Consider the following 144,179-nt stretch of genomic DNA (forward strand, 5'->3'; position numbering starts at 1 on the left):
AAAAAAATGATCATTTTTCAATTAAACAAAATCATAATAAAACAGCATAAAGAGGCATGGATACATGAAACAGACTGACAGATCTCAGAGGGGAAATGGGGTGGGAAGGACTGGGTAAAAGAAGAGAAAGTGATTAGCCAAAGGACATATGCATGGCCCAAGGGCACAGCCAATAGTGTGGTGGAGGTTGGGGGTGGATTTTTGCTGGAGATAGACAAAGGGGGGCAGGTAGGGGATATCAGTTATAGTATCAACAATGAAAAAAAAACAGCATTAAGATTAGGAATCTGGTTCCTGCACTTTAAAATCTCTTTTTTGTGGTTCTTTAGTTGTGAAAATTCCTTTTAGATTTTGGCAATAGGTTAAGTTTCAGTTTCACACTGTGATTGAATTGTTAGAATTCCCTTTCTCAGTGTCTTCATAGTTACCGAAAAGTTTTGAGAGGCAGCAGTGGCAAGCAGCTAGAGAAATTTTAAACAAGAACCCACTAGGATATCTTTAGTTCAGCCAAGACATTATGCCTTATATTTTTCAAGCATTTCTTAAATATAAAATACTTTTTATTTAACTTTCTCCATGATTTTCTGTTAGTCTTTGAAATTCAACAGGACAAAAATGCACATTACTTTTGATCTTTGGTGTTGCTGCATAGTGAGTCTTTGAACATGCTGGGCTAGATAATTTACATATCAACCTAAACAGCATCAAAGATTCCTGAACCACTTTGAGTTTTGTACAAGCAGGTTATAGACATCACAGGGCTGCTCTGGATTTTGACACCTCTGCTGAGTCACCTGTGTGATAATTGGGTTATCTGAAAATCATAAAGGAGGTGTTTGAATCTATTGCTGTTTTTAATAGGACAGTCACATCAAAATAACTACCTTCTACATGAAAATATATCCCCCCCCGAACTGTTGTTTGACCCACCAATGTTAAAGCAGTATGAACAAGGCCATCATAAGCAGACTTCACAAATCTATTTTGCATGGGCAGGAGGTAATCTAACAGGATATTTCCATCTTTGCCATTACAACTAAAACATTTGCATTAGCAACATTATACCTGCAGATTCCAAAACAAATTCAATTTAGATTTTCATCACAATTGCAGGTACTGTTCTATTAACTACTGCAATTCCCTTTAACTTATCTCCAATTCCGCTTCAATGCTACTTGTAAAATATTGTAATTTTTTCTGATTCAGCTGCATCCATAGCACTGCCATCCTAGTGATCCTCTGATTGAAACCATCTCTTCTTGGGAACTATATTCTAATACCTAACTGTGAATATCAAAGTGCATTATCCAAAGATTTTTCCTTCCTAATACCATTCTTATGTACACACCCCTAGAGAAACTGGATGGCATTTTCTCGGACTTTTTATTTCACCTACATGAAGTTTTCATTAACTGAGATCCAGGTACTTAAAATAGAAATATGACACAAATCATGAAAATAAATCCATAATAAAAGCTTTAATTCTCTTTTCTCTTAATTAGATTGACTGGCATGTCAGTAAATATTTTTTAATATCTTCACCAGAGGGTATGGTTATTGATTTTAGAGAGATAGGAAGAGAGAGAGAGAAAGAAACATTGATATGAGAAAAAGCATTCATCTGTTGCCTCCGATACATGCCTCAGCTGGCAATCGGGCCCACAACCATTTAGTGTTCTGAGGCGATAGGATCTAGCTTTGCACCCTTATGACTAACATATGGGGCCCAGCATCCAGGACCCCAGTGCTGTGACCTCTGGCTGTAAGCACCCTCCTCAGGCTGAGTTTGCTGTATGAATCTTATTTTCTATGTGTGCAGCATCTTGAAAAGTTTGGAAGTACTATTTTAAGCTAATAATTATTAAGTTGTTTGGACTATGGGGTCCACTTCCAGGTGATCCCCAAGCAGGTTTAAAATGCACACTCCAATATATTTTCTGTTTTCATTTTAAATATTGATCCACAGTAATGTACCTGCCAACACAAATGCCCAACCAATTTTTTTATATTCAACTTAAAATCTCTCAGGATTTCTTTTGATGTACAAGATAAATTGAAACTCCTTATTATGGCCCAAGAGGTCCTTTGTGATACTTTTCCTACATCTCTTTGCAGGCCTCTCCCAGCCCGTCCCAGCATTTACTCATTGCTTGAGTTATATTAAACCTCTAATATTTTCCAAACATACCATGTTCTTTTTGTCTTTGCTGTCCCATTTGCCTAAATTTGCTGCTTCCTTTCCTGACCTGGCATAGTCCTATATACTGTTTAAGATTCAATGCAAAGGCTTTCTTGACAACAACCATCCCAGAAGCCCACCATGCATAGTTCCTTTTACTTCTTATCTTCATTTTCCTGGGAAAGTTGGTTCACCTTGTCAAAGATCCAGAGCATTATGTGAAGACTTTTACTGTTCCACCAATAACATTGTATTGTATTAAAGGGAACAGTTTATAACCGTTCTTCCATTAGATGATGAGCTCTTTATTGGCCTGGAGTATGTCTAACTCATCTTTTTTCTTGAAGTACAGTAAATTAATGGAGTAGTGGTTGTTTCTAGTTGAATTTGTTTAGTGCTCCCCTCCTTTCAACCAACAGCACCACCATTCTTCCCCCCATCCCCACTCCTCTTTTTGGACATTTAGAGCTACTGTTTCCTTTCATTTCTCTTGTTTCATGGTCACAGGGTTTGGCTTGTGAGTATGTGACTCAAGATTACGTTCTTGAGGCCTTTCCTAAGATATAAATATTGGTAAAGTAGAGATCTTCCCTTTCTGTTTAAACTAGAAAGATATGGTCTAGGAAGTGAATAGAAATCACTAAAAAGATTAGAAGCACTACTTTAATAGTTATTCAGGTGTTTGGACTATGGGGTCCACTTCTAGGTGGTGTAAAATCATGAGAGAAGCAGAACTGAGAGAGGGAGAAAGAACAGCCCAGCGTCATCACACACCCTGTTTGGGGTTGTTCAGCTCTACCACAAATAAATTTTTTGCTTAAGCTGGTTTAACTTGGAGTTTTATCATGACCAAGTAAATGTTAACCTATGAGAAGAAAATCAACAATTGTAAGTTGTATGACAGATCAATGAAGGAGGGCAGAAAAATTGAAAGTTAAATGGAAATCAGGAAATCTTTTCAAGCTCACGTATCTTAAGGATTCAAAATTTTTTAACTTCTAATTATAATGATTAGTATTGGGTGGCAATCATGTGACAAATCTCCAAGATGGAAACTATATAAATAAATAAAAATAAAAATTATCTGAAATAAACACAAGGATCTACTAAGTAAATCATACATTAACAATCCTCAACAAAATATGGGCAAATCTCATTCAGCAATACATTAAAAAAATCATACATCATGATCAAGTGGGACTTATCCCAGGGATGCAAGGATGTACAATATTCACAAATCAATGAACATAATACATCACATAAAAAAAGGAAATACAAAAATTACATGATCATATCAATAGATGTGGAAAAAGCATTTGATAAGTTACAACACCCATTTATGATAAAAACACTCAGCAAAGTGAGGATAGAGGGAGCATATTTCAACATAATAAAGGCCATATATGAAAAACCTACAGCCAACATCATACTCAAAGGGCAAAAACTGAAAGCTTTCTCACTTAGATCAGGTACAAGACAAGGATGCTCACTTTCAACACTTCTATTCAACATAGTATTGGAAGTCCTAGCCATAGCAATCAAATGAGAAAAAGAAATAAAAGGCATCCAAATTGGAAAGAAGGAAGTAAAACTGTCATTTTTTGCAGATGACATGATAGTGTATATAGAAAACCCTATAGACTCCACCAAAAAACTACTCAACCTGACAAGTGAATTTGGCAAAATAGTGGGATACAAAGTCAATAATCAGGAATCAAAGGCATTTTTGTACACCAACAATGAAATATCAGAAACGGAAATCAGGATAAAAATCCCATTTGCTACAGCTATGAGAAAAATAAAGTACCTAGGAATAAACCTAACAAAGAAGGTAAATCACCTGTACTCAGAAAGCTACACAACACTGAAGAAAGAAACTGAGGAAGACACAAGTAAATGGAAGCATATACAGTGTCCATGGATTGAAAGAATAAACATCATCAAAATGTCCATACTACCCAAAGCAATTAGATTCAAGGCAATCCCCATTAAAATACCAATGACATATTTCATAGAGATAGAACAAATATTTCAAAAATTTATATGGACCCATAAACAACCCCGAATAACCATGGCAATTTTGAGAAAGAAGAACAAAGTAGGAGGGATCACAATACCTGATATCCAACTATATTACAAGGCAAATGTAATCAAAACAGTCTGGTACTGGCATAAAAAGAGACACATAGATCAATGGAACAGAATAGAGAGCCCAGAAATAAAGCCATGTCTCTATGGTTAATTAATATTTGACAAAAGGGACAGAAGCATAAAATGGATTAAAAATAGCCTCTTCGACAAATGGTGTTGGGAGATCTGGACAACTATATGCAAAAAGATGAAATTCGACCACCAACTTACACCATACACAAAAATAAACTTAAATGGGTAAAAGACTTAAATATAAGTCATGACAGCATAAAAATTCTAGAAGAGAACATAGGCAGGAAAATCTCAGATGTTCCATATAGCAATATTTTCACTCATATGTCCCCTTAGAGCAAGGGACATAAAGGAAAGAGTAAACAAATGGGACTTCATTGAAATAAAAAGCTTCTGCATGGCTAAGGAAAACATCAGCAAAATAAAAAGAGAACCAACTCTATGTGAAAACATATTTGCCAATGATACCTCGGACAATGGTTTGATCTCCAAAATATAAAAAGAACTAACATGACTCCACTGCAGGAAGACAAATAATCCAATTAAAAAATGGGGAAGGACCTCAATAGACACTTCTCCAAGGAGGACATACAGATGGCCCAGAGACATATGAAAGGATGCTCAGCATCACTAGCCATCAGAGAGATGCAATTTAAAACCACAATGAGATACCACTTCACACCTGTCACAATGGCCATCATAAACAAATCAATAAGCAACAAGTGTTGGTGAGGTTGTGGAGAAAAGAGTATACTTTGTACACTGTTGGTGGGAGTGCAGACTGGTGCAGCCACTGAGGAAAACATCATGGAATTTCCTCAGAAAACTAAAAATAGAACTGCCTTTTGACCCAGCAATACCATTGTTGGGATTATACTCTAAGAAAACTGAAACATGAATTCAAAAGAAACTGTGCACCCCAATGTTCATAGCAGAACAATTTACAATAGCCATGTGCTGGAAGCAACCTAAGTGCCCATCAGTAATGAATGGATCAAAAAACTGTGGTACATTGACACAGTGGAATTCTGTGCAGCAGAAAGAAAGGAGGAGCTCCTACCCATGGCAATAGCATGGATGGAACTGGAAATCAATATGCTAATTGAAACAAGCTAGGTGATGAAAGAGAAATATCATATGATCTCACCTATAAGTGGAACCTAGTCAATAAAACAAACCAGCTAGCAAAATATAACCAGAGACATGGAAATAAAGAACAATCTGATAGTAACCAGAAAGGAGGGGGAAGGGAGATAATAGGGAATAATAAGGGGGAGGCCATCAAGGACCATGTATAAAGGACCTATGGACAAAGCCAAAGAGAATGGGTTTGAGGGTGGGAGGTGGGGATGGGTGGGGTATGGGAAAGTGGTAGGAAGACAATGGAGACTATTGTACTTGAACAACATTAAAAAAAGGAAAAGAAAAAATCATACAATAACAATTAGGAAAAATGGAAAAACTCTTTGTTTTTATGTTAAATGTCTCTATTTGTGAACTCACAAGTCTTCCAGAATATTTTTTAAAAAGATTGATGTTATGTGGCTTTTAATTTGGCCACTGGCTTCCAAAAGTCTGTAACATTATATGAAAAGAGAATAAAAGCAAATTGCAAATTTTTCTCTCTAAATTGACCAAAATTTAAAATATTGAAAGTTTAATACAAAGGTTCTTAGAGTCTAATGGCTATTTTGCAGTTCTGAGGAAGATATTTTATATTGTTTTTGAAATTTTAGAGTCTAGCAAATCACGTGTAGGTTTTTCAGATATATATAAATAGCACTGACCTGTCTACATTTCCTTTGAAAAATTATATTCTTTCAATATTGACCCTTTCAACTGACAACTCATTATATTTTATCATTATGTAATATACCCTAAGAGCAGTGTGCTAGGTGCTGGCTAGAAATTGCAAATCCAAAGTAATTTTTCAAGTGGAAATGAATTCAGTAGTCTAGGGAAATACTATCACAAAACAATGCCCTGCTGAATCTCATTAAATCAATTTGGAAAGGCATATGGGTAAAAGGTAAAAATAAATCAATAAGATTAAAAAGAAAGTATATTGCTTTGCAACAACAGAAAAGAGAAGCTATAGTATCTGGTTGCCAAGTAACAGGATTTTAAATAGCAATTATTTCTCTTCCTTATAGGATAAGACAATTTTGAGGATTAGAACAAAATACTGTTTGCATATGGTACACTTTATACAAACGGCATTTTTCACAAGACCTACTTCATCTTTAAAGAGGGAAATGAGCTTTCATCAGAGGAGCTATTGCCTAGCAACAAGATGCTAAGGAGAGCTGAGTCCTTTCCAGAAAGAGCTCCCTCTCTCCCCCAACCATACTGCAGTGACCTCTAGCACAGAAGGATGTCCTTCAGAGAAACACCTTAACCAGAAAGCTACAGGAAAAGAGTTTTGCTAAGATCATTACAAGGCCTAAGTTCTTCTTTTTCCCTTCTCTTTTCTTTCTTTCTTTCTTTCTTTCTTTCTTTCTCTCTTTCTTTCTTTCTTTCTTTCGTTCTTTCTTCTTTCAGTAAGACAACACATTTCACACTCCTTTGTGCTGAGCACTACACAAAGCATTTTCACCAACATGCTTTTAGTTCTTTTAAACTCCTGGCTTTCATCAGTGTTGAGTCATGTGATTAACTACCTGACCAGCTACAGGCCTCAGTATATCCAGCCTTACCTGAATGTTGAATGTCTATTGAAAAAAATTGATCACAATCATATTTATTATGTTCTCAAATGTTATATTCCACACCTCCACCCCACCCTGGAATAGGCAAGATAGCAGAAGTTCTTTTAATCTCTTCACAGTTTAAATAGTTCTCTGCTCCTTTCTTACCCTTTACTCTCATGTCCTTGATAAAATTTGTATTTATTCATTATTTATTAATTTTTAATTGGGCCTCTACTAAGCACACAGTGTTATATCCTGGAGATAAAATTAGCGACAAGACATAGTTCCCCTGGGAGCTTACAGGAGCTCCTGGGAGTAAATAGGAAAGGCACTTAATGGCCAAGAAAATCAGGAAGCAATGGGGCAGGCTGCCTAGAGAGGACACGTCCACCATGAGACCCTAAGAGCTGGCAGAGAAATTAGCGTGTCAAAAGGATAGGAGTCAATATGAAGTGAGGTGGAATGGAGCTGGGGAAAAAGACGTCTATCTGGCAGAGAGAACAAAGGCATCCTCAGGGGACAGGGAGCCTGGTGTCTGGGGATGTCACCCTCCATCCCTGTAGTACATTATTCATCCCAAGTTTTAAGCTATGAGTCAAATTGTCTCAAAAACTTTTCATCGCAACCTGGAATACAGCCAAAGGCAGCTCACAATGTGATACAAAAGCGGTTGTGGTTCACCAAGCACGTTCAAACAGCATTCAGTAAAAGGTGCTTCCATCTACAACCAAACAGGTGACGGGCCTTGGGCTGTGCTCAAAATAATTATTCTTAAGTAAATAGGAAAAGATTACTAGATAAATCTTTTGTCAAATTGTAACTGCCCCCCAAAATTAGGAAGTGTATTCTGAGCAAACCAGATACAACCCTTGAGAATGTTTGTATTCACATGTACAGCACTTACCTATTCTTCATGCAGACCTCATTTTTCTTTTAAAGGAGCAGAGTAAGTACATCAGTTGACTAGGATTGTTTAAAAAGATAAAAAACGTGTGATCTAATTTTCAAAGGGGTGTTTCTGAAAACACTACGCCCAAAATTAGAGCTTCAGGCTTCTCTGCTTTTCAGGGCCAGGTGGTCTAGTCTGCCTCTCTGCTGCCCTCCTGTGAGTTGATGGAGCATAGCAGCACAAAAAATCCTGTCTAAGAACAAACCTGCCCCGTCCCTGGCAGGGAACTGTGAGAAGGGAGGGATGACGTGACTCGCACAAGCCTTTCTCACAGTTCCAGGAATCTGGGTTTGTTGTCACTCAATCACTGTGCACATAGGTTTCTACTGAATAATATTTTCAGGCCTTATTTTAAAGAGAGGAGTTTTTCCAGCATCCGAAGAAAGCTCAAAATGTACATTTTAGATAATAGATTATCCACAGTCTCAAAATAACAGGATAATTGCTATTGCCCCAAGCCTGCTTCCATCTGGATTTTCCTATATTCTTGAGGAGCCTCATCGCTTTTCGAGGCTTCACATTGAATTTTATTCTTAAATCCTCTTTCTCCTTTCCTTTGAATCTATTTTCCAAGCAGTTATTGCTAGGAACCCTGCCATGGGCTTGCTTATAAGTTGAAGAGGCCTAGAGACAAGTAGATGCCTAATAAAGTAGAAGTTTTATAGAATGAATAATTCAATAAATGGATAGATGGGTGGACTGATGATGGGAAAAGATAAACATTAGATCCTAATTTGGGAAACAACAGATAAGGAGATAAGGATGTGATAACAAGGGCACAGAATCTAATTCAAGAGAGGAATACAAAGGGATAGGCAGGCACCCACAATGAAATGATTTTTAGGCTAGGTTTATAAGATAAGAGATCAGGTAAAAAGGAGGAGGAAAGCATTTCGGGCAGAGAAAACTCGAAGGTAAGAAGGAGCTTGTCTTTGTCATGAAACTGCAACATGGGCAGGGCAGAGAGGGGGGCCAGATGATGAAGACATCATCATTTGCTGCTATTGCTAAGACAATAGCAGCAAAATCAGAAATTTCTTGTTTTGCTGATGCTATCTAGAGACATTGGACTGAGTAAAACTGGGGGGATGGAATTTCCTCATTCACTGCCTAAAATAGGAGTTCCTGAATTTCCTCATGGATCTTGCCTTCTCCTCTTTGGGTCCCTTCCACAGAAGATGAAAACTTTACCCCACCTCTGTTTGGAATGGGAGCAAGATGGAGAATAGCGACCAATCACAAATCGCATTATATTCAAACTCTCTTAATTACTGGTGGTTGTCATGAGCTTTTACAGTAACAGTCCAACTGTTATGTAGAAAATGGATTGTGGGTGAAAGAGAGGTTGCTTAGTTAACAGGTTATAAATAGGCACTTGCAATAGCTTATATGAGAGGTGAGAGTTTCTTAACTAAAATGGCAGCAACAGAAATGGAGGTAAAGGGGCAGATTTAAGATATTCAGGAAGCGGAATCAGCTTGACTCAGATGTCTTGGATGCAGGCAGTGGAGGAGAAAACTGTCAACTCTGTAACTATGCAGGTTTGGAATGTGATGGCTTAGTTTACTAAATACTTGGGAGGAAGAAATTTTTCAGGAAAAGATCATGAGCCAGGAGTTAATAAAGTGAGATGCTGTAGATCAGGACCAGTTAAGAGGGACTAGATAAAGAACTCATGTTAAAGCCTCATTTAGTCTCCAAATACAGTGGAGAATATTTTACCCTTTTCACTGAAACCACAAAATGAAGTGTTGTTAAATGTTAGCTGCTGAAAGATTCCATGTACCAAAAGCACCTGAAGCAGGAGGCCTCTCTCATGTCCATGGAACCCAGTATCTTATTCTGGAATTCATGAACTCAGCAGCCAAAGAGCTTCAAGGAATTTTTCAACCCCTTAAAATTGCAATAAATGTGTGTGTGCATGTATTTATTCTTTCAGCTACAGGGCCAATAAATGTCATCAGGGCTTAAAGGGGTCTGTAAAGGTAAGTACCACCTCTTTGCAGGCTAATTTCAGTGAGCAAAACATGAGGCATCTACATAAAGTGAGTTTCCATTATTATTCCAGTGAAACCATCCAGTTACACTATGATGAAACCACTGCATCTTCTAATGCTTCACATTTTTCCTTCCTAAAATGGGGCTAATGATGGTGTCTTTTATGCCCCATATTATTCAGGAGACAGGTGGGGAAAGTAAATACCGCAACCGCACTCTTTCTTCTCTGATCTCACGCAAGAGCTCCCGTCAGCTGAACCTAACTGTAAGCCAAATTGCAAAGTTGCTTCACACAGCCTGTCCTCAGATGGGGAAAAGAGGGTGGAGGATGGAGAGTAGGTTTGGGGGATGGGGGAGAATGGATGCAAGGAGGCTTCTGGCACATGCCCTCAGATACGAAGTTCTCCAAGCTCAATGTACTAAAACATGGTCTTTATATTTGCTCTTTCACTTCCTTCAAGTTCTTGCTCATATGCCACCTCTTTGGTAAGTCTTTCTCTCATCACCCTATTTGAAGCACAGCTTACCTCGCATCTGCCCCTGACTCTCCTCTTCTGGGCTTAGAATGTGGTGGTAGCACTGTTGCCATTAGACAGGCTGTGCACCTCACACACTCATTATTATTTTTTATTGTCATCCACTCCCCCACTGGGCCACAAAATGCAAGAGAGCAGGAAATATCTTGTCTCCTGAAACATTGCTGTATCCTCAATATTGCATCAGCAATATCTGATACCCAGCTGGTGCTCAATATATACTTATTACATAAACGAGGGAAGTGTAAACAAACTTTGCAAAGAAGATTCCTACACTGTGTGATAAAAATTAAAACTGGCCTATTAACAAAACTAGCGATTTTTTTTTCACTACGTATTCCCACTGGTCATTTTCATGACCTGATTTCTCCTCTTCCAGATTTCACTTTCTTTCTCCAGCCAGCTCAAATATCCTTTTCTATTTAATCTTTCCTGTTTTGTCATAGGAACTGCTCTCTGATGATTTTCATAGCACATTATCTGTATCCCTAGTAGCAGAACATTCCCCCCATGTGCATCAGTTATTTGAGTGCATCTCGTACCAGCAACACCACATTCCAAGCTCTCTGACGCAGGGTTTATGAGTTCTGCAACACGCACATTCTCCAGCACTGAGAATCTGTAATGTGCTGTTGAAGAGCATCAGCCATGGGGTCAAGGGACCTGTGCTCAACTCTTGCCCTCGCACTGGCTCTGACACACTGACATTTAAGGTCTCTAAGTTACATCATGCGGCTGCTGCAAGGGTTAAAAGAGATGAAACATTTAACCCATTAGCCAAGAAATGTTCAGTAAAGTGTATCTATTATTAGCCTAGTGAGTGTTCATTATTTGTTAAACAAACAAATGGCTATAGAATCTGCACAAAGTGTAGTCTTTCTGTGCCCTTCATTTGAACCAGGAAAGAAATCAGTGCTAAGAATATAAGCTCTCCAGTCAGGGGGCTGAGGGTCAAATCCATCCCTTGACCAGGTATTTAACATTTTTACCTTTGAGTGTTCTCACGTAACCCATGGTGAACTGGGCCTGGATGCAGTAAATGATTTATATCACTAATTATTATAGACACTAAAAGCCAAATTTAGAAAGAAAAAACATTTTCTTTTAATCCGACAGGCTGTTAGACATTCATGAATTTTAGAAATTTAGTTTCCATGCTAACAAATAAAGAGCTATAATTAGTCTTTTTAGAGTTTCTCATTGCCAGAGTCTTTTCTTTTTAAGATAGGGCTAAACCATAGTAGACATTTAGGGAAAAAAATATTTCAGAAGAAGCAATATTCCAAAGAGATAAAATATAACTTCAAAAATCCTTTCATGTGTTTGTAAAAAGTAATCTTCAAAGCAGCTGTTATTAAAACTTTCTACTTTCTGTCATCCAACAGTATTGTTTCATCATCATTAATAATTAATCATAGGTCTCTGATTCATTCTTGTATACTCTAAAAATAGGATACATGAATAGGATTAGATCCTTAGCAACAGAATATTGAGTACTCCATCAGCCTAACCGGAGCACCTATTTGCATTCTGCAAACAGATCTGTCTCAGGATTGCTAAATTGGAAGGCATTTCATGGCAAAGTCAGACAACATGTTTTTCCTACTGGCAATTTCAAACTCATCTCACTAAAAGACTCAAAACTCACTCAATTCTCCATTTGCCTGGGGGTAGAGAAGAACAGAGCTTGTGTTACCATTTTGAACTCCTGGAGACCATCAGATAGGAAACCAACCCAATCAGTACCCACCTGGCCAGCTACCTGATGGGAGTTTCTGATGCCCACCACATGACAAATATTTGAATGAGCTCTGATAAAAAAGAAGACACTTGTAGCAACTAATCTTTTTAAATTCAATTTGTTTAATAGGCAGTGCAAGGCACTATTCTATGTAATACAAATTAAAAATTAATTTAATCTTTATAAGAACCCCATGGGAAAACCAATGCAAAAGTTAAATAGGCCTCCAAGAGTCACTCACCTAATAAATGGAGGATCCAGGATTGAAACCCAGGCAGCCGGGGTCCTGAGTCTGAGAGCCTAAGCCTTAGGCAATCCCACAAACCAGTAAACCACAAATCAGGTTAAAAGATTTCCACACAGCTATTGGCTTCACAGGGCAAATGTGGGGGTACGTTTGGGGTGTTGTTTAGCGTGAGTGTTCAGTGTTCCTTAGCTCAGTATTCAAAATATTTAACTCATCAAGTGAGATCCTATGTATAGTGTTTACTGATATGAAATAATAATTTCCCTAGGAAAAAAATCAGAAAACTTATCCCCAAACTACCTTACTAAGAAGGCAACTGGCTTATATGATAGCTTCACAAGAGAATTCTACTAAACCTTCAAAGACCTGAAAACTGTAATTATGCTTAAATTATTCTAGAACATGGAAAAAGAAAGAACACTTCCAAACTTTTTAAAAATAAAGCCAGTAGAACATTATTAATGAAACGTAATAAAACTGATACTAGAAAACCACAGGTGATTAGTCCTCACCCCACAAATGCTCAGAGACGGTGCATCCCCAGCCCCAAGGCTTGGAGATGGATAGAGATGGAAAGCTCTGAGGTCAGCGCCCCACAAGCACTAGGCAGCTACACTGCCCGGCTTGATTTTCTGGAGATGCCTGAGCCCAAGCTCGAGTTGCCGCAGGCACAAAGCTTAGCACTGCACCCTCCGTGGGAAATGGACGGAGAAGCGTTTATTTTAGTCTCCTGCAGCCAGGCTGAGCTGCGTCCTGCTCCTGGCCAAAGCTGCCTTTTCACATGAGTTCAAACATCTCCTTTTCCCCAATCCGTCAACGCAGGGGGTCTCGCAGTTTCCTCGTTTTTCTCTCTCTGTTCTTGTTGAGTGAACGTGGGAGGTAGGCGGTAGCGAAGACATCAGCAGTCCTGCTAGATCTCCCTCTTGGGTGGAAATACAAGCTCTGAATGAAAAGGAAATTTGAACGGTTTGACCAAAATTCAACATTCTTAAAAGGGTGTGGTGGAGGATAAAGTTAGAAAGTTATTTCAGAATTATGAAGGGTGACAAATGACTTAACTTTGGCGGAAAGGACTGCCATCCGCCTGATTCAGATCTGATAGTTCCCTGAATTTTTTTCTAGCGAAGGAAGACTTTTCTGTAAAGAGCGCTACAGACAGAGCAATCTAGTGATAATCCTGTAGGAGGCTATTGCAATATCCTAGAGACCACTTCTACTCATATGGACCACCGGCCAACATCACCTGGGAACATGTTCAAATGCAAACTCCCAGGTCTCACCCCAGGCCTGTAGAGTCAGAATTTGCATTTTAATAAAATTTTAAAGGAGATTTATTGTACATAACATATGAGAAGCAATGCCCCAGGCATTGTAAAATAGTATGTGGGGAAAAAAAGGATGGGAGCAAGACAAACTGAACTTCAAATAAATTGTGAGTATCAGAGAAATCAGTAAGGTTTCAAGTTTGGGTTACTGGGAGTTTGTCAAAACTGGCCCCAAAGCAAATGCATAATGAGTCTGACTGCAGTTAATGGCTTACAGCTGGATTACTGCTTATTTTAAAAAGAATCACAATTGTAAAATCATAGTAATGATTTCAATTTGGAAAAAAATCAATAGAAATCCTACTATTATTACTTTAACTTTCGAAGATTTACATGGTTTATGTTTGAAATGAAGCTCTCCATCTGATTTTCCCATTTTATTCTTTACAATGTGGTAAATTTAGAGTCTTCCCCCAAAGTTCCCGTTGCCACTAACCTGGGCATTTCTCCAAGCCCAAAGATAGTAGTGAAAATTATAGGCTCTTCCTACATACTTTCCTTTTTTAAGCAGCTAGATCTGTGTTCCGTATTAGCAAGCCTCAATCTTTCCTTATTTGCAGAGGTTTTATTTTCAACATGAGCACCTCCTTGGTCCCGATCAAAACAGACAGCCTTCGAACGAGGTAAACTCATTAGTGTGCAATTAAGGGTGTTGGTTTATGTGATTTTATGTAATTTCTTACTGACTATACTTGAAGTTTTATAAATATAATGATAGAATCATAGAAATGTGATAACATCTTAAACAGTTATGTGTTGAAAAGCTAATTGTTAATACAGAGTATTGTCAATTTGATTAATATGATATGAATATAAATAATCATACAGAAACAGGAAGTATAATCATAATGAAAGGTCAGCCCTTTTACATGACATAAAGATACCAAGACTACTCTCAGGTGTTACACTGACACTAAAGTTAAAATTAAGAAAATTCAGTTGATCTTGGTAACACTTTGGCTCACTCACAACAACAAAAACCTTATCCACAGATATACTGATAATTAAAAATGATTATGAACTTCATGGTAATAGAAAGAAATTAGTTTTTAGAAGTACCTCAGCATTTTTTTAAATGTCCCTCAGAAGACAAAAAAAGATGTTTCTTACAACCTAATAATTATGAAATTTATTATTTCAGTAATTACATATTTCTTCCTTTGGTCTTTTAATTTCACTTTTAAATTTTTTATTCTTTCTTGCTGAAATTCTCCTATTATTTCTACTCTCACCTTAAGCCTCTCATGTCTGCATCTGTTTTTTCTCATTCTGTGTTCATGATCTACAATGAACATACTTTTATATATCTCTCTGATTAAAAACTTTATTTGCGATATTTCCAGTTTCAAAATGGGTGCATTCAGGGACTCTCCTGATCTCTGTGATTCTTCCACATAATTAATTTTTATAGCTAAACAACACAAGATACACAATCTTTGCCTCCTCAGGCGCTGACGTGCACAAATACTTCATCCTTTGTCATAAATTGTTCCCAAAACTGTACGTGTGCACATTCCTTCAGGATATGTTGCTGCAGAGAGTTATGAAGACTCTGTATGGAACAATCTCACTCCCTTATGCTGACCATTCAGACTTTAAATTGCTTTTCTGGATATGTTAATGTCTTCACCTCAAAAATTATTTGCTTTATGATATTAAGGAGATGACAGAATCAGTTCAACCACATGTTAATAGAACTGCATTAGTGTCACAGAATGACAGACACTGTCTACGAAATAGAATCACAGCTAAACAATTATTACTGGAATAGCCCTTGATCCAAGATCATGCAAAATATTGAACATCATTGTGTAAAAATCCCAGAGATTCTAGAAGTTTTAATTGGTCAAAACAAACAAAAAAAATAAATGAATGAGGCAGCATTTCTTGTACAGGAGTCCTGGGAATTATTCATCCTACCTATAGGATGATTAATTTTCATCCTACCTATAGGATGATTAATTTTCAATTAAACAGAAGGCTCTTGCAGTTACACTGGGTGAAGAGGGAAAGGAATACGAAATGTGCATTTATGCTGACATATGTCATGGTCTTGGAAAATAGGCCAATATGAGAGGGTCATTTCGTGTCGTTAATGATGTAGATTTTTCATGAATAAATAACTTCTAATGCCTCAGTGGAATAGATCTAGAAGGAATTCATTTCCATTCTCTACTGTTAATCACAAATGAAGTATTACTCTCTACAGTTCTGTGAATGTAATGATATATGTTTGGATTTACCCCCATATTTGAACAACCTAGAACTTTCACTGTAAGTTTAAATTTCTTGATTCTTCATTTTAAAGATTTGATTTCAGTAAAGAAAATTATGGTGGCATGAATTGTCTTTATTTGGATTGTTCTTACTCATTTTTTCCTACAAAATTGCTTTGTGAAAATTGTCTGGTGCTTAGGGCTTCCTGAGGGGAAATGAACATGCCCCTTTTCAATTCTGCTCCACGTGTTTTTTAGGGCAGACATAAGATTTGAAAAAATTTTATTCTAGCAAATGAGATATTCCTACCCACATTTTTAAGTACACTAAAATAATTATATTCAAATAAATCAAATTTTAAAATCTTAATGATCAGATAGCCTATTATTTAAACTATTCCATACAACAGAAGAGGAAAGTTTCACAAATTGATTTTATGATGATACAATAACTCACATTTTAAAATCCTTATGAAATAGTTTTAAATGGGCATATTAATATCTGTTATGAATATGGTTGAAATATTATAAATGAAGTAGTAGCCAGTAAATTCAACAGCATGTTAAAAAACTAATACGATAATAAAGTAGAATTTCTTTTTTACTTTTATGTATTTTTTAATATTTTATTGATTATTCTATTACAGTTGTCCCATTATCCCCCCTTCATTCCCCTCCACCCTGCATACCCTCTCCCACCCACATCCCCCACTTTAGTTCATGTCCATGTGTCATAAGTTCTTTAGCTTCTACATTTCTCATACTATTCTTGCCCTTCCCCTGTCTATTTTTCTACCTACCATCTATGCTACTTATTCTCTGTACCTTTCCCCCTCTCTCCTCCTCCCACTCCCCTGTTGCTAACCCTCCCTGTGATCTCCATTTCTGTGGTTCTGTTGCTTTTCTAGTTGTTTGCTTAGTTTGTTTTTGTTTTTGCTTTAGGTATGGTTGTTAATAATTGTGAGTTTTCTGTCCTTTTACTATACATGTTTTTTATCTTTTTCTTAGATAAGTCCCTTTAACATTTCATATAATAAGAGCTTGCTGATGATGAACTCCTTGAACTTGACCTTACCTGAGAAGTACTTTATCTGCCCTTCCATTCTAAATGAAAACTTTGCTGAACAGAGCAATCTTGAATGTATGTCCTTTCCTTTCATGACTTGGAATACTTCTTTCCAGCCCCTTCTTGCCTGTGAGGTCTCTTTTGAGAAATCAGCTGACAGTCTGATGGGAACTCCTTTGTAGGTAACCATCTCCTTATCTCGTGCTGCTTCTAGGATTCTCTCTTTCATTTTCACCTTGGCTAATGTAATTATGATGTGCCTTGGTGTGTTCCTCCTTGGATCCAACTTCTTTGGGACTCTTTGAGCTTCCTGGATTTCCTGGAAATCTATTTCCTTTGCCAGAATGGGGAAGTTCTCCTTTATTATTTGTTCAAATAACTTCTCCACCTGTTGCTCTTCCTCTTCTCCTTCTGGTATGCCTATAATTTGGATGGTGGAATATTTAAAGATGTCCTGGAGGTTCCTAAGCCTCTCCTTGTTTTTTGGAATTATTCTTTCTTCATTCTTTTCTGATTGGATGTTTCTTTCTTCCTTCTGGTCCACTCCATTGATTTGAGTCCTAGTTTTCTTCCCATCACTATTGGTTCCCTCTGTATTTTCCTTCATTTCACTTGGCATACCCTTCATTTTTTCATCAAATTTACGAGCAAATTCAACCAACTCTGTGAGCATCCTGATCTCCAGTGCTTTCTTTGAACTGTGCATCAGATAGGTTTTCTATCTCTTCGTCACTTGGTTGTATTTGCTGTGGAGCTTTGATCTGTTCTTCTATTTGAACCATTTTTTTTGTCTTGTCATGCCTGTAACAGGCAGGCTGTAACAGCCTGCCTGTTACATATGAGGGGCAGAGACTTAGGTGTTCACCAGGGCGGGGCAACCTAGTTGCTGGGTTGTGACGCGATCTGTGGGGGTGGGGTCCGAGAGGGAACAGTGATGTTTCAGTCCCTTCTGCGGCTTCCCCCAAGCAAACCAGGCCTTTCTGGTGCTAATTCCCATGTGCGTGGGCTTGTGCACTTTCTAGGACCCTGTGGGTCTCTCCAATGAACTCTCCTGTGAGGCTGGGAGTCTCTCCCTGTGCCTCAATCCCCACAGGTGTTTTTAATCAGTACCCCAAGGCTCTATTTCTCAGTGCTGGGACCCTGGATTGTGTGTAGTGCCTCACTTCACAGTTGCTGCCTTGCTGGGTCTGCCAATTGCCACCCTGATCTCAGGGTCTGCCCGCTGTGGTCTTGTGCCTCGGGATGCCTTACACGCCGAGTCCCACTGCTCTTTATGCCTCAACCCCTCTCTGCCCGGCTGCCCAACTCTACCCCTCCTACTGGCCTGGATGAACATGTCTATTTTGACTCCTTGGTTGTCTGACTTCCATATAGTTCAGGTTTCTGTCAGTTCTGGTTGTTATTCTGTTTCTAAATTGTTGTTGTCCCTATCTTGGTTGTGTGAGTAGGCACAGTGTGTCTACCTATGCCTCCATCTTGGCCAGAAGTCCGATAAAGTGGAATTTCTATTGAAAATAAAAATATTGTTCATAATTGGAAAATATAACTTTACATATACAAACAAAAAAAGACCTATAAAAAGTCAACTGGAAATTCCAGCAGTTATTTCTGTATAAAGATTTCTAAATAAAAATTGTTAGGAGGAAACTAAATACTCTAAAGAGTATCTAACAAAAACAAACAAGCAAAAAGAAAAAGGCAAAACACTAAAACCACTTTTATTAAAGTCCAAAACAACATAGGAAAACCTACTAGAATGATGACTATTTAATTTTGGGGGGAATTCTAGCAGTGTAATAGTATAAAAAAGTAAAGTATTTGCCATGAATGTTGAAAAGAAAGAAAAAAAATCTTATATACTTGTAGTGAGATTATTTTGCAACTAGAAAATCCAAAAATGATCTATTAAAAAACAATTAGAATTAAAAAGGAAATTTGTTAAGAAGGATATAAGATAAATATGCAGAAATCAATGTTTTTACTTTTTATAATTAATACTTGAAGAAATGAAAATTAAAGCATTCTTATAACAACACAAACTTGAAATTCCTAGGAAGGTAGAGGGATTACATAAAGAAAACAATAATATATTAATATATGTGAGGCACAAAGTGATGCTGAGTGGAAAAACATCATATAATATCCATATTATAACATTCTTAATTAATACATATATTTAACATAATGCACAGATATTAAAACTTACAAGCTACTAGAATTAGGAGAGTATAATATTGGCACTGGAATAAACAAATTTGGAGAACAGAACAGAGAACCTGGAATTATACCCAAATACACATGAGAACTTTATATATCTTGAAAAACTAGCTTTTAATTCAGTACTACTCAATTAGAAACCCATGTGAAAAAAACACAAATTTAGACTATTGCTTCATACAATATAATTTTTAAATTGCAGGTGAATCAAATATTTCAATATAATGCAACAAAAATACCAGAAGAAAACCTTTGGTAAAGATCATTATAAGCAAGACAGAAAACCAACCATCCTTTTATACACACATGTGCACACACACACATATTTATATCTGGCTATATATACCATCAACAAAATACATAGATAATCTAAGGACTGGGAAAAACTATTAGCACTATACATAATAGCCAAAAAATTCCAAAGTTGATAAGAATAAACAATGGACAAAGAGAAAAGTTATAAATTCATAGCAGAGGACACCAATCATTTGAGAAGATGTCATAGGAATATATTTTATTGTGCTACAAAACATATAACATGAAATCTACCTTGTTAACAAAATTTTAAGTGCACAGTAATACAGTATTGTTAACTTTGTGCAAATGTTTGCACAGCAAATCTGTAGAACTTTTTCATCTTGCATGACCAAACTATGCTTATTGAACTGCAACTTCCAATTCCCCTTCAATAGAATCATGTTTTTGTTATTTAATGTAAACAAAATTTGAAAGTCCAAACTTAATAAAAATGGCATACTTTTTTAGCCTTCAGATTAGTGAAAAGACAACAAACAAACAAATGAACAAAAAACCCAGTAAACCCAAAGCTGGCAAGGATGCAGGGAAACAGACACTCTTTTACATCCATGCTGGGAGCCTCAGTTACTGCAAACATTTTAGGAATAAATCAGAATTATCTATTAAAATTAAAGTTTCATATACCCATGACCCAATACCTTTAATTTCTAAAATGTGTCTGACATGAGAGATAAAATCAAAAGCATCAGTATGCAGTGATATTTTTTTTTTAATTTTTAAAATTGCCCTTTGAGTACAGTTGTCTCCAATTATGGTACCATGGGGAACTTTAAGAAACAAAATATTTTGAAAGTAAGATTGATCCACATGTTTATTGCCACTAACACACCAATTATAAAAGACTTAAAGCACATATCTAAAATTAACATAATGAAACATATATACAATTAAACCTTCATGTAGCTGTGCCTCTGTGCTCCTGATATTTCCCTCCAAGTTCATAATATTCATAGTTCAAAACCTCCTTTGTGGTGTCACCTCTGCTTACATAGAATGATCCCCAACAGGGGAGGGTTGTGAGGGGCCAGAGAAGTCTGAATCGGAATGAATGAGGATCCTATACCATGTGAAAGGAATTTCCCAGATGGTCTGTGTGCTCTCCTCTAGGCTGCAGGATCCTTCTTTACCTCCACATTTAAGAATAACTATGGTGTTTTACAATCAACTCATCTCAACAAATAGAAAATTTTTTGCATTCCTATTGCATGCTAGGCTCTGTGCTTGGCTCTGTGGGATCCCAAAGCGTGTTCACTGTCAGCTCACTACATGCCATGTTCTTCCCCTAAGAGTCTCTGAACCTGGCATTCCAGCTGCATAATTCAAGTCTGACCTATCTCCTCAGACCTACTAGCAACTGAGCTCTTTTGACCACACCCTCTCCTTATATCTATCTTCTGCCTTGGCATCTGCAACAACGGTCCTGGAAATTTTGATTCTGTGGCTCATCATCCTTTCCTCGGCCCACTTGAAGTTTTGTAATTGGTCACTTAATGTGGGCCATCTCATACCCACCTGGAACTCCTCCCATTAAGTACAGATGGGTCCCAACTCTATCTCTGGCTCAGATGTCTCTCCAGGCTCCACATTCTGACCCTCTACCCCCACCCTCACATATTCACTTGAATGTCTCACAATAGTCCATGATAAACCCAGACTTTCTCCCCTTGCCCTGGATCTGTTCTCCTTCCTCTGTTTTGTATGGTCACAACAGCTTCTCATACCATTCTGGAAGCTGAGAAAGATCCTAGTCTCTCTCTTCTTACTCTCCATATCAATTGATCACTAGATCCTGACAGTTTTGCTTTCTTAATATTTTTCCATGCTTCCCTTCCTCTCCTAAGTTCTTAAGTCCTGCATCAAAAAATTCCATAGCAATTTTTTAAACTGTCTCTGCATCCCTTTTTACTCCCTCTAACCACAAGCAATCCAATGTATCTTCCATAATTCCACCCAATGGACTTTTTTAGAATATTGACTTACAATGTCCAATTAAATATAGTGTTTAATGACAATATTAAGAGGTTTAAAAAGTCAGGAAAAAGAAAACCATATCCATTTTCCTCACCATGGACACCCTAGAACACATTAGGTTTCTAAGAAATTATGTCACCAACATAATCTCTTGTGAACTCTACAGGAATTTTGACCAATAAATGCCCATCATTAGGATTGGCTATTTGCAAGAGCAAAGGAAGTAGAGAAGAGAAGAATAACTTACAGGAAATTGTGCAAGTATGTTTCAGGGACTGCTCACTGTATGTGTGCCTTGCCTTGGGTGCTGATGAGATGCACTGGTACACTGATACAGAGTCCAGAACAGGCTCTAGGAATGGAAATCAAGTGTCTAGGTACACAACCACAGGGTCCCGAAGACCTCCTTCCGGTCATTTACTGTCTAATTTCCTAGCTGTCTTGTTGGTATCACTTCCCACTTCACTTGATTTGGGGAGCTTTTGCTGAGCGTCTCTCCTATGCCCCACCTTCAACACTATGATGTGAAAAAGAAATAAAAATATAGTCTATGTCCTCAAGGAGCTCATGATTTAATCGAGCAGACAACACACATAAGGCAAACACACAAGAAAATATAGTAAGAGATAAACGGTAACAAAAACTAGACAGGTGCAGTAAGAACGACAGAGGGAGACGTAGGAGAGGTAGGGCCTCAGGCAAGTTGCCGAGAAAGGGAGATGGAGCCGCTTCCTTCGGAGTTATCACCTAGATGGGCACACACTTCTGTGTGCTGCATGCTTGAAGGTGAGTGGAAATATAAACCCGGAAAAAAAGGGTGAAAATAAACCAGAAATATAGTGCATCCAAAACGCAATTAAAAAGCAAATCTTCACTAGGGACTCTGTAATTAAGAATTTAAATTCTAAATGTCCTGGTAAGTTATCAACCATGATATCTAACAGCTTGGTCAAATTATTTGGTTCTCTGCCTAAGGATTATTAATAAGACGAGTATAGAATCATTTCTTCTTCTCTTGGAAGATCAATGAGAAAATGGCGGGTTTCACTGCAAATATCTGAAGATTTCCACACAACAAAGCCTTCCAGGTACAACTCAGCATTTTGTGTCTGACATCAAATCTTAAAAAGAAGTGAAATGCTGCCCTCTTGTGGCCAATATACAAAATTGATGAAAATTTAGCATTGTTCCTGAAGGTTAGTCGACTTTGCTCAAGGCCTCAGCAGAGAGCAGCATTCAGGTTTCATTTAAATGGGTTTGCAGTTAAAGGACAACAGCACCTTGACATAATGCAAGTTAATCCTTCAAGCAATAAAATCTTGAATTAGCCAAATTAAAGTATTTCAAAATGGGACCTAGTGTTCTAACTACCACTATGACTGCATAAATGCAGATTTTTCCTCCCTGAAATTAACAACTTGACTTAAAATCCAGTAATCTTGATCCCTGGTCCAATCCTTACCACCTAGAGAAAGCACAATCATTTAGTCTAACTTTCAGTGGAAAATGTATCAGACCCTGCCTCTCCTTACCTTTAGCCCAGTAGTTTTCAGCCTTTTCCATCTCATGGCACACATAAAGTAATTACTGAAATTCTGAGGCACACCAAATATATATATATATATATGTATATTACATTTTTACCTATCTAAGCAAAAATCAAAATGGATACAATTTTAAATCATTCACACCAAACAGCTATTGTTGTATTGGCTGTTGTCATTTTATTTTATGTGACAATCTGAGGAAAAAGAGGTCAGTGTCCCTAACTAAATAGTCAGGTACTGCATGTTTTAGAAATTCTTGCGGCACACCTGTTGACAATTGCTGCTAGCCAGATGTGTCTTTTTCCTGTGCTGAATTCCAACATCACTTGATTCTCTACATGTTCAGGTCTTGTTTCCTTTGTTGCCCCTAAGATGGACATGGGGCATGGGGTATGCCTAATAAATGTCTGGAGGAATGGGAACCAAATGATGAATGGACAGATGTGTATGTGATAGGTGGTAAGACAGTCACTCTTATTTAAGCAGAGAGAAAAAATACTACTCATTGTGCAAATAAAAATACAGTTGGTCCTGAACAATACAGGGGTTAGGGGTACTGACCCCCTGCACACAGTTGAAAATCTGCATATAACTTTTGACTTACCAAAACCTTAACTATGAATTGCCTACTGTTGACCAGAAGCCTAACTGATAACATAAGCAGTCAATTAACACATACTTTGAATGTTATATGTATTTAACATACGGAATGGGGCAAATGTAGGCTTACAGTTGTGTGGAAAATAATGCAAGAATTAATAAATAGTAATACAAGAATGGGTTTTACATTGACTCACAATTGTAAATCTACTTTTGCCCCACCCTGCATACTGTTCTTACAATAAAGTAAGGTAGAGAAAAGAAAATGTTATTAAGAAAATCATAAGAAAAAATATATTTACAATACTATACATATTTATTGAAGAAAACCCACACATAAGTGGACCCTGCAATTCAAAGCTGTACTGTGGAGGGGTCAACTGCGCCCCCAAGGCTCACTGCACTGGCTGGAAGCCACAGAGCACAGGCATTCAAACAGATGGTCAAGGCAGGAATGGCTCCAGCTCAAGCCTGGGAGCGCTACCGTACTCTGTTGACACGAGGAGTGAACACCCAGGCTCTGCCTGCTCCTGCAGGCCCCATATGGCTAACACAGGTGTTTGAGCACAAAAGGAGGGGAGAAGAAAACCTGAGAATTTTGCAGCAGGTTTCTTAGGAAACCCACTGTCCTTAGGAAACACTCTGCAGTAGAAATGTTCCACAGAACTAAGTGTACAAGTTGAGGGCTTCTTGGAGCTGGGTAGAAAAGTCACAAACAATGGCCCCCGGAGGCCCCGCAGGATCAGACCCACCCCGAGTTTCGGGTTCCGGTGATGTGTGAGTGCCAGCTGGGAATGGCTAGTGCTGTGGAGGGTGAGGTGTAACGATATTGGATTATAACCCAATTCAGGCTCTTTAAATGGTTCCAGCTTGCCCTTGAAAGAACAAGGGTTCAGCTTGGGCACTGAGACAGCTAGATGACATGTCTCCCTTTCAGCCAGAATTTCGTTTCCCCAGAAAACAAGACCTACTGGGAGAAGTAGACATAAGAGACAAAAAAATAAACTAAGGAAAAGTGGCCTACACACACACACTCAACCAAACAAGCAGCGCACACACAGAGAGATACACACATGTGCCATTCTAATTGCCAACTCTCCCCTAAAGGCTGTTTGAGACCAGTGTCATTTTCTTACCATGTACTAATTCCTCAGACCTCCTTGGCCACAATATACTCACCTTTCTCTTGAGCATCCCCAGTGGTCTCCTTGGTGAACTTTTACCTGTTCTTACTCCCTTCATCTTCTCTTCAGCAACTGACGTCTCTGATATTCTCAGGTAGCCATTCCTAAAATAGTCTGTTTCTGATTCTCCTCCCCAAACTATTATTAGTTAGTGGTAATGCAAGACGCTTTCATTTAAAAAAAGTAATCCAAATATTTTGCTGTTTTAAATGTGTACCGTTACCAAATTAAAAATTTACTACATGATCACCAAATACAGTGGCACGATGTCACTTGGAGACCATGTCACAAATCCTGAGCCAAACCCATGTGTGCCTGTGGGGGCCTACTGGGGTGGGACAGTGATAGGTTTCTCCAGCCTCTCTTTGGTTTCTACATCTCCTTCATTAACTCCTCTCCCTCATCTTGCTGCAAGACTCAGTCCTCTGTCCCAATATCTTTCCACTTACTTTCCCTTGGCCTACTGATGCTGCTTTCTGGTGCCAATTACCACATAACACTCATGACTACCCAGGTGATTCCCAAACCTAAGCTCTTGCTCAAGCCTGGATTCCAATACCTCAGCTGCCTGCAGGACATCTAAACCGTTTCATCTGCCAACTGAACACATCATCCTTCCTCTGAGTGGCAAACTAGCTTTCTTATTTCTTCTGTCTCCAATCTCATTTCAGCAGAAGCCAAGGGTTCCATATAAGGCTACCTGTGGAGAAAAGGACACCAATCCCACCTGAGTTTTCAGAACTGTGTATGATGGCCTGAAGACAGAGAAATCAATCTGAAGGAGCTTGGCAGATAAACAAAGCTAGTTATGATGTGTTGGATAGTAAGGTGCTATACCATTCAAAAACAAGAAAATCCTTAAAGTAAAAGACAAAACTCTGAACTTTTATATAGAAACTGGAGCATAGATTATGAGTAAAGAGGAATTTTTGAAGGTTGTTCAAACAGTTTAGGCATCTCTTAGCAATGTAAGAAGCTATCTGCTTCATGCCATAGATCTAAGTTGCATGCATGGTAGTATAATAAGCTGAAAACATATTTTTAAGATTATATTTACCTTTGTTTATTCCTCCATAACTTATTCAATTTATGGTTTTTGTAGGCAGGTTTTAGTCTCAGTGTTGTAACAATCTCTCAGGAATTTCTTTATGATCTAAGATCACCCATCAGCATCATGTTCATGTCTATCCTTCTCATAAGTGTACATGGAATCGACCAGTGGTATTAATGGATAGCACTCCTTAAGCAAGTTATATTAGCCATCTGAATGTCTCCACGGAAGATATGCCATGCACATCACCACAAGAAGGAAATCATGGTAACTTGGCAACTTTCCTACTCTTGTTGGTTTAGACATGAGAATTGCCTGCTTTCTGAGGTTTGTATTAAACAGAAAAATGTGCTCCTTAGAGTCTTAATGAGTATCCCCTTGGTCCCATCCTAAATGACATAAGAGAAATGGATATCACCATTGGACCACAATTTATGTCCACACAGAAGTAATAAGAAAGATCAGAATGCCCTCTCTTTTAGAAGAGCCACTGGTCTCACTGTCAGAAACTCAGCTAAAGGAAGGGGACCTCTTCTGCCATATGCCCCAAAAGATGAAGAGCACTAGGCCATTGATCCGATTCTAGGAATCAGACTTCGGATAATTGATGACATCTGTCTTCACACCAAGGGTGGAAGCAGTGCATGAAATATCTGCATATGATGTGACATTCTCTTTTGTAGGAGATAAGAAGAAGCTGAAACCCTTTGTAAAGTCTCTATCTCTTAGTGTATTGTTAATGTAGGTGAACCCCACAATTCCCTACAAAGACATAGGATTGCTAAAGAAATTCGACCTGCAGAGTTCCCTAAGATCTAAGGGATGTTTAATGACAAGTACCTATGCATCTCTGCTCCTTTAGTATTTTGACAGCAACTTTCATTTGGGATCAGAGTAGATGCCTAAAATGTCATAGCAAGATGATTCTTTCCAGCCCTGACTGGTGTGGCTTAGTGGGTTGGGCATTGTCCCACAAACCGAAAGGTCGCTGGTTTGATTCCCATTTAGGGCCACATCCTTGGGCTGCCAGCCAGGCCCCAGTTGGGGGTGTGCGAGAAGCAACCAATTGATGTTTCTCTCCCTTTCTTTCTCCCTCTCTTCCCTTCTCTCTAAAAATAAATAAATAAAATCTTTAAAAAATTTTTAAAGTTATCCTTTCATTGTCTAGAAACACTGCTCACTTCTTCCTCACATTCATCCATGTAATACTGAACTAGTGCTATGTTTAAGCAGAAATACACAAGAAGGTACACCTAGTAACTAAGGCCCCTGTTTAATCTCAGTGGTGTGGCTTGAATGAGAACCCTGTCATCAAACATCATTAAAGAGAGGCAAAAAACAGATCTTATAAAGTCACCCATGAATCTATTCTGATTTCAGGTCTATGTCACCAACAGTTTCAAAACCTAAAAGCAAAGGTTACATGGCTGGCCCCACCTGCTTCAGTGTAGCTTAGTCTTACCATGACCTCAAGCACATCTGAGATTGGCAACAACAGTCCCCCCCTCATACAACCTATGTGTCCTTGTCACTTCTCCTTTAAGTCACTGCATTTTCCCTGTAGGGGTCCCATTTAAGAAGTTCCTGCTTAATCTCTGAATCTCTTTCCTAATTCACAGTAGTTTTTTTCAGACCTACAACTGCTTACTGAGACTTGAGTACCTTCATGTTCAGAATATGTACAGTTAAAGGTAACTCTGGACAAAACAGTAGTTTTAGGAATCCTGAAAGTCTGTAGAAGATCTTACTAAAGTCATAATCTTGTAGGCAGGATGACCATATATTTTATAGCTAAAGAATTGGTGTTTCTGTACCATAAGTTCACCTTCTTGGTAGGTGACACTCCAACCAATAGGAGCTGTTATTTAATTCCACCTACAACTCATGATTTCAGACTATACTTTTAGATACTGCCTCACTCGTTAACTATTATGGTTTATGCTCTCTTGTGATTATTGATTTACCTTTAGCATATCTCAGTCAGAAAAAATGCTCTAAACCCACATTTTAAAATGACTCTTTCATAGTAGCATTATTTGCAGTACCTAAAAGATGAAAGCAACCCAAATATCCAGCAATGAGTGGATAACAAAATGTGGTACGTGCATACAATAGAATATTATTCAGCCTTAAAGCAATTAAGGAAATTCTGACACATTATAACATAATGAACCTTGAGAACATTATGCTAAGTGAAATACACAAGTCATGAAAAGGCAAATATTTTTTATTATATTTATATGAATTGCCTAGGGTACTCTTTACAGAGGCAGGAAGTAGAGGTGTTGCTAGGGGCAGGAAGGTAGGATGACTGGGAGTTAACTTTTAGAAGGTATACAGTTTTGGTTTTGTAAGAAGAAAAGAGCTCTGGAGATAGACAAATTATGATAATGTTTTCAGAACAATATAAATGTGTCTAATATCACTTAACCATACACTTAAAATGGTTAAGATAGCAAATTGTATGTTATGTTTATTTTACCACAACAAAAACAGGGTAAAAAAATTACTCTGGTACCATATCACTCATCCTGAGACAAGTGTGCATCCTTCCTTCCCAATGTAATGTCTTCTCATGATAATACAAAATAATTATCCTCTCAAGGACTGCTAACTACACTGCATACACCCTGGTTCTTATTTTAAACACAGTCATTTCAGTGGTAGGTGATACTTAAATTAATTCCAAGTGGCACAGATTGAGGTCTGGTTTACCAAACCTTCAGATAACAAAAAGCAAGCAACCGAGTCCTAAACAGAATAGCTGGTGATCACTTGCCCACCTGGTGTTCATATTTACTCACCTCATTGACTAGCCATCTGTCTTTTGTCTAGCGAGTCTCAGTTTCATGAAGCAACCTAGCAGCAAACCTGACCACAGCCAACTCTGATCAAAGGTGCTCCAATTTCAACAAGGCAGTTCAAAATTGTGTGGGGCAGTCTGAGTCCAGACCTGTGATTTTTTGTGCCACTACACTTTATTGATTTGATGAAACATAAAAACACTTTTTTAAAATATACTTTATATTATCAACAATATATTAATATAATTTACAGTTATTCTTTTATGGAGATTTGAGAGTCACTAAATTTATGTAAGGAGAAAACTCTGAAATCATTAAAATTAGCTTCATAAGGGCAAAAATGCGTGTATCAAATTTAGAAAGTCAATAGAAACAATGAACACTAAAATGAATCCTTTAAAAAGTAGGGGAGGTGGAAAAACTTACAAAGTAAAAGGACAAGAAACTGTATTTGAAGATAATAAGGAAGTGAAAAGACTTGCTAATAAATAAACTGGTACATCCAAACTATGGAACACTCCCTTGCAATAAAAAGATACCTGCAACAATTTCATGGATCTCAGGGGCATCATGATAAGTAAAATAAGCTAACCTCAAAGGACAAAATTATAGCAGTTGAGAGCACATTAGTAGTTGTCAGGTGCTAGGGATGCTGAGGGATAAGAGGTAAGACAATAATGGAGGCAGATCTTTGTGAAGATGGAATAGTTTTAGATCTTGATAGTAGTGGTGATTACACAAATCTATGCTATAAAATGGCATACAACTATGCACACACAAATTCCTGGTTTAATATTGTAAAAGGCGAAAGATTTATACCATCTGAAGAGAAACCAGAGTATAAATTCCTGGTTTAATATTGTAATACAGTAATGTGATATTGTATCACATTTAATATTACAATGCAGTAATGTAATATTGCAATGTGGTTATGTGAGTTATAACCACTGGGAAAATGTGCATGAACTTTAGAGAAGATTTTCCTATGCTATTTTAGCAGTATACTATAAATCTATATTACTTTAAAGTAAAAAGTTTTATTTTGAAAAAATGTGTGCTTTTAAATTGAAGAAATCCAACACATGCAGAGAAGGAAGAAGTTTAAGAAAGTAATAATCAAGAGGAATAGAAATCAAAGAAATACTAGAGTTTCTATTCTATAAGAACCAATTAGGCAAAATCCATGTAATGTAAACTACATCTACAAATATTTTTGAATTTTATGGTTTTCAAGGATACAAAATTGTCTTACAGGCAGAAACTACATACAATATACAAAGAAAAATTCAAGTTGATATTACATTTTCTTTTTAAAATACTAAGTTTTAGTAGCAACTAAAACAATCTCTATGCAAATAGCTTTTAAAATTTGAAATGATTTCTAAACCTTATTTAAAATGCACATTCCTGGACATCATCTCCAAAGATCCTCAGGCAGGTGGCCCAAGAATCATTATTTGAGTAAGACAGTTCCATTGGATTGTGAGGAAAAATGACTTATAATAAAAAAAGTCTGAATCTAGTCAAAATTTAAATGAGAATACATCAGAAAGTTCCAGAACCCATTAATTCTTCTTGGAAAAAATTGTACTTGATATTTGAAAAATACTACAACTGACTAAAAGAATAAATATAAATTATAAAATCTCAGGCATGATATGGTATTTAAAAATTGGTAATGTGTACTATCCTCATTAAAATTAGCATTAATATCTAATCAGTTTTTAACATTTGTTATGTAATTAATGTATCAAAAATATTCATTGGAAAAGAAAATGCAAAGTATAATAATTATTAATGTCAAATAATTTGATTCAAATAAATTAATGCATGTTGGGAAGAAGAAGAAAGAGGGAGAGTAAAAGCATTATGAGGCTCACGTAAAACATGTATGCGTAAATGATGGTAATATTATATCCTTATCATTGGTTTACAATTAAATATTGTATATTAATCTATGTATATAAAATCATATATGTATTAATATATATAAAAGAAATGTGTATAATATATACATATATAACTATGTATATATTAAACACAGTGGAACAAAAAATGGAACAAATGTACATTGTGCACATATTTATATTAAAAAAATAGAAAAAAGATCATCTTCGATGACATATAATGTATAAGGGAGAAGGAAACAATAAATATAAAACATAAAGTATAAAATAAAATGGCAAAATAAGACCACATATTACTTGTCATAGTAAATATAAATGCACCATCAGATTGGATCAAAAGATATAATTGCAAGAAGTATATCTATAAATGAATTGACAAATAAATGTTGAAAATAAAGGGCTTCAGAAAATTTCTCCAGACAAAAGTAATTTTGAGAAGAGGAGCAGAGAAGTATTAGAATCGAAGTATCATGCTTTGTGGCAAAAAAGTGAAATGATATAAAATGGTTATTATATATCTACAATAATAACTTTACAAAGTTACAAAGTTTATATAAGTTTTAAAGCACAATGAAAATATAACAATTGTAGGCAACTCATAGCATAGAAGTACATAAAATAGAAACTATTTGGAAAGAAAGAAAAAATTACTTGGGACTTCCAGCAAGATGGAGGCATAGGTGGACGCACCGTACCTCCATGCACAACCAAGATTAGAACAATAACAATTTAGAGGCAGAATAACACCCAGACCTGATAGAGAATTTATCTGAATGGAAGCCGGATAACCAAGAAGTTGAAGTAGACCCGTTCATCCAAACCGGTAGGAGGGGTGGAGACAAGCAGCCAGGCTCCGGTTGGGTCTCGGGGCACGGAGAGCAGGGAGAACTGGGCGCATAAGGCAACCAGGAGCGCGTAAGGCATCTGGGGCACACAAGATCGCAGCGGGTGGACCCTGAGTACGCAAGTGGCAGCTGGCGGACCCAGTGAGGCGGCAATTGTGGACCAGGGCAGAGCGTGCAACCCAGGATCCCAGGGACGGGACTGAGGTCCCAGGAGAATGGAGCTACCGCCATTGTTCCCTCCTGCCACCACCCCCACATACAATGTCACAATCTAGCGACTGGGGTGCCCAGCCCAGGGGAACACCTAAGGCTCCACCCCTCACCATAACAGAAGCGACCAGACCGAAAAAAAAAAAGGAGAGAGAGAGAGATGTCTCCAACAGAAGAACAGATCAGTCCCCTGGGACTCATCCTTTTGAGCGACTAAGAGATAGCCAATCCATCAGATGCACAGTTCAAAACACTGGTGATCAGGAAGCTCACAGAATTGGTTGATTTTGGGCACAAATTAGATGGGAAAATGCAGGTTACCATAAAAGAGATGAAAGAAGATGCACGGAGAACCAACAGTGATGGGAAGGAAACTGGGACTCAAAACAATAGAGTGGACCAGAAGGAAGAAAAAAACAACCAATAAGGAAAGAATGGAGAAATAAGAATTCAAAAAAAAAACGAGGAGAAACTTAGGAACCTCCAGGACATCTTTAAATGTTCCAACATCCGAATTATAGGGGTACCAGAAAGGAAAGAGGAAAAGCAACAGATTGAACATGTATTTGAACAAATAATAAGAACTTCCCCATTCTGGCAAAGGAAATAGACTTTCAGGAAATCCAGGAAGCTCAGAGAGCCTCAAAGAAGTTGGACCCAAGAAGAAACACACCAAGGCACATCATAATTACATTAGCCAAGGTAAAAATGAAGGAGAGAATCCTAGAAGCAGCAAGAGATAAGAGGAAAGTCACCTACAAAGGAGTTCCCATCAGACTGTCAGCTGATTTCTCAAAAGAGACCTCACAGGCAAGAAGGGGCTGGAAAGAAGTATTCCAAGTCATGAAAGACAAGGACTTACATCTGAGATTGCTCTATCCAGCAAAGCTTTAATTTAGAATGAAAGGGCAGATGAAGTGCTTCTCAGATAAGGTCAAGTTAAAGGAGTTCATCATCACCAAGCCCCTATTATATGAAATGTTAAAGGGATTTATCTAAGAAAAAGATAAAAAACATGTATAGTAAAAGGACAGAAAACTCACAATTATTAACAACCACACCTAAAGCAAAACCAAAAGAAACTAAGCAAACAACTAGAACAGGAACAGAACCACAGAAATGGAGATCACATGACGGGAGGAGGAGAGAGGGGGAAAAGGTACAGATAGTAAGTAGCATAGATTGTAGGTTGAAAATAGATAGGGGGCGGGTAAGAATAGTATGGGAAATGTAGAAGCTAAAGAACTTATAAGTATGACACATGGACATGACTAAAGGGGGTGATATCGGTAGGAGAGGGTGTACAGGGTGAAGGGGGGAAAATGGGACAACTGTAATAGCATAATCAATAAAATATATTTTTAAAAAATACTTAAAATTTTAACATAGTTCTTTAACGTATAGATTAAAGAGATAAAACAAAATTTCAGGAAGAATTATCAGATATTCATAAACATGATTAAACTTTATATTGTACAGAAGAAAATGTACTTTTCTTCAATATCCACAGAACAAATATTGAAATTGACTCTAGCAGTTTTAATAAAGTACCACTTCTACTCATCTACCATCTATATTGTTCAACACCCTGTGTGGGGTCCCCGATGTTAAAAAATAATCAGTATTTTCCTATCCTCAGCCTAGAAGACAGCAGTTAGCCCTGACTTAGTCACTGTCTAGTAAGACTGAGACCACATGCAAATAAAACCCACACCGGCCTCTTTACACACTGTACCTGACCATCCCAGGCTAATAAGTGTCTCCAAATATGTCCCCATCCAGTTCCTCAAACCTGTGAATGTTACCTTATGGCAAAAGGGACTATGCAGATATAATAAAGTATTTTGAGATGAGGAGATTGTCCTGGATTATCCAGGTGGGCCCTAAATGCCATCACAAGTGTTCTTGCAAGGGAGGCAGAAAAAAATTTCCCTGCAGAAGAGAAGACATGGTGACTGTGGAGGCAGAGATTGAAGAGATGTGGCCACAAGTGAAAGAAAGCAAACAGTCACCAGAAGCTACTAGGACAAGGAATAGGGTCTCCCCTGGGGGCTCTGGAGGGAGTGTCACACTGCTGACATCATGAGTTGGCCCAATGATCATTGATTTCAGACTTCTGGCCTCCCGAATTGTGAGGGAATAAACTTGGGTTGTTTTAGGCTACTAAGTGTATTGTGTAAGCCACTAACCCCCTCTTTTCTTTCTTTTTTTTTAAAGATTTTATTTCTTTATTTTTAGAGAGGGTAAAGGAGGGAGAAACAGAGGGAGAGAAACATCAATATTTGGTGTTTCTCTCCCACGCCCCCTACTGGGGACCTGGCCTGCAACCCAGGCATGTGCCCTGACTTGGAATCCAACTGGTGACCCTTTGGTTTGCGGGCTGGCACTCAATCCACTGAGCCACACCAGCCAGGGATCCACCTCCCTTCTTAGTGAACAAATTCAGTAAAAGAATATATCCAGAAGAGAAGCACACTACATACCATTTTAAAATAAATCACCTGAGTCTGTATTCTTGTCCTCTCCTGGTGAAAATGCTAGAAATGAATTAAGTATATTAGCAACCTAAAGAAAATGAAGATAAAAGAAATGTTAAAAAAGCATACTGCTAAACCAAGTCTTTATAAAAAAGTTTCTTACATCTCTTTCTTTTATCAAAACTTTAGGTTTCTAATTCATTCATCACTACACTTTTATTTTTAATGAATACTGCTGGTGGCAGAGTGACAAATCTCGCAGGTGTAGAGGCTATAGGAAAGCCACAGGTTCTAAGAACCAAGAATTGCACAGATGAATGCAATTCTTCACTGAGGATTTCTCCCACCTTGATTTACATGAGCCTCGACTTTCAAAAAATTCAACTTGGCACCTTTAATAAAAAAGTGGACCCTGTAGTTCTTTCAATATTTGAAAAGAACATAAAACAAACATTTCTTTTGATGTCAATATCCATTGTAAGAATTAGTTTGGATAAGCTCAGTTAATGTACCCACGTTTGTGTTTCTCTTCCTCAATTGCTCCAAGCACTTTTACTGGCTCCAGAGGAAAGAGGAGGTCAACATTGTGGATTAGTCATTCCCAACCAGGCAAAAAGAGACCCTTCGATGTTCACAGTGGAAGGAATGGAAAGCACAGGTGGGTCTACAGAGAATTTAAAATGGCGAGTTAAACGGGGGGCTGTACAATAACCCTGGACATTGGCAATAGCAGGGAATCTTATCATCCTTAAGCTGGAGAGTCAATGGGAAGACATGCAATGACTGGAGCCCAGAGGCCAGGATGACCCCATGGAAACTGGCTGGGGGGGCGGGGGGCGGTCTGGATGCCGTGGAGGCTGGAGGCACAGAGGAGATAAAACCCCTAGAGAAGCCAACCTAAGCTGAAAGGGAAGGGGGTTGTCATGACTCAACCCTCCTCCAAACCCACTCCTGGCCCTGCCCTTCAATGTCCCACCGCTGATTTGACCCTGCCCGCCCCTGACTGAATCCTGCCAGAAGTCAACTAACACTGGAGCCTGGAAAAGTCAGCCTGCCGGGATCATCCGCGCCTTCACACTGCTGAGCGGAGCAAGACAGCAGCGAAGACCGGACCTGAGGGAGGTCAGGCCCAGGACTAGCACACCCTCTGAACATAAGATTATATAGTGTTAGATCATGTAAAACATCGTTTAATGCAACCCTTCCCCTTTACAGAGAGGAAATGAGGTCCAGAGAGATTAAAACCATTTACCTAAACTCACATACCCAGCAAGCTGTAGGGTCCAGCACATGGTGTGCTTTTATTAAGATTAACTATTTATTGTGAAACTGTTTCTGTTTAATTTAAAGCCACATTATGAAGTGCAAGCGCCCACCTCCTATTCATCCCCAGTATCTGATTCAGCACCTGGTGCCTAGAAAACATTCAAGAAAATATTTATTGAACTAATTGAAAGAGAAAACAGAGCCCATCAACTGATTTAAGGTAGTTTTAAATAATTTCCAATGAAATACGAGTTACTAAGCAAGTTAAATAAAGAAGACTGCCAAAACTAAGTCTCTTCAGTGCTTTAAGGGGGAGCACATTTTCACTGGCCTGTGGTTTAAGCTCTCTACCATTCAAAACATGGGCAAAGACGTACTTCTCTTTTCAACTATCATACTGACCTTTCACTTGAAATGATAAACAAGGATGTTGGCAAGAAAAAACTGTATAGGTTGTATAGAAGAGAGATATTCACATGAAAAACTCATAAATATTTATGTCACCATGTGTGGGAGGCGTTGCCTAGAGTGTTTCCTCCACAGTTATGATTATGGAGCAGAAAAGGAAACTTGAGGAAAACATACGCCCAAAAAAGAAGGCTATTTAAATAGCACGGTGGGCAGCTGGGGGAGTGATGACTAATGCTGCTGCTGGTAGTGGTTTAGGAACAAAAGAGATCTGCTAGAGATCTTCTGTTTTCTTCTGCTTCCATTCCTCTTTAATGCAGATGCTGGAGCCCTGACCAGTGTGGCTCAGTTGGCTGGGCATCATTCTGCAAAACAAGAGGTCCCTGGTTCAATTCCTGGTCAGGGTGCACACCTGGGTTGCCTGCTCAGTCCCAGGTCAGTACCAGAGAAAACTGATCGATGTTGCTCTCTCTCACTCCCCTCCTCTCTCTCTAAAGAGGGAGGAAGGGAAGTATGCAGGGAGGGGAGAAACCAAGGAGGGGTAAACATGAGAGAGAATGCAAACTGAAAACTCATTTCCTGCCTCTGACCAAACAGTAACATGCATGTTTAAAAATTCCTTTCTTGACAACCCAACTTAAGTGGAATTAATGAAACTACTACCTCACTTAACATTTGAACATTAGCTCACTTTCTTTACGCATATTGATAAAGTGAACTAATTCAACATGCACTGAATCAATTAATAACACTTGATAAAACTCAAAAAACTATAGTCCAAAATTCAGAGGAAAAAGTATTATTTAAGTTAAAGTGAAGAGAAAGTGAAAGGTAAACAGAAAATGGATAAATAAACAAAAAGGGTTTTCTTTGAAATTATAATTATTGAAGGAGTTTTTTCCAGGAGGCTTCCTAAGGATCAGGAGGGAAGCTCTGACCCTCCCATCAGTCTTTAGTGACCCAGGCACTGGCTACTAGTACTCGTTTCGGGGTGAGTGGAAAAGTACCAAATGGAAAAGAAACAGAAAGGAGAAAGAGAGGGAGGGTCTTGGGAAGCAGCAATGGAGGTGCAGGAACTATTCTGTTTTAACAAAACTGTGCAAGGTAGAATTCAATTAGAACTTTCTGAGAGAAGTCACACTGGGCACAGATATGAGATATAATAGTAGGTTTGAACCTTCTATGAAGAATCTAAGAAAAACAACACATTCTTTCAAAACTTAGAATTACTTTTCTATGTGGCTAAAATAAAATTTTAAGCAGTTTGTATGTTAAATAAGTTTGTTTTTAATAATTTATGTTAGTGGATGTATGTCAAGAGAATATATATAATGGGATTAATATTAGACCTCAAAGTAAGTGTGGTATGGGAGATGAGTAAACAAGCAATCTCAGATACATCAGGGTTTTCACTTTCTTCTCTCATGAAGAGTACAACTTTAGTACCCTGTATACAGGTAAATAAACTAGGGAAAAATTAGGAGAAGAAATTCAAAATTTGCATTAAATAGAATAAATTTGATTGAAAAAGGTGTTTCATATTTCATTCGAGTGCTGGCTAAAAGATAATTTCATTTCTTAGAAGAAAGGTAAAATCAAAATTTTAAAAATTTAAAATCTGCGTTAAAAAGACACATCACCTATGTAGTATTCTTGCCAAAAATATTTTGTCTAAATATAACAAGAAGAAATTATCAGAAAAAGCCAGATTAAGACAATCTGCAAAATGAATAGTCTGGGCTCTTATATTAATATAAAATATATTAAATTAACAAGGCTGCAGAACTGTCTATCCAAATGGTAGAACTGTACTTCCTGGCCCTGTCATGATAGGTGGGGTGAGGTGACAAGCCCTAATAAGTGACAAGTAGAAATAACAAGGCCCTTCTGCACCAGAATATTTAATTGAAAAATCCACCAGAATTCTCCCCTGTGTCTCCAGCAGAAGAGAACAGCAATTTTGTAGGGTGGCTGCCCTATCAGATAGGTTCCTGATGACTAACCATCAGGAGCAGAAGTCCCTTACCTACTCCCCATGAGGGGTGGTGTGAGCAAGGGTGAACCATTTAATATAAGAAAGAAAAAGACATTTGTTGTTTAAGCACTGAGATTTAGGAATGGTTTTCTACCAGAGAATAACCTAGCCTATCTTGACTGATAAATTAATCAAATTTAGGTGTATGCTTGTGAAAGGTATGTGGTTCCATAGTTTGGCTCGTCATACAGGGTAGAAAGGGCTGCAGTAGAGTAGTACAGACATTACTTAAAGATTTAACACGAAATTCCTGGTTTAGAACAACTGCTGAGTTCATTGTTCACTAAAAACATTTTCAGATGCCTAATAATTGTATATTTGGCTTCCTGTAAACAAAATATCCCCATTGTTCATTTTAGAGTTACTCTAACTTTGGATAGAGCATTCTTCACTTATCTTCATGGGCTCTGAACAACTGGAAGAAGATTTACTAGAAGAACACACGAATAAAGTATCTTGAAGGAAAAAAAAAAGTTCCACTTAAAAGCATTAGTCCATTTGTCAGTCAAATGAGATTAACTATTCATTAGAACTTAATCTCAGGGAGTCCAAGAACTAGAAGCTAATGGACAACATGTGACTAAAGAATAAATTAGTTTAGCTTTCTTTCAACAGTTGCCACGATGAACTGTGTGATTTTAACCAGGTCATGCAAATACTTTGAATTTTTTTCATGTGTGGATAAGATTGCTTCATGCTAACCAGGCCTAAAACCCAGATCAAACCCTTATCAATTCTTTAGCTTAAAGCACAGAATACTGTGTTACTTGGATTATTTATACCTCCACCTTGTTTCAACATGGATTTAAAGTAGATCCCATATTATTATTTGATTAACACATTAAAAATCCTCTAGTAAACCCATTAGGATTATAGAGTTTTCCCCTTTCATATGAGTCAGAGTATTTTAAGCCTATTGTAGGATTTATTTACCTGTGAATTTTGTACAAACTGAAGTGAAAATCTCTTCCCTAGAACCTCATAATGCTTAGCATAGAAATAAAGAGGAAGATTACATTTAAAGTAGCCTGATGCCCTGCTCCAGATACTGAAATTATTACATTTATTCAAATATGAAATACTAAAAGAAGTCTGAGAAAACTGTAGAAGCTGGCAGGTTACTCAGACCTCTCCTACCCCCTCGTCCATCCTCCCATAAAACTCCCATATGAGCTCTGGCTGGTGTAGCTCAGTGGATTGAGTGCTGGCCTGTGAACCAAAGGGTCACTGGTTCAATTCCCAGTCTGGATACATGCCTGGGTTGCAGGTCAGATCCCTAGTTGCGGGTATGCAAGAGGCAACCACACATTGATGTTTCTCTTTTTCTCCCCTCCTTCCCCTTTTTCTAAAATAAATAAATAAAATCTTAAAAAAATAACGATTAACAAACCTTTAAAAAAAACCTCCCATGTGAAAAGTACCCTACCTGTACCTAGCAGAAGGAAGACATACTTATCACCAGAGATGGGTAATTCAGGGCAGAAACAGCTATAAAAACAAACATTGAAGATAAATTAACCCTTACCTTCCTAGCTGCTTCTTCCCCATTTACTACCCTTAACTCAAACCCCTGTGTTTGTCAATTCTTCAAACATGTACTGTTTCTTTGCCTAAAAGGAATAAAGTCTTCCTGCTGTGGTCACTTCTTCAGGTCTTCATTCTCCTGTGAAGGTTCCCATGTACATGCAAAAATTTAACAGAATCTTTATGTGTTTCTCCTGTTAATCTGTCTTTGACAATGTTATTTTCAGACCCAGTCAGAAACCCTAAGACTGTCGAGAAAAACTTTTTCCTCTCCTACACCACCTTAAACAAGCACATGTTGTATAATCTTGGATAGTTTATCTACTTAAACTGAAGACCTCCATCATCAACCTTTCCAAGTTGGGGTTATTAGTAACTACTTTTTAGAAATATTATAAACCATAATGAGACTATTCAACCTCATTCAATAACAACCCACATTGTGAAAACTATCCATAATGAATAGTAAAGTTACACAAGTAAAGTGCCTATCAGAAATCAGTATCTGTCAATTATCTGTACTTCCCCTTTTCCTCAACCCAAATTCATAATAAATGTAAGGAGAAACAGGAATATTTCAAGACTTTTTTAAACTAATACAAAATGGGTTAGTTGAGGACTCACCCATTCATTTTAGTCTACACTTTGTATCACAACTATTTTTGTGACTAAGGATACCAAAATTAGACATTATTTTTATCTCTAAATTTCAATTCAGTTGTTAAGAGCTATGATTAATCTACCAAAGAATCTTGGATGAATAATGAACATTGACTAGAAATGAAACTGATTACCACATATTCTATCTGGTGTTTTGAGAGGCCATGTCTCATTGTACACTATAATTCAATGAAAAAATAGCACACACAAAACAAATACTTGAGAATAAGGAAAACTTGGACTTAAAAAGCTGTTGATGTAATGTACCATGGTAGAGATGAAGAGTAATTAAAATGTGTCTCCAGGGCTAAATAAGACTTTTTGCCCCCTCCTTTTTTTCTGTTAAAGAATACTACAAAGAAGGTGGGGATTTCTGGTAAACAATTCCATCAAAATGGCCAAATCAATGATGCTTACAAAAGTTTCCTGTTCTTGATATATGAGCCTTATTATAATGTTCTATTTCCTGTATTTCTTTGCTTAAATAGAATCTTGCTTCAGGCAACTTTTTATCTGAATTTCTGTGTGTAGAAACCAGGGACTATTATTGAATTGTTCTCATTGGCAACTTGACATTAATAAAGCACTGAAATAGTCCCGATGCCTGAGCTGTGCACTGGAGGGGCCCAGTCTCTCAGGTAATTGCACACAGGACCCGTGCGTCAGAGCACTTCTTTTTTCAGTTGACTCACCTCTGAATTATTTATAAAATAGCAGTTTAAAAATAATAAGTTAGAAAAAATAAGTTAGGAAAAAAGATAAATACCTAATATGTAAGTCTCCCAAAATAAACACTGGTTTAAGGGTTCATTTTTTAAGTAAGATATCTGAATTTTGGCATGCCTTTTCATGACAAGAAATACATTCTGGGTGATGATTAGGTTTTTATCATAGCTAAAGTCTGCAATGATGAACAGGAAGAAATAACTAAAAAAAACAGTACTGAATAAAAGCATAAATTCAATACAATGGTATAAAAAATCAATATTTTAAATTTTCCTGATTTAAATATAAAGAAAATTAAATCAGGAACAAAAAATGTGGTTACTCAAATGAACAGAGAAAACGAACAGACTCAGGTACAGAGAACAAACTGATGATTGCTACAGGGAAAGGAGGTTGGACACTGGGTGAAAAGGGTGATGGGATTAAGAAGTACAAATTGGCAGTTACAAAATTAGTTATGGGGGTGTAAAGTACAGCATAGGGAATACAGTCAATAATAGTGTCATAACTGTATATGATGCCAGGTAGAAACTGGAAATTTCAGGGGGATCACTTTGCAAAGTATATGATTGTCTAACCACTATGCTGTACACCTGAAACTAATGTAAAATAATATGAAATGTCAACTGTAATTGAAAATTGAAATAAAAAAAAAGAAAATGGGTTTTCTAGTCTCTATTCTGCCACTATCTACCTATGTACAATTTACCTAGAGACCATATTTGAAATATAGAAGAGAATGTACAATTTCTTTTATTTTTAAGTATATTTTATTGATTACATTATTACAGTTGTCCCAATTTTTTTCTCCCCTTTATCCCTCCTCCACCCTGCACCCCTCACTCTCCAGCATTACCCGCCCCCATCCTTAGTTCATGTCCATGGGTTGTACATATAAGTTCTTTGGCTTCTTTATTTCCTATACTATTCTTAACCTCCCCCTATTTTCTATGCCTACCAATTATGCTTCTTATTCCCTGTACCTTTCCCCCATTCCCTACTCTCACTCCACACTGATAACCCTCCATGTGATCTCCCTTTCTGTGATTCTGTTCCTGTTCTAGTTGTTTGCTTAGATTTTGTTTTTGTTTTTTAGGTTCAGTTGTTAATAGTTGTGAGTTTGTTGTCATTTTATTGTTCATAGTTTCTGACCTTTTATTTCTTAGATAAGTCTCTAACATTTCAATAATAAGGGCTTGGTGGTGACGATGAACTCCTTTAACTTGACCTTATCTGGGAAGCACTTTATCTGCCTTCCATTCTAAATGATAGCTTTCCTGGATAGAAAAATCTTGGATGTAAGTCCTTGCCTTTCATGACTTTGAATACGTCTCTCCAACTCCTTGCCTCCAAGGTAACTTTTGAGAAATCAGCTGATAGTCTTGTGGCAACCCCTTGGTAGGTAACTGTCTCCTTTCCTCTTGCTGCTTTTAAAATTCTCTCCTTATCTTTAATTTGGGATAATGTAATTATGATGTGCCTTGTTGTGTTCCTCCTCACATCCAATTTCTTTGGGACTCTCTGAATTTCCTGGACTTCCTGGAATTCTATTTCCTTTGCCAGATTGGGGAAATTTTCCTTCACCATTTGTTCAAATAAGTTTTCAATTTCTTGCTCTTCCTCTTCTCCTTCTGGCAGCTCTATGATTTGTATGTTGGAGTGCTTAAAGTTTTCCAAGAGGTTCCTAAGCCTCTCCTCATTTTGAATTCTTATATCTTCTTTCTGTTCTGGTTGGATGCTTATTTCTTCCTTTTGTTCCAAACTGTTGATTTAAGCCCTGGTTTCCTTCCCTTCACTTTTGTTTCCCGGTATATTTTGCTTTATTTCACTTTGTGTAGCCTTCATTTGTTCCTTTATTTTGTGACTGAGCTCAATCAGTTCTGTGAGTATCCTGATTATGAGTGTTTTGAACTCTACATCAGATAGGTGGTCTATCTCCTTGTTGCTTAGCTCTTTTTCCACAGTTTTTTTAAAGATTTTATTTATTTATTTATTTATTTTTAGACAGAGGAGAAGAAAGGGAAAGAAACATTAGTGTGTGGTTACCTCTCATTCAGCCTCTACTGGGGACCTGGCCTGCAACCCAGGCATGTGCCCTGACTGGGAAACAAACCGGGGATCCTTTGGTTCACAGGCCAGTGCTCAATCCACTGAGCCACACCAGCCAGGGCATTTTACTCGAGTTTTGATCTGTTCTTTCACTTGGGCCATATTCCTTTGTCTCAACACACTGTTATGTTGTAAGGAGGTAGAGCCTTAGGTATTCACCAGGGCAGGGCAACCCTCTTTGCTGCATTGTGGCACTGTCTGTGGGGGAGAGGTCAGAGAGGGAACAATGCTGCTTGCTTATTCTGCTCTAGCTCCACTTTCCAAAGAAATCTCCTGTGAGACTGGGAGTTTATTCCACCTTCAGGACTCCCACAGTATTTTACAGCTAGAGGAGATTTTGAGTCTTTAGTTTCCTCATCAGCCAGCCCAGCCTCACCTGCGTGGTCTGCCACCTGGTTGTAGATCCTCTCTGCCCACCTGGCTGCCCATCGCTGCCCCTTCTACCAGTCTGGGTGAATGTTTCTTCAACTCCGTGGTTGTCAGAGTTCCCTGCAGTTTGATATTCTGAAAGTTCTGGTTGTCTGTTGTTTTTAAATTGGATGTTATCCTTCTTTTGGTTGTGTGAGGAAGAGAAGCATTTCTACCTATGCCTCCATCTTGGCTGGAACTACTATACAATTTCTTTTAAATTCTTGAGAATTAGCTTTAGCTTTCTCCTTTGGTAACTTGCTCAATAATCATAAATACCATAAACTGATTTAAACTTAACTCAAATCCTTTGATGAGCTGTATTTTCTGTATTCAATTTGTGTAAGTACAACAAATATTTGTTGTGGTTCTTTTGTATTCTGGGTACTTTGTTTAGACAAAATATTTTAAAATGTATTTCATAAAAGAAGATATATGAAGCTCAAACCATAAGTCACCTGTAAAATGCAAATTAAAATCAAAATACCACTATGTATCCACTAGATTGTCCAATATTTTTAAGCTGCCAATGTTATATACTAGAAAGAATGTGGAACAACTGGAACACTCATATGTTAATGTTGGAAGAGTAAAATGGTGCGATACTTTATGAAACTAAACACAAATCTACCATGTTACCCAAAAATACTACTGAGTGTTCACTAAGAGAAAACAACTGTTCACACAAAGACCTGTACATGAATACTCACAGTAGCTTTATTCATAATGTCTGAAAACTGGAAATAAATCAAATGAACAAATAAAGTGATAAATAAATTGTGATGTATCATTTATTTTAATCTTTACCAAGGATATGCTTAAAAAATCAATAGGGAGAGAGAAAGGGAGAGAGGGACAGAGAGAAACATCAACGTGAGAGAGAAACATGAATCAGTTGCCTCTTGGATGTGCCCTGACCAGGAATTGAACCCGCTACTGAAGCATGTGTCCTGACCAGAAATGGAACTCACAACGATTTGGTATATGGGATGATGCTCCAACCAACTGAGCCAACTGGCCAGGGCTGTATCAATTTTATTGGAGTAGTATTCAACAGCAAAACTGAATGAAATGACATAGATAAATCTTAAAATCATTATCTTAAGTTAATAAAGCCAGACACAAAACAAAACATACTATTTGATTCCATGTCCATGACATTGTATAGCAAGAATATCTAGTCTATAATGACAGAAAGTGGTTTAGTGTTTGCCTGGACTCAGGGGTGGAGGAGGATTGACTGTGAAGGGAACTTGTTGGGGTGATGGGATATTCTAGGTCCCCCTTGGCAAGATGATTACAAGGTTCTGTATCTTTTTCAAAGTTATAGAGCATACACTTCAAATGTGGACTGCCATATTCCCAGGAGCTCTTGAGGGAGTAAACAGCTTTTGGGCTAAAATGATGGGAAGTTGAACTAATAGACTACCAGTGATGTCAGAGCCCATGAAATCAACTCACAAGAGGAAAACAAAGCTTCATTTCTTAATTCCAGAGCAGAAGCTTATTTACAATGACACCAGTCTTGTATGGTGAAGAATAAGCCTTCACAGAAGCTTTTCCCAGACTCTCAAATGCCAGAGCTACCAATTTCTGAGTTTGGCAAAATGAGGAGGAAAATGGGCCAAGGAAGAGAGAAGCACCCAACCAGTGCTCCCAAAACCTCCCAGACCACAGGTGCCCACCTGCTTCCCTGGAAAACTCTAATTACTAAATCAAGAACCTTGGAGTCTCTTGCCTGTTATGGAATCTGTGGAAACACAATTCAGTAACAAGGGAATGTTTCCCCATTAAATAGGATTTAAGAAGAGAATTGAGAAACAAAAATAAATTACAGTGAGTTTGCTATGCCAGTGTAACTTTTAGATACACAAGTTAATACCACCAACCAATCCCCTGTCCCCCAATCTCCTCATGGCTGGTTCCAGTCAGATTGCCTAGAAAATTCAGAAGGTTCCACCACATCAGACATTTTGTTAAAATATGGATGCTGGCACTCCTTTAGTTGAAGTATATAAAGGGATGGGGTACATATTAAAAATTAGAATTAGAGCTAAGAGTCATAAGAAAAGCAAACAGAAACTGTGCACAAGTTAGACTGTAGGTAGCAGCTAATCCATGGTGTGAACAAGAGTTAGCCTTGTCTTGTTCCGCTGTACACAATGAAATGTGCTGCTCAGAAACAGCAAAGACTTAACATCACTACATCCAGAATGGAATCTAGTCTCTGCAAAGAGAGAGGAAAGAAGAATAGATTGAGGAAACCAGTGGAGGTAAAAAGTAATTGATTAATTAATTAATTTTTAAAAAGCAAGGGTGGGGAGGAAAGGAAATTTTTTAAAAAGGGATTACCAGATCTGAAGTAGACTCTATTTGGGCTGCCTGGTGACATGATGAGAAAAGTTTTTAAATGTTCTACCACTCTCTGGACCTCAATTGCAACTTTTCAGAGATAATCATGCAGCAAAATTAATAACACAGAAATCTAGATCTGAGCTCCCTACGACACTGATCCCAGGTCCTGAGCTTTTTAGTTCTCCAAGGACTATATCACCAGATCTGGCAAAATAAATTAGGAATCATTTTACTACTAACCATTATGTTTCCATGACGGAATATTTTTATCATCACTGAAATCACTGAAGGAGGTAAGTTTTCTCCTTTGAATCTTAGAGGCAGACACATCAGACAAAAAGAATGTCAATACCTGACCAGAAAAGTGACTAGAGATCATTTGAACCAACTCAGAAACCATTGCAAATGGATGATGGAATAATGATAATTTCAGATTTTCTTGTATTTTCCATTTTATTTTTTGACACTATTTTTAGTCCTACCTTTCCCACAAATGCTTGGAAAATAGATAACAAAAGAGAGTTACATCACCCAAATATGTACAGTCATGTGACACTTAGAAAATTATTTCAGAAGAAATTTCTAAAAGGGAGATATTTCTTCTAACTAGAGTAAATGAAAATGTATTTTAAAAGGTAGTTGTTTTTTCCTCTAGCTGAATGAGTGAAAAACTAAAGTGCCTTGATAGCAACTATTTAAGTTAAAGGGGAAGACTACATACTTTATTTTCGCTATAATCTCAACCCCACCTTTTTGTTTGGTGTGTGTGTGTGTGTGTGTGTGTATTTGGGATAACATATACATTAAACTTACTACTCTTATTTTTCCCTCAAGGGGAAATTTTACAGGCTTTTTAGTCAGACATACCACACACCAACATGTTCTCTGATTTTTACAACTAAACTCGGCAGCACACACAGTCTTCTTATGGTTTACTTATTGCAGTTGTTGCTAGTATTCCACACTCCAAGGTTCCTTCTCTTTAGATAATTTTCATTTTACTTGCAGTATGTTCTGCATCATTCAGTTACCATTTTTTTCTGCCTTCGTAGTGGGGACATTTGAGGCCAGGCCAACATAAGGGCTTTGCTGTCCTGTGCTTCCCACCACAGCAGGCCAGGCCCCTGTGAGGCCAGGCCGTGGGAACGCAGCTGCGTGCCTGCCTTGCTCCTTCTCTAGCCTTTGGGGAGGTCCTTTTGGACATTATGTTGAAGAAGGTAGTAATATTTAGAACTAAAATACATGGATTTTGATTATTCTGATTATTTATACTATTTTAAAACTTCCTTTTATAATCAGACTGAGTTCTTGGCTGTCAGTGTGGCAAGAGGCCACTTTGTTTACACTGACATTTTTCTAGAAAACATCTTAGTTATAGAATCTCACGTTGAGCAAATAGGTTGCAAGAGTTGTAAGAAAGTAACATAGCTGAGAAAGAGAAAATTGAAGTAAAATGAACTGAAACTAAAAATATGTCTTTAAAAAAAAAGAAAAAGATCAAGTAAAAAAATGCCTTGCTTTTATTTCATCTTCCCATATGGCTTTCTATGTGGAGAAATCAGACATTAATAAGGATAAAGCCACTAATTAAAATGTTATTTTTAACTTGATGAAATACTAATAACGCTTCATATATACATATACATATATGAATGTATATGTGTCTATACATATATATGTATATATGTATATGTATCAGTACAGAGAGCAGTTTTTGTTTTTGTTTTTTTATGTTTTGTTATTTTTAACTTCATGAAGTACTAATAGTGATTATATATATATATAATATGTATATGTATATGTATATGTATATAATATGTATATATATATACATATATATATATGTCAGTACTAGGGTTTTTTGTTTGTTTATTTGTTCTTATACTTATCATGCCAAAAATTCACAGGGAATGGGCTCCAGCAGCTCAGGCTCCTATCCACTGGTTCTCACACAGTGTGTGTCTCTGGGTGGAACAGGCTATGCTTCAGCTGATCCCAGGTACCTTTCTCTTCAGCTTCCTACTTTTTCGATCATTTTCCTTCACACACTTCAGGAAACTCTCTTGGCTCTTAAAGTGTTTATTGCTGTTCAAGCACAGTTGTCTCCATTTCCTCCCACCACCACTCATCTCTGCACCATTCACCCCCACCTCCCACCCTCAATCCTAACCCCCTTTGGCTCTGTCCATGGATCCTTTATGCATGTTCCTTGACAGCCCTTCCCCTTCATTTCCCTATTACCCTCTCCCCACTCCCCTCTGGTTACTGTCACTTTGTTCTTTATTTCAATATCTCTGATTATATTTTGCTTGCTTGTTTGCTTTATTGATTACATTCCACTTATAGGTCAGATCATATGGTATTTGTCTTTCACTGCCTGGCTTATTTCACTTAGCATAATGCTCTCCAGATCCATCCATGCTGTTGTGAAAGGTAGGAGTTCTTTTTTTCTTTCTGCTGTGTAGTAGTCCATTGGGTAAATGTGCCATAGATTTTTGATCCACTCATTTACTAATGGGCACTTGGGTTGCTTCCAGCACTTGGCTATTGTGAATTGTGCTGTTATGAACATTGGGATGCACAGGTTCTTTTGAATTGCTGTTTCAGGGTTTTTAGAGTATAACCTCAGCAGTGGAATCACTAGGTCAAAAGGCAGTTCCATTTTTAATTTTCTGAAGAAATTCCACACTGTTTTCCACAGTGGCTGCACCAATCTGCTTTCCCACCCACAGTGCTCAAGGGTTCCCTTTTCTCCACAACCTCACCAGCACTTTTGTTTGTTGATGTATTTATGATGGCCATTCTGACTGGTATGAAGTGGTATCTCATTGTGGTTTTAATTTGCATCTCTCTGATGGCTAGAGATGCTGAGGGTCTTTTCACATGCCTCTTGACCCTCTGAATGTCCTCCTTGGAGAATGGTCTGTTCAGGTCTTTTGTCCATTTTTTAATTGGATTGTTTGTCTTCTTGGAATGGAATCATGTGAGTTCTTTTTATATTTTGGAGATAAAACTCTTGTCCAAGGTATCATTGGCAAATATATTTGCCCATATAGTTGGCTCCCTTTTCATTTTGCTGATTTTTTTTATCCACGTAGAAGCTTTTTATTTTGATGAGATCCCATTTGTTTATTCTTTCCTTTATGTCCTTTGCTCTAGGGGACATCAGTGAAAATATTGCTGTGCAGGACATCTGAAATTTTCCTGCCTATGTTCTCTTCTAAGACTTTTATGTTGTTGTGACCTGTATTTAAGTCTTTATCCATCTTGAGTTTATTTTTGTGTATGGTGTAAGTTGGTGGTCAAATTTCATTTTTTTCTATGTAGCTACCCAGCTCTTCCTACACCATTTGTTGAAGAAACTACTTTAATCCATTTTATGCTTCTGTCCCTTTTGTCAAATATTAATTGACCATAGAGATATGGGTTTATTTCTGGGCTATATTCTGTTCCACTGATCTATGTGTCTCTTTTTATGCCAGTACCAGACTTTTTTCATTACAGTGGCCTTGTAAAATAGTTTGATATCAGGTATTGTGACCCCTCTTACTTTGTTCTTCTTTCTCAAAATTGCTGTGGCTATTCAGGGTCATTTATGCTTCCATATAAATTTTGGAAATGTTTATTCTGTATCTGTGGAATATGTCGTTCATTTTTAATAAGAATTGGATTGAATCTATAAATCGCTTTGGGTAGTATGGACATTTTGATGATGTTTATTTTTCCAATCCATGAACATGGTATATGCTTCCATTTATTTGTGTCTTTCTCAGTTTCTTTCTTCAGTGCTGTGTAGTTTTCTGAGTACAAGTCTTTTACCTCCTTCATTAGGTTTACTCCTAGGTACTTTATTTTTCTTGTTGCTGTAGCAAATGGAATTTTTTTTCCTGATTTCTGTTTCTAGTATTTCATTGTTGGTGTACAAAAATTCTTTTGATTCCTGAATATTGACTTTGTATCCCACTGCTTTGCCACATTTCGCTTATTAGGTCAAGTAGTTTTTTGGTGGAGTCTATAGGATTTTCTATGTACTATCATGTCATCTGCAAACAATGACAGTTTTACTTCCTCCTTTTTGGTTTGGATGCCTTTCATTTCTTTTTCTTTTCTGATCACTGTGACTAGAACTTCCCATACTATGTTGAATAGAAGTGGCAAAAGCAGACATCTTTGTCTAGTTCCTGATCTAAGTGAGAAAGCTTTTTAGTTTTTGCATGTTGACTATGATGTTGGCTGTAGGTTTTTCATATATGGCCTTTATTATGTTGAGGTATGCTCCTTCTACTCCTACTTTGCTGAGTGTTTTATCAAAAATAGGTGCTGTTTGTTACTTATCAAATGCTTTTTCCACATCTATTGATATAAGCATGTGATATTTGTCTTTCCTTTTGTTTATGTGGTGTAGTATGTTTATTGATTTGTGGATATAGTACTATCCTTGCATCCCTGAGATGAATCCCATTTGATCATGGTGTATGATCTTTTTAATGTATTGCTGGATGCAGTTTGCAAATATTTTGTTGAGGATTTTAGCATCTATGTTCATTAGCAATATTGGCCTATAGTTTTCTTTTTTGTTGTGTTTTTATCTGGTTAGGATTAGGATGATGCTGGCCTCATAAAACGAATTTGGGAGTCTTCCCTCTTGTTGGATTTTTTGGAATAGTCTGAGAAGGATAGGGGTTAGCTCTTCTTTAAATGTTTTGTAAAATTCTGTGAAACTATCCCCTGTAGGGCTTTTGTGTGCCAGGAGTTTTTTTTTATTATTGCTTCAATATCCCCTTTCTTATAGATTCACATGTATGTGGCCAAAGGAACAACTCCATGTTTTCTAAAAGACCTAAAGAACATATAGCAGGTGCCTCTCCTCTTTCCCTTTGTTAGTCATTTTGGTGACTTACTGAAAGATGGTGATTCCGATTGAGAAGTGTGTTTCATATTTTTAAAAATCATTTTACATCTTTTCAAATTGAGTACACTTTCTATTTTTTTGTCTGATATACCCATGACACCTCTCCAGTTAACAGGAGGAAAGTATGTAGTAAAAGGCAATATTACAAACTGAAAAATAACAAGAAATAATAAAACTAACTGGAATCTACCTTTATCAACTTCCAATACTCCTTTCTATTTCTTATTTTACTTACCCTAATAATATATGTGTCTGCCTTATTCCTCACATTAGAAATTGCTATAATCTATCCTTATCTTACTTTCAATGACCAAGGTCCAACTCTGATCCTACCTAGCATCCTGCCTAGCATTATTGAATCATTTAAAACTTATTGTTAACTAAAAGCATTTGGGGAATTACAAATTCCAGAGGAAACTTTAAACTATTTATTGTTTCCATTTATACTGGTCATGGTAGAGGTCACTGCCCAAGCCCTCCTTTACTTCAAACTGTTTTCTTCCATCCTATTACCCAGTGCTTGGCAGGTAAACCATAGAAGCTGGTCCAATGGCTTAGCTGTTGACTGGATGAGAGGTTGGAGCCTGACCCAAGGAGAGGTTATTCCTAGGCTGACAGCCACCCAAGAGGATGTGTGGTTCAAAAGGCTGTGCTCAATGGTGGTGACAGTATTTAGCTAAGCATGCCAAACTCACTTCCTCTGGAATTTGCCTAGGAGAATTGAGTGACTAGATGGTCAGTTGAAAGAACAGGTTGATCTACAGAGAGAAGCCAAAATTCCACGAAGCAAAGATAAACTAGTCATGATAGACAAACAGAGCAAACATCCAGGGCTATCTGGAACCCTGCCAAGTTGTCTAGTCCTATATCCAGTATAGAAATACTTCTAACAACTACCCCTGCATATTTCTAAGAAGCTCAAGGAAGTTTCTCTTACTAGCAAGCAAACAACACCCAGCCCCCTACTTAGCCTCCATCATCTCCAGTAACGCTATAAAACAACACCCCTGCCCAGTGGTCATGCCTGTTCAAATATCTCCAGTAGGAATTTACCACTCAAGATATCCCAGTATATCTCTAGGTTTCAATTATACAGGCATTCCCTATATAGAGTAAACACTAACCCCCTGAATCTTATATTCTTCAGCTAGTCAACGATTCACAAGAGCTTTCATCATTCTGATTCCTCTCTTCTGAAAATGTCTAAGTTTATTTTCCAAACTGTGGCTTCCAAAGGTGAAAAATAATAGTCTATGAATGTGTGGCATGACCAGCACAGATGGCCTGGACTACCACTTTCCTCTTTCTGTGCAATATCTTGCAAGTAACTGTTGCCTAAGGCTGCAGTAGGCTTTTTTCAATGACATTATTGAATCATTTAAAACTTAATGTTAATTAAAAGCATTAATTTGTTCTGAAAGGAGTTTAAGATAAACCACATGTTCCCACCTTGTACCGATATAATTTGTTTTCTGGATCCAAGGTTGGGATGTTAAGTTTACAAATTAAATTTCATCTTTAATAGGCTAAAGTTTATCAGCTTCCAGTCTTCCTTCAAATGTCCCTGACCACTCACCCCAGCCTTTTATGATGAGTGGATCCTCTTAGCTTATGTCTATTTCAACTCATTTGGTATATCACTTGTACTGCCTAATCAAGTTATTCATCATTTAATGAAGGTTGACTCCAAAGGTAATACATTTATTTTCAGAAATAATAAAGTGTTGTACACAAAATCTCTACTTGTAACCAGCAATGTTCAAAACATTTTTTAAAAATGTGAGCATACCCAACAGATCATACACTGTTTTTCTGGTCATTATGCATAAGCTTCTGGACATGTGACTTGTGTGGGACTGTGCAATGGAGCCTACTATAGTTCCCCTTCCTTATAGAGGATGAGTGGATAATCCCCTGAAGCCAGAATGGATAATTTTTACCTCCACTTGCTCATATTTTGGGTATTTTGAGCATCTACTAAGCATTCATAAGACGGACAGTGCCTGTCACAAATGGTTCACAGGGTCATTTGGCTTGAATCTTCAATGCTCAATAAATCTCAGATTTAGACCTTAACTCTAAATGAAATTATACATACAGCTACAGATATACATTAAAGAGATTAAATTTAATCATAATCAACTTTAAATACTAAAACACCACCTCACTGTTATACATTATTAATAACTACAGTTTAATATATCATGTAATTATCATGTGAATAACAGAATCCTATTATGCTGTATTTTGGATTCAATAACAGAACATTAATTTGTTAAATAAAAACATTTAAAGCTGTGTCACAGTTGTGTGTGATCCTTTCCTATAATTTCCTTATTTTTTTTCAATATTCTGGTTGCATTAACAAATAGAGATGGGCCAGGCCTTTCACAGTTTCTCAGACGCCCTTGAGTCAAATGAGCATCTTGATCTTGTTACTGAAATGTTCTCCTGATGCTCCTTATTTCTGGCCACATTAAACTCACCTTCTCTTAACAACAAGATTTTTTACTAGCTGATTTCTCTTGAGATTGTTTCTCTATTTGGTAGATTTTTAATGAGCAGTAGTAATTACATGAGTCACTATGCTAGGTTCAGTGAAGAAATAAAATCATCATCATCAATAGGAAAAATATAAATGTGATCCTTTCCATGCTCACAGGCAGTCTATGAAGGAAAGAACTAGGTATTATATTTTAGCAATAAATAAAACTACCTGAGACCAGAAACAAAGAGAATCAGATTGAGACTTAAAAGAAGTTTGCCAGCCCCATATTTCTACATGTTTGGTAATCCAGGTTCTAGTCACGAAGTTTCTTTTGGTCCCTCTCCTCCCACTCCATGATTTTAACCCCACTTGCTATTCTTTGTCATAAAGAGTATTTCTGTTACACATTATGCATGAGAAGACAATGCTCTAGCTAGGAGAGGACACACAGTCATAACTGTCATTTGCTGCAAGTTCTTGAGGTGACATAGTCTATAGTACTGTCAGGCTGAGCCTCTGATCTTCCTAGCCAGCTCAACTGAGAGGTACATAATTTCCTTTTTCCCAGTTCAGTTCAACTGACATAGGATTGAACTATTGCAATGAAACTTTATTGAAAAAATGAAAAGAGAAAGATCAGTATAGGTAAATCAGATCTTATTTATTCTAGTATAACATTCAAAGATTCCCTTGACTAAAAGGTATGAAAGGACATATAGCATCCAATTGCATATCTTTTACACTGTCACTTTATATGCACTTGGAAATATTTACTGAGTGATGAAAACTGGTACCATTTGGGGACAAATCTCAGCTTGCTCACCTAATATGTTTCATTATGTTCTTCACATGTAGTGGACATGAAGTGGCTAATGTATAAGAACCGCTCACCTCCAGCTATTGGAGCTTGGGAAATGGTTCTGATCTTACAAAGTGAGCTGCAAACATGTAGATCAAATTGGAGTTTTGATTCTTGGTAGAAACACTTCTTTGCATAGAGACTTAAAGTTGCATTCTTTATCACATGTGCAGAAAATATAGTCAGTAGAGCAGAAGATGCTGAGAGTGCACTCAGGACAGGGTCAGAGCTACAGTTTGGCTGAGTCAGTACTCAAGTTAATGATCAAAGACTAATAGTGATTCTCTGGGATAAGTGATGTAGACTCTGAAGCAAGACATGGACAACCAGTACTGACCAGACACCTAAGGATCTAAGAATGAGACCAACATGGGACCCAGAGAAGGGGACCCATATCATATCAACAGAGAAAATATTATCTTGGCCATATTAGCCAGAGTTCCTTTTCACCAGTTCACTAATGGGGATAAAACTAAAAGTATCAGAATCTAATGACTTATAGCTTATTATGTATGCATTTAACAGTAAACTGTGTATATTTATTAATACAAAATTTAATTAAGTACAATGAAACTTCTTATTCTTTCCACAAGGACTCAGTTAAAGAACCTCTTTAGATGTTGTTATTTAAAAATATCTGGATTGGATGAAGCCTTTTGACTACTAGAATCACAGTCTTGGTACCCATAGGAGGTATTAATAAGGGTTAGATTTCTCTATGAATGACAGAAAACTCCAAATAACAGTAGTTTAAATAAGATGAAAGTTTATTTCCTTCTCACATTACCTGAATAATTCAGATCGAGTATATCCACCAGAAACTCAGGCTCCTTCTATCATATTATTCAACCATCTTTGATATGAAGTTTCCAACAGATGTTTGGTTCAGGATAAAACTCCAGCTCCAGCCATCATATTTCTGCACTCCACTAGTAGGAAGAAGGAAAAGTGAGGTAAAGGTATTAACCTTCTCTTTAAGGATATACATTTCACCTACATCCTCTTTGTCAGAACTTAACCATAACCAACAGCAAGCGAAGATGTGAATTTTATTTCTCTTTTTAGGTGGCTATGATCCAGACAAAAACCAGAGGCTCTATCATGATGGAAGAAAGGAGGACAGCTATTTAGAGCCAAATAGCATATAGTAGCCAAAACTTCCTCTACATTATACAATTTTGGCTGAACAAAGTATTTTTCTGTTTGGATATAGTAGCAGCAAACACTTATTGAAAATGTATTGTGTCCCAAGAGATTAATCAAATTCTTTTAAAATAGTGTTATGAATTAAATTGTAGACCTCAAATAAGATACGTTGAAGTTCTAACCTCAGTATATTAGAATGTGACTTTATTTAGAAATAAATATCTTTGCAGGTGTTGACAAGTTAAGATGAGATCATTAGGGGGTTTGATTCCAATATGATTAGTGTCCTTATAAAAAGGGGAAGTTGGACACAGACATGCATAGAGGGAAGAGTATGTGAAAAGACAGAGAAAATGGCATGTGGAGTTGGAATGTTAGAGTAATACATCTATAAGCCAGGAAACATCAAAGTTTGCTGGAAAACCACCAGACGCTAGGAAGAGGCAAGAAAAAAATTTCCCCTTATACATTCCAGGAAGAGCATGGCCCTAATGATACCTTGATTTCAGACTTCTGGCCTCCAGAACTGTAAAAATAAAGTTCTGTTGTGGCTGGCGTAGCTCAGTGGATTGAGCATGGGCTGAGAACCAAAGTGTCACAGGTTCAATTCCCAGTCAGGGTACATGCCTGGGTTGCAGGCCATGACCCCCAGCAACTGCACATTGATGTTTCTCTCTCTCTCTCTATCTTGTACCTTCCCTCTCTAAAAATAAATAAATAAAATCTTTTTAAAAAATAAAACAAAATAAAGTTCTGCTGCTTTAAACCAACCAGATTAACAAAGTTTGTTACAGCAGCTATAGGAAACTAATACAAATAGGTTATCTCACTGAATTTCCACAACTACTGCTCTTAATTCTCTTTCTATAAATAAAGAAATTAGGTCTCAAAAACTTAAGGCATTTGCCAAGAAGCCTTAAGCTTGAATCAAACCTGGGGAGGGGGCAGTTTTGGGATTTTTTTTGTTTTGTCTTTTAATTCTACAGCTTTCAGGATAGTGGCAGAATAGGCAGATCTCCTTCTCCCAGAGCCAAACTGAATTCAACTAAATTGAAAAAAAAAAACAAAAAACCCAACCCTCACTGACCAACTGAAGACTGAATGAAGAGGAAGTTTCTGACCAAGGAGCCACAAAAGAAGCCATGTTGAGACTGCACCCGCACATGAGCTTGCATGCATGACCTCACAGTCAGCCAGTCTGAGGGTCGATCCCATGCACTCATAGGGCAACAGCAATCAAGACTCAATTAAAATAAGAAGGCCCACAAAACCCAAACAAGGGATATTCCTAGAGCACCCAACTCTGGAGATCAAGGAGAGTGCACCACTGAGTCCCACAGGATACTTACTACATAAAGCCACCCATGAAGACTGGGAGTCATAGCAAATCTACCTAATAAATAGAAAAAAATGGGGCAAAAATGGGGACAATTATAACCACACAGCAATAAAAATTGTTTAAAAAGAATAAATAAATAAAGAGAAATAAGCATAAAGAAATAGCCAAAATGGGGAGACAAAGAAACAGGCATCAAACGGAAGAACAGGAAGAATCTCCAGAAAAAGAGCTACATAAAAGATAGGCAAGCAATTCATCAGATACAGAGTTCAAAGTAATGGTTATAAGGCTGCTCAAGAAATAGTGAGAAGTACAAAAGCATGATAAGAGACTTCGAATCCATGAAAAAGGACCAATTGGAAATAAAGAAGAATAGCATATCTGATATCTGATATCTGATATTCTTCCCTACACTGGGAAGAATAAAAAGAAGGTTGGATAAAGCAGCAATTTGGAAGACAGGTAGGAAAAAACACCCAATCAAAGCAGCAAAAAGAGAAAAAAAGACTTTAAAAGAATAAGGATAATTTAAAGAAAGTTTGGGACAACATGAAACATAACAACATCTGCATCATAAGGGTACCAGAAGGAAAAGAACGTGAGCGAGGGATAGAGAACCTATTTGAAGAAATGGCATAAAACTTCCCTAACCTGGTGGAGGAAAAAATCACAGAAGTTCAGGAAGTGTAGCATCGCAAATAAGATGAACCCAAAGAACCAAAGAAGACCACACCAAAACACATCATAAGTAAATGTCTAAAGTTAAAGACAAAGAGAGAATCTTAAAGGCAGCAAGAGAAAAACAGTTGATTACCTACAAGGGAATTCCCATAAGGCTATCAACTGATTTCTCAACAGAAACACGGCAGGCCAGAAGGGATTTGTATGAAGTATTCAAAGTAATGAAAAGCAGAGACCTGAAACCAAGACTAATTGATCATCAAGGCTATCATTTAAAATTTAACATGAAGTATCTCTGGCTAGTGTGGCTCAGTGGACTGAGGGCCGGCTTGTAAACCAAAGAGTCGCTGGTTCAATTCCCAGTCAGGGCACATGCCTGTGTTGCGGGCCAGGTCCCCAGTGGGGGACACATGAAAAGCAACCACACATTGATGTTTCTCTCCTTCTCTCTCTTCCTCCCTTTTCCTCTCTGTAAAAATCAATAAATAAAACCTTTAAAAAATTTAATGTGAAGTTAAAAGTTTCACAGACCAAAAAAAAAAGGGGAGCTGAAGAGGCTCATTACCACCAAACCATTATTGCAAGCAATGTTAAAGGAACTGCTTAAAATACAGAGAGAGAAGAACAAAGGTATAACAAAAAAATGACAATAAATATGTACTTATCAATAATAACCTTAAATGCAAATGAATTAAAAATCTAATCAAATGGCATAGCTGAATGGATAAGAAAACATAACCCATATGTATATGCAGTCTACAGGAAACCCACATCAAAAGAAAGGATTCACACAGGCTGAAGGTAAAGGGATGGAAAAAATATCCCATGCAAAAGGAAATAAACAAAAAAGCTGGGGTAGCAATACTTATATCTGACAAAATAGACATTAAAATAAAGGCCATAATGAGAGACAAAGAAGGTCACTATATAATACTAAAGGGATCAATCCAACAAGAAGATATAACCTTGGTGAACATATATGCACCCAATATATATAAAGAAAATCTTGATGGACTTTAAAGGAGAGATTGACAGCAATATAATCATAGTAGGGCATTTTAATACCCCACTATCATCAATGGATAGATCATTCAGATAAAAAAATCAAATGGAAATAGTGAATGTACATGATACACAGTAGATAGGACACATTTAATTCATATTTACAGAACATTTCATCCCAGAGCAGCAGAATATACATCCTTCTCAAGTGTATATGGAACAGTCTCAAAAGTAAAGCACATGTTAGAACACAAAATAAATCTTAACGAATTCAAGAAGATTGAAATAATATCAATCATTTTCTTGAATCATAATGACATAAAACTGGAAACTACAACAAAAAATTCAAATGTTCAAACACATGGAGGTTAAATAGCATGTTATTAAACAATGAATGGGTTACCAATGAGATCAAGGAAGAGATAAAAATTAGCTGGAAACAAATAAAAATCAACACACAACAACCCAAGACCTATGGGACACTGAGAAAGCAGTCCTGAGAGGTAGTTCATAGCATTACAGGTCTGTCTCAAGAAGCAAGAAAAATCTCAAATAAAAAATCTAACCCTATACCTAAACAAATTAGAAAAAGAACAATAAATAAAGCCATGAGTAAGTAAAATCAAGGAAATAATAATGGTCAGAGTGGAGATAAATGACCCACAGACTAAATATATATATAAATCAATGAAACCAAGATCTGGTTCTTTGAAAAGGTAAACAAGATTGATGAACCTTTAACCAGGCTCATTAAGAAAAAAAGAGAGAGGAGACAAACAAACTTAGAAATGAAAGAGGAGAAGTAACAACTGATATCTAAATAATACAAAGGATAGAAAGAAAACACTATGAATGACCATATGCCAATAAATTGGACAATCTGGGTGAAATGGTCAAATTTCTAGAAACAAACAATCTTCAAAAACTGAGTTAGAAAGAATCAGACAACCTGAATAGACTAACAGCTAATGAAATTGAGACAGTAATCAAAACAAAAAACTCAAAGCAAACAAAGGCACTAGACTGGATGGCTTCACAGGTGAATTTAACCAATCATTCAAAGAAGAACAAACAACTATCCTCAAACTAATTCAAAAAATCTAAGAGGGCAGAAAACTTCCACCTTCTTTTTATGGGGCTAGTGTTGTCCTAATTCCAGATAAAGACTCTACAGAGAAAAAAATTATATGCCAATATCCCCAGTGAATAGAGATGCTAAAATCCCCAACAAAATATTAGCAAATCAGATCTGGCAATGCATTAAAAGACTATACACCAAGATCAAGTTGAATTTATTCCAGGGATGCAAGGTTGGTATAATATTCACAAATCAGTAAATGTGATAAATTGCATAAACAAAATAAAAGATAAAAATCTGGCCTGGCTGGAGTGGCTCGGTGGATCCAGTGCTAGATTGCGAAAAAAAGGGAAACCAGTTTGACTAGCAGTCAGAGCACATGCCTGGGTTGCAGGCCAGATCCCCAAGTAGGGGCGTGCATGAGAGGCAACCACACATTGATGTTCCTCTCCCTCTCTTTCTCCCTCACTTCCCCACACTCTATAAATAAATAAAATCTTGAAAAAAATTAAAAAGATAAAAATCCTATGATCATATTAATTGATGCGAAAAAGCATTTGATAAAATCCAGCACCCATTTATGATAAAAACTCTCAGCAAAGTGGGAAGAAAGGGATCATACCTCAACATAACCCCAATAACTATTACAACAACAACAATAAAAATAAGGTACCTAAAAATAAGTTTAATCAAGAAGGTAAAAGACCTGTATTCAGAAAATTATAAGACACTGAAGAAAGAAATGAAAGAAGATACAAATAAGTAGAAGATATACCAAGTTCATGGATTGGAATAATTAATATAATTAAAATGTCTATACTACTCAAACAGTCTATAGACTCAAGGCAATTTTTAATAAAATACCAATGACATATTTTATAAACCTAGAACAAATATTCCAAAAATGTATCTGGAACCACAAAAGACCCCAGATAACCTCAGCAATCTTGACAAAGAAGACCAAAATTAGAGGAATCATGCTACCTGATCGATGGAACAGAACTGAGAGCCTAGAAATCAACACATCTTATGATCAATTAATACTTGAAAGAGAAGGCAAGAGCATAGAATGGAATAAAGACAGTCACTTCAATAAATGGTATTGGAAATATTGAACAGGTACAAGCAAAAAAATAAATAAATAAAAGTGAAACCAGACTGCCAACTTACAACATATACAAGAATGAACTCATTATGAATAAAAGACTTAAATACAAGTCACAAAACCAAAAAAATCCAAAGAAGGAAACATAAACAGTAAAATCTCAGACATCTCTCGAATCAATATTCTTGCAGATATATTTTTTAGGACCAGAGAAATAAAGAAAAAACTAAACAAATGGAACTATGTCAAACTAAAAAGCTGCTTCTTCAGGCCAAAAGAAACCAACAATAAGTGAAAAGGGAATACATTGTATAGGAGAACATATTTACCAATGATACAACTGATAAGGGGATAATTTCTAAAGTGAAGAATTTTTACAACTCCACACCAGGAAGAAAACAAACCAATTAAAAAAATGGGCAAAGGACCTGAATAGATATTTCTCCAAAGAGCACATACGGATGGCCCATAGACATATGAAAAAAAGCTCAACATCATGAGAGAGCTATAAATTAAAACCACAATGAGATATTATCTCACACTTGCCAAAATGACTACCATCAATAAGTCCACAAACAGCAAAGTTGGTAAGGATGCAGAGAAAAAGGCATCCTCATGCACTGTAGGTGGAAATGCAGAGTGGTGGTGCAGCCACTATAAAAAACGGTATGGAATTTCCTCAAGAAATTGAAAATGAAATGGCCTTTTGACCCATTTCTGGGAATATATCCTAGGAATCCTGAAATACCTATTCAAAGGATATATGCACCCCTATGCTCATAATAGCATTATTTACAATAGCCAAGGTCTGGAAACAATCCAAGTACCCTTCAGTAGATGAGTGGATTAAAAAAAAGCTGTGGTAAAAGACACATGGACAAAAACTAGGGGGTGGGTGGTAATGGGAGGGAAGTGGGGAGGGTTGGGTAGGTGGGCTGGAATAGGAGTAAAAGGGAGAAAACTGTACTTGAACAATGATTTTAAAAAAGCTGTGGTATATTTACACAATGGAATACTACACAGCCCTAAAAAGAAGGAAATCTGGACTTCTAGTCAAGATGGAGGCATAAGTAAACGCAACTCACCTTCACCCAAAACCACATCAAAATTACAGCTAAACCATAGAACAACCATCACTTAGAACCATCAGAATTCAAATAGTTGAATGGAAGTCTTGTTACAGGGTGCAGCCAAGAGGGGGGACCCCAAATGGGCATTTGAAATGGGGTCCAGAACTCAACGTGTCCAGGAGATTTTAGGATGTTCTAACCCCACCCCCAGGATGTGGGTTGGGGGAAGGGACAAATGGAGCAGGGCCATTGAGAGCTGTTTTACATAGCAACAGCCTTGCAGCTAACCTCTGGTGTGGTCATTTAACATATCTGTAGCCTTTGGCTAGTCGCTTAGATATGTTAAATAGCTGTGGCCATGCTCAAGGCCAGGGGGATGGAAACGGATCTCCCCCCAAGATGGGACTGGGGGGCAAGTCCCCCGAGTTACAGCGCCTGCGTGGGAGCTTGGAGATGATTGGCTCCATGACATGGGGCCACACCTGCCCAGACTCATGATGGCAATCCAGTAAAGCTGGAAGGATATGAGTTCTGGCATGTGAAGCTGAGTGTGGGAGGAGTCGGAAATGGAGCTGCAGAGGAAAGTGGCACGGGGATTTAAAACCCAGAGGCAGCAGCCCTGAGAGGGAGAACCATGCAGCTGTGGAAGTGCAGAGAGGATCACAGCCCTGAGAGAGAGAACCACGCGGCCTGGACAGAGTGGGGACTCTCCCTTCCCGTGCCCCTGGGAGAGAGGACCACATGCCTTTGCCAGAGTGGGGAACCCCCCCCCAAGCTTTAGAAGGGGGAACCACCACCTGGTTTTAGCAGAGATCCCGGCGACTCAGCTGAGGGTTCCAGGAACCCAGGGAGGTTTCCCAGTCGAGATGGAGTACTAACTGGGAAGAACCAGAGGACTGCCTGAGCCATGGACTTCTATTTCCTTTCCTGAGATATGGTACTCTGGACTGGGCAAAGGGGAAAGGAAGGAAAGACTGTGTGTGTTTGTGGGTGTTTTGGGGGACTTTGGGATCTTTGATAAAGACATTAGGTCACTACTTTAAGTTTGTATAGCATTAAATAAACATTTCCTTTCCTTTTCACGAATCTCTGGCATTGAGAGACATCTTTCCTCGGGCGGCGGACATAACGGACCCGGGGTCTTCTTTCAATAATAGTATATTGTCCCAGGCCCCCCTTGTTTGTTCTGTAACAGTCTGACGGCTATGGAATTAAAGAAACATCCATCCAGAGCGGTAGGAGGGACAGAGATGCAGAGTGGTCTGGTTCCACATTCATGTGTGGTGAATAAAAATTTGGGAAGGATATCTCAGGGGTGAGGATTCTCAGCCCCACACCAGGCCCCCTAGCAGAGAGTCCCAGTGCCAGAAAGATAAGTCCCCATAAGTTCTGGCTGCAAAAGCCTGCAGGGATTGAGTCAGTAGAAAGGACTTCTGGAGTCCCAAGCAGTTCCTCCTAAAGAACCCACACATGGACTTACTCAGGCTCACTCCCTCTGAACTCCAGCACCAGGATTACAGCTTGAAAGGCACCAGTGGCATACAGGGAGGATGGAGTGTCTGGCATTGAGGCAAGGGCTGGGGGACAGCTTTATCCCAAACAAAAATGTGGGCAGAGATCATTGTCCCTTTTCTGAACCCTCCCCGAACAGAGCCACAGAGATGACAAGTGAGTGCCATATCTGAGACTCCATCAACCTGGTTAATACTTTTTTCCCTGCCCTGGAGATCCCCTGAGGTTCTGTCCCACCCAACTTCCAGACCCACCCAAGCTGTTAACAGTGGCTGTTCCATATGAATAGCTGGTCTTGGCTCTTGCTTCACAACTTTCTAAATCTTCTGAAAGAAGCAACTGCTAGCCTGAGTGAGTGCCCAACCCCCATACATCTTTCTAAATGACCCCCGACCCAGCACTAGGAGCAGCTAGTTTTGGACCACAGTTTGGCTTTCCCTGGGAATGTGCAAGTCCAGCACAAGTAGCATCCATCTGCAGATTGCTTTATAGCTCATGCAGGGTGGTCCCAAGCAGAACACCTGTTAAGGCAGACCTTGGCCTGCTCGACCTGGGAAACTGTAGAGCCTATGCACGCAGTGGACAGCTATAGACCACATTGGAACATCACCACCCCGCCCCTGAACATCTGATCCTCCACAGGGGGCAGAGGTTGGTGGTCAGTGGACATAGCCAGACCTTGCAGCTAAATGGACTGAGTAATTCCTTCCCATTGACTTGCCAATATCAATTAAGCTTCAACTACAAGATTCAGCATACAAGAAGGGCACACCTCAAGTATCCGGTTTTGGGTGATAGAGGAGGCTGTGTCACTGGACTCTACAGGATATCTAGTACATTAGGCCTTGCTACCAAGACAGGGAGTCATAGCAGCTCTACCTAATACATAGAAACAAACACAGGAAGGCTACCAAAATGAGGAGAAAAAAAAAAAACATGGCCCAAATGAAAGAATAGATCAAAACTTCAGCAAAAGAACTAAACAAAGTGGAAATAAACAATCAGTTGCAAAGTTCAAAACACTGGTTTAAGGATGCTCAAGGAACATAGTGATAACCTCAAAGGCATACAAAAGATCCAGTCAGAAACAAAGGATTCAAAAATTGAAATAAAGAGCAATTTACAGGGAAACAGCAGTAGAGTGAAAGAAGCTGAGAATCAAATCAACGATTTGGAACATAGGGAAGAAAAAAACAACCAATGTGAACAACAAGAGGAAAAAAGAATCCAAAATAACAAGGACAGTATAAGGAGCTGCTAGGACAACTTCAAGCATTCCAACATTTGCATCATAGGGGTACCAGAAGGAGAAGAGAAAGTACAAGAAATTGGAAATCTATTTGAAAAAATAATGAAAGAAAACTTCCCTGATTTGGTGAAAGAAAAAGACATGCAAGTCCAGGAAGCACAGAGTCCCAAACAAGATGGATGCAAAGAAGCCCACTTCAAGACACATCATAATTACAATGCTAAAGGTTATAGATAAAGAAAGAATCTTAAAAGTAGCAAGAGAAAAGAAGTTAGTTACCTACAGGGGTGTTCCCATAAGACTGTCAGCTGATTTCATATATATCTATCAACAATTGAATCTAAAAAACAAACTAGGCAAACAAGAAGAACAGAGACAGAATCATGGATACCAAGAGGATTTTGATGGTTGCCATATGGGATGGTGGATGTGGGGAAATGGGTAAAGTGGTGAGGGGATTAAGAATTACAAATTAGCAATTACAGAATAGCCATGGGGATATAAAATACAGTATAGAAAATGGAGTAGCCAAGGAACTTATATGCATGACCCATGGCTCCCGTGTGGGGATTGCCTGAGAGAGTTGGGGGTGCTGGGTGGAGGGAGAGCTAAGGGAGAAGACTTGGGTCAACTGTAATAGCATAATCAACAAAATATAATTCTTTAAATAGAGGGAAATCTTACCTTTTGTGACAGCATGGGTCTGGATATTATTATGCTAAGTGAAATAAGCTAGTTAGAGACAGGTCAATTACCATGTGATCTCACTTATATGTAGAGTCTAATTAACTCAGTAACCTAAATAAACTGATGAACAAAATAGAAACAAAGACATGGATACATGGTACAAACTGACAGCTATCAAAGGAAAGGGGAAAGGGCCATATGATAAAAGAAGGTGAAGGTATTAGCCAAAAAATATATATGCAGAACTCATGGACACAGACAACAATGTGGTGATGCCAGAAGGAAGGGGGAGTGGAAGCTGGGTAGAAGTGAGCAAAGGGGGTAAAAGGGGACATCTGTAATAGTGTCAATAATAAAAATAATGAAAAACAATGAAATAAAGAGTAATTTAAAAAAAAAACAACACAAATCCATATTTTTAGATCTCCATCCCTTCTCAGCTTGGATACCACTAGAGAAAGCTGTGAAGTGTTATGCAGATATTAGGTGGGACTATTATCCCCATGAACTTCTCTTGCATAGTATTGTAACTTATTCAAATTGGGACGCTTTTAAGAGTGAAAAAGATGCTGTTTATAATCACATTGGGACAAGAAGCCTAAGCAGGACAGTCTTGGACAAACCAGGGCTCACCGTCACATTAATTTAAACTCAGTCCTCAGTGCCACGCTCTCCCTGACTTCCATCCAGATATGACATTATAATGGCTTTACATAATTCTAATATTTACAGTTAGAAAATAATAAAAACACCTGAACTATGAGGTAATAATAACATGCTATCACAAGAATAAGATATTCTTTGATAATGAGTAACATATTGATCAAAGAAGAGAGTTTATAAGAATGATTTTGCAAGATGATTAATGCAAAGAAAAAAGGAAAGAATACACTCTGATTAGTTAGCCAAAATTATCTGAGGAGTCTTCCTGACCTCTAAAGACTAAGGACACCTACATCTGGAAAGCTGAGGATGCAATTAAGGCCCTACTTGTTGCAGCAGCTAAGCCAATAACCTAACATCATAGAGAATATCAAGCTTCCATTTTTACAAAAACAAAATATACCCTTCTTCAGATTCCTAAGGTTGAGGAAAAAGTAACTTCCCCAGGGATGTGGATTGAAATTTTTTATCTCTATTCTCAAATTTGAACCTTAATAATGTCCAAATGGAGTCAGGTTAGCAGTCAGAAGAGCTTTATTAATTCAGACTTCTGCCAATAGAGAGCCTTCTGGGTTATTACTAAGTGAGGTAAATGCTATTAGAGGTCAGGTAGCCTAGACGGTAACTAAATAATGAAGAAAAGTAATAATCCCACATGAACATAATATACCATATTATATAAATTATATAATCTGTAAAAAATTCAAATTAAGGCTCTCTATGTTTCTGAAAGTCTGGCTTCTGTAGTGTCAGTCTGGGGCTAGGACAGACTCGATAAAACTGCTTATGTGCATGTAATATGCATTTACCCTCTACCTTAAACACTGTAGTAAATGTAAACATTACACAATGTAAACATTTGAGTAAACTATGGGGTCCTAAAACGCTAACTGTGTTTATCTCTGCATGGGTGAACTTCCAGTGATTCTATGTACCGCCAGTCCCATTCTTTCTTCTTCATGTTTTCTCATTGAGACTTATAGCACTTTTGAAATTCTATTAAACAAATAATACTTTTGAAACTATAAAAAAGGTCTTTAAGATATATCATTAAAATGTGTATAACAAAACTTCTACTTTCTGGTCCAGCATACATGAAGCTGGGACCAGAAGCTGGAATACTGCACTCCAACCTAAAAATAAGTGAAAAGCTAAACATTTATGGCTATAAATGATGAATTAAAATATAAAGCATGGATGGAAAAGATATACACTACTTTCATGAACTGGATGACTCAGGATGAAGGGGAAAAAAGGAGGACCAGCAAAGGGGTTCTATTGTGATAGTAAATGTTTATTTTTGCAATTTGAAGAAAATATGATAAAATGTTAACATTTGTTAATTTGATGGTGGAGAGTATATGCTGTTTTATAATTCTCTTTTGCTTTCTCATGTTCTTAAAATGTTTTATAATTTTAAATAAATGTCTATGTACCAGAAGCTCTTAAAGTACCCTATTTTGCAATGTGTAATGTGCACTCCTGTTTTTGTGTGCATTATGCACAGGATTTATTATACCCATTATTATACCCATGGTATGTAATCATTAATCCTGCATATGATGTGCATCCTTATTTTTCCCTCAAAAATTTGAGCAAAAGCGCTCATTATGCATGGCAAAGTATGTGTTTGGTAAGTACCAATGTTACATTACCACACACACTCTCCCTGAAACTGTTCTCTATGTATTCTATCTTTCTGTAATTGAATATTCTCTGGGTCTTTCTCCTCATTCGTAAGATTAAAGGGTGAATAAAACGTCCTTTATGATTCTTTCTAGCTCAGATACTCTAGGTGTCTTCCCTTTCCCATCACCTTACACCCCAACGCCCCTCCTTTAAGGTCACTTATTGAATCTGTTATCAATCCATCTTCCTTTCCCCTTTTTAAGTCTCCTTTTCCGAAAAGTCACAGGTAATATTTGACCAAAGCATGCTGAGTAATCGAGTTTGCTAAAACTCTAGAAAAGTTGTGGGTTTTCTTTTTCATTTAAAACAAAAGCCTTGCGTTTTCATCTGCCCTCTTTGCCATAGAAGAGGTGCAGGGAGGAGGAGGTCACAGAAGAGATACTCCGTGGGGGTGGGGGAGTGCTACTGCATTCTTACCTGGGCATCAATCTCCAGCCAAGGAGCAGCTAATTTGGAGATGGGCTAAATTGAGGCCACCGTAACTCTGTGCAATCTGGGCAGGCACGGTGGGCGGAACAAACTATACTTTGCAACTGGAGCTGGGGTGGGAGTGGGAGAGAGGGCTGCCCAGATCAGAAACATCTTGTGGCATCTTCGCAGGAGGAGGGAGGTGCATTTGGCTGGGCAAGTCTCTGGGAGAAAAGTTCTCCTGCTGAAGCAGCCAAGAGAGCTCTGAGCTGCAGTCTGCGCCGCCCACCGAGGTGCGGGGGTGGGGCCAGTGGCACCGGAGCAACAGCTGGGTCCAGCTTTCCTGCTGCACGCCGACCCAGCCCTGCGAGGTTTCAGATGAGGAAGGTGTGGCTAGAATAAGGTATCTAAGACAGTGAACCTTCCACCTGCTGAGGACCAGGGTGCATCCATGGGCTACCAGGGGCAGCAGCCTGTCATCCCGCCACAGGTAAAACTGGAGACTGGGGCAGGTTCTGAAGCCAAGTCCCCTCAAAGCTTCATTCACCCTGCAACAGAAGCTGCCTTACCTTCACTTGGGGGTCCTGGTTAGCACCACTGAAAGTTCTCTGGAAGAAGCTTTGCCTTGATTTGACTTTTTTCCCCCCTTGCCAGGAAATTTTCAATGTAACCCTTTTAATTCTACAAAATCACATCATTGTCTCTCTAACTGATGCTGTACTCTGGGGTTCCACGTAGCATCCATGTACTTGGTGCAGCTTTAATTAGGACATTTTAGGATGGGTTTTGTTTGCAAAACTCTGTTGAGTTACTACCTGTAATTGTTACTCTATTATTATTCTCATCATTTTTATAATCATGATTGCCATTATTATCATTACGGCATTATTGATATCGTTTTCATCTACTATATTGCATATTTAACACTTTTCTGGTTTTGAACTAGTAAATATTGGTTTAACTTTATTCATTATTGGCCATTTTATATATTTAAATAGAGCGATCTGGATGACAAAGAACTCCTCGTTTCTGAACATAAGCACAAAGAGAAAACTTGTCGTGAGTCTGCTGCTGTTTTTAATGTTGTCAACTCTATTATAGGATCTGGTATAATAGGTAAGTGTTGCTTTGTTGTTTTTAAAATTTTAAGTGAAAAGGGCAGATTTAAGACTCTTATTGTTAGTGTTCATTAATTTTTTTAAAGATCTTAAATGATAAAATTGGTAATTGTCTTCCATAAGAGCCTTCCATTTCTTCCTCTATAACAACAGGCAGCAAGCACATCAGTCCCTTTTCTGCTGAAGATGGGGTTGCGACCTACACTCTCCGCACAACTGAGAGCACCCTCCACATGTGTTAGGTTAGGTGGAGCTTCATATAAGACACACTGAAAATTTTTTTTCACAGGCTGCATGGACAGTTGACAATGTTCCCTAATTTACTTTTTCCTCCTCCTCAAGTGTCCATCATTACTTGAATCACCTTTCTATGACCTTCTAAGAGGTGTAAAACCTCCAGATATATGGAAATATTGTACAAAATTTTAATGTGAAAATATACCAAACTTGTGAAAAAATAAATTCATACAATAGTACTTTACCCATTTATATAGTGTTAAATTTAAAGTACAAACATAGTAATTTATATTCATTTTAAGTATAATTTAATCAATAAATAGAAATTGGTTTTAAAAAGTGAATGTGATTTTTTTAGTAAAGGAGCCAATCATAATTGAAAAAAATGAGCAGCTCATATTTTCCGAATTTGAGACAGGGACAAAATTAAGTACACTGCATTATAGTTATAAAGGTAGTTATTTTTCCACACTTACTATTTTTTTGTTATTTGAAAACATCCAACTTAAGAAAAAGTAGGGACAAAACAGAATCATGTAATACTCATTGAGAATATTAGTTTTTGTAAAGTTTTGACATTTTAGTCACAGTCATCATTGAATATTTACCTGAACTGAGTGATGTGTACTTTTGTTTTACTTGTTTCCAAATATAAATAATTTTCTTCAAATAGTACATCAAGTGCAAGTACCTGAAGCAAAGTAGTAAAAAATAGGGTACAAGACTTGTTTGAAATTTTGCCTCCATGTGCCACAGAGGTGCAGGCAGCTCTTTTTGGCAGAATTCCAGACATAATTCCTGATTTTAAAACTTTAAGTTCATCCATGTCAGCAACATTTAAAGTACCTCTTAATTATGCTCAGCCAATTTTCTTCTTTATTTTTAGAGAAAGAGAAGAAGACGGGAGAGAAAGAAAGAGAAACATCACTTTGTCTTTCCACTTATCCATGCATTCATTGGTTGCTTCTTGTATGTACCCTGACCAGTGATCAAACCCTTAACCTTGGCATATCAGGACAATGCTCTAACCAACTGAGCTGCCTGGCCAGGGCCAATTTTTCAGAGAGTAAAATGCTGCATGGAAATATTTTTAAATATTTTATGTCTATAATCTAAAATTGTTCATTTCCCCCCAAAAATTCATAAGAAAATATTTCATATTACCCCCTTCAGTTTTGTAATTTACTTTTGCCTTCTCATTTTTCTCCCCTTTTCCTACATGGTTGCCCATTTTAGTCCTCATGTCTCATCACCCTTCTGTGCTCTTTTATCCCCTGTGCTTTCCCAGGCAGCACTCTCCATATTGACCCTCCCCTCCATGAGTGGGTCATATGATCCCCTCACCCTGATGTGAACATAATTTGTATGAACTGGCACCTATCTTTTATTTTCTGCTATCTTATTCATATTCCATCACCTCATAAACTTGCTTTCTGTATATGTCCTTATCTTATAACATGTTATTCTGAAATAAGTATTAATATGCTAACATTTAATTTTAGTAGTCATATGCACTGTTTATAATTACATCATATAAATATCTCAGTGTACTTAGCCTATTATATACAAGAATTGGGAAAAACTTCTGTATTTCTATATATTTTATTAATGTGATGGGTGGGCATTTTATGTTTTTCCAGGATTGCCTTATTCAATGAAGCAAGCTGGCTTTCCTCTTGGAATATTGCTTTTATTCTGGGTTTCATATGTTACAGGTAAAATACTATGTAATTGCTAATTGTTGCAACTTAATTTGCACAAGTACTATTTTATGCACACACACACACTCATATACACACAGCCTGTCATTGAATTTACTAATTGTATTGGATCGAAGAATCCTAAACAATTTAGACATTTATGTCTGAGAAAATTTACTTTTCTTGCTAATCCTCTGAAGATTAGAAAAGCATTATATATTGTATTACCAAGCCTAAATCCTTTTCATGTGCCCTTTCATTTTATGAAGAATGTGGTAAGAGTCCAGGAAGTCATTTTCAAGGCTGATTAAAGCCAAGACAGCTATACTTTGAAAGTGCAGTTGTCAGGACTTCCTTTCCCACGGGGACCATGGGCAGGTGCACATGAGTGACAAACCTTCTCCAGCTGTTTGTGCAGGTGTTCCCACCTTGCCCATGCCTGCTCAGGTTTCCCACCTGCCACTGTCTTTAAGTTCAGCAATATGATGCTTCTATACTACTTCTCTTCTGCCTCCACTTTCCATGTAATGTGGTCATTCACAGCCAGTCTAAGTGCAGACTATACAGCTCATAATCAGGTCCTCTTTCTTTTGTCCTTATCCCTGCCTTGCCATCCCTCCCACTCACCTCATGACAAATGCAGGGTCTTGCCTCTACCTTAGGATGACTGTGGGAGAGGCAGTAAGACACCACCTGATGTGGTTGATGCTAGGGTGGCTGCTATGTGTTGTCACCTAGATGTGTTTTTACCAGGTAATGCAAAACACCTTAGCTGTCCCCTTCTCCAGAGTGTTGACCTGGGCTTCAGTGGTACCACCTTCCAGTGGTACCACCTTATGACCCCAAGCTGCCATTTTCCAACAGCCTTTAGCCAATACCTGACTGATACAGAAACCTTGCCTCCAGGAGGGACCAACATATGGTGCAGTTGGAGCTCCAGAGTACCACCACTGCAAGGCTAAGCTACAGCTGGTCTCTGCCTGGGACCCATCCTTCCTGATGTGCTTCTCCTGCCCTATCATCTCATACCACTTCCCCTGGGAGCTCTCCCTCTAATCCCTCGCCTAACAATCTGTCTAAACTCTGCTTCTGGCGACCCTACTCAGATGCCATTTCTCATAAACTCTCAGGCTTCCAAGCCCAGCCTATAACTGTTGTTTTTCCCAAGCTGAAGAAGAAAGAGAGTAAAGCATGTAGAAGATAGAAAAGTCATAGCTGCAAAAGCACTGGGCTCTTTTCCCTTTGCTTTCTTCTCTCCACCCAAAATTTAAATTGCTTTTAGCTTCTATAGCTCTTAATTTTTAGCTTAATTTGTAATTTAGTAATGTGGGATCTATAGCTTTGTGCTTATTTAGAGTCGCTGGTTTTTGAAAATTGTATTCTGTTCCCAAGAGCGTTTATCACACTAAAAAATCCCATTGAAGGATTTACCTTTGTCCTTTTTAATTTCCTGCTTCCCAGTCAATCAGCACTGACAAATAATTAATTCCCACCCAGGCATAATAACCATGGCTTATTTAAGTGCATTGTAAATATGTACGCACATGGAAAAAATTAAAATGTGTATCACCTAAGAATTCAATACTTAAGGAGAATGACCAGTTTACTAAAGCCAAATCACATTAAACAAAAATAAATCATGCCATGATAACTTTCTCAACTGATATTATATATAAACCTACAGCAATTACTGTGAGCAGTCCTTTGCAAGGTCATATATTGCAAAACTATTAATCACTGGAAATTAGTCTTACTAATTTGGTTATATGATCAAAATCCTAAATAACTTTGATAAATAAAGGTAACAACACAAAAGAAAAAAGTATATAGACTATGATTCATTTGGTTTTTAAATAGGCTTTTAAGAGGAAAATTTGCAAGTAGAGTATTATACTAAAATTTTCTTTAAATTGACACTGTAATTACACAATGATTTGTCTTTAGTGTTACTCTTTTGTCTTTCTAAGGCCTCTAATGAGGTATGACCAGTTCAATGGGTGTTTTTTTCCAAGTTCTGTTTCCATGTTTGTGAAATGTTGAGAAGCAAAAATAGAATTATAAATATTTATAACAAAGTGTAAATTGCTTTAAGATTTTTTATTTGTTGATTAAAGTAAAGTAATTTTTATTGTCCAAACATACAGAATGATTTAAAAGAAAATTTTCGTGTTGAACAATATAAACCCATTGATGGGTTACCTAAAATTGGTATATAATATATTTAAAGTGAGATCAAAATGTTATAGTGATTGATATTTGAGATACCTAAAACTTTTAAGGTAATATATTTATAGCCTTTATTTTACAAGCAGATTAAATTATTTACATTTATCATTGACTAAATTTTTAGCAAATTTTTAACTTCATGCAATACATTTTGAACTTTTATGAAACAGCGTTTTCATTCCAAGCATACAGTTTTTCACCAAAAAATTTACAACAGCTGTGAAATTGGGTACCTCCTCTCTGTTAGTCAGGTTTTCATTGATTCTCTCTTTGGTGAGTAAGTTGCTGTTTTACTACATTTATCATCTGCCCACTTTCTAACCAGTCCTCTGTATTGCAAGAGTTATCTTTATCCGACCTTGGCCTGATCACTATTACTCCCCCAATCAAAGCATTGCAAGACTCTATAATGACAACAGAAAAAATTATTGCATTCAAATCCCTTCATAGTGTAGTCACAGTCTGAATTTTCAGTCTCATCTCCAACTACTCAAACCTCTCTTTCAGCCTGTCACCAACAGTGCTATGTGTGAACCTTATGTTTTAGCTATTTTGGACTATGGCATCTCTCACATACAGAATATGCTTTCACACTGCCTTTCCCACGGACAGACCCCTGCTTGACACTTTTTCTCTTTTTTTCTCTACCTGGTGAAATCTTATTCATCCTTCGAGGCACTACTTAGCTTTTCTGTGAAACTTTTCATAATTTTAAAAAAAGGAAGTAGAATTAATTGCTATGCCCTATGTGCTTGCAGAATATTTTAAAATATATTTATTGGTCATTTATCAAATTAAATTTGAATCCTGCTCTATATTGATCACTGATTGATATCAACAATATTTACTGACACTGCTGCCATTGTAGCAATGAAGAGCATTATTCCTGCCTGTATGCAGCTCACTGCACAGTGTCAGGCAAACAAAAATAAATAGTGACAATACTTCATTAAAAAGACCATAACAAAAATAGGTACATAATCATAGGAACATAGTCATTTAACACAACCTCAAAGGAGCATACATGTTTTGGAAAGAAGCAGATACTTCCACTAAGTGTTTATGAAAATATGTGAGTGAGTGAAGAAAATGGAAGGTTACTTTAAGCAGGTGGAAATGTAGAAATACAAAAGGGAACTGTGTAATTACTCAGTCTGGTTAAAGTGTAGGGTTGATGTTTGTACGTAAGTAGAGGGACATGCTGGTAGAAAGGTCTGGAGACACACTTATGAAGGTTCCCATGAATGGCTCTATCATTACCAAAATTCCCTGAGGACTGCCTAGATGTTGAGCATAAAGCCACCACTATACTTAATCCTTCTGACTCCATGAAATAGGTATGCCCTTTCTACTTTTATGGAGGAGGAAACTGAAACTTAATGGATTCAAATGACATGCCCAAGGTCTACAGCTACTTCCAGCAGAGTTGAGATTTTGATTAAGTTCATGGATTCTAGGGCCAGACTGCCAGGGTCCAAATCATGACTGCTCCAATGCTGGCTCTGTGAAGTCTGTCAATTTGCTTAACCTTCTGTGCCTCATTTTTCTCATTTATTAAATGAGGGGTACCTAGAATTGTTGTAAAGGATAATCAAGTTAATATATGTAAAGAATTTTTTAAAGGGCCTGGCATGCAGGAAGTGCTGGGCCAATATTTGATAGTATTTTCGTGTTTGTAATATAATAATCCAGAAAGGTCAAGTCCTCCACTCAAGGTCACACACCTAATACATAATGTTTTCTGCCTCCTGAAAAGGAGTTGATTTTTATAAGAAGGCATTAGAGGAGCCCTTAGAATATTTTAAGCAGAGCACATAAATCTAATAAGATTTATGATTTCCCCATCCAAGGGGAAATCTTGAAAAAATCTTAGTAGATGTCAAAAATGTTTTGGTAGAGGGTGAGATTGGTGAATGAGAAAACTATTTGGAGGTTATTGCCATAATCCAGATGGTATGTGATAAAGACCTAAGCCCTAAAATAAAGCAAGCTAGGGGTTAGAAATGAGGGGATACAGTAGAATAATTTATGATGCAGTAATGGATTTGGTGACCAAAGGAATATAGAAGATGATGAATAATGAGAAGCCTACATGATTCTCAAAGTATCAATTTTCTGTTGATACTATTCACTGATCAGAGAAATATGGATGAAGAAGCAGGTTCCAGAACAAATATATAAACTAGAATGTGGATATTTTAAAACTGAGATGTCTATGAGGTCTCCAATGTGAAATGTGTACAAGGCAGCTAGATATAGATATCTGGAGTTTTGGAGTCTGGGCTAGAGATATAGATTTGGGTGTTACTAACATCTATAGGAAAATTGAAACCATGCACATGAATGAGATCACAGTAAGCCATCTTGAAGAGTGAAAAAAAGTCTAAGAATCCAGAATAAAAGAAAACTCATATAAAACTGAGCACCAATGGCCAAAAATAGTAGGAGGAGTTCCAAGAGAAAGTGATGTAGCAAAGGCCACAGGAGGAAGGTTGAAAAAGAGGGGAATGGTGAACAGGAAAAAATTGTCACTGAAAGAGCAAATAAGATTAAGATTCAGGGCATATGAATTGGATTTATCAACTTGGAGTTTATTGAAGAACCTTAAAGAAGTTTCCATGGTGTGAGAGGGATTCAGGGTGGAAATCATACTAGAATTATTTGTATTTTCATCTTTGTCTTTTAACACATTTCCAAATTATTTAAAGGACAAAAAATAACAAAATCACCTGTGGTGAAAACACGAGCAACAGAAAAGAGTGCAAGAATCACACCTTGTACATAGCTGTGTACCTAATAAAACTGCATTGTCATTCAGTAGGTTACGTCATTCACTAGGTTCATTGCGTTAAATGAAGGAAAAAAGAAAAATATTAATTTTTAATTAATAATATCTATGTAATTATATCTTCAATTTCAACTTCAAATTGAAACTTAAATCTCTAAAATGTGAACTAAAAAATTTTTACAGTGCTCCCTCAACTCTAGTTAAAAATTACTATGAAAATAGTTATAAAATAGTTTAAAATAACCATAGTTTTTAACTATGGCATTGTTACCATAATGATAAAATAAGGTTACTAATTGTACTTTGTTATAAAACAAATGATCTGAGTCTCCTAAATCTGTTTTTATACATGCTTAGAGCATTTTTCCTTTTTTGTCTTCACGTGGTGAATGCATATGAAATATCTGATCACCTACAATGTGTGGCTTGGCTGTTGAGCCACATCCTGTTAATGGTCATTGCATTGGCTAGCTTGAGACGTAAAATGAAATACTGACGCTTAACTGTACTCTGCGTATTTTCTTCTGCCCAGTTCATCTCATGGATGTGTTAAGTATACTTGCATCTTGGTTGAAAAATAAATAATTGGGAATAGTACCATTTCACAAAAAGTAATATTTTATGGGAAGGAAGTAAGCCTTGCCATGTTGATTTACTGTCACATTAAATTAACCTATTTTTTTTAAAAAATGTTCCCTTTTTATGTGAGTCAAAACATGAAAAACCTTTGTATTTAATGTAATCTAACATTTATTTAATTGTTATTTTTGCCATAGACTTTTCCCTTGTTTTACTGATAAAAGGAGGGGCTCTCTCTGGAACGGACACTTATCAGTCTTTGGTCAATAAAACCTTTGGCTTTCCAGGGTATCTTCTCCTCTCTGTTCTACAGTTTTTGTATCCATTTATAGGTAAGATCAATGTGAAGATGCAAACTATACTTATTTACAAAAACATACTGTTATTTCTAAATATAAGAGTTTTAATAGTCATTGCATAGTTGTTAAAGAGTACCAATAGTTGAAATATATTCCAAATTAAGTGTTTGCTTCTTTAGTCATCTTTGTCTTATTCCCTGGTCCTTTTGGTTGGTCTTCTGAGTATTTTACTGAAATAAAGTGAAAGTGATTTTTATTAGTCTAATGTTTGTTCTTCCCTAGTTTGGTGAAAGATAGAATGATCTGGGAATAAAAGTGAGTGAGAGAAACAGTAGATCCCTTCAAGGCTGAAATACATTTTTAAAAAATATTTTGAAATACATTTGTGGAAGCCATGTGCAAAGCCAACATGCTATTTAAAGTTTGTACTATAATGATGAAGATGTCACCTAGCACTTCTTAAATAAATAAAATGTTAAGATCAACAATGGACAAATTGACTTCCTTTTTTAAACCAGTAATACAGAAGTTATTGCTTAAATCACTAGGTTCTTATGTCTCCACCAAAAACTAAGAATGTATTCCCCAAAATCTTATTTTTTAAATGCAGAGATATTTTGGCACCTTCATAATATTCTGTTGTTATTCCTCACATTGAACAATACATGCATTCCTTAAAAGTGTTTAGAAACTGAACTTTAATGAAAAATAAATCACATTTTAAATGACTACCAAACCTCATTATTATTTAAATATATGTGGAAAGAATCAATTTGTAAAGTGAAAATATTTTTTCATACAAATTAATATTATCTCATAAATCTGTTGTCTAGTTATTTTTAAAGTTGTACATAGGGGTAACCAAAATATATATTTAAAAGTAGTAAGATTATGCCAATATTTGGGAAGTAGTAACTGATTATTTTCAAAATATTCAAGATAAAAATCTTGTTGGTGACTGTATGATTTTAATTATGTATTTAGCTATGATAAGTTACAACATAATAACTGGAGACACTTTGAGCAAAGTTTTCCAAAGAATCCCAGGAGGTAAGTAAATATATTTATTTTATATAGTTTCTCATAGTTAATGTGTTTTATAATAATTTATAAGTAAAATATTTGCAAGTTCAAGAGTTGGATGATTTCAAATATCTGGCAATATCTAGGATTCATGCTGATCCTAAAATATTAATCCCTTATATATAGTTTAAATCTTATTTAGCTGTTTAAAAATATGATTAGTATTATCACTATACTTAGTAATATTATTACTATTATACTGTACTTAGTATAATAGTAAGTTATTAATAATATTATTATAATAAATAATAGTAAGAGTTATTGATAATACTATCATAATAAATATTATTACTCAACTTAGAAAATATATTTGAAATATCTTATGCTATGTATCACCAACTCTGGTAGTAACATTTTCTCATGTACTACTTTTACTATACCATTTCTTAGATGAGCAAGCTGATCTTTTCCTCCACTATTCTATTAATATGTAACTTTAACTGATGCATAGTCTTGTGAGTTTTGACAATGTACATAGTCATTGTATGTGCACACAGTAAAAATACAGCCACAGCCAGAGTAAAAATACAGAATAATTCCATAATATCCAGATTGTCCCTATTCCCCTTTACAGACAAACCCTCCCTCATTTCTGGCCCCTGGCAGCCATTGATCTAATTTCTCTGCCTAGTTTTTCTTTCCCAGAATGCCAAATCAATGGCATTATATATATCTGGCCCTTCTAGTCTGGCTTCTTTCACTTAGCACAGTGCATTTGAATTGCAGCTATGACTTTGGGTATGCAGTAGTTTGCTCTTAAAAAAAAAAGAAACAATTGCTGGGGAATGTCCCATTGCATGATTGGACTGGACAACAGTTTATCTGTCACACAGTTGAGGGACATTTGGGTTGTCCCCAGTTTGGGGTGATTATGAAAGAGAAGCTATGAATATTCTCAATCAGACCTTTTTATTAACATGTGCACAGCCCCCTCCCCTTTCAACCCTTCCTCATATCATGGCCATTTGCATCATGCAGCCTTTGTGCTTCAAAGAGCTTCTCATCCAACCCACATAATCTCCATTTTATTGTGACCTGACTCTATAGTCGTTATTACAGTTGAAATTGATACAAACATGCCTGTACTCTTAGTGCTTGATTCACTCATTCTAAAAGACTTACAAAACAAAGGAAAGCAAAACATAGCACTGGAAATTGCACCTCTTCCTCTCACTGGTTAGCTAAAATCAGGACTACTTGACCATCAAGTCACAAAACCAATGCTTGCTTGCTATGTGACCTTGAGAAAGTTAACACCCTCTCTGAGTTCTAGTCTATTCATCTCTAACTTATGAATTAGAGTATCAACTGCTTCATATCATTTTTATGCAAAACAAGAGAGATAATATGGACAGTGCCTAGCATATAGTAGGTTTTCCTAACATTGTTAGCTATTATTATTGTTACTGTGAATTATTGCAGATTCTGTTCTAGTCCTCAACCTTCAAATCTTAATTTCATAAACTTAGGTCATGTGAGTGGGTAGAATGTTGTGTAAAAAAGGGAAGAATATAATACCATATATACAATATGATCTAAATTATAAATTTTCTCTTTGCATAAATAAATAAGGAAAACTTTTAAAATACATTCAATATAAATTGTGGTTATCTTTTAATTGTGGGACCCATGGGATTTTGTTTCCTTTGTTATTTTCCAAAGTTTTTCAAAGGAACATGTATTAATTTTTAATTTTTATCATTTTATTTTCATATCTAAGAGGTAACACACATTTATTAGGAAAATATTAAAAAGCAGATAAGCAAAATAAAGAATGTAGAACATACTCATAATCTTTCCCTCTCCGGAAAACCAAGTAGGAACAATCCTTCCAACGTTCCCTCCCTTCCTTCTTTCTTTCCTTCCTTCCTTCCTTCCTTCCTTCCTTCCTTCCTTCCTTCCTTTTTAATGTATACTATGAGAGTTTTAAGAATGCATGTAACTTTAAATTGTCATATGAATAACATAACACTATACATCTTGTTCTATAATATGCTTTTTTTTCTTAGCAGTATATTAAGACACATACTCGTAGCAAAACATAGAGATCTATTCTAGTTGCTTAATTGGCAGTTTAATATTCTCCAGTATCTATTGTGCAGTCATTTTAATTTTAATTTAATTTAATTATTTTAATTTTCCCTAATAGAACACTTTGATTATTATTTTTTGATTTTTAGTTTTATAAATATATATAAATCTATGCTCTTCATAAAAATAATTTATCACAGATAAGGCTAAAGTTCCTTTTGAAACCCCCTTCCTGGTTATTAATTTTATGATCATCAAAAGTGACTTTTAAAATATGGATCACATACCAAAGAACACACTTTTATTCTTATCACAATTTCTTTAATTGTTGCATATTATATTTTATGATGTATGATTATTTGTATATCTTGTAAAGATTAATATTATGCCAAAGTATTTTTAGAAGTAGATATAATCCTTAGTAAACCTGCATTTTTTTCCCTGAAAGATATCATCAGTGTCTTAGGCTGACAAGTGGGAAATTTCTTATACTTCTCCCAGATAACTTAAGTATTAGTTCATGGTACAAATCAAAGTAATGAAAAACATCAGTATAAGAAATAGTATGTTTATATGATTTTGATATTTTTGAAATATTTCAATATTCAGTTTTCCCTACTATTGTTTAAACATTTATAATGCTTATTTGGGTGCATTTTTGTTAGAAGATCTGTAGAGGTGATAGGTCTTATCATTGGATCATTAGTGAAAAATACCCTTTACACAAATGGAGATCTTCAGTTATCAAGCTCCTATACGCTATTCATAGCAATTTATTTTAGAGTTTTTCTAGGCCTTAGAATTTTCCCACTGAAGAAAATATATTTTCTACCAAATATATCATAAGGGGGAGTTTGAAGGGGTAAATAGACATAGATGTAGAGATTATTTAATTCAAATCATGTTTACCAGGAATATGTAAATAGTTACATTCAGGGTTTGGGGAACTTAAATTTCCTGTTTTATTATTTTAATTCACAACTTTAGGATGATTGTTTAGTTTTGGTTGAGTTAAATACTCATGATTGATTATTCCATTCTTGTGTATACATGTGTGTGTGTAAAAAATTATGCCATTTTGAAATTCCCATCACAGCACTTTCTTTTCGGTTAGTTTATTAACCATATAAGAAAATTAATTTCACTTTTCAGAGCAATAGCTTCTTTTTTATTTTTTTGAATCACACTCAGTTGATTGAGACTTGGTTTCTACAGACTTAAAACTTCAAAGGATTAAATGCACAAAGACTGGGTACCACTAGAATCTTTCAAATATGTAACTATATGATCTCTGAAGGAATTTGATATAGACTAAAAAGTTTAAACAATAGTGTCTTCATTGGAATAGGTACAGATCTCTTAAAGCCAATACTGTGATTAGCTCAGCTTTAAAATATATATAAATCCTTGTGTGCTTTAACTTATGCTTATTTTTTTTGTACTTGATGATAGCCTCTCTCTGTCTCTCTTTGTTGTTTCCTAGTTAGTTATGAGAGCCAGGAGTCTAAGACATTGTGTCCCAGGTTTCAGCAGCTTACCTCTGACTTCTCTGTTCAACAAATTGCTTCTCTCTACTTTCCTTCAAGGAAAATATTTCTTTCTCAATAAAAGGATAGAAATTTAGTGAATATTTTTACCTAAATATTTATTTTTGAAATTTTGTTAAAGTTTTACTGTTTAAAGTTCTCTGAAATACAGAAATGTTTTAAAACCTCAGAAAATGCCCTGCCCCCATATAGCTTACTTTGTCAATGAATGGTTTTGCCATTAGAGGGTTTTGGACAAGGAATGATATGTTTTGTCTTGTGGGTTTTTTTTTTTTTTTTTGCCTTTGGAAAGGATCTCTATAGTTTTTAGGTTAAGAGTATACTATACTCTAAGGGCACAAAGGAAGGTAGAACAAGGAAACTGATTAGGAGGCCATTAAAATCATTTAAATGTAAAATATTTTAACATTTGAACAATAGGTTTATCTATAAAGAATTTTGTATTTTTTTTGTGTACTATTTCTAGTTGTACATGGTTTTTTTGTTTTTTTTTAAAGATTTTATTTATTTATTTTTAGAGAGGGAGAGAGAGAGAGAGAGAGAGAGAGAGAGAGAGAGAGAGAGAGAGAAACGTCAATGTGTGGTTACTGGGGGTTATGGCCTGCAACCCAGGCATGTACCCTGGCTGGGAATCGAACCTGCGACACTTTGGTTTGCAGCCCGCGCTCAACCCACTGAGCTATGCCAGCCAGGGCTTAGTTGTACATGGTTTTATGGAGCATATTTACTCTTAAAAATTTGTCCTTTTTATATTATTTAATATTTTAGTTATTTTGCTAATTCAATATTTACTGTGTCACTGGTGAGCTACTCATCTCTATTAACACTTCATAATATTGATTGTGTTTTAGTTGACCCTGAAAACTTGCTTATTGGTCGCCACTTCATTATTGTGTTTTCCACAGTTGTCTTTACTCTGCCTTTGTCCTTGTACCGAGACATAGCAAAGCTTGGAAAGGTAAGTTTTACATTTAAGTAGGCACAGAAATGTATTTTCTTACCTGCATTAATTTTGTCCAACTACTGTTTCTATGACCAAGTTCTTAATTACAGCAATTTTCTTTAGTTTCTTTTAGTTTAATTATGATGATGATAGAGTAAACTATGGTTGAATCTTTAGCTTACTGTTGGGAATGGAGGTTTAAATAATGAGTGTGAACTAAATATGTCCTTTTCTCTTATTCTTTTTAAGGTAGGTACTCTAAGTGATGTCAGGCAGCCACTTTACATTTAGAAAATATAAAGAATTATACCGAGTTTAATCTACTAAAAAAAGGTTCTATTGTTTTTATAGAAAGTAGGTTAAACAATTTAAAAGCAAACTAACTTTAGAAACAAGGATGAATCATTTTATTGGCTTAAAATTTTCTTTGTAAATTACAATATCTGTTGTGCCTATTTTTCATCCATCACATTCACATGTCAGTGTTTTGATTAATAATTGTTGAGAATCTGGCCAGTGTTTATAATTTGTATTGCTAAAAATAAATGCTTATTTCTTTCTAATGCAACCAACCAAATAATTATTTAACTCACTACATACGCCCATCAGCATAGAGTGGCCTCTACCTGGTTGCATTGTATTTCTTCACTATCGAGGAATGTTTGCATTTTACCCAAAATATTATTGGTGTTATATCTATCGACATGATGCCAAGCATTCTCATGAGAAAATTTTTAAAAGAATTATGCATATAATATTTTATATTCCATTTTGAAAAATCCAACAATTGATTGAATTTTACTTTCTGCTATGATATTTGATGTGTGACTACATTTAAGAAGTCTCTCTTTTCAGGTAGAGCTGAGAATACAGATTATATTTCAGAGTATTCTGACTATTCTCCTTCCTTTTTTAACAGTCATCCAGAAATAACCAAGAGTGCATCAAAGGGGCTTTTATAGTGAAATATTCTGAAATGGTTGGACTGTCCTCCATTCACATGTTCAGTGTAGACATAAATGTTACCTTCACAGAACAGAAGACAAGGAATTCAGGAAAAGAAAGCTGCTAATATTCTAGCATTATCTAAACATTTTCCCCTAAATGTCCCTTTAATGTGTCATATTGAAATACCTAAATAAATTTCCTAATTAGCAAAGCATTGTAGTGAGGAGCCCTGATCTGGAGTCAGGATACTTGCATTTGAGTTCTTCCTTTGCTACTTTCTTGCTATGTGACCTTGCGAATATTACTTAATATTTCTGTTCCTCAGTAGATCAGAGGACTCGTAATAGAACTTTCTAGTTAAAAACTAACAAAAGAAAACAAGGTTAATGACCATTAAGTGAAATAAAATTAATTCTGTATTTTATAATCTTAGCAGAGAAAAAAGTATAAAATGTGTTATCCATTAAAAATTAAGAGACAAAACATACATCTAGTGTAATGAGTGCATAGAACACATACACACACAGACCAGTTTATATTTTAACCAGTTGAAGTAATGATGGGAGAGAGAGGAAGAAACAGACTGAGAAACACAGACAAAACAGCAAGATCACAAAGGAAAAAAGACTAATAGAGCTAGAGAACAAAAAGAAAATAGCAGGACACTCACTCCCCAAATGTGGGGGTGTTGTTGTGTTGGAAGGGTGAAGGTAAAATAAAGACAGAAGCAGATGGAGCAACTATAGATAGGATAAATGCACAAGTCAACATTAAAATAGCGCCTGAAGAAAAATAAACACACTTTCATTTAAAAATCACCAGTTCTACATTCTCCACAGGAAGCCACTAAAAACATCTAAAGCCATGATACAAGATTACAATAGTCATATATGGTACTTCTTCTCCTATTTAAAGGGAAAAAAACTAAGACCGTAGTCTGATAAAAATTACATACTTGAGATTATCAACCCAATCTGTAAGAATAAACGACTAAATAAATAATTGAAACTGTGCATATGTTTACTTAGGTAAAAAGAGAAACACCTATTATTTTCAATAAAATAATCTCTGTAGCAGCAATTTTCAACCTTATTCATCTCATGGCATAGATAAACTAATTACTGAAATTCTGTGGCACATCAAAAAATGTATTTTTTGCCAATTTCACAAAAATAGGTATAATTTTAATTCATTCACACTGGACAGCTGTTGTTGTGTTGGTTGTTGTGGTTTTTTATTTGGCAGTCTAAGGGAAAAGAGGTCAGCGCCTCTGACTAAGTAGTCAGTATCGTATATTTTAAAAACTCTTGCCTGCCACGGAACACTGGTTGAAAATCCCCACTCTGTACTAAATTGACAATATCTTTACATTTTCTTTTGCAGATTTCTCTTATTTCTACAGTTTTAACAACTCTGATTCTTGGGATTGTAACAGCAAGGGTCATCTCACTGGGTCCATACATGTAAGTTTTGTTGCTATATTGGTTGGTCTTTGATTTATAACTTTCACATAGATATTTATTTGACATAAATTCTGAAATGTAAAGTAATCATGGTACCCGAAGCATCATTTTTATTTAGTATCTGACAAAATGAAAGAAAGATTTACATTTCAATAGACAGGCATGTTTACCTTGGACTCTGCTGGCCAGTGAGAACAGTGAGAAATAGGATCTAAGTAGAACACTCAGGAGAAAAAGTAGTAGATAGCAGAAATTTCTGTTTCTACCCCAAAGAGAGATCTGTTCGTAACAAAGTTTCACCAATCAAGGATGAAATTAGGTGAATAAAGAATATTTTGGGTGCTTTTTGCCATTGAATGAAATGTAGTCACATTGAAAGCCACCCTTTATTCTCTACTAAAATTATAGTCTTTAATTATTTTGTGTTAAAATGCTTTGTCATTTGCAAACTTGTGGTGATAGATGATAGTGGTATTTATTTGTTGTTAATGTTATTAGTTGGCCAAGTATAATGTTGGTAATTAAGTATTTGTTTCCCAAATTTTACTTAACCCATCCATGAAATTCAAAGTGTGCGTTCAGTACTGCTGATCTAAAAACTGCACAGTTTTTGTTATTTGATTAGAGGATAAATTCACCAGATAAAGACTGAGTAGTTTAGATCCATCATCCCCAGAGAATGCTAGAATGAAACTAAGTAAATTGGCCTTAAATGCAAAATTAGATTCCCATTCTGCACAATAAATATTTGTTGAATAAATAAATAAATAAATAAATAAAACATCAGGGAGTTTCCAAGAGACTTTAAATATTTTCTCTATCCCAAATAAGACAAAATAAAATTAATTTAAGACATAATGCTTAGGGCAGTGCAGGAGACAGGCTGGTTCTTCAATTAATGTTATCTGTGAGAAAAAAATAAAAAGGAAACCTTGTGAATAGCTATAATTAATAATGTGGTCCCTAAGGTACTTTACTTTTTTCTATTGATTAACTGCTATTTGGCAAAATCATTTTATTTTTAACTATGGTAGTCTTCTTAGTTTACCAGAAAAATACCAAAAATTTTGCCTTGAATTTATTTGGAAGAAAATATGAAATATCTAGTCTAACTGCATTTGATATGGCCTTTTCTTTATAAAAACAAACAGTTAATTTTTAAAAATATATATAAATAAAAGCTAAAAATGTAAATTAAAACTATAATGTTTATATTAATGTTCTCTTTAAACAACTTAATCCCTGTTCATAGTTTTATTAATCATCTTGGGTTTCTAGAACAAATTGCTATATGGGGGTGGTTTAAACAACAGAAATTTATTTTCTCATAGTTCTGGAAGCTCATGTCATGGTCAGATTCTGGTGAAAATTTCTTCCTGGTCTTCATTCGATGTCTTCACGTGACAGAAAGTGAGAGAGACAGTAAACTCTCTGGTGTCTACTCTCATAAGGGCACTAATGCCATCAAGAGTGCCCAAACCCCATGACCTAATCTAAACCTAATTATCTCCCAAAGTTCCCATCTCCACACACCATTCAATTGCAGGGGTGGGGAAGTGGGGCAGGGTGGGGGGCGTTAGGTTGGGATGGCAGCACTTCAACTTACGGATTTTGCTGAGGGGCGCAGTTCAGTCCATTACAAATAGCTTTTTTTGAAATGCACTAGTTCACTTCAATGTGACCATTTATTCTTCCGTTGAGTAAACTCAGAATGCCCATTGTTTCTAGCTATTTTGGTGTGTGCTGGGAGAAAAAAAGCAGAAAGGCTTATGTAAGTCAGCACCTGCTGCAAGTTGTTCACAAGCAGGTATGGAGAAGGGACTTATGAAAGAAAAAGAAATGACAGTATAGTATGAGGAATACAAAATTGAAGCATAAGCCTGGGGCAGTGGCAGTGCCAAAGAAGAGAGTGCTTAGTAGTCTGTCTGAATCAGAGAGGGCTTCCTGGAGGAAGAGAAACATGATCTGCGTGTTTTGAAGGATGAATTTGAACGTTTGCAGATAGATAAGCGTGTAAAGGCATTAGGATGCCTGCAAAGATAAGGCATTGCAGGCTCAGGTAAGGCAAGCATAAAAACCCAAAGGCAAGTATTAAAGCTTCTGACATTTACTTAGCACCTATTATGTTGATACTGTATTGAGTTGTGATTTTCAAAAGTTGAATGCACAGCAACAAAAAGCTAATAACTATATTAAACAGAATTCAATAAATAATTTTTGGGTAAAAAATTTAATTGCTCATGACAACCCTTTTAATAATGAAAAGTGATTTAATGAAGTTTATATAAAAGTTTTTATAATGAAAAGTGATTCTAGAGAATAAATCATTAGGTTATAATAAAAGATCTTATAGATTTAGTATAGCACTATGAGGCAATATTGAGGAAAAAACAAGGACTTAAAAGTTGGAGGTAAATAAATTATTCATTAATTGAGCTCCAATAAACAGTTGAAAGCAAGGATTTTTCAATTCTGGCTTCACATTAGAATTACCTGAGAAGCTGTAAAAAAGACTGACACCAAGTCCTCACCTGCAGAGATTCTGAGGCACTCTGTCCAGGGATCAAGCAATCCAATTCATTATTTAATAGTTACGAGTCTATGAACAAGGTTTCACAGTCCCTTGGTTTAAAGAGATTAAAATTGAGGAACACAAATAGAGCACTCAGGGGCACGGACAATGGGGAGGACTGACTGACTGTGGGAGTGAGGGGGGTGGGACGGGGAAGGGGAGAGTGTGGGGGATAAGGCAGAAAAACTGCAACTGAAGAACAACAACAACAAAAAAGCACACTTTTAACTGATGAATCACATCTAAAAATAGACCAGAGATTTGGTGTTTAGTTATTCTTTTGTCATTATTTTTCATGATTCATTCTCCACTTCTTTTTTAAGTATCATTTATATACAAAATGTTATGTGAGATACTATTGTGAATACACAGAAAAATAAAGTATCTCATAAATGACCATCCTGGAGGCAGTGTATCTCCACACAAAGGAAAGAGAAGGGAGAGGCCACTTCCTGGTGGAGCTAAGTGAATTGATTTTATGGCCAAAGAGCTATTTATTTCTGCCATAAACAAAATGAGGCCTGTATCTTTCTAACCTTCCTCTAGTGGTGATATCTTATTTTATCTGAGCTTTTGACATTTTTCTAATAGGGATTATTTACTTAACTCTTTCAATATTTAGTTGTTAAAGGAGTATGCTTTTTTAATACTGTGCTGCCTTTTATTTCTGTTTGAATACTACTGCAAATAACTTCTGTTTGTCCAGATTTACAATCAGGCTAATCAAATCCCATGTTCAGGGATTGGCGTAGTTGCTAGTCAGGCAGGCTTCTTTCTGGAAATGTGACAGCCATGAATGCTCATGATCCATAAAACATGAGAAATTCAATACTCCATGTGTGTTTTTCCTCATTCTTGGTTCAGATGAATGGTCCGAAAAGAGATACTTTTTCAGAGGGTTTTTAAAGAGGTATTTGAAAAAGATCTTCAAACCCACTATCAGAAAGAAGGAAGGTCTGTAATGGCTACTGGTATTGACCTTGTTACTATGGAAACACCTTTTTAGTGGTTGTGTTTTAAAAATAAAACACACAATTCAATTTCCTTTTCCATAACTCATGGGGCCATAAATTCTGTTTTCTGATATGATTTCAAATTTCTCACAGTCCAATGACTTTCAGGTCTTTTTAGAAATAATGGACAGTTTTATTGTATTTTATAACCTTTTGCTTTCTATAAACTGAGGTGGTAAAGCAACTTAATTGCTTTTCAGGAAGTGTGCTAGTACAAAAATGCAATAGCACAGTTCTCCCATTCTTTTTTAGTCTAGAATCAGAGACATTATTGTTATGAAAACCTTCATTTTATGCTTTATTGATATTCAATTCTTTGCATTCAGGATAGAAATCATTGCATGCAGTCCAAATTTACAACTATATTCTTTTCATATGGCATCTCTTTTATAACATTTAAAACAATAGTATGTGTGGTTGGTGTTTCAAACACAATTCCAAAAATGCTGCTAGACTTTTCACAGGTAGTTATGTGTACAATGTGTGCCATCCACAAGGATCTCAGTACATATTAATTTTTTTGCCCCTTATAATTCTAACTCTGAAATTCTACAGTATAATGCCATATATAAAGAGGAACTAGAGGGAATTAAAGAAAGGATCAGACAAAAATGGGTGAGGACAGAGGAATAGTGCATATTTGGAAAAAAAGAATAATTAGTTTTGTCAAATACTAGCCACTGAATTTTTGATAATGGATAAGTTATTGTTCTTTTTGTTGCCAATGACAGCAACCCCAAGACCCTAAGTGAATGAAGCAAACAGAATTTATTGACTCACATTACTGTAAAGTTCAAGGGTAGTTCTGTTATTAGATTTTGTTGGATTTAGGAGCTCAGTCAATAAAATCAGACATAATTTTTCTTTTTCTATCTCTTGGCTTCTAGTTCCTGAAGGGTTTTCCCTTTATTGTGACAAGATGGCAGCACAGCCTCGGCCTACATCTATTCAAGTCCAAGTCCATATAAAAAGGGGAGCTTGGTGTTATAAATTACCTCCAGTTTTACTTCCAGTATTAATTCTGATTGGCTCCAATGAGGACCCAAGACAATCCCAAATCCTATCATCATAGCCTGTGTTGAGTTACTTGGTTTTAGATTACATGCCTACCCTCCATGCTAAGGGTAAGGTCAACCAATGTAAATCACATGAACTGAGAGGAGGAGAAATGATGATCCCAAAGGAAATCAAGGCAACGATGCCAGGAACAGACATTGCATGATATAAAATTCAGCTTTCCACTACAGGTGATAGGAAGTTACTGGTAAACTTCCAGGAAGTCAATCAAATAATATGGGTAGGATCGAGGTTATAGAGAATTAAGATGAAAACAAATGATAGGAAAGTGAATTTTGCAAATCCTCTCTCTCCCTCCCTTGTCTTATTTGTGTGTGAAGAGCATCAATAAATGCAACTGCCATGACAAAACAGTGGCTTCAGGAAATAAGAACTATAAATAACATGTTTTACCATAAAAGATATTAAACATTTTATAGACCAAGCCAAAAGTTGAAGCCAAAAGTCACCCGGGAGATCTTGAAAAGTTGTAATTTATGATACAGAGTAATCTTTGGAGAGGAGTTGTGACACTTCTTCCTCTTAAAACAGTAAAAGTATGGAGAGCAAAATATGAATTCATTTTAAAGACCAGTGAAAAGAATTTGAGTGTTCATGCCAAGTGCCCTCTATTTTTTCAGAGATGAGATTATTATCTGAGAGTGTAGCAGACAGGAGTAGGTTCAGAACTTGAATAGTTGCATTGGTTAAATTTGGAACTTTCACCATAGGAAGTGAGAAGGGACTGATACATGGGATAAAATAATGATGTTATTTGTTAAATTATCTTTATTCATTTTATGTGTTTTGTTGTATATATTATGTCTTTCTCACCATGTCATAAACTCCATGAGAACAGGGATCATATTTGATTTTTTTTTCACAATGAATCCTCATTACTCAGCATGGTACCTAACACAGAAGTAGAATTCTGCAAAGAACTACTGACTGATCAGGTGAATGAATGAATCCACGTATTTTCTGATTTTAGTTGATTCAACTTCAGGATTAACTGACCAAAATTTTGAAGTAATGATGCAATGAAAATTATCTTGGAACAATAAGAATGTCACACAAAAACACTACTTCTCAAAGAAAATTTTCCTCAGGCTACTTCTACATTAGAAAAAAAGTTGCTAATTCATAGCTAAAATACTATTTGACTCTAAGTTCTGTAGCACTGTTAGAGCAACTGGTAAGCTTTACCAGACAGATTGCCTACATGAAACAACAAATAGAACCATTGTTTGACTTGAGTCTACATGAGACTAGGAAAAACAGCTGCAAGACAACATATTCTGAGAGGTGAGTTCAGTCATTGTAGTGTTAGTGGAGCTGGAGGAACAGCCTAGGCTGCTCAGTGTTAGAAACACTTTCTACCTATCATCAATATTTTTATAAATGGCTGCCTTAGTGAGGTTTCCCACCTGCTTGCTATTTCCAGTTAGAAGACAGAGTGGTCTCTAGCATAGATTCATAATCAAAGGGCAAAAATTGTGTCGCCTGTTCATTCAGCCAACAAACATCTACAATGTCCAGCTGATGGCTGTTATTCTTCTAGGTATTGGGATGAAGGATGATCCCTTGACCTCAGATACCTGTAGTGTGTGGATGGGGAGAATAGACATTGAAGAGATAATCTCAGTATAATACTTAATAGAATTATGGGAAAGTGCAATAGAAACAGAGGAAAGGCTCTTAGTACAACCTGGGCAGTGGTTATATCTCAAGGTAAGACAATGTGTGGTCTGCTGCTTGAAAAAATGCACTGGCATTAGTTGGGTGAAAAAGGAAAGGTGGGCAAGATTGGAAGTTATTGTCAACAAAAGTGTGGAGGCCTACAAGCGTGATGTTTTTAACATTAGGAGGGACTTGGAGAAGAGGGACACTTTGTCATTGATTAGTGGAACCATCAAATAAAAATAAAGGTGCTTTTATATTGTTCCTCAAATATATTTTTATCATAGTTTTAACAATAGCCATGTCTTCATATTATCTCTTGAAAACCTGCTGGCCCTCACCAGGTAGCTTACTTGATTAGAGCGTCGACCTGATACACCAAGGTTAAAGATTCGATCTCCAGTCAGAGCATATATAATAATCAACCAATGAATCCATAAATAAGTGGAACAATAAATCAATGTTATCTCTCTTTCTTTCCCTCTCTCTCCCTACCCCTCTCTCTCTAAAAAAAATTAACAAATAAAGAAAACTGCTGAAGACAGTGCTTTACTAATCCACTGATTATATAGCTTTCATGTTTAGGAGGTAACTAGAGTTTTGAAGATTCTGAGCTGAAAGTTTGGCTAGAGTGTGCAAAGAAATAATCATAGAGAGGTTGGAAGAGACCAGCATGAACGAAAAGCATTATGTGTAGTGCACTGAAAGTTCTTAAGCAGAAAAGTGAGCAGAACTAGCCTCCATTTCAACTGGGCTTCTCTTGCAACAGGGGTGAGCAGAGTTTGGGGGCAGAAGGACCTGGCAGGAGGCTGTCTATAGCATGCAACAGGCAGCTGGAACTCTATGGGAACAAGGCTGGTACAAGGAAGAGGAGAATAAAGGGGTGTGATGCCAAGGTTTCCAGTTTGGATGGCCAGGCTGGTAGATGGTCTGCAACTCACCACACAAGTGAGAAAATCGAGCCTGATCTCTATTTCAGTGTCTTTGGATATATTTTGCTTGTTTATTTGTTTTGTTGTTTAGGTGACCAGAGGGGAGAGGGGAGGGAATTTCAGGGGAAAAGGGGAAGGGTTTACAGGAACAAGTATAAAAGACACATGAACAAAAACTAGGGGGTGTGTGGCAATGGGAGGGAGGTGGGGAGGGCTGAGGGGGTGGGCTGGGATGGGAGTAAAAGACAGAAAACTGTACTTGAATAACAATTAAAATTAAAAAAATAATAATAAAGAAAAAGAAAATCAAAGAGTGTATTCAGTCAATTAGCATTTACTAAATGCTTACTGTTTTAGTCCCTTTTCGAGGTCCTGGGGCTGGAAAGATCAATAAAGCACAATCCCTTCCTGCAGGTCTCTTAAAAATTGCTGGCAGTGAGGTGGGGTGGACAAACACATAAAAGATAACCTCAACAGACTATTTAATAGAATTATAAGCAAATGCTATGGGAACAGGAAATGAAGAAGGTCTGGTGAAAATATTTTTGATATTTTAGTATCTTGATTTTGAGTAACACTTGGGGTGTAGAGAGAGGAAGAAGGAGAAATCACCCAGAGTTTTATAAATGCAAGTGTGGGATTTAGGGACCGTCTGCCATGGACAAGATTGTGCTGGGACTGCATGTACAGTGAAGAGAGGTGAAACCCAAGTAGAACCCGAATGGAAAGTAATTATCTGGAGCTCACCTCTGAAATTACACTTATTTTAATGTAAGTTCTCATAATATTTTAATGTAATTCTGTTTTTTAAAAAACACAATAGAGAACAAAAACCACATGCATAATTCTAACACATTTTATTATATTAAAAAGTGAGATACTGCCCACTCCCACTCACTCGCTGCACTTTCAATCCAAACTGACAAAAACAGTTAACACCAATTTTTAGAGTTGACAGAGGAATTAGAGGTAACAGTGGAAAAAAGAAAGAAAAACATAGGTGACAGAATAAAAATCAAAAGTGATTCGTGTTTCAACTGAGACAAAGGAAGCATTTGTGATGTTTATGGTTCCAAGCTGTGCAAGCTTTTTATATGATTCATATAAAAATTATATTTTGGCAAAAAATTAGCACAATGTCTTATATGAATCTTAACTGAAGATTAGCTTTATGTAAAATTTGTGTTTAAAAAGAAAAGGATCAGTTTTGATGTTCAGAGGGATTACCAAGAATTTTCCTGAGCAGCTTTCCATGTTCATGTAAATCACGATTTTCTACAGAAGAGACTCAGAAGAGACGTGAGCCGGGAGCCAGGAAGTGGCAGAGGGCTGCCCAAACCAAGCTGGGGAAGTGGGCAGATCTGCCTGTGTCATTAATAGCTTGTGGTGTGACAGGAAACGTGCGGCCTATGTTTGCCTGCCAGCCAGAGCCCTTCACTCTCAGATGTGTCTGGTTGAAGAGGTTAATATGTACGTCTCTCTTAACAAAGTCACAGGCTCTACCGAGAGGGTCTGATTTGGAAAAGTGCTTGTATTTAGTGAGAAAGTATTTGGACAGGTACCACAGAGCAGTGTGATGTTTGATCTTCCTGATCAGAGGTCTTATGTTCTGGGGATCAGAAGCAATCCCCTTGAAGCTTGTATTCGTAAGTCTGTGCAGACTGGAGATATTTGCTAGGACTTGCTTCCTAGTGCTTTGCTTTATTACTACTACTCAACTGTTGTAAAGATAAGGTGGAATTTGTCTTTCAAAATAGGATGAAATGCCTCAATCTAAGAATCCAGGTTGAGATGATACTGCAAAATGAATAAATCTCCAAAACCTCCCCACTCCCACTTCCACCCCCAACAAAAAGTTTTCTAAAAGCATGTAACTAAGCATATGGCTGAATAAGGGAAGCAATTATTCTTTTGAAAGTATTTGCCATTCCAAGGCTGCAAACTGCTCTATGCCAGCCTCCATTTTTTGTTAGTATTAAAATACATTAAAACACTTGAAGCATTACTCCTTAAGTGATCTGACCCTCATAGCAAGCTTCCATGACTTTGCCATGATCTTTTTGAAACTTTGTAGGGCATTTTACATTAGAGTTCACTTTTGGTATTGTACTATCTGTGGGTTTGGAAAAATGTATAATGACATGTATTCATCATTTATTATCATGCAGAAAACTTTCACTGCCCTAAAATTCCTCTCTGCTCTGCCTGTTCATCCCACCCCCTAATCCCCAGCCCCTGGCCACTGCTGATCTTCTGCTATATTCATAGTTTTGCCTTTTCTGAAATGAAATACAGTTAGAATTACACAGTATATAGCCTTCCAAATTGGGTTTTTGGACTTAGTAATATGTATTTAGGTCTCAGTAATATGTATTTAGGTCTCTTTCATGTATTTCCATGGCTTGATAGTTTATTTCTTTTTAACACTGAAAAATGATAAACATCATATGCAGGTTTTTGTGTACATATAAGTTCCAGATTTGGGGGTAAATAATTCAAAATAATGTTTTATACTTGCTTGTGATCTTGATCAGCAATAGACTATCATATTCAAAAGTTTATTCATTTCTCTTTCTCTAGAGGTAACTGTTATTCCTAAGTTGGATTTATTTCTTTTTACTCAGAGGTAACTATTACATTTAAGCTGCTTTAAATCATTCCTGTTCATGTTTTTATACTTATACTATGCCTTTTTGTATTGACAACAATATATAGTATTGATTACTATGCTCATAAATATAATCCCTGTGGTAAAGATATAATGGTACACAATCACTATTTTTCCATCAATGTTGTATTCCATGTATTTCCATTTTGATGCAGTTAGTACTGGGTAACACTTTTTAATTGCTCTATAGCACACAAATTTATGATTAGGTCACTTTTTATGGACTTATTTATCAATTCTCTTGCTGGACATTGAGGTTGTTTCCAACGTTTGGTTAATATAAAGAATGCAGCAGTGACTTCCTTATCCATGTCTGCTCATGCACATGTGCACTTCCCTAGCCTGGGGAATGTACCTAAAGATGTAATTGTTTGCTTACAAACTTTGATTAACTTTGACTTTACTGGACATTGCCAAATTCTTCTCCAAAGTGTATTACAATTTACAGCTTCCTTTATAATACTTGCAAGTTTTTCTTTCCCAGCAATTTATCAGCATTGCTCTTGTTGAATTAGGTGTAAAATGCTCTTTTTTATGCAGTTCGTTTTAATTTGTCTAATTATTAAGGAGGGTGAAAAACTTGGCATATTTATTGGCTATTCTCATTTCCTTATGTGTCAGTTGCCTGCTGTCCATTGCTCACTGGGATATCTTTTTCCTGTTGATTTGCAGGACTGTTTACTCTACTGGATAATTACCCTTTCTTGGTTGTATGCATGACAAATTTCATCTCCCAGTTTTTAGTTTATATTTGTTTTCAATTTTGTATTTTATCATGCAGACATTTTATATTTACTTACTTTCATCAATTTTAAGTCTATCAATCTTCAGCTTTATTGTTTTGCTTTTCAGTTTTTAAAAAGTTCTTTCCATGTTCATTATTATATTTTATTATTTGAATTTAAATATGAATTTGGGGAGAATTGACATCTACATGATACTGAATCTTCCCATTCATGTGTATGGATATGGTATATTTCTCTAGTCATTTATATCATTCAATAAAATTATATCATGCCATTAAGATTATGCATACCTTTTTAAATATTTAGTATTTTTGTTGTCATTACTATTTCAAAAACATTTTATTGGTTGGTATTTATGTACATTGATGCCATTAATTTCTGTGTATTGAGCTTGTGTCCAGCAAACTTGCTGAGTGTGCCAACTAATTCTGCCAGCTTATTAGCAGAGTCCCCTGAATTGTCTTTGTACACAATTACATTATGTACAATTAATGTATTCCTTTGCAATTATTACATATATCACCACCTATTGCATTGCATTAACTAGGAATTTCAGTCGTGTATTATGGAAACAGTGATGGTGAACATTCTTATCTGGTTTCTACCTTATAATATTTCTAACTTTTCACTTCTAAGTACGTCATGTATCTGTCAGGTTAAGGAGCCTCTATTTTATTAATATTTTGCTTATCAAAATAAATACTGGATTGTAGGCTATTCAATGTATTTCTCAATGCTTGCTAACTTTTTTCTCCATTATCTGTTAATGTGATGAATTACATTAATAGATTCTTCTGTCATTGAACTACCCTTGTATTTATTAGAAAAACTCTCTTCTTAGCCATGATTTTTTCTTACACATTTTCTTGATTGCATTTGATATTTTATTTTCTATTTCAGAATCTAAGCTTAAAGTCAGAATAATCTGTATGTTCATTCACATTGGTATCATTGCTTCAGCAAACTCATAAAATATACCAAGGAACTTTTTTTCCCTCTTAAAATGGTCATTTCTGGAACTTATTCACAGGCTATTCTTTAAAAGATCTCAAAGTCACACTCAATATTTTTTCTTCTTTTTACTTAGATTTCAACACACACTTATTACTGATTTGTAACATATTTTTAGATACTTTACACCTTAAAAAATCAACATCTTAAGCTGAACACAGAAAAATCCAAAATGATCTCTACTGACTTTTCATACTCCATCTTAGCTAGGAATATACTGAAGTAATCATATGGGCCAAGAAAATTTTTAAAAACTTATAAAGAAGAAAATTGAAAATCGAACTTCTTTTTATTACTAATATAAGAGTTAAAAAATAAGACACCAACTCTGTACTGAAAGGAAAACTGAGTTTTCTTCACATGCAAATACTGTAACAGGGAAAGTAGATAAATTAAATTCTATTAAAAAGTTAGAAATCTTCTAGTTTCTGCAATTGTTAACCCTGCCTTTAAAAAAGTTTTAAGGACCATGAACAAAATATGGGGTTTTCCACATTAACATTGGAGTTTCACAGGTATGCTGCTAGAGTTAATGTTCGCTGCAATTGTCATGGAGGCAGCAGGTGGCAGCAGCTCCCACTCAAAAAGCTGAAGAAAGTGGCACAGTCCAGTAACAGCGGAGGCCTCCCTTGGAGGCTGGCTAGTTTGTGTCTCTGTCTGCTCATCCAGAAGTGGAAAGAAATGGTATAATGCATAAATCCCATTAACTTTGACAAAAAAAAATGGGACTTTTTATATCTACTTCACCTCTAGAATTAACAGCAAACATAAAGTAGTTAGGTCTAGGCTTTCTAGGACTTTTGCTCCCCATTCTCCCCTTCTAATTTCATGCATTCTTTGGATTTTGATGAAGCCTTTTCTGTTCAGGGAAGCTGGCCATACTTTTATACTTCTGCTATCTTTTATTAAATCACAGTGGGTAATACTAACAATACCAACATGTAATCTGATAATACAAGTGATCATTTATTGAACAGTTCATATGTGCTAGGTTTTCTGTTAGGAGTTTTACATTATTTAATTTACATAATAACTCAATAAATCGGGTACTATTTTTATTATTCTCATTTTATAGATACAAAACTGAGACACAGACAGGTTCAGTGACTTGCTTAAAATCATACAGCTAATAAGTGGAAGGGGCCACAAGACAAACACAGGCTGTCCTACCTGGAGCCTATGCTCTTCACTATTACTCAGGGATGTGGTAATCAGGGAAACCAATCCCTGCCAATAGATAGGCTAGCAAATATTTTAATTCCATTAAGAAACAGACTTCTTCGAGCTATTTAAAATGTAGGTTTCCAAAACCTTTTTTAAGAAGTATGTCCACAGGTGGGCATTTAAGGTCACTGAGAGTTCCGTGTTGAAGAGATATTGGGATGAACAGACCAAGGAGAAATCTCACCTTCTTCCCTTACTATCTGTGGAAGCTTGACAAGTTGTGTGACCACCCAGGGATTAACTTTCCTAATACATTAAATGGTAATAATAACACTTCAGTTATTGTGAAGATTGAGATAACATAGGATAGTTTCCAGAATGTAGCTAAGTACATCCTTGATTAATATTAGTTTCCCTGGTTGATACAAGAATCAACCAATGAATGCATAAATAAGTGAAACAACAAGTCCATGTTTCTCTTTCTTGCCTTCTCTCCCCTCCTCTCTTCCTCCTTCTTTATCCCTTCTTTCCTCTCTCTCTAAAAAAATTGATAAATCAAAAATATAGTTCTTTAAAGAGTATATTAGTTCATGTCCACCTTCCTCAATAAAGTAATGTCAAGTATGAATTTCCCTGGGGTGGGATGAATCTGGAAGAATTAGTTGGAGGGGAATAAAGAGCAGTATTGATTAATTGATGAAGAACTCTGCATTATTAATTTTTGCATCTTTCTCAGTAAGTATATCAAATGATAACAGATGTCTGTTGTTAAACTGATGGATAAATAAAGTCACAAAATTAAGTCGTCAGTGGATATTTTAAATATATAAAAATAGAGTTTTTCCAAGTATTTGACATTCATTTCTAGAGGACTGGGGTCAACAGAAAACATTAATATTTTGGGGAATTTTATTTATAATTAAATAAGATTAATGGAGGTGCCTTATTATTTCTGACTTAAAGATACTCATTTTATACTGTGACAGCATTCATTGTTCTTAGATATGCTTATGCTTCTATTTGTTTAATCATTCATTAAGTTAACTCTCTTCTAGACCAAAATCAGAAGATGCCTGGGTATTTGCAAAACCCAATGCCATTCAGGCCGTTGGTGTCATGTCCTTTGGTGAGTATATGGTTTCAAAGGCCCTTGCTCAATATGGAGTCTTCTGTACAGTGAGAAAGTGCTATGTTTCATATTTGTGCCTGAGAACAGATGACCTAAGTTTTAGACATTATATTAACAGCATATGACCTAGTTTGTGCCACCATAAAATTAGGCTCAAACTTTTCTCACTCATCACTAAAATTTTCTTCCATTTGGACAAGTCTGTTTCTCATGCAGAACACTCATTAAAGTCATCTTATTTCTTAACTTGAAAGTCTAGCAAATGTTATGGACTTCTTGAAAACCTTGCACACAAATTATTAGGAATTGGACAGTTGTCTAAAGCTACTCTGTTACATCCCAGATTGGAAAAGAAATTGTGGACTGAAATATACAGTGTTGTATATATTCCCTTTAAGATTGGAAAGGCCACTAGGAAATGGAAAATGAAATAGAAAATTGAATAGGCCTGGTTTATATCAAGAGTGACATGAAGAGACTACACAAACCTAATGTGAATGAAATTTCTCATTCCCAAAGCTGTTAGAAAGATTATTTTTTGACCTACTTCATAAATTAGTATATTTGAACTTCAGCTCATTACCATTCCAAAGTAGCAGACATCTCTGAGTTTTCAGAAGTAAAAAAAGAACACTGGTGCTTGCTTCAATAATGCTTTTTATTTTTACTTTTTTGCAGCATTTATTTGCCACCATAACTGCTTTTTAGTTTATGGTTCTTTGGAAGAACCTACAGTGGCTAAGTGGTCCCGCATCATCCATTTGTCCACCTTGGTTTCTGTCTTTATATGTGTCCTTTTTGCTACATGTGGATACGTGACATTTACTGGCTTCACCCAAGGTAAAAGGAGAGGGGAGGTCTTACTGCAATTTGGTATTCACACGAAGTGGAGCTATCATTTCTCATCTGGGTACAATTACAACCAACATTCTACTTCAGACTAACACTACTTCTTCTACCCATTTTCTCCTCTACCTTCTTGCCTTTCCACTGTTTCTGTTTCCTTATTTTCTCCTATTTAAACTGCTAAACTTCAACCCTGACTGACTGGTTCAGTGGGTGGTGTGTCATCCCATGAACAGAAAGGATGCAGGTGTGATTCCTGGTTGGGGCACATACCTGGGTTGTGGGCCAAGTCCCGGGTTGGGGGCGTGCAAGTCATTTCTCTTGCACATCATTGTTTCCCTCTCTTTCTCCTTCCCTCCCCCACTCTCTAAAAAATAAATAAACAAATAAAAATCTTTAAACTGCTAAATTTCTGCAGCCCATTCTCTCTCCTTCCATGCTTTCCTTTCAGAGCACATGAATTTTGGCTTCCTTCTCTACTACTCCACTGCAATTTTATTTTCAAAAACAATAGTAAGCTTTTACTCTTCAAAGCTAATAATTTCCTTGGTTCTGATTCTCACAGACCTCTCTGAATCACTTAACAGTACTGAGCATGCTTTCTTTCTTCCTATGAAGAAAAGAGCACTGCCTTGCTATCATTCACTCTGTTTATATATTTTTTCTGTCTGAATAGTTCATCTACCTCCTTTCTCCCCTATACCACCCACCCCTCACTAACTGGCTCAGGCAAGTTGCCTTTTTTTTTTTGCCTCTTAACAAATTCTCTAGAGATTTTTATTATTTTAACTTGTCCAAACTTTTTTTTTCATCTCCAGCCTCTTGCCTACATTTCTACTTCATTGGCCCATTCTTGCCCTAAACACAAAACATTATTCCCACAAAACCAGCCCCTTCCCTCTCCCCAACCTCACCCCACTGTCCCACACCAAAGTTCTCTTTTCTTCTATTCACGAAGCCCAACAATGGAGCAATCACCTCTTCTCTTCCTTTGACCCTCGCACTCACTCATCTATGTAGTATAATATACAGAATATGCTGTATAGCATATTCTGACAGCCTGCTAACTGCTATGATTCATGTATATCACTTGCTTTTGCAGGTCTATTATCTCATTTGACCTTCAAACAACCCTATGTAGATAAGTGGAATAACTAGCTTTGCCTCCTGCTTAAAACACAAAGAAAAGTGACTTGCCCAAGCTGGCTGGTGAGAGTGTAGAAACCAAGTCTCCTGATTTCCAGTCTAATTTTACTTTTATTTTTTATTGCTGCCAACCCCATTTTCATAAAGTATGACACATTAAAAACTGTCTCTTAGACTTCCTCTCCTCTTAGGTTTGTTTTCTGATGACGCTGAAAACTGGGTGGATGGTGCATTGTTTCAAATAGAGGTTAGAGGTGTCTATGATTAAAGGCAGATATTTCTCAAGAAATAAAGATGGCTTCAAAAGAGAGTGATTAACATGATTTCAATGCAGTAAAAATATAATACAATACATGTATACACCATTAGAGTGCAGTAATGAAGTACTTTGAAAGTCTTGATAAGAATCGTGTTTCAAAATATTGCCACGTATCACTATTTTTGCCAAGATGAATGGCCTTGTAGGTTCCAGTCAGTATAAAACCTTGGTTTGTAAATGCCTTCTCTGTAAAACATAAACCCTTTTCTTAATCACACCTTCCTGGTGTTTTTATCAGTGGTAATTGCTCAGATATAATTAAATCTTTATATAACAAAGCTGACAGGTTGGTCTAGGTTTGTTTTTGGCTGTTTTTCCCCCTAGCTATAATTCCCTAAAATACACTTCAACTAAAGCTAAAATAAGCTGACATTGTTTCTTCAGGCCATTTCACCTTAGGCAAATCTGGTCTTGTTTGTGCAAACTGTGTGCTCCTTTTCTTTTCCTTTCAGTAGTTTAATTTCAGCTTGTGAGGAGGCAGTAAGATCTCTAGATTGTTCTTGACATTCCCAGTGACTTTTGAATAGGTCTCAGGCTCATTTTTGAGTGAAGGTTAGTGAAGGGGAGCTTCTGTCCTTTTTCCTTAGAGTGCTGGAACCATTTCAATCAACCCTGAAACAAGTCTCTGCCCCTGCTGCTTTGTGGTTTAATCCCCTTCTGCCCCAAAGGGACACAGAAAGTAATATACATTTGTTCTACAGTAGGAGGAAAGAAGAGTCACTTAAGTCTTAGGAAGAGGCAGGTCATTTAGCTTTTTGATGAATGAAAGTACAAAAGGATTTTTCTCTTTTTAAACAATGTCATAGTGTGTGACTTTGATCTAATTTTTTATTCAGTCTAATGAAAACTGTGGCCAAAATTTTAAAATGGACACACATTACATTGAGGAAATAAACAAACTGAACTATTTTTTGTTTCAGCGTTTGGAAACTTTTTGCTGACATGTCTTCTGTGCCCCCATTAGATCCAGTATTTCTTCATAGGTATATGAGAAAATGTAGTTTCTAAATAAGAATTGATTCATGGCATATATGCTCCATCATTTAGTTTGGAACTAATGAAATATACTGCTCTTCCATATTTCCACAGTTTTAAATCAGTGCATTTACACTTGGATTCATGGGAGATAATGTATGTTTGGAATTCCTTGCTGTGGCCCTGAATTTGTGATTAAACCCTGTAGTGTGATACACAGGAAATTCAGCTCCCCAGATGCAATGGTCCATTCTTCCTTTCAAGATTGTCCTTGATCTATGAATAGCGTTTCAAAGGAAATTTGTTTATTTTAACAGACCTTTCTTTTAAAAAAATAATGAAGTCATTTACTTACCAGAAACAAAGACCAGAAGCAAGTTTATAAAACCAATGCACAAGAATTTAGGGAGTTGATTCTGGTGTAAGAAAACAATGGATAAAAGTACTTTTCAGAAGTTGATATAAATTTAAGCAAATCTACCAAAATAAACAATGAGAATAAAAGAAAAACTATTAGTGATGAATTCATCTTCATGTGGTTCATGCACTAGTTTTAATATCAGTCAATAATTATATATTACTGAATTCAAAATTATATTTAGATTTGGCAATCTATTCTATTAATTAAATTAAATGAAGTTTATGTAGCATCACTGATATAATAAATGTTCACTATCTCCTTTACTAGATATTTATATCAATATATAGCATCTATTAAATAAATCTATCTTATATCAATCTCTAGGAGACTTATTTGAAAATTATTGCAGAAATGATGACCTGGTAACATTTGGAAGGTTCTGTTATGGAGCCACTGTCATTTTGACATACCCCATCGAGTGCTTTGTGACTAGAGAGGTAAGCACAATTCCTTCCCAACACTTTATGTAGGGAGCTCTCTATTACATTTAATTTAAAAAGATTTGAAAATAGTTTGAATTTGTAAATTCTCAAGTGCATGACTAGCAATATATGAAATTTTCTTTTCAACAAGTTTAAAGATAAATTTATATTCAAAGTTTACAAGATATTTTTTTCTAAAGTTAGGTTTGGTTTAGTTTATATTAGCATAAGTATAAATATTTATACAACTGCATTCCAAAATGAATGCCAGCCTTTAATAGAACCAAACTAAGGAGTTTAAAAAAAATTCTTACAAAGAAATTAAGTACTAAGGTTTAAAATATGTTTTACAAAATTATCTTTTTGGTAAGATATTTTATGATACAACATGTATAATATTAAAGGCACCATAGAACAGATTCTGATCCATCTTGTTATATTTTTAAAACTAAAATATCTTATTTTCCATGGAAAATCAAAATTCCATTTAAACCATTTGTTTTATAGATATACTTCATTTATATGTTTGTATAAATATATTTATTTGTATTTATATACCATATAAAACAATATAAATAGTTTTGTGTTTGTTTGTTTGTTTTTAAGTCAACTCCCAGTTATGTTATATAGTCTGTCTGTATTTGTGGAGGATGATTAGGCGAAAGAGAACTAATCCTTTCTGTGTAAAATTAGATAACATGGCTTGTCCAGAGTCCCTTATGCAAGTTAGCTAACACTTCACTGTACCAGTTAGCAAAAAACATGATCTTGCTTCACAGTGGTTCTTTCAGGAATCATCCTGAAAAGGGACTATTAGTCTTAAGATCCGCTCCTAGAGCCTGTTTATGCAGTGTGCCATGTGAATGGCTCTAATGTGTGAAGTGAAATGCCTACAGAGCATTGAATACACTAACTAACTAATGGACACTCTTCTAAAGGCAGATCAGTGCTTACCTTATGCCAGTTGTGGGGGTAAGAACATGGGATAAGAAAATGTTCTGCACTATGAATGTCTTTTACAGTTAGCACTTGTCTTCACTTGCAGATGTATAACTCACTGATCAGCTCTCCACCTTGAACATAAGGGGACCTGGACTGAACTTCACTTTATGTATATCTTTTAAATCTAAAATGTTGCTAGCTAATGTTGGATACCGGAAATGGTTTTATTTTAGCTTCTGCCAGGTACTTGAGGTTCAAATCCGATCTGCAGATGAGCAATAACAGATGGTGCCTTCTCACATAGTTTCTGGGGAACTGTTTGTGGACAGTCTGAGTCACGCCACCTGCACAGTTTATGTCTTCAGTACTTGGAACTTGCATTTCCTTTCTAGCTGCCATGACAGGAAGACGGAACTAAATCAAGATCTCTGCCATCATGGCAATTACTGGGCAGAGGAACCTTGTATATATCCCTCACCCATTCACTTCCTTTCTCTTTTCCTTCTTTCCACACACACACACTCACACACAAATACGCAGTTGGCATAAACACAACCAAAGCCATTTCTATTTATAGGTGAAATAGCCAGCCATATACAAGGGTGCCCAAAAGCCTGTCTCACCAGCCTGACTCACTAGTGATCTTTCACCATCACGATTCTTTCCTAAAGGCCTCTAAAAGAATGAATTTGAAACAAGATAGTATTTGGAAAGATACTACCAATTGTAAAACCGTAAATGAGTAAAAGTTATTAATATCCCCATTAAACTATTAGCAGACTTATGGTTGTATTCATCTATGGGAAATGTTACTTAGTTACCACAGTTATTTATCACAGCTTAGAGAGATAGCTTTGTTAAAGTCTCCCCGCCTCTGGCCATCTCCTACCATTTCCTACTCTTGCCTCATGGTTTTTCCACACATCCTTTTCAGGCTGTCTCCTCCTTGTCATTCATAAGTATAGTTTCTGTTCTTACCTGTTTGCTTTTTTTTCACAATGTTGCCCCATTTTATAATTCTGCTCTAAATCCTATCCATGTTTTAAGTCTCACCTCAAGCCAAGGTAGGACAAATACATTTCAGGAATCCTGTTTCAGGGAGACAGAACTAGATAAATAAAGCTTCCTCTAGTTCAAGATTCTATTTGATTCTTTTATCCAGCCATAAATTGACTACTATTTGTTTTATTAGGTTGGTTGGATCCCTCCATTAATATTCTTAGTTAGAATATTAATGTCTAAGAATAGGAATCACCTAGACATTTTCTCTTTGCCAATCATATCACAGTGTAGGACATATTCAACAGGTAACTGTTGATTGATTTCCTAACCGGTATACCAGTGAAAAATAATGATCAACTTTTCTCCATTTTTGTTGAAGAAAGGCAAGGTAAAATAGATTTAACTTGTATCAAATAGGATTTAGATTACATAACATTAATTTCCTGGTAGTGAAGGATATTACACATCCATTAATATTAAAGAAAATTTGGAAACTCCTTTCTTAGAGGTCATTCAAATAATCTAAATAGCATCTGTTGTTGTCTTAATGGTAACATTGTTGGACTCAAGGAGGAAGGATAGGCAACTTCCAAAAGTCTCTCTTATGCTTCAGAAATATATTTATTCACAATTAATATGCAGGTGCTGCCTTTCTAATATTCAACAAAGAATACTTGTTATTGATGTGTGTATGTCTATGTGTAAGTGCTTTGGAGAAGGTAGAACATTCATATGGCTTAAAATTTGATCGGTAGTATATTATATACTCCTAAGTGCCAAAATATAAAACACTCTCTTGATAAATCCTGAATGTGTCTGAGAATCCCTTTCTAAATATTCGATTTTTTACAGTTTTAAGTTGTATTCCCTATAATAGTAATTTTTCCTTTTAAATAATTTATTGTTTATGTTTTACAGTTGTACCAATTGTATACTCCTCCACCCAGCCCACCCCCAGTTCCCACAGTGTTGGGAACTGTTGTCCCCACACTGTTGTTCACATCCATGGGTCATGCATGCATGTTCTTTGAGTATTCCCTTCCCCTTCTTTCAACCAGTCTCTACCTCCTCTCCCCTCCTTACAGCTGTCAGTCTGTTCCATGTTCCATGTTGCCTCTAATTCTATTTTAGTCATTAGTTTGCTTTCTTCATTAGATTCCACTTTTAAGTGAGAGCATATGGTATTTGTCTTTCATTGACTGACTTATTTCACTTAGCATAATAGACTCCATTAAATAATCTATTTATTTGACAGGTAGTTGCCAATGTGTTTTTTGGTGGGAACCTTTCGCCAGTTTTCCACATAATCATAACAGTGGTTATCATTACCACAGCCATGCTCGTGTCATTGCTGATTGATTGTCTTGGAATTGTTTTAGAACTCAATGTAAGTGCATTTAAAGTTTTACTTCTCCCATTCTAAACATCACTTTAAAAATGGTATTCACGTTTAGCATAAGATGCATTTTGCCTTAAAAAGGTGTCACTTTCTGAAGATAATTTAAAGTATGTTTGTTATGTTATAGTAACTATTTATAATGATGACATTATGCACTGTATGGGACTATACACTTTTAGAACAGTGGTTCTCCAATGAGGGAACTTTTTTCTCTCCTTTCCCATGGGGCATTTAGCAATGTCTAGAGACATTTTTGATTGTCATAGCTGGGTAGGCAGTTGCTACTGGCATCTAGTAGGTAGAGGCAAAGGATGCTGCTAAACATCGCACAATGCCCAAGACAGCCCCCATGACAAAGAATTATCCAATTCAAAATGTCAAAAGTGCCAGGATTGGGATACCCTGATTCAGAGCACTTTTTCACTTTCATTTTCTATAATACATAGATATTACTAAACATAACTGTAAATTAATGCATCTGGAATTTCCTTGCCAAATAAAAATAAGTCTAGAGAGATTCATTAAAATATGTGAATGAAGAGAGTGATATCCACACCCCACATTCACTTAAAATGGCCCATGTTCTTTTCATTTAAAATCTTTTTTCTCTCTCTAGAAATTTCCCTTGTAATCTCTATTGCTACCTTCCAAATCTACATTCTCATTATATCACATCTGAATTAATACTGGCTTTTTGCTTCCATTAACACATACTTAATTTTTCCTTCCAGTTTATCACTATCCTGCTTAAAAATCTCTGCTTTCCTACCAGAGCAAGCATAAGCTCTGTTGCCTCTATAATCTGACCCCATGCCTTCTATGGGAAGTTATTTACCATTTACTCAAAACTTACACTCATTTCTAACCAATGTTAGTTTTTGCCTATGAGTAAGTCATGTTGGTTATTTTATTCTTTGACTTATGTTTATTATTTTCTATACCTATTATTTTCTTCTTATTTCTGTCCAAATCTTACAAAGAATTAAGGTCCAGTGCAACTTCTAACTCATTTATTCATTGAATAGATATATACTGAATAATAACTATGTGCCATACGATAGAGATACAATAATGGGAGAAAATCAGAAAGGATCCATGCTTTCATGAAGCTTACAGTTTCACAAATAAACATGCAAGTTCAGCTGCTCTATAGGCAGTAAAGAAGACAGAGGGATGTAGATGAACTCCCAAAAGACATTTTGAGAAAAGATTTACAGGTCTTGGTGACAGATTCAATTGGGAAAGCAGAGAAACTCCTTGGTCCTACTTTGTGGAACTAGGATAATGATGCTATTCGGTGAGGCATGAATAATGAATGTCTCAGAATCACAGCATTTGTTATTCAAGAACCACGGAGAGCTGACTTTTACAGGTGAAATCCCACATCGTCATTTACTCACTCCATTGAGAGGTGAGAGATAGGTGAAGGTATTGTCAGTGCCCACGACACTGTTCCTTCCAGATGCCATTTGGATTTGAAGTTCCAAACAAAAGTAGTGGAAGGTTCAGTCAGGAACACGCTATTAAGGGTTTTCTTGTAGCAGAGCATATGGAAAGGAGGGAGTAGACAGCTTCCCAAGCCACATAGGGCTGGGCAACTATCTATTCCACCAACAATGGAATGAACGCTCATGGGAGATGGATAAAATCAAAGGTAACTCATACCTACTTCCCAGTTTTGCATAGGCCAAAGTCTAGCAGCTTCACTCAAAATCATTCCATGTTCCAACCCTGATCTGTGTGAATGGATGAGTGTCACCTTAATGTACTAACTTGATTTATGTATTATCTTATATCATGTACTGTTTAGACTGTCCATAAGCTTTTCTTCCTTACCAAATTATAAGCTCTTTGAAGACAAGAATGAATTTAGCTGCTGTCTCCATCCTCCATGGTATCAGGCAGAGCACTAAGAACATAGTGCTCAAATTACTTCATGGGTGATTGCCCCTTGGCACCATGTGCAGGAACTATTTCTACAAATGCTCCTGGACATGAGACATTGTTTGGTGCAGCACCAGGAAAGAGGGCTTTACAAAAAATTGTTGGTGTTGACAGTAATAGTAATCCTTGAAGTATGCCGTGAAGATGATCAATATAATAATTGACAGCTGTTATTTTTATTAAATACTTTTGAATTTTATTGTTGTTCAAGTATAGTTTTCTGCCTCCCCCCCCACCTCTCCCCATAGCTCTGTTGTTTCTTATTTTGTGAAATGTCTCACTTGAGTTCACATGTCTTTTTTAATATTGTAGGATTTTGATATGAAAGAATATATGTTTATCAACTGCCTGACCACTCACCACTTTTTGATAGCCTAACAATTTTTTATTCCCTTCAAGTTCACCAAACCATACGCATATTGCTTATTCTTCAGGAAAGCTTTATTTTTGTAAATGTTACCATTAGTTTCTGCTCATTGCTAGCCTCCCTGACACTTGAACAACAAAATTGTAAGCATATAATCTATTAAATATTCTTTACTGCACTTATGTTGACTTTTACAAATGAAATCCCAAGTCAGTATTTACTCCATTGAGAGTTGAAAATTTTTGTGGTTAAGACAGAATTCTGGTATTGTAATCAGAGAATAATATTTGGCAAATATCTGTTATAAAGTCAAGATCTGAGCTGGCTGTAGAGGACTATTTTTGAAAATTTAATATGTGACTGTAGCTCCTTAGCTTTTTAAAAACTTGTGTATGTAGACATTCATATAAAAACAATTCAAGAGGAGTGCTAAATTGTCTGTTATGGTCTAATAATCCAAGATGATCACATTAGTTTTAAAGTACTTTGTAGCTTAATAAAATCTAGGATCACCTTTCTCTTTCAGACTACCTGCACACATGTTTTCCCAATCAAAAGTCTTCTGGTGTGCACAATAACATATTCAGGTCTTTATTAAGCCCCCTTTGGTGTGGGCATTTGCCATGTCTCATAGAGCCACATCAAGCATCACTTGTCAGTAATTAATGCAGGCTGGATCACGCAACACTTTAAACGTAACTAAAGCATGCTGTGTTCCAGTTCAGAACAATTATGTGAGGTAACCTGTATTGAGTATTTACTCTATGCCAAGAGTTTTGCATACATTATCTTCCTTAATCTGCATTAATTTTACAGATGAAGAAACCGAGGCACGAAGTGATTAAATAGGGTTATACTAGTTGTAGGTGGCAGAATAAGATTTGAACACAGGCTTTCAGACCCTATAGCCCACATTTTTCATCCTTATGCTAGCCTGAGGTTTTCTAGATGTAGGCTTTACATTATGTAAAATAAGTGTGTTCACTTCTCTATTCACTTTTAAGTTAAAAATCTATGCATTGTGTTCACCTGTAAAAGTAATCAGTAATATATGTGGATAGACTTTAATAATAGGTTAAAATAAATACCTTGAGATGAAATAAAATGAAACTAAAAGTTTTTATCGAAACAAATAATTTTTTATTTTTTTTATTTTAATTGTTGTTCAAGTACAGTTTTCTGCTTTTTACTTCCATCCCTGCCCACCCCCCCCAAGCCCTGCCCACCTCCCTCCCATTTCCACCCCCGCCTAGTTTTTGTCCATGTGTCCTTTATACTTGTTCCTGTACACCCTTTCCCTTTTCCCCTGAAATTCCCTCCCCTCTCCCCTCTGGTCACTCTCAGCCTGTTCTCTATTTCAGTGTCTTTAGTTATATTTTGCTTGTGTGTTTTGTTGTTTAGGTTCCTGTTATTTTAACTAATAGTTTTATCTTAATTAATAATTATAGCACTTTAAGATTTCTTTTCTATTGTGGCTCCTGAATCTTCACTAAGAATAACGATCTTCACAGATGAGATGCGTAATAGAATCAGACCTTCAACTTGCAAATTAGGAAGACGCTGTTACTTAGTGTAATAAAATATGTAGGATACATTACTCAGGGTTATGTTAGTTATTTAATAAAACACAAAACCTCATTTAGAACTTAATTTCCCTCTTATTTCATTCTTTTCATGGCAGTAGACAACAATGATGTAGTTTTCCAAAGCTAATGCACCCTCGATGTTAAAGGATTCATTCTCGAAGCAAATAAAATAAATATGTCCCATTCTTGGTAGCATCTCACACCAATGTTGCTATTAGAGAAAAGAGGCATCTGCGTTAATTGGGCCCTGTGGGTTCCAACTTGCAGCAATACAAAGAGAAAAGATGAAGCAGCTGGTGCCTGAGGCCAGAGTAACCAGCCCAACAAGCACTGTGTGCAGCTCACAATGGAAGGGGAAAAGCAAGCCAGTGACCCAGGGAGAGCCCAGATGTAGACATGCAGTCATTAGACTGAGCAAGCCATGGTCCAAGCTGCCAGGGCCCTCCAGAGCTCAAGTTTCTTTTTAAGGAACAGGAATACATTTCATGAGTCCAGACTGACTACAAAGTAGAAATTTAAAGGAGGTATAAGCATTCTTTTATTTAGTTTTCAATCTCGTGACTCATTTGAGAGGTATCTATTAAGGTAGGAGAATTCAGATACTTTTCAAATCTGTATTGCCAGTAAAAATCTTTAACAGCTTCTGCTATTTCCCTGCAAAATGCTCTGGCATCAATATTGTCATTATCAAAGGAGAGTGCTCTCCTGGCTTTCTAAAGAAGGCTATATTTTGTTTCTTTAATAAGCCATTATGGTATTTCTGTCCTGTCAAGCCATTTCTCAAAGTATTCCAAGGCCAGTGGTATATTCTCAAGCATGGCTACATTAAATAGAGCAAGTAAGCTAGCTTCTATATATAAAATACAGTAGATGGAACTGTTCTAGCATTTTATACTTGATCTTGGGTCCTAACAACAACCTCTAGCAAGACTAAGCTTTCAAATATTAAGAAGTAACTGCTATCTAGACAAGATACCCAGCTGGACTTCTTTCAGTACAAACATCAGCTATATAATTTTCCCACTAATTGCTACTTTCTCAGTTCTTAAGAATTATAATATAAACAGAACACCCATTGCTTTGCATTGCCCAGCAAATTAGGTTTGGAACCATCCCAAAATGCTTTGTAGCTGGTGGCAGTTTTCATCCTCATAACACTTTTGTATTTCATACTTCCAGATGAATTACAGTTTGTTCCTATAAAGAGAAAAGACTTGCCCCATACACACATATTATACACACACACATATATTTGTGTTTTAATTACCTTTGTAATGTTTTCAAAAATTATTTTCAGGACATTAAAGAGTAATAATTATAATGAACACAGACTGAGTCACCCAAGATTTCTCCTAATTTAGAAAACAAGGTCAGTTTCCAGTGTCATGACAGAGTTCAAGGAATCCATAATGCATTTAATTCTGGTCGTATGAAAACTAATCCTTTATACTTATGTACCTTTGTGGATATTCATTTTTATTCTGGTGCTATGAATAGCAAAATTATATTGTCTATATATTTTAAATTAGAATACAATTTTGTACCTCTTAGTAGCTTCTCATTCTTACATTTCTGACTATAGAAATATTTTCCATGAAATGTGGTCTGTCCTATTCTTCCCCAGATTTTTAGACACTGCCTGGCTAGTCTGATTTTATCATATGTCCCTCTTAATAAGCATTTACTGTTTTGTAAATTTGCCATTTTTGTAAAAATTTTTAAAAATACATTCTTGGAATCATAGTTGTAACAATTCTGGTATAATGAGGATGGTACTTATTATAAAAGCCAGTAATTTTAGTGAATGTTGTCTTTAAAACTATTTTTAAGGCCTAAAATGTTCTTTCATATCATCCAACTTTAAAATTACTTTTCTGTAATTTTCTAAATTACCAAAGTTGTGAAAAAAACTTTCAAACTTTTTGAAAAAATAATTTTTTAAATCACAACATAATGTGTCAAAAGGTTTTCACACATTAGGTGATGGATGTATAAGGGTTTCATTATACTCTTCTATGTTTTTATATATTTACAAATTTCATAACTTTTTCAAATATAATATAATGTACATTTTATGGAAAGCTTGCTTTTAATTTTAAACCAGTATCACATTTGCTATCAAGTGTATATTATAGAAAAACCCTTGTGTTTTATGGCTTAAGAAAATATTCCTTGTCATATAATTATATTTTATTAATGTCTGTTATATTTTGTTTAATATATTATATAATTAACATTTATTATAATTACAAAAGTCAAGTACCTAAAATTCTTTAAATTTTAACATTATTTTGTTTGCAAACATTCTAGGGCAAATATGGAGTCCTCAAAGGAAAAGTTTCTTTTCTTTTGAAGTAAAAACCTCTTGGTATTTTTATGATAGATGACCCTGCTCATAATTCTCAATCTGACATTTCCCCTCAGGTTGGATTTGCCCATGAAGTACTGTGGGAGAGTGTGAATGAGTCACAGCCGTTTAGTTCTGCTGTCAATTTTCTAGGATAATTAATGTGTTCAGTTTTATTTGAAAGATGATATAGAAATGTGATTTCATGCTGAGTGCCCTTGGGTTATAGTTTTCCTTCTCGTATAGACAGGCACCTACTTTCATACACACTCAGGTGAAAATGAAAGACAATATGCCCTATATATTTCCAAATAGTTCCTTCTCATGCACAATGACAAATAGGCTTCTTAGGTCTGAAAAACATAGTAGAAAACACAGAAATTTGAAATGAAGAGTGTTAAGGTAATATGATATAACTGAAAGTATGGAAAAGTTCAAGAGTTTGCCAGAGGTCAGTCTTACCATCTTTTTTATTTCCTGTATCATATTCTGATTCTTCTTTCTGGTCCATTATATTATACTGTTATATATATTTTTACTCTTATTTCACTTTTCTCATTTGTAAATATGCCATCAGTAAAGAAAAAAAGAACTGTTCCTAAGTTTTTCTTAGAATTTTTTTTCCTTTGATTGTAGTTAACCAATCCCATACAACTTTTAACATGTACAATGACAAATACAGTTCATAAATGTTTTTAAAAATTGTCCAAGGAATGTTCCAGCCGATAACATTCTTGTTTTCTCATTTCAATACGCAGGGTGTGCTCTGTGCAGCTCCACTAATTTTTATCATTCCATCAGCATGTTATCTGAAACTGTCTGAGGAACCAAGGACACACTCCGATAAGATTGTGTCCTGTGTCATGCTTCCCGTTGGTGCCGTGGTTATGGTGGTCGGGTTTGTCATGGCCATGACAAATCCTCAAGACTGCACACATGGGCAGGAAATGTTCTACTGCTTTCCTGACAACTTCTCTCTAACAAACATCTCAGTTTCTCACAGTCAACTGACAACTCAACTTTCAGTTGTAAACGCTAGTACCTTTTAATGAGTTGACTGATTTTTAAATATGTACATTTGCATAGACTTCTAAACCACACAATAACATGCACACACGTTTTAGTGTCTTTATTATAAAATTATTACTTTGGCATTTATTAAGACTTGGCTTTCTTTGTTCTTTAGTTCATTACAAAAAATAAAGAGAAATAGAAAATTGAATTTATTTTATCTTAAGCTGGGGCAAAATAAATATTTCATTTCACCAACTGCTGCACTAATCTTAATTGCAGAAGGAAAGTGAAGCCTTTGACATTTGCTGTCATCCTCTCAAAGCATTATTCTTTTATTTAATATGTGAGCCAAGATATTCCACTTTCAAATAAGTGGATGTTTGGGGCTTAGAATTTTGTATATGTGTCCTTCAGGAAACAAAAAAAAACAACAACCTGGTTTTTGTGTTTTAAAGTCTATAGAACTGAAGGAAAGAGAAGGGAAACTATTAAGGAATGTAAATATTCCGAAAGCGAACTGAAGCTGTCCTTTACAATTTCAACCGCATCCTTTGTATGGGAAGCGAATCCCTGGAGAAATGAGTCAATTCTTTGCCATGTTAAGAGTATGAATAATAGACTGGATTTACAGAGTAAAATGTGTGAGGAATTGAAATCACCTCCCAACTTTTGATCCTTTGAGAATATAATGGTAGTGCCATTAAATAAATTATAAAACAGGACGGGAAAACTCACAAGTTATTCAGAGGAAAGAGGCCAGCAGATCATTTTGCATCGGCTCTAGACCTGTTGAATTGAAAATGCTGGCAGGAGTATCCCACTGGAAGCTGAACTTTCAGACAAGAAGCTTGCGAGAACAATCAGAGCTGCAGAAGAGGCATCCTCGCTCCTTCAGGGGGTCCTCAGAGAAATTCATGGTATCTGCTATTGACTGGATTCTCCAGAAGTAGACACTAATTTGATGCTGGCATGCAAGTATTTATTGGGGATCATAGCTCATAGGAGAGGAGGAAAGCAGGATTAGGAGGTCAAAGTGGAACTGCAGTACAGGCCAAAAAAACCTTAGCCAAGTCCACGGGGCGTCTGGAGCACACCTGGCTCATCAGAATTGTCCCTCCTCAGGACCAATAGCAAGGTATTAACATCGCTGCCTGTATCAATTCATAAAGGTGAGCTCCAGTGAAAAGAAGTGCCTTTGGGTTAAGCAGCTCTTTGCAGCTAAACAAACCATAAAGGAACTGAGAGCTGGGGCTTTCTGCTGATCACTGGGGGACCACATGCTTCCTTGTAGTGGATCTGGTACACACAGCTGTGCCCACTACAGCTGACCTCAGTTTTTAATTAGGACTTCCTATACAAGATCTGTCTGGAAAAAGTCCAACCATTGTTAATATAATGAGAACAGTTCGCATAACATTGACGTAACCTGGCAGCCAAGGAGAGTGGACTGGAATGTACACGTGTGAACAATGACAACTTCACTGTACTAGTAGTCAGTGGGAGCAGTATATTTCCTTAAGTGAGCACGTGTACTGTGTGGCCATCAAATTCAAAATGACTGAGTGAGTAGAGCAACGAATCTGCATCAAATTTTGTATTAAACTTGAACACTCCTCTGCGGAAACTATTCAAATAATTCAGAAGGCCATTGCTATGGACAACTGGTGACTGGCAGCTTCATCATTACAATGTGCCTGCTCATGAATCATGTCCCTCTCGTGCAGAGTTTTTTGGTGAAACATCAAATAACCCTCAGGTGTTTCAGCCCCCATACAGCCCAGATTTGGTGCCCTGTGACCTCTGGCTTTTCCCAAAAGTAAAATCACCTCTGAAAGGGAAGATAATCAGTGAGATTCAGGAAAATAAGATGGGGCAGCTGATGGTAACTGGGAGAACTGTGTAAAGTCCCCAGGTTCCTACTTTGAAAGGGACTGAAGCATCATTGTCCTATGTACGTTTCTTGTATCTTATATCTTCTTCAATAAATGTCTCTGTTTCTCTAGTTACATGGATGGATACCTTCTGGACAGACCTCATATCATGAGTATTTCATGTCTTCATAGCTATGACAATCTTTTATTTTTTTAAGTTTTTTTAATTTATTTTTTTAAAGATTTTACTTATTTTTAGAGAGGGAAGGGAGAGAGAAAGAGAGAGAGAGAAGCATCAATGTGCGGTTGCTGGGGGTCGTGGCCTGCAACCTAGGCATGTGCCCTGACTGGGAATCGAACCTGCGATGCCTGGTTCGGAGCCGGAGCTCAATCCACTGAGCTACGCCAGCCAGAGCTTTTTTAATTTATTTTTTATCCTCACTCGAGGACATTTTTTCACTGCTGTTAGAGAGAGAGGAGGAAAGAGAGACACACACACAGAGAGAAAGACATCAATGTGAGAGAGAAATATTGACTGATTGCTTTCTTGTACCCACAACCTGGGTATGTGCCCTGATAGGGAGTCAAACCTGTGACCTTTTGGACTATGGGAAGATGCTCCAACCAACTGGGCCACACTGGCCGGAAATCTTTTATTTTTTTAATATTTTTCTTTTTTTTTTCAATTATGGCTTACATATGGTACCATTTTATATTAGTTGCAGGTACACAGCATAGTGGTTAGACAATCGTATACTTAACAAAGATCCCTCAGTATTACCAGGAATCCTGGCACCATTTTATGACAACCTTTTAAAAGTAACAAGAGACTTTGGTACCATCTGGGTAGCTACCTTATATGAATTATTGCCCAAGATTTTATTTCTCACCTTTTTCATTTGCATTTCAATCATGTTGACAATCCATAGCATATTAATTACTGCCAAATACTGAGACAGTATCACAAGCACAGTTTCTACACACATGATGTGTTTGTACAAATCACAGGCCAAAACCGCCCCACAGGAAGTAGATAAAGGATAGTTTCACAACAGGTTGAATAAAGTGGTGAGAGCTGAGTCATCCCGTGTCTCACATTGTAAGAAAGGCCTATTGAAAGCACAGGAAGCTGTGCCTTAGCAGGAAGAACCGTGCTCAAGCTTTGAGTGGTGAATTTGCTTTAATAAAACTTTGCCAACTAAATTAATATAAGTTCTATTGCTTATGTAGACTTTCTGTATTTAATTAGTAGGTTTGTTTCTATAGTTGTTCAAGAAACATAAGGGTAAGTGATTTGTGCCTATTTTTAAATTGATACATATTTTGGTAAAATAACAATAAAAATTCTTTCATTCCATACTGAGGGAATGTAAGAAAATTTTTTCAACCACCTAGCTCTACATTAGTCAAAATTGAGAAACACTGACCTACTTAGATATTAGATAAAATCATGAGAGATGAGATTTCCAAGAATGTACAAAGACAAGCGCGTCAAGGATAACGTAATTTAGCACTTAACCGTCTATTATCTGGTACTCTCGATTGCTGCAGAGACATTAACCTTGACTCTTCAAGTAAGTCAAACGCTCCAGGTAGGAAGTGAGTGCTACATTAATGCATAACAAATATTTGTTCTGTTTTCATGTTTTACTTTTGTTTGGGGTTTTTAGTTTTTGTTTTTGTTTTGCCCCAAATCATCTGGAGAACAAGAATACCTTGGATGCAGTTGTTAGCTACATAAATTGCCAAAATCTTTTAAATTACAATAGAATAAATCTTAGAAATTCACATCTATTTTGCAAGAATATTTGTTTCTTTATTTTACTACCACTCAGAGCTTCAAGAAACCCTCAGTCTATTTTCTGCTTCAGTTTAACGAGATTTCCAGTGAAACTCACTCCTTCCCTACTAGTTCTTGCCCTTAACAAAGCAACTTATGGTTTTTAAACCAGTTTTTTAAGGTCTTCTACATTTGAATTTATAAAGTGCTTCTTAATTTAAAAAAGAGGGGAAGAATAATATCTTTACATCCTAATGTAAACATCTAATAATACATTTCCTTTAAGGATATAGATTGAATTGCATCTATATAATATAAATTGGGTCCCTGCTCACACCACTTATAATGGGATCTTTAATCTCAACCCTACTTGAACCATCTTCAAATATCAAAACAGGTAGACTGCCTTGCTTTCGGCTTTTTACAACACTGTAAAGTACTAATTGTTGCCTTTTGTCTTTCTTAAAAGTCTCTGAAATCCAGGTTATCCAACTAAGAAAGTTCTGATTACTCCTCTCCTGCAGTCATTACTGCACGCAGCTACTCAATTAAAGACTAATTTACAAGGGAGGACCTGAAAAAAAAACCCAGAATAATCTTCTGGAGGTCAGACCCCTTGTTGTACACATTTCCCCCGCTAGGTAAGTGTTCTAGGAACTCATCTGTGCCAGTGTACCAGCTGGTGTTGTTATGAGAGGCTGCATTGGCTTCAGTCAATTTTTTTGAAGACTCATTCAACACATTTGTCCATTTCACATGGGTGATTTACCAGTACACCTGCCCACACCACTCTAAGTGTTCAGCAGTTTTTGACCAAAAATGGCATGACTCCCATGCCCTATATTTCCTATCCAACCAATCTCACCCCAAGTAGCTTTTTTGGGGTCTTCCAGGGTGAAAAAAAGTCCTCAAAGGGAAATGTTTTGCTGATGTGGAAGGGGTGAAACAAAATACAGCAGAAGCACTAAAAGGTATCAAAATCTACAAGTTCAAAAACTGTTTTAGGCAGTAGAAAAGTTGTCTTGATAGGAGAGTACTTTGAAGGTGGCTAAAGTTTAAACACATAAACATAATAAATATACAAATTTTTATAAATAAATTTTGGTGTTTTGGGGTCCCTCCCATATTGGCCAGGAGCAGGCCTCCTTTTGGTTTGTCTGCTGCAGTCTTCTCAGGGAAGCAGTGCTAGTCTGTGTTTTAGAAGAGCTGGCCCTGGCAGAACCCAGTTGTCTGCTATGCAAAGAGTGGCTCAAGCATGAACCAGCTAGTGACCATGGGGTAGGGTACTCATAAATGCTTCACTGACTGTGGTGGGAAAATAATTAACTATACCAATTACATAGGCTCTTTTAAGGATTTGTAATCATCCCCACCCTGGCCAAGTAGCTCAGTTGGTTAGTGCGTTGTCCTGATACATTAAAGTTGTGTGTTCTATCCCAGTCAGGGTACCTGTAAGAAACAACCAACAAATACATAAGTGGAGCAACAAATTGATGTTTCACTCTCTCATTCTCTCCCAAATCAATTTTAAAAAAGAATTTATAATTATTCTAAAAAGTCTATAAAATATTTGGCTGGAAAACAGAACAAACATGCTGAGTAGATGAGAGACACCATGAGCTAGAGAACACAGACTAGGAAAGAAGACAAGGGTACATTCTCTAAGGCACAGGTGGCAAACACAAGGGCTGAGGGCCAAATCCAGCCCTCCACCTTGTATTATCTGACCCGGCACCTTGTTTCTACCCCGTGGCAGCACTGAGCTCCTTGCCCCTAGTTAAGGAGTAGTTTATACAGTCCTAAAATTACGTTTGGCCCTTCGGCCCTTTGAAGGCAAACACGAGGCTGATGTGGCCCCTGATGAAAATGAGTTTGACACCCCTGCTCTAAAGCAGTGGCTCTCAAAACTCAACCTGTATCTGGATCACCTGGAGGGCTTGATAAAACACAAATTGCTGGGCCCCATCTCCAGAGTTTCTGGTGCAGCTCCTGGGGATGAGGCCCAAGAATTAGCATTTCTGAAATGTTCCCACGTACTGGTGCTGCTGTTGGTTCAAAGATCACATTTGAATAAGGTAAGAGGTTGCCCATGAGAGAGATGCTAGCTGGGGCTGTCTGTTTAGAAGCTGGGCAAAATATAAGCAAGATGTAAAAACGCCATACTGGAGCTCAAGGAAGGCACAGGTGGGAGACAGGAGGGAGAGCTATTGGCACATACTAAATGTATTTATCCTTTGTATCTTTGAAAAATTATTTGTGAAGAGTAGGAGGGGAAAGGAGTTAACAAAGGAGAAAACAGAGATTATAGTCTAAAGTCAACACAGCTGCAGTGGTTAAACTGAAAAGCCTGGTTGAGAACCTACATGCATTTGCCTGTGCTTCTTAGCTCTTAATTATGAGTAGAAAGAAAATACACCCAGTCCTCACAAGTACACCAAGTTTTCCTGGGAATAAGTGGTCTAGGACAAAATGTCTTAATCAAAAAATTACAGCAGGGAACATAAGTAAAACTGGGTTATACTCATAGTAACATCATGCAGATAAAGAATTTATGTAGCTATCTTTTATAAGACATGTTAATAGTCATTGTGTAACAGGGTGGTAAGGTCAGATCACTAGGGAGGCAGAGAAGGAATCCCAAAATAACGGAAGAACCTGCACTTCCCCAGAGGGACCTCCAAGGTTGGGGGATGCTGGGAAGTGCCAGGGTCTGTGGATCAAAGCAGTGGCCTGCCAGAGACGTGCCTTCCTGGAGAGGGGAGGGGCTGTGGGGGCCACAGTAAATAGTCTGCATGCATCACCCCAGCAGCCGAGCAGCTCATGCAGGAGCCTGGAGGGAACTCACACTGAGGCTGAGCAGAGCCCAAAACGTCAAAACACAGGTGAATGGTAGAGATCAGCAATCGGCAGCAGAGAGCACGACACCCTGCCCTGGGTGGAGACCTGATGCTCCTAGGCAAGACTGGAGACCTTGCCCCCTTGGGGAACATGGCACAGAAGAGGGAAAAGCAGACATAGTTGGCATTGGCCCACATTGGCTGAAAGGCCAGATATTTGCTGTGCAGGGAGTTTTGGGCTCTGGGCTTAAAAACAGAACGCACACAGAATCTTGCTCTCTTGGTCTTTTGTCTTTCTGCTCTCCCTGGTTGGAGTACAGCATGGGAGCCCGGCAGATGCCTGGTCTACTCAGGACTTAGGCCTCTCACTGGTGGGAACAAGCTCACAGAGGTGGAGTTCCATGCTGGGATGTGTGCCTCACCTGGCACCAGCCATTGGAACACTGCAACCCTGTGCAGGACGGTGCATGGGTCCTGGACTGCTTTCATTCTCTTATCTTGAAAGCTGCTGGAAAAGAGCACCAGCCCCTGGGACACAAGAAGCCAGTGCCAGGACCCCATGGATGGAGCTTCCCCTGCATCACTGTCCAGAGTGATCTTGGAGCATGCCCAGCCTCGGGAGAGAGAAAGCTGCTGTGAGGCTATAATGACTCTGGACTCTGGTACCCACAAGTGTGCCTCAGAGAAGGAGGGGAGGGGAGAGCCTGAGGATGGAGACATGTTGATGTAGAAATCTCCAGCTCTAAAAGGACAGATAAGGAATGCTCTATTCACACACACACACACACAGATTTGTTCTGTCCTTCATTCCTAACTCCCATTCTGGTCCTCCCCAACTCACACCTAGACTAATGCCATGCTATCTTATTTGAGCATCTTGCCTCAAGCTGTTCTTTCTCCAAGATGATTTGTGCATCACTCCAAAATTATCATATTAAACTTATGCTTTGATAATGCCGCTTGCTTGCTCCAAAGCTTTCCAAGAAACTTTTGTACTTACAGGATAAAGTACAAACTCTACAGCCTGTGTTCAAAGCTTTCACAACATGGCCTCAACATGTCGCTCTGACCTTATCTCTCATGACTGCAGGAAGGAACCCCCTAGTCTAACATAACTAAAGCATCACTTTATACAAAAATTGCTCTGTACCCCTTTGGCCTTTACCCCTAAGTTCTTGTCATTCTCTTATCTGAAATGTCCAATCCTCTGTGCCCCATCAAAATTCTGTCAGTCCTTTAATCTTCTCCCTGTACCATGCCTGACAACTCTAGCTGCTAGTTAGTTTTTTTCTCCTCTGGAATTCTGTAATTCTTGTAGTTGTGTTATATGGAGTAACCGTTTCTGGCCAACCAGATTAAAAGCTCCTCGAGTGCAGGCCTTGTGTTTTAAAGCCTATTTTTATTCTTTGTAGCTTATGCTGTGATGCCTTGAGTGTATTAAACACTTAAGTATTTGAAGTGAGATTGATGGTATGAAAGAGAAAATGGTTAATTGCACCAATAGCCATATATATTATTTTGTTGGATTTTCTCAGCTATAATGATTGTCATTCAGTAAAGTAGCAATTTAATGTGATGCATTCATCCAAACAGCTGGATTATGTGATTAAACTGGGTTTCTTGTTTTGTTATCCATAGAACCTCAGAGAACTATTTTGAATATTCTTAAAAAGACTCTTCAAGCACATACCAATCAGCACATATCTTCAGTTGTTTAGACTGCTTAATAAGCATTTACTTTATCTTTATTATAAGCTCCTTGAACCTAAGCCTATGTCATATTTAGTTTTATTTTTTGCCAGTGTATACTCATTTTACTTATTCAAGATGATTGATAAACATTAAATGACCTGAACTTATCTAACTTAGATGTATTTAACTTAAATTTATAACTCACCAAGAAAACTTACATTAACTCTTCCATTTAATATTATTTGTAAAGAAAAGAAGAGTCAAAACTAGACTGAATGTGTTTATGGTTCAGGTGCAGCTATCACTTCGCTTAACCTCAGCAGACAGTCCAGTATTTGACAGAACACTGAAAACAGAAGGAGGTTTAGGAACATGCAGATAGCAATATCAGAAAACACCTCAGGCAACATATCAGTTTGCAGTTTACAATTTGAAAGGCTTTGAAAATTTTTATTTCCAAGGCACAGTTTGTGCTATGTATTCATTGTTTTTAAGCTTTGTCTTCTGGAGGGTAACAGGCCAATTCTAGAATAATGAATCCAGTCCAAGCTTCTTATAGTCAAGTCCCATAGTATAACAACATTGGTCTTTACTTCTTTAGGTTCTGAGAGAAAAAATAGCAAAGCATCCTCTAAGGAAAAATATTTTATCCCAAAATGGCAGCCATTGGGTGACTTCTGACTTTTCTTAACCAGCTTTGTGTTTGGGTAAAGTCCTAAAAGTTATTTTTCCAAGTTCCACCTTTAAAGTATTGTTCCTCTATCTGCAAGATGTAAACAGAGAGGTAATTAAGTACTATGACCTTGGGTTTTATGCATTCTGTCTCAAAACATTTCAAAGTGAATTATAATTTGTTTAAAAGCTGTAAGGATAGACAAGAGAAGGTAATTAAATGTTTAGAAAAATAGGGCTTAGAAAACACTCAGGCTTTGTATAAGGGGCAATTCCATTGCACAAATGCAGTGGGAGGTGCTTCCTATTCCAGAAGACAATCTAACCTTTCAAAGTAGACATTTTAAACAAGAAAATAAAAAACTAAAACTATGAGCTTCAGACTTTTATGCATTCCTATGTTCATGGCCATATTGTTCATGGTGGCCAAGACATGGAGATAACCAAAGTGTCCTGTGATAGAGGACTGGGTAAACAAGATATGCTACATATGTACTGTCATACTACTTGGCCATAAGAAAAGACGAAATACTGTCATTTGAGAGTTTTATGCTAAGTGAAATAAGTCAGACAGAAAATGTCCAAGAACCATATGATTTCACTCATATGTGGGATATAAAACTGAAACTCATAGTCACAAACAGTATGATGGTTACCAGAGGGAAGGGGGTGGGGATAGTAAAGGACAAAGGGAGCCAAATATATGGTGATAAAGATGATTTAACTTTGGGTGGTAGGCATGTTGTGGGAAAACTCAATCCTCCTTGCTGACACAGCAAAGAATTAAGGATCAGCTGTAGGAGACCATTCTGTGTGATGTGGGCCCTGCTCCCACTCAGAGATGCACAAGACCCACACCCACAGATAGGTTCTCTCATGGGGAATCAGGCCTGCAATGTATGTAGGCTGCTTTGAGACTTGCTTTTGCTAAAAGTCTCTCACCCTGAATTGAGACAGCAAGTGCTTACAGTAACTTCCTAAAATCCATGCTAAAACTCCCCAGTATGGAGTGTAACCGGTTCAACCACTTTTCCCTTTTCATTTGCAAATATTCTTCTTCTGTGATGTGATTAGTGGCACTGGCTACTTTGTTTTCTGTAAAAGGTAACCACCTAAAGCCAACCTGTGCATAGTAAATGAGGACCATCATGTAATATGCAGAGAAACAAAATAAAAGCTTGTCATGGCAGAGGCCGTGGCTTTCGGCTCCTCTTGAGAGCGAAGCCACCCGCCCTTTTCCTCCACAGGACTCAATAGTCCGTCTGAATGTCTCTCCCCCATCCACAATGTGGCAGGCCCCACAATATCAATCAGCAAGTCTGTTAGTAGGCAAGCAGGGTTTATTAGTAGTATGTTCTCAGGAAGAGAAGGGGCCTTGCTGAGGTGGGTGGGAAAGCTATAGGCATAGGTAAGGGCAAGGCGTCAGATGCTTTGTCCTGAGGACTTACATAGTTTATAGGGTAGGGCAAGGGTGCATTATGTATTGATCGGTGGGTATAGGTGGTGCTCACTTTCCCCCAGGAAGATGTGACCACCTAAACATAGGCATGTGTGGCAGTCTGTTTTCCACAGTTCTTATCTTTTCCCAGACTATGTTTGGTCATATGTTGTAAAACAGATACATGACCAGGAGGCAGTTAATCAAAGTTATTTATGGGCTTTTTCTGCAAGCACTGTGGACCACCTCCTCCTCCTAAATGTTTTAACTTCTATCTAACAGGCACACAATGCAATATACAGATCATGTATCATATAAATGGACACTTGAAACCTATATGATCCTATTAACCAATGTCACACCAGTAAATTAAAGTGGATTAAAAATTTATATGAGCTTCAAGTGGAAAGTTTCCTTAGAACAAATGATTCTATATGTGTAACCTAAGTGCCAGCTGAGGGATTTTATCCCCTTGTGATCTGGTTAAACTTGATCATAAACCGCATTCCCATCAGGAGGCTACTCCATAATTTTGGTAAATTCTCCTGGCTTACTTTCTCATGCTTCTCTAGACCATCATAAACTAGTGTTCTTTAGCTCTGTATGTTAAAACTCCATGATACTCCTGATGTAAACCAAAGCCCTTCCTCAGTTTCCATAAAAATCCACTCACATCATACACTGTGTAAAATTCTTGTTGCATCTTTCAAAGATTTAGAGTGGTTACTAGGAAGGGTCAAATCCTACAACACAGTCTTTAACCAATCTTCAGGTTTCACCATCTAAGCTTCTCCTTTACTTCTCTCATTTTCCATCTTCTCTAGATTAACAAGCAAATATTTCTCTCTGACTTTCTCAGAGAAGTCCCACCACCTCTAGGCCTTTAGTAGACCCCTCCCCAACTTTACCCCACACCTTGTCATTTTATTTTCCCAACACAAATGCCATTCTCTCCCTAAGAAGAATTCAGGTGAATGCTGTCAACACATTCACATTTTCTGCATTTGATTACATATATGTATCCTCTTATTTATATTCTGAATTGCATTTCTGATGACTTTGCTTTCCATAAAAAGAGAAGCCCAGAAGACTTCTGCCATGCATAAAATTAAAACTTGGGTTCGCTTCTTTAAATAGAAGCTGTTCTATCCAAAAGGGGAACAGAAGGTTGGGCAGCTTCTACTGTGGTTTCTCCACACACCGAACCCACAGGGCTTGGGTCTGAGCTCCCACAAGTCGTCAGGCATTGTCAGGTTTCACCTCAACACCTGTCCTATTCTTCAAACAACAGCTGTGTAACTGACTGCTTCCTCTGTACTCTGGATAAATCTGGCCTTTCAGAATTAGATTAGATCAGATTCAGCTGTAGTGGGTGGATAATCATCTGCTTTATAAGTGAGGGGGATCTGAAAAGTCTCCCTACTTATTCTTTTAGATATCCTCCATGGAATGATACCATGTTACCTGACACCGTTGACTGTTTTTTAGTATTTAAAACAGAGGTACTTCTTAACACTGGGGCATAAATTAAAGGATCCAGGTTAAGAATTAAGAAGTGTATCACTTAAGACAGGGGTCTCCAACCTCAGGGCCACAGACCATTACCAGTCCAGGCCTGTTAAGAACCAGGCTGCACAGCAAGAGTTGAGCTTGTATATAATACTCTTGAATCATCCCCAAACCACCACCCCCCCAACCAGGAGGTGGAACCAGGTCTGTGGAAAAATTATCTTCCGTGAAAATGGTCCCTGTTGCCAGAAAGGTTGGAGACCACTGACTTAAGAGGATGAGAATGCTATCCTTCCCACATTTCTCAACTTTTCTAAATCCCAGCAGAATTTAAGATTTTGCTCAAATGCCTCCTCCTTTGCAAGGAGACCTTCTCCAGTTGACTATAACTTTTCCTTTTCTGCAAGACTGTGGATCTGATGATTCATAGAAGGAACAATCCAAATGTAAATAACAGCTTTTTAACAATTAGAACTGACCGGTGTTGGGATGGGGTACTCTGGGACTCAGTGAGCCTTCTGTGCCTAAAACAACTTAGAGGCAGAGCCAACAAATACCCACAATGTGGTAGGAGAAGTTCATATACTGCATAAAAATTTAACTTGGTGATCTTTAAGGTCTCCCCTAATGCTGAATGTCTAGATATTGCCTTGGGTGCTCTAATGGAATAAAATGCAGGGCTATATGGAACTCTGTCATTATTTATTTTTGCATGTTCTTAAAATTTTTTCTAAATAAATATTCAACAGCATAAGACCAGTGATGATTTATTTCTTTTCAATGCTTAGACCACCTTGCACAAAATAAGTATTCAAAAAATGTATGGGTTGAACCATGACAGCATGTTTTGAAGGGAGGTTAAGAAAGGGAAGGGAGGACGACTGGAGACAACAAAGCAGATATGGAGCTGCCCCACAAAGCATCAGACCTCTAGGGATTAGGTCACACAGTAGGGTGGGAGCTCACCAGGCATCAGGGATCCTGTAACAACTGCACATATCCTCCTGTGAAATAAAATATAAACAGAGCCACTTCAAAATGGAGTCAGAGCTGTCATCCCAGAGGAACTGCTCACGCACCTTACTCCTCAAACCTTTGGAATGTTTAAACCGGGAAAAATAACCCTTGGACTGGGTCAACATTGTATTCCAAACCGCTGTTTGCAAAGCTAACAGGAAAGCAGACATTCTGACTAACAGACTGAAAATTAAAGACATTCTTTAGGGTGAGCGCCACCATGCACAGCTGAAGAATAGCTTAGCTTATTTGCACCTATAGAAATTCCTTCCTTGACTTAACACCAACAGAAATTCCTCGCTTCTATTCACGCGATTTTCCCCCTTTTCTTTCTCATAAAAACTCCTTACCTTCACACCCCTAATCTGAAGACTATTTGGGCTTCTGCCTGAATCAGTGCTTTTCAAACAGCTCTTCTTTTATTATCTCAAACAAACGCTTTTTGCCTCTCACTTTGGCCTTTTATTTTTAGGTTAACACTACCTTTGGGTGTGTGCAGGAATTGTTGCTGGCACTGCTGACAAGAGGCAAGATCAGTTCTCGTTCTCTTCCTTCTTGTTCCCTTTGATTGCAGAAAATCCTCTGAAAGCAGCACAGAATCCAGTCACAGACAAGATGAAAACAAATGCATCAGACTCACATTTGAGTTCACAGATGTGCAGCATCTATTGGTGATAATAAGCTGGGAGTTGGTTACATTGCCTTGACCCAAAAAGTATGATCTGTGGGCCATCAGCACTGGCATCAGCTGGGAGCTCTTTAGAAATACAGAATCTCAGACCTCACCCCAATCCTACTGAACCAGAATCTGCATTATAACAGGAGCCCCAAGTTTTTTTGTTCAAATTTGAGATGCACCATTGCATAGAGGGCCTGTCCTTCGGGAGGAAGGCTTATCGGAATCAGCTAGGAAACACGTAAATAAGAAACCACTTCCTGGAGAGTCTATTTGCCTGCACCAGGGCTTCTGTTACCAATGAAAACATGCGATAACACATTTCTGGGGGATTTGGGAGGGGAAACTATTGTAAATCACTGATTCATGGCTGTAACACTTCAGCCGATTTCTGTTTGTTGTGTTTTTTTTCCCCCAGAATGATCATCATGTATTCAAAAAAATGATTTTTTCCAACATTGTCTAAAATTCAAACGCACTAGCACACTTAGCTACACCTTTTCTTTAGATCATAGTGGCAATTTCTTTTTAACTATAGTAGAAACAGTGCTACAAATGAAGACCTTTTTTCTTTTTTTTAATTTTATTTTAATCATTATTCAAGTATAGTTTTCTGTCCTTTACTCCCATTCCAGCCCACCCACCCATCCCTCCCCACCTCCCTCCCATTTCCACCCCTCCTAGTTTTTGTCCATGTGTCCTCTATATTTGTTCCTGTAAACCTTTCCCATTCTCCCCTGAAATTCCCTCCCCTCTCCCCTCTGGTCACTATCAGCCTGTCTTCTATTTCAGTGTCTTTGACTATATTTTGCTTGTTTGTTTGTTTTGTTGTTTAGGTTCCTGTTAATGGTGAGATCATATGGTATTTGTCTTTCACTGCCTGGCTTATTTCACTTAACATAATGCTTTCCAGCTCCATCCATGCTGTTGCAAAGAGTAGGAGCTCCTTCTTTCTTTCTGCTGCATAGAATTCCATTGTGTAAATGTACCATAGTTTTTTGATCCATTCATTTACAAATGAAGAACTTTTAAGACATTGTATTGATTTCTTGTTTAAACATAAAAAGTCCTAATGAGTACATTAGAAAGTTATTAGCATGAGAATGTGCTTCAAATTTTTTATCTTATCTGTCATCAAACAATTGGGGGTGGAGGGTGAGAAAAGTACCACAGCAATAAATATTTGAAGTCTAAACATAGTATCTATATTTAGATGCATCAAGAAGACAACTTAATAGATAAATATATGCAAGTTATCAAAACTTTTCTTAATGTTGCCTCTATATTAAGTAGCTGATTGAATAAAATATCCTCTATCATAAGACATGTTCTTCAATTAGACTGAAGAACAGCTTAAAATACATTTTAGTTTAATAAAGAGGAACACATAATTATGTTGTTAATATTAAAAGGTTAATGAAAGAAGCATGCTCTATTGAGAACCAAACAATAAGTTAGTTTTGGAGTTTAATTTAAATTTTGTGACAGTCTAGTATTCACCAAAGGAAGAATATTGTTCATTCATACTTCAAGAACTCTTAACCAAGAGGGTGAGCCACAAAAAGTCCTATCTAAGAGAAGGCCGCTCGCATTTTCTTAGTCATTAGTGAGACTGGGCATGAGTCCAAAGCTGGAAGGGTGAATCTCAACCTCATCCTTATTTCTATAAGCAACTGATTTAAATCTTCTGATCTCATTTCCTCCAACTGTTAAATGAGGAAATCATTATATGCTAGGTTACTGTGAGTGTTTTTCCTATGTTATTGATAATTTGAATTATTGTGCACTGTATTACATTTACTTACTTTTCCCATTGGGGTTTTTGCTTTTTTCTCAATGAATTAATAATAAATATCATCCTTCTATAAATAATAATGTGTGAACTAACTTAAAAAATAAATTTGGTATTTACCTTTTGACTTTGTTAGTGATTATTTTACCTAAATGAAGTTTTTCATTTTACATAGCCAAATATATTCTTTTTAAGATTTTTCAATAACTTTTTTAAGGTCACATTGTTTCTCATTTAATTAACCAGGAACTCAAAATCTTATTAGAAGCAAGATGCCTTGTCAATTTAAGTAATAATACTTTATACAGATTATCTTCTAGCTCTGAATTAACTACAACTCACTCATGTCTTTTAAAGTATTTTTATTATAAAATTATAAAGTATACATTGTAAATAAAAGTGGAATGATGTAGCATAAAGGGAAAATTAAAATCACCACACTGATAACGTTTTGGTTTATTACTTTCTAGTCATTTTTATTTGGGAAAAATGCTATTGTATGACATAATAAGAAATATATATTTGGTCTTTACCTGCAGTTCCTGATCCAGAATTTCTAAAAGCCTTGGAATTTTCTAAGTGATAAGGATTCTAGGAGCATTGCTTGTTCTAATATTTAGTCTTTGATTGCAATTCTTGACATAAGAGCCTCTAAGACCCCTGGAATCTCTGGAGTGATTAAGAATGCCTTTTTGTATGCTAAACTAATGACTGATGGCTAGAGGCACCTAGATAGTTTTAAGTTGGGAGTTAGTCACCAGACAGACCAAGGCAGAATTTGAAGGTTGAACTTTTGTTCTCATCTTCAACCTCTGGAGAGAGGGAGAGAGCTGGAGATTGAGTTAATCATGAATGGCCAGTGATTTCATCCATTTCTCCCAAGTAACAGGACCTCCATAAAAACTTTAAACAACAGGGTTTGAAGAGCTTCCTGGTTGGTGAACACATTAGGTGTGGGAGGGTAGCATGCAAGGATAAGGCATGGAGTTCTGTGCCACCCACCACACATAGTAGCTTGCTCTGGGCATCTTGTCCATTTGACTGTTTCTGAGTTGTATCTTCCATAATAAATCAGTAATAGTGTATGAACTGTTTTCCTGAGTTCTGTGAGCTGGCCTGAAGAGGGGATTGTGAGAACCACTGATATTAGCTGGTCAGTCATAAATTCAGGGGGGCTTGGACTTATAACTGTCATTGAAAGTGGGAACAGTCTTGGAGGACTGAGCCCTTAGTTTGTGGGATCTAATGCTAAATCCAGATGGATAGTGTCAGAATTGAATTTTAGGACACCCAGAGAATTAGTCAGGATGGGAAAACACACACACGCACACACACACACATTTGGAGACTTAAGAAATGTCATGATGTTAAGGAAACAGGTTTTCTTTTAGCTATGTATAAAGTTGTGGTTGTTTGCATTGACACCTGCCTGTGGTGCCGTCCACGGGAACACACCACCGCACGTGCATTAACACACACAACTCATTTAAGACTTGAGCGTCATAGACCAAAACATTTGAAAAGGCTCAGATTCTCAAACGCAGTGTGGGAAAACTTCAGAATACAAATTATATAGCATTGAGGTAATTTGCAAGTAGGCAGTATCACATTTCTCAATAAGCTTGGCACAAGTTTAAAGCCTTAATCAGTCTGTTCTTTGGATTGCTTCACTTTTATTACCTTGGAGGCAGCTGGCCACTCCTTTGGTCTTGACCCAGGGTCACTGTCCTTTCTTGCTGGGCCTACCATATCTCAGGAGTCCTGTGAACTTTACTTCTACATATTTCCTAACCCCTAGAGAGCCAGGATCCTTTCCTGCCTGGGGCCTGTCACACTCACATGGAAACTATTCAAGTGTGAGCTGAGACTTTCTGACCAAACTTCCTCTGGATTCTGGACAATGGCACAATTGACCCAAGTTAAGGCATGTTCCCACAATGAATATGTTTTAGGTTTCTCTCAATTATTTTACTTTTCTCCTCTCTTCTTTCTGTGCTTCAAATTTTTAAAGAAATTGTATTATCCCCTTCTTTACACTACTAATCACATACACCAAAGGATTCCCCTACCACCCTCAACTCCAAATCCCATCACAATTTCTATCAATATGCCCAAGCTGAAAATGCATCCTTGGACTCAGATATATGAACCCTTTCGAAAGACAAAACATGGAGAATTACATTTCCCAACTTAAATGTGGATTTGTGGCAGTTTTGTGACAACCATGTATAACAAACATCCCTAAGGATCAACCAGATTCCTTTGGATCCTCCCTTCAGAAGACTGACCTTGAATTTAGAGAGCCCCTTTTGTCTTTATTCTTTATATAGAGAAATAGAAATGAGTGAGAGGTACTACATTCCTGGAAAACCCATCTGTCAAACTCTGACTTGTGTGGGAGTTTGACAGCCCAGTCTTGGCCTCAAAGTGAAACAAATCTGAGATGTAATTTATGTTCCTAGGTACCTTGTAGAATCTGTCTGAGACTGAGAAGTCACCTGAAATTTCTCTATTTGCTAGTTTTCCTCTTTTTTTCAGTCCTGCTTCCTCCATCCCCTCACCTGCTTCTCCCAGGAGCACATCCTTAATAAACCTCAAATGTTTGTTATGTGAATCCTCATCTCTGGGTCATCTTCTGAAGGAGTTAGCCAAAGAGATCTTACCATACAATGCCAACATTAAATTGCCATCAATCTCTTGAATTCTGCAAATCTGATCATTCCAGATTTACCAAAATTTGGAAGGAGAAAGTTTGTACCTCCATTCTAGCCCCCAAAAATCTAGAGATAAAATTCTCCCTTGCTAATTTTTTAGATTGTATTATTTTCTTGGGTGATAACTTCTTTTAAAACTCATCTTCAATTACATATTTTTAAGAATCAAACTCACTTGTGTGAGTTTTATCTTTAGTATCGATTGCCAAGAAAAAGTAAGGATAAAATTTGTACATACACTAACTAACCTGAATATAATCTTTTGACCTGAGTCTTTGCTCTTAAATATTCTGGATTGTTTTTTTTTATACCACCAGGTTCAGAAATGTGATCAGTTCCAGAAGCCATTTCAAACAAATGGCTTTGGCCTAAGTCAAACTCTAATATGTTTCCAAGTTTATTATATAATATTTATATTTAACTATTTATATAATATTTCATATTTTAATTTTTCACTTAATATTATGTTCTTAAAGCTTTTTATATTACAAATATACTTTCAAGTACATCAAAAATCATATTAACTGACACATTTTTATGAATTTATTAAATTTTAATTAAATTGTATTAAATTTTATGAATTTTATTAACTGACACACATTTTTATTAATTTTATTAAATTTTACCTTTCTGAATTATGAATATAAACATTAGAAACATTTTTAAATCTATTTATAAAAAATCTGGAAAGAAATATACCAAAACATTCTATTTATATTGGAATTATTTTTCTCCTTGTCTGTGTATGTATGAATATATATTTTAAGATTTTATTTATTTATTTTTATAGAGGGGGAAGAGAAGGAGGGGAAGACGGTGAGAAACATCAATCATTTGCCTCTTACACACACCTCAACTGGGGACCAAACCTGCAACCTAAGCAGGTGCCCTGACTGGGAATCAAACCAGCGAATTTTCACTTTGTGGGACGATGCTCAGACAACTGAGCCACACTGGGCAGGGCTCACCTTGTCTGTATTTTTGAAATTATTATAAAAGTATTTTACTTTCACAATGATAAATTTTAAACACAATTTGGACAATGGAATCAAAGAAAAGAAAAATGTTTAAAAAGCAAACCTTCCTAAAATATATAAGCTTGTGTAATTTTTACAGATTTTTCAGGGTATCTTCTACACCAGTCCATAAAGAAAAATTTCCAGGCTATGGCTGTTTATATTGAAAATCACAAGCTATGTTTCCTCCACCTAGCTGATTGATTAATACTACAGCACAATTCACATATACTAAGCAAATAATACTTTATGGTAAAAAATATATATAACTTATATTTAGCTTGTGTTCATTAACTGATTAAGCAAGATAGTTTACAATAAGCATTGCTGGGATATGGGGAAGGCTTTTTGGCACTTATATTATATACAGAAATTCAAAATTCATATTCACATGTAAAAACCCTAGTCAAATAAGGAATACCTACTTACATAAGCAGATTGAACATTAAACAGGAGGAAGATATAAGAATTTAATATTTGTCTTCCCTAAATGCAAACATTGATATAATAATGATTTATGTTTGAGATTTATACTTATCATAAGTTGGCTATCATTTTACATATTTAGTCACTGCTTTTAATATCACAGTTCTAAGGAAAGCTTTTAGAAAGTGTTTTATATGCTGCTGAGTACATTTGACTTCAATTCCAAACTCCTTGTTCTTCAAATGCAAACATGACTTAATCCATTGGAAAGACTATAGAGACTTATGGAGCTAATTTAAGAAATAGAGCACTTCTACCAAGAAAAGGGTTGTGTTCTCATATCAACACTAGATAAATAATGACTTAGTGTTGATGTAAGAATTTTAGTCAGTAGTAGGAAAGGTTCCACAATTATTCTTCCCTTAAATTTGTTTCAGATAAATTAAACATGTTACATGTCTGTATCAAAATGCAAAAAAAAAAAAACACTAAAATATCTTAAATAGCAAAATATTATCAAATCTTATCTCTCAATTTTCACTCAGTAATCACTGTCATAGTATTTCTATTGTCCAGCTGTTCTCTCATCCAAAAGCAAAAGCATAGCAAGAATGGGCATCATCCTTAGTAACAAATTAGACATCAGCTAAAGCTTCATACAAAAACAACAACAACAGCAACAAAAGGACGATTTAACATGGGACTGGCTACCAGAGAAAGATGTTCTGGATAGTCTGTCTCAGGGTCTAAATGATGTAATAACTGTCAGTGTGTTGTAGGCTCTTCTGGATTCGAGGTGAACTGTGACTTTGCTTTGAAGGTCTTCCAATCACATGAGCCTGTGATTATTCATGGAGGGAAGTCTTTCATATTATCTACAAAATTAAACCCCTACAACTTTAGCTTTATAGAAAAAGTGAGACAAATTTACTTTCCAGGAAATGATTTAAGAAGGAAAAATATTTATGAGGTACTAGACAGTGATGTCTTGCAATGCAAGGTACAATAAAACAAATGAGTTTTTCTTCATCTAAAAGGAATTTTTATTGATTAAAATTAAATATATATAAACATGTACATTAATGAGGTATTTGAAGGGAGAGTTAACAGTTTAATAACATGTAAATAATGATGTCTTGCATGAAGTCAACACAAGAAAAATCACTGCGAATGAACTTTGAATTGAAAAAAAGCAGGCTGAAATGTCACCAGTAATTATTCTGGCTACATAAAATCTGAAGCAATGAAAAAGGTTTCAAAGTTCTCCCACAGAATCCATGGTACTCAATATAATTCTTTTCTTTTTGATACTGAGGATATGTTTTTATTGCTTTAGGAGACAGAGGAAGGGAGGGAGGCAGAGAGAGAGAAACATGGATGTGAGAGAAACATTAATGGGTTGTCTCCTGTATGTTACCTGACCAGGCCTCAAACTTGAAACCTAGGCCTGTGTCCTGACCAAGGAATCGAACTCACAACCTTTTGGTGTATGGGACAATGCTCCAACAAACTGAGCCACCCATCCAGGTTCTTCCCAATTAAGCCTTGGGAAGAATTATAGCAATAACATTATTCTAGTTGTAGTCAGCATGCATATCCCACCTTTGCCTAACTTGTAAAGCAATTAAAAACAAAAACAAAAACTTTTTCTTGAGTTATTCTTGTAATTTTGATCAGCTATATCTATTCTATAAAAACATACCTTTTTTTCTAAGATATTTTTTCATGCTTATTTTCTGATCAACCAGTAAATATTTCTTATACAAGAGGGAACTAAAAAGAAAACAGGAATTATCTTCTGAAAGGCAGGCTTTCTAGTACAGACTTCCCCCACTAGACCAGTGTTCTAGGAACCCATCTGTATCAGTGTACTAGCTGGCATTGTTATGAGAGGCTGCATTTGGCTTCAGTGAATTTTTTTTTTTTTGAAGACTCTTTCAATATGCTTGCCCATTTCATGATGGGTGATTTACAAGTCCACCTGCCCACACCCCACTGAGTGTCCAGTAGTTTTTGACCAAAAACAGCATAAACCCCATGCCCTACCCTCTCTATTCACCCATCTCACCCCAAGCAACTTTTTGTTTTGTTTCCCTGGATGAATAAAGTCGTCAAAGGGAAATGTTTGGCTGATATGGAAGATGTGAAACAAAAAACAGTAGAAGTACTAAAAGGCATCTAAGTCAATGATCTCAAAAACTGTTTTGAGCAGTGGACAAAATGTCTCAAAAAGAACAGTGCATTAAATGGAGAGTACTTTGAAGGTGACTGAAGTTTAAACATGTAAGAATAAATACACAATTTTTATAAATAAATTCCGTTTTGGGGGTCCCCCCTAATATTTACGCACTGATTAATCTTTCTTATTTCTAGAAATATGAATGCAATTAGATGGGCCAAAGACAGTGCTAAGCTTTCAGCCTGTCCCTTATTTATTAATCACATATATGAAACATCTAAGATATTTCGCTAGTTAAGAGCAGCACTTATGTTAAAATCCTGTTGTGGACCATTGCCATGGAGATGAAATGTAAAGCACCCTGTGGACCGTGCATTTCTCTCAGTGTGTTAAGACCCGTTGTAGCATTTGCTTAGCTTTTGCTCTTTGTTCAAATACAAGCACTGAAGTTCTGACTTTTAGCTCATAAATGTCCATTGACAATTTCCTTTGCCCTACACCTCTCTGTACTACTTAGAGATTCACCTCAGATGCCTCTCTCAACTTTCATCTGAGGAGGGCCCTGTGTTGCTCTGGCTGCCCACCAAATTTGCCCAGCAGAAGCCAAAACAAACAGCACGATTGACAGACATTACCAAATGTTTGTCACTTTGCCAGAAGCTTCAGCGGGGGGTGTCTAGTGGTAAGTTGAGTCTAACATATGAGACTTTGTGGGGATCTTCACTGGAGGATTAGTGCTCATAAACAGGAAGTGAGAATAATTTCAGGATGACTTTTCTGACTCACTTATGAGCTTACCCATGGCCTTGAGTACTAAAGAAGTAAAGACAAGGTTCCTTAAAAAGGAGACTGTTAGGCAAATAAATGGCTGCCCAGTTATATCAGGAAAGCAATAGTACTCCAAACACACTGGGTTCTGCCTGACCACTAAAAACCCATGAGGCAATATTTTTCAGTAATGAAGGACTTCACTAACAATGGAAAACCAACCACAGGAGGGCTTTGAGAACTGAAGCTGAGTCATTAAAAGGTTATTCTGACAGCTCTGCAGAATGCAGACTGAAGAGGTCAAGAATGGGAGGGAGGAGATGAGTCCAGAGTCCGTTCTATCAGTACAGGTAAGAGAAGATGGCAGCTTGGTTTAAGGTGCTGGCATGTCGGTGACAGATCTAAGAAAACAGTGTTTCCTTTTACAAGAGTTTATCTGAGGACCTCATTGTAGCAGCACTAATTATAAAGGCTACTTCTAATACCCCAAAATACAACTGTGTCATCTATATGTAACAGTGTACCTAGTAGCTCGTAGCTCACCTCCCTGTGCTTCAACTTTGTCTTCCATAAAATGGGCTAACAGTTGTACTTACCTCATCAGGCTGTTTTGAGAATTAAAAGCATTAATGCATGTAAAGCTCTTAGAGTTGTGGACATAGAAAGTATAAATACAGGTATTATTATTAACTTTCTATATTCTTTCCTAGAGTGACAAATGGGAGGGCATAAATCAGTCTTTCAGAATTTACATTAATCATTACATTTCACATTATAATGCAAAAAGAAGGTAAAAAGATCATTTTGCTTTATTCCATTGAAAAATATTTGTTGATCTCTGATGAGCCAGCCCTACTGACTGGCTCTGGTTTTGCAGCACTATGAAAGTCCCTAGTAGTAAACAAAATTCAGTTTAGCTCATGACTGATTCTTGCCCTCAGAGTCAAAACACAGGAGTCTTTGAAAGACAAGCAAGATACCATCATCCTAACAGAGTTTTCCCTGCAGGGAGAAGTTAGCATATTTCTTACCTTCTCTCCTTGCATCCTAGGGAATCTCCAACAGTACCTATCTCTCCTGCAGGGCTCCAGCTCTTGCTAGATAACACTGCCCACACTGGTCCTTGCCTCTAGCAACCACTTGCCCACCTCTCATCGTGGAGTTAGCTTCAACCTGTGTCCAGCTTCTGATTTCTGGTCCCCATATGTTCATCTTTTGTCCTTCCAGTATGAGTAGCCTTCAACTGATGGGAAAACTCAAGAGTTGAAAAGTTTTTTGCTTTAATTTATACATAATAGGCTTAATAATTAATGTATGTAAACAACTATTGTTCCAGGAACTGGATTTTATGACTGTACCTACCCTGACTTCAGGACACCCACAAGCAATTCCACCTTTGTGTCCTAGGAGGACTGCAAGCAATCAAGATAGTTTCTGAGCCATTGTGCTCAAGGGAGGGAACTTCCACAGACCAGGATGCAGATAAAGAATCACCAGTCAGCAGATGAAAGGATGCTTAGAAAAATCACTGTACCATAGCTTTTATCTGATTGACTTTTTCCCTCAATTCCAAACCCCTTACCTATACTTTTCTTCTCTTCATGAAAAAGGTTGGCTTGAGATGTCTTGTAAGATGGTCTTTAGAGTGTATAACACCATCTTCTCAGATCACTGTACTTCTGAATCAAGTGCCCATAAAGATTCAATCCTTGTCTCTATTTACCGGTTCTGGTAGTGATAGGTAACATGAACACTGACTTTTGTGGTTTCCTATTCTAGCAGTTCCTTCTGGGACAGCTTCAGGACTCTCCAGTAAGCCTGGGTATTTAGCGGGGAGTCCCATTGGCTGCCTGGACTGGGGAGGGGGCCCCTGATGGACTGGGGAGGGGACCCTGGACGTAGACTTGGAGACTCCCTAGCAGCTGCCAAGTGATTTAACTTAGGAACTCTTCTTCTCTGACTCTCAACACTACCCATCACCTTCACTTTGAATTGAATCACTGTGCTTTCTGGTTAAGGATTATAGCCCCCTACAACTTAGATTTCTTGTCAGAAATTAAGGTGCCTTCTGGTTTGGTTTGTGAGATATTACCAAGCTCTGTCTGGTAGAATTGGGGTGGGGAGAACCCTTTGGGATGAATTTTGGCTGATTGATCAACCTATGCTTATAAACCTATGACTAAAATTAAGTTGATTTTTTATGGTAATACTGCTTGGCTTTTGTATAACCTGGACTCAAGAGAGCACTGGCCACTGAACAGGTCTTTAAAGTACTCTACTATACTGCAATTAGAGTTATTTTGTCAAAAATCTGGGAAATGGGACGAACACCTTATGTATAAGCTTTTATGGCTTTGCACAGTAAAGATTCAAGATTAAAAGGAAATAGATTAGGGGTCCAGAGAAAAGGGACTTTTCCTGTGTCAGATAGCAGAATTCCAGAAGAGAGGGACTAGGAAAATCTTAGCCCCTTAGAGGGACTAAGATTTTGGCTGCTGCAAGCATGGCTAAGATTTTGGCTGCTGCAAGCATGGTTAGGGTTTCCACAGCCCTTTCAGCCCTGGAGGATCTTCTTCCTTACTTGGCTAATGGAGCCAAATCAGGTGAGCCTGAACAGGTCTCTCCATACTGAACCCATAGGGTACAAAATTCTGTGGAGAACTAGTTCCTACTGGGGCAGAGCAATACCCAAAGATTTCCAGTGGGAGTAGAGTCAGAGGGCTATCCTACTGGATATTAGTGAGCACATATTCCATTTTCCACATCAGATCAAACTGGAAAATCTCAAATCCTTCTCATAGGATGATTCTACTAAATTGACTGACTTAGTTACATCAGTTTTTGCCACCTACTATCCCAATTGGGCAAACATACAAGCCTTACTAAATAGCTTGCTTACAAGTTGTTGGTATGAAATGAGGAAAATGAGAGGCTTGGAGACTGCATTAAAAAATCCAGATGGGGCTCCTGACCCCACAAAGGCAATACCTTTAACCAAGGCCAACAGGGACTCTAATGAGATAGCCTTCCTCCCTTAGAACATTATAAAAGGTGCATCCTCGAGGGCCTGAAGAAAGGAGTCCCTAAGCAGAAAAGTCTGAATATGGTACAGGCAATGCAACAAAAGCCCGCAGAAGACCACTCTGGCTTTCTTGAAAGAATCTACCAGGCCTATAGAAAATATACTAAAGTAGATCCACTAGCCCTTGACAATATTAGAATGGAGATATGACCTTTGTTTCTTAAAGTGCACCTGACATGAGAAAGAAACTTCGGAAGTTAGAGAAAAGAATAGGCATGAATCCTTCCCAATTAGTAGACGTTGCCTTCAAATTTTATAATAATGGAGAACAACAACAACAACAAAGAAAAGGCCCAAGCAGCCATTATTTTCTGGAAACAGGCTTCAGGGCAATTCCATTGGCAGGCAAGAGGCTCCCAACCCCTATCTAAAATGTTTGCCACTGATCAACATATGTATTGCAAAGGAAAGGGTCACTGGAAAAATGAATGCCCAAAGTGAGGGGAAAGGAGGTGTCAGTGCCAAAGAGTCTGAGAATTATGCTGGGAAAAGGAAATAGCTCCAATGATGAGTGATGGGGCCCAGAAGTTCTATTATTACAACAACGAATTAAAGTCACACCCTCAGGAACTTCGGGGAAAGCTAACAGCAGGGGGACTAATTGTATACTACTTGATACCAGAGTGACATGTTCTGATGTCAGTACACTTCTGTCTGAGTCCTTGTGGCAGGCTGTAACTGTAACTGGAATTTCTGAAGGCCCTGAAAGCCCATTTTTCTTGAAGCCATTAGAATGTGCTATGGGAGATATGTTTTTCACTCATAAATTTTTATATATTGTTGAGTGTCCAATTCTTCTTCTGGAAAGGGACATGCTGTCTAAACTTCTTGTTCAAATCACTTTCTCTTCAGGTCTCTCCATACCATCCTTGGCAGTTTCTTATGAAACCATGGGAGAAGAGGAAAAATGACTCTGGCCAGAAGAAATTGAGAAACAGGTAAACCCCATTGTTTGGGCTGCTGGAAGGTCAGGGAGGGCTAAGCAAGCATCCTTTGTTAAAGTTAACCTCAAATCAGGATGGGGACTCCCAATAAAAGACAATAGCCCTTGCAGAAAGAGACCCTAGAAAGAATTTGTCCCGAAATTCAGAAGTTTCAGGAATATGTACTTATTCAGCTCTGCCATTCCCCATATAATACCCCCATATTGCCTGTTAAGAAAGCCCACTCAAATGAGTATCAATTTGTATAGGATATAAAGGCCATAAATGATATTGTACAAGACATTTGCCCAACTGTCCCAAATCCTTATACTTTGGTGAACAACATACCCAGAGACAGCCTCTGGTATTCAGTATTGGACTTAAAGGATGACTTCTTTTGTATTCTGGTTGATCAAGGCTCTCAGCTGCTTTTGAAATTGCTGGCTTTTGGCCCTGGCTGCTGTGGCTCAGTGGATTGAGTGCCAGCCTGCAAACCATAGGGTCGCCAGTTTGATTCCCAGTCAGGGCACATGCCTGGGTTGCAGGCCAGGTTCCCATTTGGGGGTGTGATAGAGGCAACTGATTGGTGTTTCTCTCCCTCCCTATCTCCCTCCTTTTCCCCTCTCTCTAAAAACAAATAAATACATGAAATATTTTTCAAAAAAGAAATTGCTTGCTTTTGAATGGCAGGAGTAAGAATCTTGGGAAGACTCAGTATGGCTGGACAGTCATACCACAAAGTTTCAAGAACTCCCCCACCATTTGGGGGGAACCCCTGAGCCAGGACTTAAAGGATATAAAACTGTAAGGAAGAACTCTGTTACAAAATGTAGAAGACCTCTTGATTACAGGGACATCATCCAACAATGTTTAACTAACACTATAGCCATCTTGAACCATCTGACATCTTGTGGCTATAAAGCATCAGCACAGAAGGCCCAGATTTGCCAATAAGCAGTTAGGGTTTTTTGGGTTCCTGCTTGATCCTGGCAAAAGGAGTTTTACTGGAAACAGAAAAGAAATCATAATTAAAGTGAGAGCTCCTGATACCAGGAAACAGTTAAGAGGATACCTGGGAATGTCTGGCTATTGCTGCATTTAGATTCCAAACTTTGGGCTCATTGCTAAACTACTGCATGAACTTCTGAAAGGGCCAGAATATAGCCCTTTAGAATGGACAAAGGAGTGTACTCAGGCTTTGAGTCCCTGAAGGTGCACCTGGCTTCTGCACCAGCTTTGGAACTCCCAACCTGCTAATTCCTTTTCATTATATGTTCATGAAAGGCAGGGTGTTGCCCCAGGAGTCCTCACCCAAATGCTTAGTGACATTCTGCAACCCATCTCATACTTGTGAAATTAACTAGATTACACTGTCCAGAGGTGGCCAGCCTGCTTAAGAGCTGTGGCAGCCACTTGTGAGTTTTTACAGGAAGCTGAAAAGTTTTCTTTGGGATAGCCTATCACCAGATATGCACCCACCAAGTGTTGAGCCTGCTGAAACAAAAAGGAAAATTGTGGCTCACTGCTGGAGGAATAAGTAGGTGCCAAGCAATTCTTCTCAACACTCCCTACATCTCCCTCAAAACTTAAGTTAAATCCTGCTTCCTTTCTCCTGGATCCTGAGTCAGCCATACTAATGCATGACTGTGCTGAAATAATTGATGACATTTGTTCTAGAAGAATTGATTTACAGGACCATCTTCTAGAAGAAGCAGACTAGACCCTATATGCAGATGGAAGAAGTTATAGGGAAGAGAAAGGCTGGGTATGTGACTCTTGAAGGAATAGTAGAGGCCAAGGCATGATTGCCAGGAACCTCTGCTCAGAAAGCTGAACTGATTGCATTGACAACAGCACTGGAATTGTCACACGTAAAGAGACTAAATGTGTATACTGACTTGAGGTACAATTTCCTAATCTTGCATGCACATGGATCCATCTGGAAGGAAGGAGGATTGTTATCCTCCAATAAAAAGGAGGTTAAGCATGCAGTAGAAATTTTAAAATTATTAGAAACCATTCAGGTACCTTTACAGATGGCAGTTATGCACTGCCTGGGGCATCAGAAAGAGGACACTGAAGTGGCCAGAGGAAACAATCTGGCTGATTGAGCAGCAAAAGAGGCTGCTAAAGGAACACTTAGAATGCCTTTAGTACCTGTTCTGGACTTGTCACAATTTGACCCAGAATATATGACTGCAAACTTGGAGAAAACTGACAGCTGGGATTTTGATGAAGAAGATTCTGGTAATAGATGGAGAAAGTATAAGAAAAGAGCTATACTGCCCCCGAACATGTAGCAGAGACAGAATGAAGCATTTACATGAGGTTACTTATTTTGGAAGGGACTCATTAACCACCTATATTAAACTGTGGCTCGCAGATCCTGGAATTTCTAAAGCCATATGAAAAATAATTGCTAGATGTGTTGTGTGCCAGAAGAACAACCCCAAGACAGATCTACTGCAAAAGAAAGGAGGAAAAGAATACCAAGGGTGGTGCCTGTTTGAGGACTGGCAAAAAGACTTTACCCAGATGCCAAGGGTCTGAGGGTGGAAATGTTTGTTAGTCTTTGTTGACACCTTTTCAGGATGGGTAGAAGCCTATCCCACTAGAATGGAGAAATCATTGGAGGTAACAAAAGTCTTACTGAAAGAAATAATTCTTTGCTTTGGCCTCCCTGGCAGTGATAATGGACCTGTTTTGCACAGAGAAAGTTAGTAAATTTTTAGGAATCAAGTGGAGACTACACACAGCATGGAGACCTCAGGTTTCTGGGAAGGTAGAAAAGATAAATCACACCTTGAAGAAAAATACAGTCAGGTGTGTCAAAAAACTCATCTCCATTGGGATCAAGTTTTAACTGCTGAGAATAAGGGTGGCTCCATGAATTGGGATTCAATTGAGTCCTTATTAAATTGTATAATATTTAAGTCAGAATTAGCTATAATTAACAACCTTGCTTGTGCTCTCCCCCACACTCTGTGACATTCCTTTGAGCCTGGATATAAGGTGCTACCAAAGACTTGGAAGATGGGATTCCCAGAGAGCCAGAGAGAAGAAAAGTGGACTGCACTTGGGACTTGCTGCTCACCACCCACCCCACCCACAGTGAAATCAGCAGGGACAAAAACTTGGATTCATCATATAGGAAGAGTAAAGAAAGCAACAGACAATGGACAATGGACCACTGAACCACAAGAGGACCTGAAAGTCATGTTTGGAAAACAATGACATTTTTTTCACTAGTTTTTGTTTAACCCTATGTTGTGGAGAACTTATTCCTTCAAATGAGATAAAAATATTTAGGTATATTTAGCAAAAATTATTCTAAACATTTCTGACTTGTCTTGCAGGAAGAACCTATGTTGAACAAACTCTTTCATTTCACATCTTATAGATGATTATACTCCCCTGGAAAGCCTTTAAAATTATACTTATTTAGCCTTCAAAAAAGTATTTTGTTTCAGCATGTGAATAATACCATAATCTACTCAAATATTTATGATTGGGACCTGCGGTAACTCTAAAGGACAGGGGAGTGTTTTCCTTAAAATTCACTAATGTAACCCCAGCTGGAGAGTGTGTTACTTTTGTCAACTGTACTAAAAACTCTTTTACTCATTCAGCAGATGTGGAGATGAATTGCAACACCCCCACTAATGTATCTTATACCTTTGGTCACATCACATTGCCTGCAGTGTGGTGTCTAGTATGTGGAAGGACTGTTTATGTTCTAGCACACAGTTCTGGGAGACTATGCTGTCTAGGAAGACTGATGGTGCTTATGTCTCAGAAGACTCACACCACCTGGGCTCCTTGGTAACTGTCACTTGTTCCTGATTGTTACAGTGATTTGTACCTTTTGAGCCCTGCTGAATATACATCTGTGACTATATTTATAGTGCCAGTCATGGTAACCTCTTTGAATATACAAATAAGTAGATTAGTCTGCACTATGGTAAAAGCTTTGAGTGCCACCCATCAAGCCATTAGTGCCATCAGTCAAGAACTAGGACAAGTTAGAGAAGTGGCATTTGGAAATCACACAGCTACAGACTACTTCCTTTTAAGACATAATCATAGATGTGAAGAATTTAAAGGACTCTGATGTTTGAACCTGATGTAATTCACAGCTTATAGAGCATAAAGTAAGGTAAGTAAATGAAGTAGTGTCCAAGATAAAACAAAGAGAGGGATTCTTTGGTATCGATTTGTCCTGGCTGCCTAGTATTACTGGTCTTAGGGAGGCATTTGTTTTCCTTCCTTTTTTATCTTTTTCAGTATCATAGCTTGTTGTTGTATACAATGTGCCCCAATATGTGGATCTGTAGTTAAGGATACCCCCAAACTTGCCTTTGACACTTTCTAATGCTAAGATACACGCTCAACAGCAAAATGATTACTTCCATATGAAACTAATCTCATAGAAACAAGATAGTTTACCTTAACAGTGGAGAATGATGGGGAAACTCAAGAGTTGAAACATTTTTAGCTTTAAGTT

General features: G+C 37.0%; 1 protein-coding gene across 3 annotated transcripts; it reads left to right on the forward strand.

Moving 5' to 3' along the window:
- Positions 1-67,991: 67,991 nt before the first annotated feature.
- SLC38A11 (solute carrier family 38 member 11) lies at positions 67,992-114,704 on the forward strand. 3 transcript variants are annotated; one of them, XM_045825326.1, is made up of 12 exons: positions 67,992-68,110; positions 68,619-68,736; positions 70,616-70,690; positions 76,466-76,600; positions 77,552-77,617; positions 82,080-82,186; positions 84,503-84,582; positions 98,480-98,550; positions 99,232-99,393; positions 102,585-102,697; positions 105,882-106,013; positions 113,028-114,704. In XM_045825326.1, the coding sequence occupies exons 1-12, from the start codon at positions 68,072-68,074 to the stop codon at positions 113,316-113,318; spliced, it is 1,389 nt and encodes a 462-aa protein (XP_045681282.1). In that variant the 5' UTR covers positions 67,992-68,071; the 3' UTR covers positions 113,319-114,704. The 3 variants fall into 3 exon arrangements, with proteins under 3 accessions (XP_045681282.1, XP_045681364.1, XP_045681459.1); XM_045825408.1 differs by having other exon boundaries at positions 82,134-82,186; XM_045825503.1 differs by lacking the exon at positions 99,232-99,393.
- Positions 114,705-144,179: the final 29,475 nt, after the last annotated feature.

The sequence above is a fragment of the Phyllostomus hastatus genome, unplaced genomic scaffold (genome assembly GCF_019186645.2).
Source record: "Phyllostomus hastatus isolate PE091 unplaced genomic scaffold, TTU_PhHast_1.1 phas_contig_1, whole genome shotgun sequence".
Classification (NCBI taxonomy): Eukaryota; Metazoa; Chordata; class Mammalia; order Chiroptera; family Phyllostomidae; genus Phyllostomus; species Phyllostomus hastatus.

Excerpts from the sequence above, each read along its gene's own strand:
- SLC38A11 (XM_045825326.1), top strand. The coding sequence starts at position 68,072 with ATGGGCTACCAGGGGCAGCAGCCTGTCATCCCGCCACAG. Across the intron at positions 76,601-77,551 it reads GTTTTTGTATCCATTTATAG|CTATGATAAGTTACAACATA; the intron begins GTAAGATCAATG and ends TTATGTATTTAG. Across the intron at positions 77,618-82,079 it reads TTTCCAAAGAATCCCAGGAG|TTGACCCTGAAAACTTGCTT; the intron begins GTAAGTAAATAT and ends ATTGTGTTTTAG.